Genomic DNA, 144,179 nt, shown 5'->3' on the forward strand with positions numbered 1-144,179 from the left:
AGAAACAGGAAAATAAGGATTTTGAGCCCAGCCAGCCGCACCATGACAACAGCTTTCACCATTATTGTTTATCCAACACAAAGCACAATAAAGAGGAGTGGCTGTTGGGAATAAATCATATTGGACATATGTGGACATCATCCACTGAACAAACTGAGATCTTCGTTTGGTAATCGCACAGAAAGAAAAGCTGGAGAAGCAAAAACTTGATGCAGTAGGTATTAAATTGTTAAAGGCTGATTCACGGAAAAAAGTGGTGAGAGGTCATGTGATCAGGTCATCTGAGTCTGTTTTTAGCTAGTCTTGTGATCTCAATGGGAGGTCAGCAGGTCAGTTGGCTTTATTTATCTCTTAATAGTTAATTCCCAGGTAGGAAACTCTGGATTCTGTGCTTAGTCATTTATGTCTAAAACCTTTGGATTTCTCTTAGAATTTATAAGAGTAAGACATCTCTGTCTTACTCTTATAAATAGGAGCACATGTCTGTGAAGAAGCCTGTGCATACATGTGTTTGTGTGTGTGCGTGTGGGTGGAGGGATGGTCCACAGCTCTGTGTTTCTTGCTCCACGGCATTCAGAATCCACGTGTTTGAACAGCATGTGGAGTCCAGGTCCTGCCCACTGCTCACAAACACTCCCACTGGTGTTTGCCATGCTGGCAGCAGAGTGGAAGACTCCAGCCTGCTTGTCCACATGCTGTCTTATCAGCCGACACACTCTCACAGCTTGTAAACATGTTTTGCAGAGGGAATTCTCAGGGAAAACAGTTGTAAAAAAGCCAAACATAACTAGGCTTATATATTTTTATATCTCTGGTGACCTTCAGTGGCTGACATGCTGAATGGGAGCGATATGTCTGCAGCATTACGATGTTACTAATTTTGGATTCAGCTAAAACAGAATACGTTGTGGTTGACCTTGCTAGCCTCCAGGCTGGTTTTCTTCCCCTCTTGTCTTCCAACACATAACCTGTACCCAGTTACCTCATGCTTGAAACTTGTTTAAGGCTGGAATGTTAGTCTCACAGAAGCAAAACGGATGTGTATGAAGTGTTAGTCCCGTTTGGGAAAAGGGAATTCAGCTGACAAGGAAGTGAAGACAAATTTCTGGCAAGCTGAAAGATTTGCTGATAAAGCCTCGATCAGCTAACATGCAACCCAGAAGATCAACATCCAACATCATTCTGCTGTGAATACGAGCTATAAAATATTAAAAAGTGACAAGGTTACACTCCTCATTTCAGTTTGAATGAATGTTTCCTAATTCTATCTGTTAGAGAAAGTCGAAGAAATAATTTTTTAAATGTATTTAAAGCAATGAGACTTCAAGACATGTTAATCACCCTTTTTCCTCCATATCATCATGTATTGTTACATGTATGTCATTGACCTCTATAGTTAAACTATAAGGAATATGCAAACATAATGAAAGCTGAGTTATGAAATCCTCTTTTTTTCTATAAGAGAATTAAAAAACATCTTAACCTTCCTGCCTTCTTGGGACCTTTTTGTGCCACTGCTATGTGTTAAATGGCTGCCATTTCCACTGTGTTCAGTGGAATATAACCAAACTTGCCACAGGATAGTTTTTACCTGTCAATGTTAATATTCCAGTGTGAATTCCTTAAATCAGCCTAAAATGGCTGAGCAGCAGAAATCCCCACACCCATCACCCTGGGGACCATTTTCTGCCCATTGACTTCCATTATAAACGCTATTTTTCAACCCCAAATTATCATCATATGATTTTATTTTTTCTTCTTTTCTTGGATGTCAATGAAGACTCAGGGCCTTGAAGTTTTAATTTTTAAATTGCAAAAAAAATGCAAAAAAAATAATGGCAGGTCAAAATGTATGTTGGTGCCAATCTTTGGTCCATCTAAAGGCCTACTTATAATGACAATCACATATTACTTCAACTGGTTTTTTGTGGAAATATTTAGTTTCGTTTTTTGGTTTTTGGGGCTTATAACACAGGGCGCTCATGTAATAACACTGGGATTTGAAGGGTTAAAACAACGAAAATATAATTAAAACTTTACATGAATATTTCAGGGAGAAGTAGTTTTACAAGGTTGGCTAATTTAAAGTGGAATAAAATATGGATATATGGTCTTTTTATGGCGTGGCTGAGAATGGTCCCTAGGGTGATGGGTGTGAGTTTTTTAAAGGATGGCAGGAGGGTTAACTGAGGAAGATCTTGTGTACTAGTATTTTATTATAGACTTCAGGAGTGTCAACAGTGTCTGGCTGGTGAGTGTAGGGCTGAGAAAGCACAGCCAATGCAGTCCCATAATTTTACATAAATGTATTTTGCAAAGGGCAGCACAGTGGTTAGAACTGTTGCCTCACTGAGTTCAACTGGACAATCAGGCCGTGTTTCTCTGTGTGGAATTTGAACGTTCTCTCCGTGTTTGCGTGAGTTCTCTGTCGAGGTCCAGTGCGTACCCTGCCTCTTGCCCTAAGAGAGGATAGGCTCCAGACCAACCCTGAAAAGGATAAGCGGAAGAGAATGGATGGATGGTATTTTGCTGTATAAAAACAAACAACGAGTCCCATATTTATCTTCTAGTTATTTATATAAGCAACATCCATTATTTTGACTGTTCTGAGTGTGGTTAAGTTCATCATTTTGCCAACAGCATGAACAGACATAATAATATTATTATAAGAAAATTAGAAATAGTCATATTTCTAACTTGTGAACATTAGCCAATGTTAACTATGATTGGATCACAGCAGCACCTACATCAGTGGAAATGTTGCAGACAAACAGTAAGTTTAGAAAAGTTAGAAATTTTGGTTTTTATTCTTTTTACTGAACATTTTTTGGAGGTTTTTTTTTGGAGTTCAAGAGGAGGGCAACTGCAGATGTGCTAGGCAAGTTCTCAGTTAAATACATATAAGTCTCTTCAGTCAAAAAAAATTGTGCTAACAGCATTTAACAGAAAGTAACAAGCATCTTTACAATTCTGTAGCAGCACTGTTAGCACCGCACATGTACTGAAGCTGAAATTGAATGGCAACACACATTCCCATTATGTTGTATAAATATCTCTAAGTCAGTTTTCTGTTTGCCTGTTTATATATGTATTAAATATACATTTTATACTTCTGGAATTTTAAACCTCAGATCTTAAAAAAAGAAAAAAAAAGCCCATTGGAAAGAATTTACCTGAAATTTGACCTCAGTCAAGTTCACGTCTTTGCAAGTTCTTCATATGGGAAAAACAAGCCTGGAAAAGCTTGGAATTCTCTGACTGACGCACACGGGCCTGCACTGTCCACTTCCTGCTGTGACAAAACAAATTTCCCACGTGTGGGACTAATAAAGGTTATCTTATCTTATCTTATGAGTCACTGCAGGCCTTAGGCTGAACAGGTGAACACGTATTTATCTTGCAAATTCTTGCTAATAGGTAACATGCAAATAACAAAAGTTTCATCTTTACTCAAGCTGTTTAAAAATAGTTAGATGGCTTTTTGTTTTGGAGATCTTTAGTTACAGTCTGTACTTTCTCAGTTTTTCCAGCTGTTGCATCATGATTCAGTGTGATTGGAGACAAAATGAACACATGTTTGATATATTCTTTTCAATTTTTAAATAATTAAACAAAAGCACAAATGTTATTATTCATAATGAATATATTTATATATATAAGTAATTACACTTCTCATTATAGCATTTTAAACTCTCAGTGGGACCTTGAACCTTCTTTGCTTTTTGGATACTGAATGTGTGTGTGTGTGTGTGTGTGTGTGTGTGTGTGTGTGTGTGTGTGTGTGTGTGTGTGTGTGTTGCAGTGACTATTTACATCAGCCTTAGTGTGAAGTTCAGTACTTCCACTCTCATTTCAGGTATTATCTTCAACCATTATTCATTCATTTCACTCCTGTTTTAATCAGTTTAAGAGATCAACACCATCTGATCAGGGTTAGATAACAGTTGTGTTTTCTATTAATGCTCCATTTCAAGACTTCCAGAGTGGCAATGTTGTTACCAGTGACAACATTTAATATGTTTTCAGGTTCCTTTTTGGAATTTTGTAATGTTTCTGACTGTGCCAATTTAAGTGTATACAGCAACAGTAGGGGATCTTTGAAACTGTGCGCAAGAACACCAACATGCAAGCGTAGTAATGCTAGGATGTAGATGTTTAGCCATGAACCATATAGCCTGTAAAACATAGACAAAGGCACCACAGTGTTACTCATTAGTCATGTCTCAGTTTGAAGCCTCAAGCTGAACACTTTTGCCATAGTCATTTTAATTCATATATTTTGAAACCAGACTAAGTGAAGGCAGAAAACAGCATAAGCTCATTGGCTTGAGCAAGTGAACATAGAATGGTTTAGCCTCCTATTTTGCAATTAGCAAGATGGTACAATACATACCTGGATCATCAAGTTACAGACCCCTGCATACAGATGTTTGGTGTGCCCATCATTTATTTTGATTATCTTTTTTTGAGCAGATATAGAGAAATGTGTACATGGAATCGCAAGTTGGAAACAGAGAGCACTGTACCTTACTGAAGAAAATGAAAACTAACAATCACAATACAGCATCACTAAAAGCTCTAAAGTGCCTTATATATTATTGAAAGATTAAGCAGCAAGTGCTTTTTCATGTTTCATATAATGATAATACTGTCAGTGAGTGAAATGAGCCATGTGGAAATAATAAAGGAGGATCCAATCGCAGGCAGTGGTGAAGGTGGTTTATTGAACACAAAAATAAGAATAGACAAACGGCAAACGGAGAACTAAACTATACTGGGACAACTAAACTACTGAGCCTGAACAAGAACACGAACCTGAACACGAAGGAAGACGGAAGATGGTACATGACAGTGACAGCAGGGCGAACACACGAAAGGAACATGGTAGATACACAGACGGACCAGCAACTACAAAGACAGAAGACACGACTTAAATACACACAGAGAAACACAGGGAGATTACACACAGGTGGGGGACACAGCCGGGAGTAATTAACGAGACGAGACAAGAGGTAAAACTGAACACACTCACATGAGACGCAGACCTTCACAATAAAACAGGAACAAGAAATCATCACACAAAGACGCAGACTCAACACTGAGAGACAGACAGAAAATGACACATGGAACTAGACCTATACTAAGCAGACACGACCGAAGAACAAATCCTTAAACAAGAACAAACAGACACAAAGAATTCTAATAACAATAATAGCACCCGAAAACACAACAATCATTCAAAAATAAACCAAAACATCAGAACTCAAACTACTGGGTCGAACCGACCCAGAACCGTGACAAATACAGTCCAGCTGCAGTTTCAGGTCATATATTCACTGCAACAGTGAGCTGCCGCTAGAGCTAACCTCTGGATTAGATAGCATGTCATCTTACTGGCTGTTAACAATTTTAAAGTTAGCCACAATGTTTTCATTCTTATATATTATTGAAAAATAAAGCAGCAAGTGCTTTTTCATGTTTCATATAATGATAATATAGTCCAGCTAAAGTTTCAGGTTATAAATTCCCTGCAATAGTGAGCTGCTGCTGCAGCTAACCTCTGGATTAGCATGCCATCTTAGTGAATGTCAACAATTTTAAAGTTAGCATCAATGTTTTCATCCTGAATTGGTTGGAAAAAAGTATTTGCGCTATTAAAGTCAAGGCCAAAAAATGTCAACGTGGTGGCATGACAATTCAAATCTGATCACACACGAAAGTCATCAGAAGTCATCTTCAGTACAATGAATAAATATATGTCCAAAATACAATTGCACTCTATCGGAGATGATTTGAGATCCATGTATTTGAGTCTAGGCTGACAGAAGTCACTGTAGCATCCCTAGAGTAATGTCACTAGCTAAGCTAAAAAGGTCAAAGACTACATTTGTTTTATCCCATTTAATCCTTTATTTATCATGAAAGCAAGCTTCTTCTTCCTTCTTCCTTCACTGTAATTATGCAATTGTCTTTAAAGTCACGGAACACAACATAGAGTAAAAGCACAGCTTCCATGCACAGTTTACTTAATCCACTCATGTCAGGAAACACAGCGTGTGCATGACATGAGTGGATTTTTAAGTGTGGAGTTCTCTGCCGCTATCAGAAACCACACAAGGCAAGATTAGGAGAAATGGTGACTTTGGTGCACACATACAGTCGGGCACATAAATCCTGTCGGCTTATCCACGTTTTCCATCTGTGTTTCCGACCTTTACTGGCCCAAGGGCAAACAACTTTAAAGACCCATGCTGCTGTACGCAGAGCATCATAAAGAGTTTTCTCTATCACTATTACTGAAGATGCCTAATCTGTTGGTCTTTTTTATCGCTGCTTAATCCTTTAGCTATGGCGTCTTTGCAGAATGTTTCACTACCAAGCTACAGTGTTCAAGTGGGAAGTCATTTGGTGGCATATGTTTTCATGCACATGAGGTAAATGCTCAGGAATTTGAACACACCTAAGGAGCTTTATAATGTGGAGAATGCCGTAGAGGTTTGTCCATGTGTGATACTGTTCTTTCTTTATTGCTAATGCACTCTGCATCTTTGTCCCGTTTCTTTAGCCTCGTATGTTTCTGTAATGGAGGACAATGCAATTCAAGTTAGTTTGTTGTCTTTACTACATATAGCTACTTTTACATGAAGCCCACTTCTTGTGGATTGAATAGTTGATTACTTTCTGGGTGCAGTTTTTTGTTCTGAACACACTCTTCGTCTTGGCATCAATGTGTTGATACATTTCTTGTCTTCCCAAAAATGCATTTTTAAATTTTTTTAAATATAATTGTAAACAACAGTCTGCAATAACTACTGGACTGCAATGATTGCGAACTTTTAGGAAGTTGATCAAAGAAAGATAAGCAGGAGACAAATGCACACAAACATTAGAATCATCATAATCACTTTCCATGTAAAATTTGACCTGAAATTTTCAATCAAAAAATGTGTGCATGTAACCCATCCACTGAGACGCTGTTGCTAATGAGCATTAGCTTAAGCCTATAATGCAGAGCATGGCAGTTTAACATTGAGGGCAGCCTTAGCACACAACCAATCTGACTCGCTGGATTTGGGATGATACTGTTGGTGACCTAAAATCAGCAAACACGCATGTACAACACAACACAGGCTCTCGCTGTTTACCTCAAGCATTACTTGGACCATTTTCTTTGGTTTTTAGCTGCACCTATTTACATTAGAAAATAATAAAAGACATTAAATGTAAGCAAATAAATCTTGGAAATAGTAAAGTGACCTTTCTGACAGATTGCACTTGTGTGTGGTTGTGCGCCATTTGACTCAAACTGATAACATGAGGGTAAGGGGGTTTACACATTTATGCAACAACTTTGGTTGGTGGACTGAATTTATTATGTGGTATTTAACAAAGGACGTTCAGCTGTTCAGCTTCTGTCTTTTATTGAAGTGGATCGTTCTCTTTACAATGCAGTCTAAGGCTCATGACAAAAAGTGAAGACTGTTTAATTGCTACCTTAATGGTTTTAGTTACCTATCAAAAAAGGTTCTATACATTAAACTTAAATGACAGCACCGAGTTGTCCATGGTAATCCTGCAGTGCTTAAAGTTCTTGAACTGGTGCCCGATGAATGTTGCCAGAAATTTACGAAGCCAAGAAGGTCAGAAAGTCAGATTTATGTTGAATTTGTTCATTTGTCAAGCTGTCAGTTTAATTCCTGGATTTCTCCAAACAGCTTGAAAAATAACTGTATAGTGAGCATTGAAAATTACCCATCAAGCCTGTGAGTTTCCTAAGGTGAGAGTAAAATATCTGATAGTCTGAGGAGTCAGGTACATCTGGTAAGGATCAGAGTAGAGGCTATTGCCAAAAAGTGTCCATGAGCCAATTAAATTTCAGTGCTACTATACCACTGGGATACTTTATTTTGTGCTCATATGCACAGATAAACACCAATCACACAATGTTTATTTAAGCATTGTATAAATGGTCATAAAAGCTCTACACGCAGACATATATACAGCTAACACTGGGACAATAAACGTACATCACAGAACAACCATTTATAAATGAATTTATATATTTAGAAGATTGGACTTGAATGTTTTGGTCAGTGATGCAAATTCAGTTGTCAATTCCAATGCAAATGCAGTTTGATCCTGTTACAAATCATGTTAAAACCTCCCTCCCTGCAAATACTTTCCTCTAATTCCATCTCCGTGAATCTATTAGCAAGGCTCGTGCATGTGAATCCAGGGTCATGCCTGCCTCTTAGCCTTGTGCATTAAAGTCGTATAATGTGTACATGTTGGGAAAGACTGTGTCCTCTCTGATGAGCTGGAAGAGGTGGCCAGGGTCAGGGAAGTCTGGGATTCTCTGCTCAGAGTGCTGCAGTCACTACCCAAACCTGGAGAAGATTAGATAACCTAAAGTGAAGACACACAGCAAAGAGCCTCATGTGAAAAGTGTCCCTGGGCAAGATGCTGAACCCTGATGCATTCACTGATATTTCAGTGATAGACTAAAAGTGCTGAAGTATGAATGTGTGTGTAGGTGAAGTGTAAAATGTGCTTTCTACTCAAGAAAAGTAGAAGCACAGTTTATAAACTTCAGTCTACCTGCATGTTTTCAGTCATTATGCTAAGCTAACTGCTCTCCGGGTTCCAGTTTTATAAATAAAGAGACATGTGAGCGGTGTCAGCCCTTTCATGTGACTTTTGGCTAACAAGTTAGTTTAGGATCATCACCAATCGTGACTTAGACCTCACAGCGTTAGTTCAATTGTGATCTCATTTTTCTTGCACGTAGACTCTGTTAAATTCGAAGCCAAGATTTACTAACTATGAATTTCTTCTATAGCAACTCTCTTTCTATCTATTCCCAATGTAACAAGTTGCCGTACGTTTCCTAGCTTGAGTGTGTCAGTGTAAATAAAGGCTTTTTCTGTATGTCCAAACATTCTTCCAAGCACTCCTCGACCTCTGCTGGAGACTGTCACTGCACTACAGTGGCAATTAAGTGACTACGCAAATGGATGCTTACAGTTCCTGTTGATTACTGAGCTTTCTAAGCCATACAGATTTTAATGACAGCTTGGGTTTGTGAGCATGTGGGTCACTGAGGCTGGGATGTGCTTCAGGCTCCAGCATCTGGCTCCACAGTTGAGCTGGTACCTCACTGTTTTTGACCTTAGTCCTGGTGCTTGTTTACCTGCTGAGTGGAATGCGGAGTTATGTAAGGCTTAATCTATCAGAAAGTACACTTTCCCCTGTTACCTGGCTCACAGGGCAGCACACACAGACACTGACCCACACACAAACAAACAGCTTTAATGATATGGCCTTTCTGGTGTCACGCACAGGATATCTAAACAGTGATCAAATAAAGAAACCCTGTGTACACACTGCTAAGCTTTCCAACACACACACATACTGCACACACTGGTGCTGAGGCCTTACACTCTGTCTGCGCACAGTGTTCTGACGCGTGCGCTTTTATGACCAATAACCGGGCTTTTAAGGTCACACAACAAAGATAAAGGCCCACTTAGCTTACGCATTCTGAACACACACATACACACACACACACACACAGCACACACAGTGGAAACACATGCACCTCGGGCAGTTGTTGACCAGTTCCAGTGTGTGTGTTGCCATTATACTCTGACCAATCTATGGAAATTTCCTCTCATGTTTGCTGAAAACACTCCACTGACGTGTTTGTTATATGTTAGGGAGCTATTGATGAGCACAGCAAGTCGATATTTCTTTCCAAAGGCTCTTGGATGCCCCCACCCCCCTGCAAAGAATTTAGTATTGGGTCAGATTGAACAGAAAACCCTTTTAAATGTCACTTTTAGAATCAATGCACTGTACTTCATGAGGTTTACAGATGAAAATAAATGCATAAATAGCGCAGAACCCATGTATATGTATATATATAGGACTCTGTTCTTCTGGATGAAGATCTCGGTTGTTGTCCTGGGATCTGCTGGAGCCACCTGCCTAGCTTGGGGTTCACAGCACCAAGTGCTTTATACAGCCTGCACCTGGGGTCTTACCTGGTGTGATAGACCCCAGCCTCTATGGAGCTTGTACTTAGAGCTTGTTCCTGTGCTGTCATAACTAGTGTCTCTGTGCTGTCTTTCAGTCCAGCTTTGTCCAGCTGTTAGGATTCAGCCACTTCTTCTCTCTGCCGGTGGTACACACCCTGCAGAGGCCTGTCCTTCTATGATGGTTCTTCTTCTTGCTCCTCTTCTTTCTTGGGTTTCTGTTGCCTGAAGTATTCACTAAGCACATGGTCAGTTGTGTCCAAGTCTTCAAACTGTGAAGATTACTGGCCCCTGTTCAGAGAGGTTACTATGGTCTGCTCTTAGCTTTACTAGCCACTGAGCATTGCTGTTATGTGTTGCGTCCTTTTCCCAGATGCTCTCCCAGTCTTAGTGGGGCTTCACCGTGATGCTATCTTTCAGGTCAGCTCTTGCACTCAACGCTCCTTCTGTTGGACTTGGGGCTTGGTGCCTAATCTCAGGTGGGGGTGATGATATCTACCCCCTGACCTGACATCCAGGCTTCCTTTTGCCTTAGCATTTGTGTTGTACCTCATTTGTGATAACAGTTACTTCTTCCAAATGTTGGAACACTGTGCTACTAGTTGTTTCACTATTAATGTCCATACAGTAGCTACAAACATGAACATACATAAAACCTGAAATATGAGTTCTCTATATACAGATATGTTTATATGTGTAAGAGAACTCTGTGGTGAAAGTGCTTCCCATATTCCCCATATGATCTTTCTACACATGGCTGTCTGCCACAATTTGAAACAATCCCATTACTCTGAATGGGTTAGTGCCTATAGAAAGCCTAGTCAGTGACACGACAACACCCAACCGAGGTAACATCGGGGGCATGTTTGCCTGCATGGCAGCCAAGTAAATCATCTGTCAAACATCCCAGCCACACGGCTAAAGCTTACAGAGACAGGGCCGAGTAAGACGGAGACACACATTCAGAGGGGCTTAATGGAGGTCGGCAGCACGCAAAGAAGCTGCACACGCAACCTGCTGATCAAATCCAGTAAACAACTCTATGCCCCATCGCTCTGACATCACCAGCAGGTGCGAAACAGTTGAAGCCAGCTTGTAGAAACAACATAAAGTAGGGTGGAGGTGGGGTGGAATCTGTGATAAGCTTCAACAAGGAGTTCAACGAACATCATAAACGTGACAATTTTTGTATTAATGTAAGATGGTTGTAAACAGAGCATGACCTTTTATTTCCTGTCATAATGCTTACTAAATAAGACACGCCTGCAGGTGTGAGTGGGGCTGTAAGCGGGCTATTGTGCTTCCAGTTATGTTATTTTCTACCTAAACATGGACCTGACTCTTAAAAGGCTTTTCACACTGTTGCAATGCTCTGAAGCTGAAGATGGTCATAGGTCAAAACTTTATGAATTTTTACAAAACAACTTAATGACTAAATAATTATTTTACACATGACAATAGGGTGAATAGGACTGACTTTTGTCACATCAAAATTGTTATTTTTCATGACCTCACATATAAGTTTGCATTCATAAAATACTTAAATGCCTGAAATATTTAAAATAAAACACCATTAAGGAAACAAATGCAGAAATGGAACGGAAAGCACTCCCCCCTCTTACCTAATTATGGAAACTTCTGGCTCTCCATAAGGAATTTTGAGTATAAGCCATAATCTTGTAGCCATCCAAAGCAGATTTAGTGGGAGGTGTGACATTGTGAAATGATGATCTGTGCTCCCGTAGAAACACAAGTCTGCATGATAGCAACCTTGTTTTAACAAAAGAGCGTTCGATTCACTTTGTCATGAAAAAGAGCTACAGCAGAGTTGAAACAGCGATGTCACTGACTGGTGGAGGTCACTGTTACCATGGAAATGTCCAAACCCGTGAACAGCAGTTTGCTTAGTGAATCAAGAAGTCAGAATTTACGCACTGTGCTGTGATCGATAACTGGGTTGTTTTTTTACAACACATGCAACACAAACTATGAAAATATTTTCAGAACTATACATTAAGAGAAAGAAAAATGATTTAACTCAAGAATGCTGGACCCTGTTCACCTCCAAATCTGGGATTTGCTGCATTGTTGGAGTATTTCCCTCATTGTAATAAATAAATATAAATAAATAAATAAATAAATAAATATATATATATATATATATATATATATATATATATATATATATATATATATATATATATATATATATATATATATATATACATACATACAGTCTTTGCGTTTTTTTTCCCATTTTCCTTTACATGTTTGAATCAAATCAATCTTTGTACAGTCAAAAATATCCTAATGGGTTGTTCTTTATCAGTTTCAGTGGAAAAAAGGAATGAGAAATCATTTCAGGAAGTGGACTTACTGTGTTTCAAAATGCTACATTAACAGCATGCTTAGGCAGATGCTGTTAAGGTAAGAAGTTAAGTAAGTTTCAATTAATATGGAGGAGAAACAACAATGGGTTTTTATAGATAAGTCTACAAAGCATTAGTAATTGATAGAAATCACTTCATTAAACACAAACTAAAAATCATTTAGCAGGTAATGTCGCATAGGATCTGTGAATCTGACTTGCTCTTAATGGGCTGTTTGAGGGTTTGCTCACATGTTAATATGATTAAAGTCTTTAACTCTATAATATTGCTTGACTTTAACAGTATCACAGACCTGGACATGCATAGTCTGGCATTTTCAAAATACAAATGAGTGTAGACATTGAGACAGTGCTGCTCTGGGCCACCCAGACAGGCTGCGAGCAAATGTTTGTTTACAAATGACCAGATTGTAGTCGCTCCAATTGCTCATTGGATTACAGCCACTGCCAAGTGTCCCAGACTGGTATCACACACGCAGGGCCAGAGTGCCGGCCTGAGGAAAACAAAAACATGTCAATAACACAGAGCGACGTATATGCAATTTATATATAATTATTATATAAATTAATCCTGAGCTGATCGTAACATTTCACAGGAGCGTAAATATCTAGGTTCATGTTTTTATGATGGAACTGTAGTTTAAACACAATAAATTGTTATAAAAGTAAACAACACAGCAGTGAAGTAGCCAACAGTATGTTAGTAAGTTCAAAGTGTACAGCCTACTGTCTTGGAACAACCCCTTGCGTTCGCATCAGAGCTTTTCCCCCTCACCAAACAAGATGCCTTGTCCCTCAGAAATGTCATTCATTTGAATGTTACGTAAGGACTTGTTTGTGCAGAGCTTCGTACTTTAGAGAAGGACCAGTGATAGTATAAGGTTACATAAGATGTATTAAAGGGTAATGTCTTGACTTCTTTGTGGTGGCTGATACTGTGCGTATTATCAGCGAGTGAAGGTTAGCGCGTCATGTTTAGGCTGAAGGTCAGGATGGGAGCAGCTCTTCCTGACGACAAAGCTCTTTAAGTCACTGAGTTCATAGAAAACATTCAGATAGTAAGACTGCAGCAGATAACAATTACAGCAGCGTCAGTGAGATCAACAACATCACCTTATGGGAGGAGAAGCCTGGCATTATAAATGACAACAGTGCAAATGTATGTTGCAGAGAGCCTTGGTTGAGAATACAGGGAACTCCGTACAGTGTTGCTTTTACATTAGAAATGGACAGAATAACAATGCAAATACTAGAGGTGGGACCCACCAGACACCCCATGATACAACATTGTCACAACACTTCACTAGCAATACAATATCATTGTGATTTTTACATTCTTCTGATATTCTTGGTTTTGCAGGAAGATATATCACAATCTATAACATTTCGAATATGTCCTCAAAGTTCAACTTTGTCAGTATCTGTTTTATACAATAAGATAAAGTTATCTCACTGTAGTTATTCATTTTGCTGCAAAATGAGATTATTAACCTGCCATAAATATTACCATAAGAAATAGTGTGTCTGCAGTTGAATGGGGTCATGCTGAAAAGTACATGCAATCTGTTACTGATAATGCAGCAATTAACTATGATAAATCACTGAAAATCAAACATTTGTTCCTCTCTACATAGACAGAAACACTTAACTATCAGATTTCTGCTAAGCAACGTTCATGTTCTATAGGAAAATAACCAGAATACAACCAGCTGGCAGCCAGCTGAGTTGAGTCCCCTCGTGAAAGAAATGTGGTGAAGTGCATACATTTTTGGAGTTTTAACTGTGTTTTTGTTAGTTTTACAACTTTTCCTATTGACAAAGACTTCCTTCATGGTCATTTACTGAAATAGTAAAAAAATAAATGCAAGGTTGTAAACAGTGAGGGCCCAGGCTGAAAACAAATAGGATACAAACATAACATACACAAACATAATAGGCCCCAGAATCGAGCCCTGAGGCACATTCAAGTGATGCTTTTGGGCTGAAAGGTATCACTTGAATGTGATACCTTTCACAGATACCTTGTTAGATTCAAGTGAGCTAACAAAAGCTCACTTGAATCTAAAAGAAGCCTAAAAGGTTTAAAACAGTACTTTTTCCAGAGTCGGCAGTTAAAAACACATCTTTGAGCACCTTCAATACTCAGTTCTACGGAAGTCTCTGAAACTAGACTGATATACAGCGCGGTACAAAAAAATGGTTTGGGCTTTTATAATTAGTTTCCCCTTTATGACAACCTCTGAGAACCATAATATGGTTTGCTCTGTGGAATAAACTTTACAGGAAGTTTGTACTTTTGTTTTCAAGAAAATTTTTTATTTCCATTCATTCAAAGTTGATGTGTTTTGTGTGCTTTTGCAGCATTTTCTTTTGGGGGTGGGATTTGTTGGTATTTTTTTAAGTTGCAATGCGTTTGACCTTTCAGGGCCACTGTACTATAGACACACCACTTCTCGCTTGAAGACTAGTTCCATAGTTCCACACCACTAGCTGGAAAACAAAAACTTAACATAATATTTTGAAAGTTAGCAAAGCAGAATCTCCCTGTCCTCGTCTTTCCTGACACTGTTGCTCTGAATGCGATCGTACCTCGAAGCACTGATGAGTCAATATCAGCTTTGGCGTGGGCGTGCGGTTATGTTTTTCTCATTTTGTTTATAAACACTAGAGACTGCAAATTTCCGGTAGAACAGACAGAGGAGAGAAGCTATCTAATTTAGATCCTGACGTGTGAAATCTGGAATTTTATTAATAAATTCGGATAATGTATTTGGCGGCACCAAAAGCAGCAGCACAATGAGAAAGCACTAGTCTGAATGGGCTTAAGTTTAAGGCATAAAAGGCATCAGTGAGAGTTTGGCATTAACCCGTCACCTCCCTTTAATGTACTCACACAAGTCTACTGTGCTGATAGTGGACCTGACGAGTGTTGTTGAATGACTTCTATGACTTAATTAGCTCCTAAAAACAAGTCTCACAGTCTCACATTCTAATAATCTAACCCTGGCTACCAGGGGTGCATCTGCCTTGTTTTATGGCTGAACTAGCTGTTGTCTCTTGGTTTGTGCTGCTGTGTTGACCCCTTGAACCCTATGCTATTATGCTACATGACATAATCACAGGTTACAGGTTAGCCTGCTGTCCAGTCAGGGATTTCACAGGAATGGCATTTCATAACAACTGAGAGAGGGAGAGGGGAGGTGCTGTTATGACACAGCATGTTATGAAGGGGAGTAAACAGGGAAGACAGACAGATATCAAAGAGTTCCAGAATCACAGTGATGTCTAATGTATCCTAATATCTCTTGGTTCTGTCTGGCTCGCCTTGCCAGCTGAAAAAAAAGAGAGAAAAAAGGCCTCGCACAAAATTCTGTGCTCTGCAATTTTGACAAACAGGATCGCACTGTCCTCATCTCTCCTGACATTTATGTAAGATTATGTGCTGAGGAGTTCATTTGTGTCTCGAGGCGGCGGCACAACATCAAACGTGGCTTTGGCAAGCGTGGATTATTTTTTGCTCACTCTGTATAGACAGCCACTGCTGGGAACACAAATTAGGCACTTGTACGTGTTGGTACATACTGTACGGAAAAACACGTACGCTTGTAAGCCCTGTGATGTATATCAGACCGAGCCCTTGGGCTGCTGCTTACAGCGGGTGCACTAGACGCGGGGGTTTCAAGAACATGCTTCATTTAACGGTGCAAACAACAGTGTAAACAACAGTGAATTTGAGGAATTTCAGGTGATGCAGCAGCACCAAAAACATGAAGTAAGCACAGATAATGGACTAGAACATGACTTTTGGATATCTATTCCTGCCGTATATAAAATATAACAGCACAGAAATTCGTAAGAATTTTGAGGTAAGACTAAAGAGTAACAATCTATCAGCCTTTGGAAACCTACCCACTTTATCTTATTTTCACTTTTATCTTTGAAACTGAGCTTGTGCAACCACATTACTGTGGCTGTAATAGAAAAAAAAAGAGCAGTCAGGTAAAGGCGTTGTGGTTAAGCTGCAATGAAGTCACATGCTTAAATGTAATTAATTACAGGAGAATGTTTGTGGAATGTTTCCCCTGAGCACTCGAGATGGATCAACAGTAAGGTTTGACAATGTAGGTTTAAAAGACACCTATTATGCTCATTTCCTGGACTCTACTATAGTAGCTTTGCCTGATTCGCAATTCAAAATAAGCCTAGTTTATGTTATCTTGGGTATTTTGACTGCTTTTACACTGGCTATGTTTAGTACACTATCAGTACCAGGATAGTATGCTGAAAACTACCAAAAAGTGTGTGGAACTTATACTTGTACACTTGTTACCCTCAGGGGTTGGCATCTAGTGGAAGAAGGGAAGGAACCATCAGGACGAGAATACTCTTCAGATCTATAACGAGCATTTCTGTTTAATATGTTCGGTCAGGACCACTACAGCCAAAAAGGAGACTGTTATATCCATAGGCAATATAAATACTAGTCTAAGTCAGATACAGCACAAAGATGCTGGGGTTGAAATTGGTTCCAAAGTGGCTTGCAGATGTAGGTCAAAGCAGCTTAAATAGCATGGCCTGTATGATATTTGCTAATTGAATATATAGAAGGCTTCCATGCCAGAGGTAAGGGATTTTAAGCTCAAGCTCTAAGCAAAGAATCAGGATTTAACAGCAGTTTAGTCGTGAGGTTCTTTTGACTCCTTTTGTATCTTATAAGTTTCAATATGTGGACTCAGAGAGTCCAGTTCACAACAGGTGCTTTATTGTACAGACAACAGTAGAATGAAATTAGAGCAGGGACAGGTTAAATCAGCCAACATATTTGCCAAACAGATGCACACAAGCATATCAGCTGATGTCAGCTGGCATTTAGATGTGCTGATCTGACAGGTTAAGCGGCCACGCTTGAATTTATGGTCTTCTAAGATGGATTTCAGGTGTTGCGTTCCACCGTGCTTGAGTGTGGAAGATTTTTGCATCGTGTGCTCCGAGTTCAGAGATTTAAATGTTAGTTTAAAGAAAAGCCACAGCTAGCAGGAGAATCAATTCCAAATGCTGCAAACACATCGCTTCCTTGAATTGAACAGCTTGTACTGGATTTTCATACTACACAAACAAGTACATGGTGTACACAGAGTGAGTGTTACCAACAGGGATATTGGAATTTAAGCACAGCATTTACTCTAAACTCTAATGACTTCACTCTGACATCATTAGGGTTAGTTTCCCAGCCCATAAAAAGCTCCCTCCGGGCTGACAGAAAATGTTATACAACTGCTTTCACGGCTGAGCAGCACTCCTCTTGACTAGTTAGCAGATTGTCACATGTAAAATTAGCAGCTCTTTTAAAACTGCCTCTCTGTTTCTTGCCATTTCTGTCTCCATCCTTTACCTGGATCCCCTCCACCCCTTCATACCTGAGCAGAGTGTAAAAAAAGTGGGTGAAGCTTTTTGGCAAACCCATTTCTCAGTGTGTCAGCCCCCTGCCTCCCCCTTGCATGGGCCAGGAAGTGTTTACCACTGTCTCTGAAGCCACACTCCTCCAACAGCTCACTCTGAAAGTGGAAGCACCATTTAATCACAAACAGCGTGATTTCTCTGCAGCCCCCCTCTCTCTCCTCCTCTTGTGCCTCCATGCCAGGATACCGAGTCCCACCAGCACGCTATAAACACAAGCCCCCCTCCTCGTTTTTCTCACCCCCTCTCTCTCTCTTCAGTGCGAGCTGACGCATGCCACGGAAGCAGTGACGTCAGTTGTTTACTGTCTTGTAGGTCGCCTCTCGTTGCAGTGCAGCAGCACATCCAGCAGGGCTTATGTAACCCCCTTGCCTGCTTCATGTCAGCATGACGGACGCTTTACTGCAGAGTGTGTGTGCTGCGGGAGGGTCGGTGGGGGTCTCATGCTGCAGCCTGCACGATACATCATCCCCACGCACATAAGCTCAGGTGCATGCACATACTGTATGCAGACATACAGTAAACACACACACACACACACACACACACACACACACACACACACACACACACACACACACACACACACACTTTTCCCTCCATTGCCTGCATTGTGTACGGATTGAAAACACAGAGGTTTCACTCCTGGAGCACATAATAACTCCAAGAGGACCCCCTCTACACACACACACACGCCACAGTCCTCCATTGCTGCTGCAGCATCAGCAGAGAGGTAAACAACTCTGGCTCACAGCTGCCTGCCTTTTCGAGAGTGGACACACTTCGCCCCCTGCTGGCAACAGGAAGCAATGACCAAAACCAAATTTGGGTTGCTGAGGAAGTGAAAGTGAAGCCGGGGTCTTTTTTATTTATCAGGTCAAAATTAAGTCCTCCTGCTAGACAGGTGGTCCACTCCTACTGAGCTGATGTCAGTGCTTAAATTAGAGGAAACACCAGACAAATAACAGATTAAGCTGCATTTTCTCTGCACTCATTTGAGTGTTTCATAACATGCAAGATTTGGACTGTGCTTGAAATGTTTTGTTTGGCATTTTTCCTTAAAGTGGTTTGTGGCCCAATTTGTATTTTATTGTTTTCATGGTCTTTTTAAATGTATCATGTATAGCTTATAATAGATAAACTTGCCGAACCTTCTTGAACAGGACGTCTACTGATCTTTAAAAAAGTTAAACATAATGTTATCGCCAGAGAGTTCATGTAAAAAGTGAGACACCTCTGATGTCCACAGTTTGTTTTTGTCCTGTCTCCCTCCCCTCACCACCAGTTGGTCTCAGAAGAAGGTCGTCCCTCCCTGAGCCTGGCTCTGCTGGAGGTTCCTTCCTGTTAAAAGGTAGTTTTTCCTTCCCACTGTCACCAAGCGCGCTTGCTTGCAGAGGATAGTTGTATGGGATTGTTGGGATTTTCTCTGAATCATTGCAGAGTCTTTACATATAAAACAGATATTTACAATATAGGCGACTGTTGTTGTCATTTGGCACTATATAAATAAAGCAGAATTGAATTCATCTTTCCCAATAGATCAGATATTCTGTCTTTTTAAAAAAATGCTGCTGTCATCTCTGGTAATGGTCACAGTGACAGCTCACTTGTGATATTCCTGAATGCTTTTATCGTTGGTGACCTTTTGCTTCATGGCAATTTATTTAAGCTGATCTAATAAATACTTTATAACAGCTGTAAACAGCTTCAATGTCACTGTTTAAGTGTTAATGGAGCATGTGTCTCACGTCTATGAATACGTTTTCTCTATTAAGATTCATAGTATGACAGAATCTCACCTATACATTATCAGTACTTGTCATTTTTCTTTGTGCTGATTTGTGCTCTTTAAAGTAAAGCTTGGGAGACACACACACACACACACACACACACACACACACACACACACACACACACACACACAGATCAGAAGTTAGAGTCATTGACTGAACAGCACCTCTGAAGCTGGAGGAGAGCTGCCATTCTAATAACAGATCAAACTGCACAAAAAGCCTTCAGCCGCTCCATCCAATAGGGACGCCCAACAGACTCAGATCCCAGGTTTCGGAGAAATGAGCATCTGTGTTTATTTTCAAAGAATGTGCCCTGCCTGGACGGGCGTGGAATGTGACCTGTGTTTTTTTGGATTCCACATCAGCACATGCCTCAAATAGTTTTGATTTGAAGCCAGATGCCACTGGAACGATTTCGCGTTACTTTAAAAGAAACAGGCGTGTACTTGGAAACACACCAGCTACCAGCTAATGAAGTGTCAAAACAAGTTTGTAATGGAAACAAAGCCGATGGCTAAAAAGCAGTCGAGCTGTCCCTTTGCATCCCTCACACATGGACATGGCAGAACTGTCAAATGTTGAATTTGTAAATCATATTATATGCACTGAAGCTGGAGTATGCAACATACTGGATGGAAAATCTTTAATAGTAATCTTTAATGGTTTCAGCACATTGTAGTTCAAGTGGTTAAGAGGGGACGCTGATTCCTGCACCTTCACTGGGTTTTATGTTAGTTCATTTTTCAAAATCATGATCAGGTCTGTGACATACAAAGAACAGAGAAGAGAATACACGAATCTCGTATATACAGGGGTTACGGTGGGCTGGAATGATCCAGAACAGGGCTGTACCTTTCATTTATGAGTAATTAAATCTAGCAGGCTGTTTAATAATCATAACATCTGGTCATTTTTTATGTGCTGGATCCCAGCATCCCTTCAGACTGGTGCCATGGAAATACAGACTCACATACACCTTCTTGTTTCTCTCTTGTGTTCACGTGAGCAGATGTCAATAAAGCTGCAGTGGCACAATTTCATCATCTAGCTGATGCTCTTTATTAATAATCAGTGGTCGCTAATATCATGTCAAATGCAACTTTTCAGAGAGTTGATTTCTAATCTGACTGACTATATTTTTGTATGTCCCGGGGACAATGGGTAAATTAAACAAAATGTTTACGTGTGACAGAATTTACAGATGGAGAAAGATGTGAGAAAGGCAGGAAAATCAGAGCACTCAAGTTTAGGCTTTTTAATCAGACAGTGAATCTGTGTATGATAACCAGGGAGGTTATGACAGTTCATTAAAACTTCCCTTGCATCCATCAAGGTCCTCAAGGTCAATTTAATGATTTCTTAGTTGAAAATTGACAAAAGGTCTTACAAGTTTGGTGTGTATAGTTGACATATAGAAACTACCACATAACGATTTTAAATATCACATCACATTTGATCAATGACCTCATTTTTACAGCTGTAAAAATCCTTTGAAGTAAAAACAACAACAACAACAACAAGGAAAACAAAATGAATATATAGAAAATACAATTGGAGGTGGAGGTTTGTATTCTCAGAGTGCTTCTTGTTATATTATACTGTGAAATGTCATTTACAGCTAAATGAATCATAATAAATAAAACTGGGTTTGGAGTATTGTAATAAAGTTCACAGTGCTGGAGGGCAACTACCTGGTGCAGGGCAAATTGTGGTATTCGGGGATTGGTTATGGGTTAGGTTGAATTTAAGATCATGAAGCTCTTTAGTATCATCTTTTCTTGCTTTACACTGGATAGGGGTTGTGAAGCAGCCATTCTGGCTAATGTTATATCTTCTTATTTACTGCAGAATGCTGTTGGGAAAATCCACAAAGAGCAGTAAATCTCAGAGCAGCAGCAGAAGTGCAGGTCACCTGATCACAGCGTGTACACAAAGAAAACTAATCTTAGTTTACTAAGTTTACAGCTCAAATTGTTCTGCGAGTCGTTTCCACATGCATGCTGCACCGCTACATGGTTCTCCCGGTGTTCTTAGAGCCAGCCCAGTCATAATTTGACCCCTATATTCTGTATGTGTTAGGAGGTGCTTAGAATAAAGAGGAGGCAAGGCTTTCAGTTTTTGCAGAATTCTGCAGAACACGGCCTCAACACGGCAGATTACTGATTAACAACTTGTTGTTGTTGTTAATACCTGGCAAAGTTTTGCAGTAGGGCTAAAAGTGCTTCCTTGTTCTGATATTGTTTGCTCTACAACCATCAAAGTACAATGAATCACACTTCTCCCACTTACATGTGCTGCACGTGACACCTGACATGCCAGGTAAAGATAAGACCATACAGATTCCGCACAGTGGAAAAAGACAATAACACCATTTATCTTGGAAAGCTTCCAGGGGCTTTTATTTATTTTCTATTTATATAGCTGGGACTCTGGAAAGTACTGCACTCTCTCAGTAAACACTGGTAAATCCCAAATACTGTAAACTGAAACTTGAGAACACTGCACGTAGTTACAATCTATTAAATTATCAGAAAACATAAACATTCCTCCTTCCGGTGGACTCTGGTCAGTGATTACACAAACTCTATAGTGAGGAGAATGGCCTCATGGTTACCAGTAAGTATGAATGCATAATTACCTTTTACTTTTGCTTCGGACTCAGCTGCCCCAAGATCAGAGTAGTAAACAACCTCCACCTGTACCTCCATCAGCACTGCAGCGTTTCATTTCTGCCCTCTGCTGGTGGATACAGGAAAAAGAAAATGATATCGAGGGAAATTTAAAGGAGAAGATGTTTATGTCAAATAAAAATAAGAACATGTCCACAGTTTGATAATCACATTAACTAAGATAGCAACAAATGTTATAAGCAGCCCTGTAGTTATGAAAAAAGCATTCCTAATACTGAAACATGTGTTTAAGGTTTAAACCAACCTCTTGATCAAATGAGTCACACAAAGATCCTTTAATTTATTTTAATCTTTAATTGCAATGGAGGAAGGGTTATCCTGTGTGGTATATATGGTGCATTCACTGGATTTAACCAAAACCTGCTGTTCAAATATAGAAAAATGATTTTGGCTTTATTTTATTTTATTTTTACAATACAACATCATATGCTACTATATCCTTTGTCTCTTTAACCAAATTTGTTGAGCATTAAAAGAAAGGACAAAAACCATATTTTTTGCTTGTATTTTTAAAGCAGACATTAATCTGCAATCACAAACAAGAAACAAATCACCGCTGAGCCCAATATAAAAAAATAAAACTGAACTGAGGAAGAGTTATCGGTGAAGAAAAACCACAAACCAGGTCAAATAATAATAATAATAATAATAATAATAATAATAATAATAATAATAATAATAAAACAAATAAATACATACATACATTAGAAAACAAAGCACAATAAAGAATCAAAACAAAGATAAAGAGTAGAAATGATTACCAATCCAAATAAAAGCCAGGAGGACTACCCCTTCTGTTCTGACCTCTGTTTTTCACGCGTTGCACAAACACAGCTTTTCACCCAATGACTCACCCCATGAATACAGTGTCTGAACAGCAGTGACTTTAAATACAGGACGGAGACACTTTTCGACAAAAGCCGGTTTGATGAATGAATACGTCTTATTAATGACATGGCGTTTCACGTTTTCAGAAATAATTCACGTCTCTCAGTTGCTTGCACTACCAAGAGAACAAACCTTTGATGCGCTTCCTGTCCTGTTTGAATGCTAAACCTGTGGGTTTTTAGAAAATTTGTAATTATTTTTCATAATTCTTTCAAAGGAAGGAAACATTGTCTCTAGGAACCAAGTTTCCATTTCGGTTTCTATGGGAAGGGTTTCCTTGAAGCTCCCCACCTAAAGTTTGAGGAAGCGTAAACATGTATTTGTGGTGAGAAAAATCAGTCTTTTACTGCCGTTTTTGAGGATATAAGCAAACACGGTAAATCTTTAACCTTTTATTTTTCACTATTTTTGCTAATATGTGTCATTACTCTCTCAAACGGAACCGGCATTACTTTAGCAGAGTGTTTGATGCGCTTAGTTCACGTTTTGCTTTGTGTGAACGGAATATTTCACTCAGATAATTAAAACACAAAATGACTCATATCTGTTTTAGCTTTTGTCACTAAGGGTCTTGAACTCATTGTGAGCAGACATGCCCCGACGAACACAAATGTGAAACGACAACAGTACTTTTATTTTGAAACGTAAGCGGAATTGCTTCTTTTTTCAAACACTTTAAAAGGCTTTTCTTTATTGTACCAGACATCAAGTTCTCAGTATATATAGCTATTATTAACTCAATACTTACAAGGTAGGTAGGTAAAGACAGTTTTCCGGTTCTGTAGGAGTGTCTGCTGCTTAACGAGTTTATAGTCAGTGTGAGACATGTCAGAGCATGTTTGATCTGTGTGGAACAATAATCAGCGATTGTCAAAGGAGCTTGCAAAGAAAAGCGTCTGGACTTCTTTAAGTTACTTGAAGACGTTTCACCTCTCATCCGAGAAGCTTCTTCAGTTCTAAGGTCAAATGGTGGAGAGTCCCAGATATAAACCTAGTGGGAGTATCCCCCCACAAACCATCTGTCCTCTGTGTCCAAAATGTGAACATTGGCATCCTTGAAAGAGTGTCCTTTATCCTTAAGATGCAGATGGACAGCTGAGTCTTGTCCTGTGGAGGTGGCTCTTCTGTGTTGTGCCATGCGCTTGTGAAGTGGCTGTTTGGCCACCTCCACAGGACAAGACTCAGCAGTCCATCTGCATCTTAAGGATAAAGGACACTCTTTCGAGGATGCCAATGTTCACATTTTGGACAAAGAGGACAGATGGTTTGAAAGAGGAGTGAAAGAAGCCATCTATGTCCACTGTGAGCGACCATCTTTGAACAGAGGCGGTGGTTTACGACACCAACTCTCTGCCATCTATAATCCAGTTTTGAGATCCCTTCCCAGACGCCTTAACGCCCACTCACATCCTGGGCCATCGGACCTCAGGAATTCGCATGATAAGGTGGGGCCAGGTTTCACAATGAACACACCCGAAACTCTGGCTGATTGGGACCCACACCCAGTTTCACACCTTGGCTCAGGCGATTAGAGGATCATCAGGGGGTCCTTTTGTCCCTCTGTGGGGGGTTACTCCCACTAGGTTTATATCTGGGACTCTCCACCATTTGACCTTAGAACTGAAGAAGCTTCTCGGATGAGAGGTGAAACGTCTTCAAGTAACTTAAAGAAGTCCAGACGCTTTTCTTTGCAAGCTCCTTTGACTACGATGACCTGGATGACTGAGAACCTTCACAGACAAATAATCAGCGATTGTGCACCTGTAAACTTACAGTAGCAGTTAAGTCATTTTAAAATTTATTTTTACCCACAAGTATTTAGCAGTGGTTTAAGTTGATTGCTTATTTCTGAATTAAGTTTTATTTTGTAGTTGAGCTAAAAAAAAAAAACTACAAAAAACAAGTTGTTAAAAACAAGTTGTTCTATTGAAAGTGAGAGAGAACAAATTATTATTATTATTAGCAGTAATATTATTATCATTATTATTACAAATGTGTTTTTATTTCAGCAATGTATTGCGCTTTTATAGTCATGCTTTATTCCAACTTATACCTTGGCTTTATATATTTGCTGATTTCAAGTACCAGTTAATACCGCTATCACATTAACATACTATTTCTCACTGTGATGAGAAGATGTGCAATCATTTTTTTATCACATGGTAGCAAGTGCATTTAGGCATGCACGCATGGTCAAGGTGACCTGCTGGAATTGAAACCAAGCATGGTAGGGTTAGAATTTGGTGAGGCCATGAATTCATCCTGCCTTGTACCAGTGGTTCAAGCTGGTGCTGATGGTGTAATAATGTAGGGGATATTTTCATGGCCCACTTTAGGCCCCATTGTTTAAACTCCACAGCTTATCTGAGTGTTATCACTGACCATGTCCATTAGTGATGGGCAGATGAAGCCCCATGAAGCACTGAAGCTTTTCATCCAATTGGTTCACCCCAACGCGAAGCTTCATGAAGCTTCATTTGCTCTAGCAGGACACCTACTGGACGTAAAAATAATAGCTGGCATGAATTTGAAGAGTGTGGCATTTTGCACACAGCCTGTAAATGTCAACAACAAAAGGAGTGTGTAAAACATGTATATTGTAGTGGTGGCAGTATACTGTGTATATTTATAGTGGCAGTATGGGAAATGATTATTTGGAAATGCTTAAAATGGAAATGATCATTTACTGTGAGGTGAGGTGTGGTTGGGGTGTGGACAGTGGTTGTGCTTTTGTAACGTTGAGGTATGGACAGCTACACACTGAGTCTCAGTCCTGCCTGTTCACATTTTATTCTGTAAAAACTAAATTTTCACTGCTTTTATGACCTTTTTAGTGGGGAGAACATAGCTAGGATTTAATGATTTAACAAATCTTTTGAATCCTTTGTCCTCCACAATGCTAAATGGCTGGGAGTCCTCAATCACCATGCTAACCAGGTCTTCATCTATTTGAGATTGTTCTTCTGAGGAAAGACAATAAAGACAAAGCACAAATATAAATATCACACACATAACTTATAACAGCTGTATAATATTGTTATATCATTTAGTAACATTACTGCATGCTATATTATCATGGCATTTGAAGGCTCACCTGGTCTTGCTCCACAATCGGTGTTCCCCTTATTCTCATGCAAAGCTCTGTAGTGCCTAAGCATGGATGAGGTTTTGTTGTTATATCCCAGCTCCCTGGCACATAGCAAACACTTCACCTTGTACAAAAGTAAAGCCGCTTAACATAAATTGTATTGCACCATCAGTATCATGAAAATACATCTTCTGTAGAAATTTACATACCTTGTTGGGAGGAATAAAATCAAAATGTTCCCACACAGGGGAGGACATCCTCCTCTTCTTAGCTGGCTCCATTCTCTCCAGACTTTCTCTCCTCACTCTCATAAACCTCCAAACGGTCTCCAAACTCTCACTAACCGCAACTCTCCATCAAACACCTACATTTTTGAATGAAGTCTGAGGGGTTTATATCGCTGTCATATCTCGCGGCAAAGTTCGAACCACTTCATGAACCAGTCACGTGGTACAGCCGGGCAGCGAGGCTTCGGACGTCATCATTTTGAGCTCCTCCCATAAATGAAGCAAGCCTCGATACGCGCTTCGCGGAAACGCCCCCTCCATTACTCGACACACGCTCCGAAGCCTCGATACAGAACGTCCCATCACTAATGTCCATCCCTTTATGACCACAATGTATCAATCTTCTGAATGCTGAATGAATCATCTCCAACTACTCAAATTGCCTTCATAGTCATCAGTCCCATCATGGATGTGCAGCCAAGAATTCTGTGATGCTATCAAGTCTAAACATGTTATCATAGCAAGTGCAAAAGATCTTTTAACTTTTGATCTTTTACTTTAATGACGAGTGGTGTAGTAAACATGGAATACCACAGGATGAAATGGAACAGTTTGGCTCATTATCACTGACATTCAGTGTTTTTTTTTGTTTTTTGTTTGTGTGTGTGTGTGTGTGTGTGTTGGACTTGTCAACATCTAGTCTAGATACTGGATTGTTGCGCTCCTGAGCATGTCAAGTCTTGGCTTCATCTTGTTTTGTCTGAATGTCTAAAAATATATATTCAGCTTCACACAAAATGGGGAAAGCATTAAGTCCTCACATGTGGTACCAGATTTAATTCCCTCTTTTAAAGTTGTATTATTAAAAGAATCTGTTTCTTTTTGTTGTTGTTGTTGAATAACTAATTTCTCAAATGACTCATTTAATTTGTTAAATGCTGGTAAATAGAGGAATTCAAGGAAGGGCTAAACTGAGCAGACTTTTTCTTTCTTTTAACTGGTCTTACAGATTTCACCATGGACAGCACTTCCAAAACTGATGCTTCCAGTCAGTTATCTGTTGCTTCTCAGGTTCCTTTCCTTCACTTGTGTACCACATTAGAAAAAATTCAAAAGTCCAAACTCCGTCCAGAGAAATCCAAGATCCTTGGGTACTTCGTTGAGAAATGGCGGGAATTTCATTCTGCCCTCCACAAAGACAACTCCAAAACTACAGACTCTTTCTATCCTGCCATGCGCCTCATAGTCCCGCCTTTTGAACGAGAGCGAGTGGCATATGGCATCAAAGAGAGCATGCTGGCTAAACTCTACATTGATGTATTAGGCCTCCCAAAGAATGGCCCTGAGGCTAATAAGCTGTTGAATTACCGTGCACCGACCACGTCCCAAGGAGAAGCTGGAGACTTTGCTGGCATGGCGTATTTTGTGCTGAAGAAACGATGCACCAGCCAAGGAAATCTCAGTATTAAAGAGGTCAACGACTTCCTGGATTCAGTAGCCACCAGCAATGCCACCAAGCAGAAAGATCTTGTCAAAAAGAGTCTGCTGCACCTCATCACCCAGAGCTCAGCTCTTGAGCAAAAGTGGCTCATTAGAATGATTCTGAAGGACATGAAGCTCGGGATCAGCAAAGAAACCGTTCTCCAAGTTTTCCACCCAGATGCTGCTGAGCTCTACAACGTCAACACAGACTTGAACAAGGTGTGCCAGCAGTTACACAATCCAGCCGTGTCCTTAAGTGAAGTCTCTATTGGACTTTTTTCTGCTTTCAAACCTATGCTGGCAGCTGTGGCTAACATCCGCAACGTGGAGAAACAGATGGGAAACAGCACTTTTTACATTGAGACAAAGCTGGATGGAGAGCGCATTCAGCTGCACAAAGATGGGGATGTGTACAAGTACTTCAGCCGAAATGCTTTTGAGTACACGCAGCAGTTTGGAGGATCCCCGTTGGAAGGATCACTGACGCCTTATATCCACAATGTTTTTAAAAGCAATGTGGTGAACTGCATTCTTGATGGTGAGATGATGGCATACAACCCGGCAGCAGACACCTTCATGCAGAAAGGGAGCAAATTTGACATCAAGAGGCTGATGGATGACTCAGAGTTGCAGACATGCTTCTGTGTGTTTGACGTGCTTTTAATAAATGATCAGAAGTTAGGCAAAGAAACTCTCAAGAAGCGACATGAGATTCTTCAGACAGTTTTCACTCCAGCCAAGGGAAGGCTGCATCTGGTGCCAAAGGCTGAAGCCAGAACCATGCAGGAGGTGGTGAATGCTCTTAACGATGCTATTGACAGCAGAGAAGAGGGGATCATGGTGAAGGATCCTTTATCCATCTACAAACCTGACAAGCGAGGGGAAGGCTGGCTGAAGATAAAACCAGAATATGTGGATGGCTTGATGGATGAGCTTGACCTGCTGATTGTTGGTGGCTACTGGGGAAAAGGGAGAAGGGGTGGCATGATGTCCCATTTCTTATGTGCTGTGGCCGAAGCTCCAGAGCCTGGCGAGAAACCTTCAGTTTTCCATACCCTTTGCCGCATTGGCTCCGGCTACACCATGAAAGAATTGTATGACCTTGGTTTAAAGCTCACCAAACACTGGAAGGTCTACCGGAAAAACAACCCACCAGCATCCATCCTGTGTGGAACAGAGAAACCGGAAGTCTACATTGAACCCTGCAACTCCGTTATCATCCAGGTTAAAGCGGCTGAGATAGTCGGAAGCGACATGTATAAAACCAACTGTACTCTGCGCTTCCCCAGGATTGAGAAGATTCGAGATGACAAAGAATGGTACCAGTGCATGACACTGGCAGAGCTGGATCAGTTCCGCAGCAAGGCGTCTGGGAAACTTGCCTCTCGGCACCTTCACATTGACAACGATGAACCGCAAAAGAAGAAGCGCAAGCTCCCAGTCAAACCCAAGAAAGTGATCGGCGTCATTGACCAATTTAAGCCCCAGGACCTTTCCGGGGTGACCAAGGAAACAGATATGTTTGAGGACGTGGAGTTCTGCATCCTGAATGGCACCGAAGATCATCCCAAGTCTGAACTGGAAAAGGGTGTGGCCAGGTAACAGAAGTTATTTTTTTCTAGTAAAGTAAATGTTAGTTTGGTATTTTAGTTAAAGAAAAAAATATGACTGAATTAGAAATTTTGGGCAGACAACATTTTTCTTACGTATTTAGTATTTTAATGAAATTTTTATGATTAAGTCAATTCTATCTTAAAGTAAAGCGCTGATATCGTGGCTGAGTTCTCACTTTAATAAAGTTGTTAATAAATACATTTTATAATGTGTCTACAGGATGAAGACACATTGTAAGAAAATGTAAATGGATAAACTTTTAATAAATGTAAACATGTGACAGCCCTGGCAGAGATACAGCTTTACTGCTTTAGCTAACAGTAGGGACTTTAATGGTGTGTTAGCCAAGCCCTGTGAAGAAACAGGGAACATCTGTTTCAACTTTTGTTATTATGATCACTTTTTCTGTGTTTATGTTTGAGTAAACAACATCTGGATAAGTAGAACTGTGGCGGTGCAAGTGGCACTGGCATTCAGGAGGCACTTCCTCGCTTTCTTAAATGAATTGTAATTCCAAAAGGTTCTCAACCAGTTAGATGACTCCAATTCGACTATCTTGGACTATAGCTGGAAACAATATCATTTGTTCTGCTCTACAGCCATGGTAAGCTATAGCATAGCAGCACTAGCTTTCCATGTGTTTTAAGTTTGGTTAGAGAGGCAACAACAGGACAAGGACTTTCATTATCCACTGGATTCCAAGAGTTGGAGTCTATCCAGCTGTTGGAGGAAAGTCTCAAATGTTCTCTTTATATAGCGCTATATCACAACAATAATCACCTCAAGGCACTTTAACCCTTTCACGCATAGGGGTCACTCTTTTTTTCATGCCTAAAGATGAATAAAAATACTCAAGAAAAAAATCCTGATTGAGGTTGTCATAATTCATGCATGAAAGGGTTCATTTGGAAGCCAAAGACCCTAAAATACAGAGAATAGTGAGAACCCCGACGACCCCTTGTGAGCAAGCGATTGGTAAAACTGGTAAGGAAAAACTCCTTTTTAACAGGAAGAAACTTCAGGTGGTGGTTATGACTGAGTGTCTAATAATTAATAATTTTTTATGTAATTCCCACTTTAGGTGTGGAGGTTTTGTAGTTCAGAACCCTGGACGGGACACCTACTGCGTGGTTGCCGGTGTGGAGAACATGCGCGTGAAGAACCTGATTTCATCCAACCAGCATGACATAGTTTGGGCCACCTGGCTGCTGGAGTGCCTGGACCAGAAGGAGGTGGTTCCATGGCAACCCCGCCACATGATCCACATGTCGCCTTCCACCAGGGAGCACTTTGCCAAGGAGTACGACAACTATGGTGACAGCTACTTTGTTGACACAGACGAGCAGCAGCTGCGGGAAGTGTTCAACAGGATCAGCAGCGCAGACGCAGCAAACGAGGTGAATGTCACGCAGGTGGAGGGACGCTACGGCTGGGATGACCTTCCAACCAGCATGTTCAGACCGTTCACAGCATATATGGACAGATTTGCTGACATAGGAGACCCTAAAAGTGCCATACCTGCCACCTGCCTGGACACCAGGGCATTGGAGTTTCGTTACCATGGAGGAAAAGTGGTGGAAGAGCTGGAGGAAGGCGTTTCACATGTTATTATTGCAGAGGCAACAAGACTTCTGGATTTGAGAACTCTGAGGCGCTGCTTTAGGAGGAAGTTTAAGATAGTAAAAGAGACATGGGTGACTGATTCAATCAAAGCAGGGCATGTGATGAATGACACTGAATATCTGGCTTGAAGAGGCTCTAGTACATTTAAATGGACACTCAGCATTTTTAATTTGTTCCTAATACGATTAGGAATAAACTCTTTAATAAAATCTACAGCATGAAAACTCCAACGACACTAATTCTCAGGGTTTTCAGTTTCTGTGAGTTTTGTCTTTTGTGTTCTTAACGAGACAGCTTATTATTAATTTTAAATGAATAGGCTGCTGACTGGTTTTTCAATTTCCAAACTCAGAATCATTATGAAGGGTTCAGATGCTTTTTGGGAGAATGGGGATGGGGGTCGGTCCTTCCTTCTTTCAGATTTTTAGCCAAGCAGTTATTAAAACTGTTTCTGCAGCAGAAAGGAGACTTGCCAATTAACCAGAAATGGAAGGTTTAATTCTGACAGTAATTTCGGTGAATGATCCACATTAGAGAGCAGCAGCAAGGGAATGCTCTGCCATAATAATCTGTCCATTGTGAAGGGGCGCTCCAGTGGTTTCATGTTTCACTTTAGCTAAGCTGACGGACTTGTGAGAGAGAGATTAAGAAAATAATGGTTCAAATTGAACCTGGAAAAACTGACTCGTGTTTCCCATGATTCCACAGTGTACTTGATTTGATCGACCTTAGCCTCTAAATATCCATTTTCTCCAAACCCATTGGGAAAACATCAAATCTGAGGTTGTTTAGCCAGTTACGTTTGGAGCTTTCCCTCCAGAGCCTAAGAAGACACTCAACATGATCATAGACTGTAAATGAAAGATGTGCATGGCCACTGCGATTTTTACTCATTGGTATCTAAAGTTCACAGCAAGCCACATTATTTTCCAGATAATAATATTGCTCCAAAAGGAACCAGCAGCAGGATTCTTTCAGTTACATACATGAATGAAGTTTTTGGCGATAGCTATATGTGTCACGTCTTACCCATATGGCTGGTGAGTTACTGAAACATTTACCTCCTGTTCAGTTGTCATAGAGGGAAAGAGTATCCATAGAGACCCAAACACTTTGTGCACCAGGCTGAAAGCATGATTTTTAATAATGTAGAGTTATAAATTTTAGATTTGAAGTTTATGGCGAGTTACCAAGAGGCAACATCCAGGGTTTAAAGATTAAGCTGGAGTGAAAATGCCGAAAACTACAGTTCCTCTAATGGCCATTTGATGCTGGCTCCAAAAGTCCACACTGACGCCCATGTTAAAATGCCCAACTTTACAGAATTACCACATCCTAGTAGAAAATTTTTATATAAATTTAATATAATCAATTCATTTGGATACTTGAATTAGAGGTGTCCAGATACAAGCCATCTGCTACCGTCTCACTTTCATTAATTGGACTTGTGTTTGCGTGTTACTGTCTGTGCCCTTTGTAATAGAAAGATGTGACAGGTAATACAACCTGCTCTGTGGTGCAAACTATCAAAGTTTGTGCTTCGGTTTTATTAGCCTGCTACTTGTGTGTTTGTGAATACAGCCTGCTACCATTAGCTAAAAACGTCTTCCTTTTGTCCAAGTACAGTAACTTCTGGCTCCACAAAAGTGATAGCCAGATGCTAATGTTGAGGCATCACAGCAGCTATATTCATCTTTGGGATTGATTTGCTTTTGGAACAAGTGCCACGTGGCTTTAGAGGAACTGTAGTTTTTGGCACTTTCACATGGCCTTCAATTTTCACCCTGGAGGTCGTTGCGTGTTCATGACAAGTGAAGACAATTTCACGTGGTGTCCTTTAATGTAAGAAAAATGTCTTGAACTGTTCCTGTTTTTTGTGCTCTTGTGTCATTATGTATGAAGTACGACTCTAATAAATAATCCTGAAGGGGTTTGAAATACAATTTGTTAATAATTTTCTTAAAGACAACATCTGTGTGAAGCGATGGCCTTTGCCTCAGCTCTTCAACAAGGGACCACACGGGGGGTACGTTAAAATTGGCTCAGCTCAAGGCCCTCCAACAAAGATGTGGCCATGTTTTCCTGCCTTCAAAAATGTCACTGATGAGTCTTGGGAGTCTTTGATATGTTCTAACCTTCATTAGCATCATCTCTAAGGTGCAGGCAGCTGCCTGTGGCGCCCTGGGCTTTGTTATGTGTAAATGCCGCATGAATACATTTTTAAAGTATAAGTGATGAGACACCTCTTCCTAATCATATACTGTGAATAATGGCCTGTTGTTAACACGTTGTTAGATTCCCTGTAGAGTTGTTGCATAGTTTTGCGATTAAAATTCTATGCTTAAGATATTGATAAAGATTAAGGCATGTTTTTCAGCAGTCTTCTGCCAAATTTGTCAAAATAAGAGATAAAAACTGTCTTCATTAGTAGTTAAAAAAATATTATGTACTTCAATGTGCACTCTGTAACCCAACGCCCACTCTGCACTATTTCCAGGTGATGCTGAGTGAGCGTTTGAGTGACAGGCTTTAATTAGAGGTACTCAACCAGCTCTTTTTCCTTGTGCAGTTTTGTGAGTACAAAGTGCTGCCGTTGGTCCCCTAAAAGGACTCACAGGAGCAGATTATCAGTCCCGACGATCTGGAGATGCAAACATCTGCTGTAAATCCAGCATTGCTGAAATATGATGTCCCTAATGGGATAAATGCTGTCATTAGGCTGGCTGCAGCTTTTGGAGAGCTGCTACCAGCAGCAGCACCCAGGACAGAAGCAGAAGACAAATGGTTTGGAAGCAACTCCTGGACCACCAGTACTGCACGCACTCAGGGGAAGTTAATGAGCTAGTAATAAGACCAAACAGAGGTTCACGGCTGCAGGGAGGGTTTGTATGAGTCTGCAATTAGTACGGCCTGCCCTCAGTGAAAGTAACAGCCAAACACGGCAGTAAATCAAGCTCGGGTTGGTGCTTCCTAAGGATGGCATTTGACTGCTAGTAGGTAAATTAGGAGACACGCCTTGTGTCTGGACAAAGCATCCAGTGTAAAAGTCTGCCCAATCAAATGTGCACTGTGGTGAATCCTTGTGAATAAGGGAGCAGCCAAAATAGGTTTGGGTAAATACAAACTATAGAGCACAGAGTAATGTGTGGTTTGATTAAGAAGAAAAAAAATGTAGACACATGCTGTGAGCACAGACGGTTTGCTGTTCTGACCAGGGCTGGACTGGGACAAAAAATCGGCCCGGGCATTTTGACTAGAGACCAGCCCACCAGGAAAATTATAGGAAAAGCCATAAAGCCTTTGAATGAAAACAGACGCTGTTGTGACAGTCATGTACACTGTCTTGTTGGTATATGTATGACTTCTATACATTTTATGTCAGATAAAAACTTTGGTTGTAAGATTCAGATAATTATTTAATAAAAGCTAGACATTTTAAATGAGAATAAGAAAGAAAAGTATTTCCTTGTGCCCCCCTTTCCCTGTTAATGCCCTACATGGCCCCCTGACAGAACTTTGCTAGACCCACCCCTGCACAGTTACCAGCTGTCAGCTACACCGAAAAGGATCCTGGTGTTATTTCTCAGAAACAGTTCATAACTTCCCTTAAACTCATTCAAACCACCTATAAAGGTAAACCTGTTTCTCCATCACCTGTTCAGCTCTGATGATTCAGTAAGGGCATCTCCTGGTTTCATCTTCATGTTTCCCTCTCATCACATATCCAAACTGATACCATGACCAGCAGCTTTTACAGCTGTGGCTCCAGCAAACATCAGCTGATACTAGAAATTAATATCAAATAAATTCTAACAACAGCTGATCAAGCTTAAACGTGCTGCTGTTGTTTAGCGCGACATCCACTGGTTTCCTCTTTCTGGCGCAAAGTGGGCGATAAACAAACAAGAGAGAAAAGCCGATCAGCTGATCATTGATCAGTTTCACGATTGAAGTAGAAACAGGAGAGGGAGGGGGAGAGAATGAGAGAAGAAGAAACAGCTGACAGCGTAAAGACGCAGAATAAATCCAGCTTTGTGTCTTTTTCCATTCTAGCTGAAGTCCGGGACAAACTGTGCTCCTTTTCGGCTCAATACGAAACCCGTAATATTTTCCCTGAATACGGGACGATTCCATTTTTTAAGGGACGGTTGGCAACTCTACTAACTAACCTTATGAATGAAATAAAGTTCACTATCAGTAACATCATTGCACCCACCCAGCAGCTCTATGTAAGCTCTGTCATGCTAGCTAGTACACAGTACGAGTTATTGTAACTGACTGTAAAAAGTCAGCACAACGAAAATAAACTACACCTAAAGTTGGTTTATATCTGACCCAGATAGACTGCAGGTCATAACTTCTTACCTGAAGTTCAGTTCACCTGACACTCGCACCGGCAGCCGCCTTGGATCTCTCCTCCTCCTGCCTCCCCTTTCCCTCATCCACCTGCTGGACTCTGTTGAAGCTCTGCCATAGCCACCACCAAACAATTGAGTTATTTTTACACATCTGCCAGCATCTGGCACCTTTCAGCACCTTTCATTGTTTATACCGTTACTACAAAAAAAATCAAAAATCATTGGCCCATAAAAACGAAAAATCAGCATTTGCCAGGGGGGCCGATGGCCAGTCCAGCTATGGTTCTGACCTGCTTTTTGCAAGAATTGGCCAATCAGAAGAAAGTTGGCAAGGGATTGAAATGCATTGAGGACTTATATATAGATGACAAATTTGTGTCTTTCCTTCAACTTCAACAAAAGTTTCAGTTACCTCAATCACATTTTTTTCGTTATCTTCAAATAAGGAATTTTGTTCAACGAAACTTTTTAGACTTTCCACTGAAGCCACTAAGTCATACTTACTTTGATATAATTCGGAAAGCAGACTTTAAACATCTGATATCTCAGTTTGTCAAGTGCTTTATAATCCCAGTTGATTCTGATCGAATTAAGAGTACATGGGCTGAAGACCTCGGTGTTCCTCTGTCTGAGGACCAATGGTCAAACTGTTTGTCCAATATTCAGAAAGGCTCAATAAATGCCAGATATAAATTAATCCAGTTTAAAGTCATTCACAGATTACATTTTTCTAAACTTAAACTTAACCGGATCTATAATTCTGTATCCTCCTTATGTGATAGATGTAATATCGGTGAAGGTTCCCTTGCACATCTACAGGGAGTGCAGAATTATTAGGCAAATGAGTATTTTGTCCACATCATCCTCTTCATGCGTGTTGTCTTACTCCAAGCTGTATAGGCTCGAAAGCCTACTACCAATTAAGGCAAGGCAAGGCAAGGCAAATTTATTTGTATAGCACAATTCAACAACAAGGTGATTCAAAGTGCTTTACAGAGACATTAGAAACAAAAACAAAAAAAAGCATGATTTAAAATTGATTAAAACAAGCAAACAAACTAACTAACTAAACACACACATTCACATTCACACCTGTTCGTGCGATCTGAACCCTTATCGTAAGGGGAGCTACCAGTCCTTCTGTGGACGAGCTACTTTCTATTTTAAATTCCCTGAATTTAAAATACTCTCTAGACCCAGTCTAGACCCAGCTGGGGAGCTACCCAGAGCTCTAAACCCACTTAACTAACTAACTAACTAACTAACTAACTAACTAACTAACTAACTAACTAACTAACTAACTAACTAACTAACCAACTAACTAACTAACTAACAAACAAACAAAACAGTATATAAAATCAAAACAGATAAAATCAGTAGTTAATGTAAGTTTTGAAATTTAAGCTTAAAAGTGTGGATTTGGTACTTTATTCAAATGCAGCTGAGAATAGGTGAGTCTTCAACCTGGATTTAAATAAACTGAGTGTTTCAGCTGATCTGAGGCTTTCTGGGAGTTTGTTCCAGATATAAGGAGCATAAAAGCTGAATGCAGCTTCTCCGTGTCTGGTTCTGACTCTGGGAACTGATAAAAGACCGGATCCAGATGACCTGAGGGATCTGGAAGGTTCATACTGGGTCAATTAAGCATATTAGGTGATGTGCATCTCTGTAATGAGAAGGGGTGTGGTCTAATGACATCAACACCCTATATCAGGTGTGCATAATTATTAGGCAACGTCCTTTCCTTTGGCAAAATGGGTCAAAAGAAGGACTTGCCAGGCTCAGAAAAGTCAAAAATAGTGAGATATCTTGCAGAGGGATGCAGCAGTCTCAAAATTGCAAAGCTTCTGAAGCGTGATCATTGAACAATCAAGCGTTTCATTCAAAATAGTCAACAGGGTCGCAAGAAGCGTGTGGAAAAACCAAGGCGCGAAATAACTGCCCATGAACTGAGAAAAGTCAAGCGTGCAGCTGCCAAGATGCCACTTGCCACCAGTTTGGCCATATTTCAGAGCTGCAACATCACTGGAGTGCCCAAAAGCACAAGGTGTGCAATACTCAGAGACATGGCCAAGGTAAGAAAGGCTGAAAGACGACCACCACTGAACAAGACACACAAGCTGAAACGTCAAGACTGGGCCAAGAAATATCTCAAGACTGGTTTTTCTAAGGTTTTATGGACTGATGAAATGAGAGTGAGTCTTGATGGGCCAGATGGATGGGCCCGTGGCTGGATTGGTAAAGGGCAGAGAGCTCCAGTCCAACTCAGACACCAGCAAGGTGGAGGTGGAGTACTGGTTTGGGCTGGTATCATCAAAGATGAGCTTGTGGGGCCTTTTCGGGTTGAGGATGGAGTCAAGCTCAACTCCCAGTCCTACTGCCAGTTTCTGGAAGACACCTTCTTCAAGCAGTGGGACAGGAAGAAGTCTGCATCCTTCAAGAAAAACATGATTTTCATGCAGGACAATGCTCCATCACACGCGTCCAAGTACTCCACAGCATGGCTGGCAAGAAAGGGTATAAAAGAAGAAAAACTAATGACATGGCCACCTTGTTCACCTGATCTGAACCCCATTGAGAACCTGTGGTCCATCATCAAATGTGAGATTTACAAGGAGGGACAACAGTACACCTCTCTGAACAGTGTCTGGGAGGCTGTGGTTGCTGCTGCACGCAATGTTGATGGTGAACAGATCAAAACACTGACAGAATCCATGGATGGCAGGCTTTTGAGTGTCCTTGCAAAGAAAGGTGGCTATATTGGTCGCTGATTTGTTTTTGTTTTGTTTTTGAATGTCAGAAATGTATATTTGTGAATGTGGAGATGTTATATTGGTTTCACTGGTAAAAATAAATAATTGAAATGGGTATATATTTGTTTTTTGTTAAGTTGCCTAATAATTATGCACAGTAATAGTCACCTGCACACACAGATATCCCCCTAAAATAGCTAAAACTAAAAACAAACTAAAAACTACTTCCAAAAACATTCAGCTTTGATATTAATGAGTTTTTTGGGTTCATTGAGAACATGGTTGTTGTTCAATAATAAAATTATTCCTCAAAAATACAACTTGCCTAATAATTCTGCACTCCCTGTATTTTGGCATTGCCCTGTCTTGAAAACTTTTTGGAGCCAAATTTTTACGTGGTTTTCAAACCAATTTAGGAAAAAGGTACCACTTGATGGTACACTGGCTATGGATCATTTGCATCAATCGAATCTTTTTCCTTTTCACAAAAACAGATAGTTAAAACGGGTATGCTGGTGGCAAAGAAACTTATTCTTTTACAGTGGCGGTCTTCTTCGGCCCCGTGTTTTAAAAGGTGGCTTAATGAGATGGTGTCTGTGGCCAGGGGGGAACAGATAAGATTTGATAGAAAGGGGAACCTGGCGAGTTTTTGTACAATTTGGCAGCCATTTCTAGAATTCTTAAAAATTAACTGATCATAATTCATGCCTCACACCCCGCATGAATTTTCTTATTTTATTTTATTTTACTCTTTATTTAGTTAATATTGCTATAATTCTTTTCTTCCTCTTTTTTCTTCTTTTTTTCCATGCTTATAAGTTCACAACTGCTAAATGTAGTAATTGTCCTCAGTTGAATCTGTATAAGCATGATGTGTTTAATTTAAAAGCAAAAAATAAAATAATTTAAAAAAAAGAAGAAAGTTGGCTTACAGGAGAGTAGCTACAAGACAATAGATGAACCACTTGCTTTGATGCTTAATAATGCAAAGCTACTCTAGTGAAGTAGAGCATAAACATACTGAGAACAAAGGCACCAATAAGTCATCGATAAGTTAGAGGTTTAGACAAAAAAGATCAGTTATTAATGTATTCTGAATTAAAAGCTACAACCAAGTTCAGTTAGCTTTTTTCATTATTTGTTTACTGTGTGTTTTAGTAGGCTTTAGAGTTTTTTGTTGGCGGTTTAGCCTTAAGACACATGTCAGCGGGTACTTGTCAGCGGATAAAAACCACGTGACCAACCTGTCTGAAACGTCCAGTCCAATAAGAAATAAAATAGTTTTCAGAAAAGCTTCTGAACGACTTATAATTGATACAGAACACTCACACATAAAATGCTAAGTCCCTATACTTATATTTATTTAGTTACATTCCTATGAATTTTATGCCCAGCAATATTCTTTTCTTTAAAGAGTTTCATTTCAGAGCTTTAATTCTGAAGTCACACTTCGAATATTTCTGGTGAAATTTTGGCAAGGTCTGTTTGACTTGATGCGCCCTTGCACAGAGAGATGCGGCGACTGTGGTGCGCGCGCATAACGTCAGAGCTGAAGATGTTTGGTCAAATCGCGTTAATTAAGTAGCACCATACCGGATGTTAATCGAAATTACCGACAAAATAAAACACATGCTAGGTTTCAACGTTTAAATGTGATATTCTGTATTTGTAATGTACTACTACTAATAATGATAATAATAATAATATGATTGTGCCTTGGTTTGTTAAATAACTTTTCAAATTATTGTGTTATTTTTTTGACTTTCATTATTTTGCTTGAAACATTCTTTTCCTGCTTCATTTCATTTAAATAAAGAGGTTGGGTATTGGTAGTTTAAGATTTTCTGAATAATAATAATAATAATGGAATATTTTACAATTCCATGATTCATTCACTCTCACACACTGGTGTAGGCAAGCTACAGTTGTAGCCACAGCTGCCCTGGGGCAGCCAGACTGACAGAAGCGAGGCTGCCATATCGCGCCATATCGGCCCCTCACCAGTAGGCGGCAGGTGAAGTGTCTTGCCCAAGGACACAACGACCGAAACTGTCCGAGCCGGGGCTCGAACCGGCAACCTTGCGATTACAAGACGAACTGCCAACTCTTGAGCCACGATCGCCCACGATCGAATGTGTGGTTGAAGGCTTCCAGAATAAATTTAAAGTGGATCCAAGGCAGAAGACTTTATTTTTTAAATTAATTTTACTTCTTTATTTCTTGTTTTCATTCATTAATTAATTTATTGTTTGGGTTTTTTTTTAAGTTGTGTTGATTTATAAACATTTTTTTAAAAAAATCAGTAGCCTTAAAAATAAAACAAAAAACCCTCATTTTGGAAGCATCGCGTGTCATGAATGTCTAAAAAGCGGGAAAGCTGTTAAAACGAATCACTAGGAACGACTAAAACGAGCCTTTATTTTGAGCGGCGTGACCGGAAATGCCGCCCGTTATCGTCGCTGCCTTTATCCAGCTTCCAGCAAACACACAGCATCTCTTAGCGAACATGGCGGCAACTTGACAACGGCAGCGAGCTGAGGATGGTGAGGGCTTGAAAAAGAAAAAAAAAGAGGTCTGTCACAGGCTGTAGGCCCATCCGCCGACACAAAGGCATACAGCTTCGCCATGTTGGAAGAGGATAGCGCCTTTGTCCCTGCACGACCGAGGCCGGGGGAAACGTAAACGCGTCGGGAAGTGTTTCTAAAAACGGAGTCGAGGCTACGCAGAGGAGCGGAGCGGCGCGGAGGAGAGCTCGGGGCGGGCGGGCGGGAGGACAGCGGCTTCACCGGTCAGCCATGGAGGATGCGGCCCGTGGTCGCCAGCGTTTGATTTCCCAACCGACCCACGCTCCTTTTAATGGGAATTACCGCTGATAGCAAAGGCAAGCCGGGACAACCCACCGCCCGACACTTGAGGGGAGGAAAACGCGAAGCGGACCCGACGTCAATGACTGTTGCGGCAGAGGAGCCCCCACGGTGGAGTCGGCCGGTTCCCAAAATATGACCAGGGGTGCTGGGACGTGTTGGCAGCAAGAAGATGACGACGGCTTCCAAATCTGGCTAGAGCCCCCCCGCGACAACCAAAAGCCATTCACCGACTCAGAGAGGGCGCAGAGATGGCGACTGTCCTTGGCATCCCTCTTGTTCTTAACCATCCTCCTCTCTGATCACCTGTGGTTCTGCGCCGAGGCCACGCTGGCCCGGACCCGGGACAAGTTCGCATCCACCCACCCTTTGTCACCTCAGACATACTCAGCACACAGCAGCCTCAGAGGAAACCCAGATGATATTTTTATAGGAAACTCTACCAAACATTTGTGGCGGCTCGAAACTTGCCACCGGGATAGTTTATCTAACGACTGCTTTACTTTCTTGGATGCCGACGAGTTGTGCAGGGGCCTTTCCGACAGAGAGGGGACGCGGGCTGTAAATATGAGCAATTTGTACCTTTCCTTTTGTAACTCCTACTCCCTGCTGGATTTGTTGTACGGCTCGACGAGTCCGGACAATTTGAACTGCAGCCTCGACGCGCTCGGCGACGGCGACGCGAACCGCTGCAGTCTGTGCGTCCAGGCGTACCAGCGCTACGACCAGCACGCCCAGGAGAAATACGAGGACTTTGAGCTCCTCACTCAAAAATACGAGCCGGGGGCATATTCGGTGAGGACGTGCATGGAGCAGTGCAAGGTAGGCTGCAAACAAACAAATAAAACCTGCAAGAAAAGAGAGGAAACAAACAAACAAACAAACAAAAGGGATGGGGTGGGAGGGTGTTGGGGAGAGGGGGGTGATGTGGTGGTGGCCATCTGTTGATTTGGGCCCGGATAGATGCCAGTTTGTGGTCCTCCTCCTCCTCCTCCTCTTGTCGCCATGGAGACGGGTGACAGATTCAAGGAGACTCCCGGCTCCGGGCCTCATGTTCATTCATCTCCTCATCATGTTTAGGCCCCATGCTAATGTGCAGATGGAGGCCGTGTGTGCGCGCCCCATCCCCACAGTCCTCCCTTTTACAAGCTTGTGCACTTCATAATACCGGAGAACGCATATGGTTAAGTAAGACCACTGGATAATTTAATGCAGTGGTCCAATTTACCCACCCCTCCAAAAACAATGTGTCTGCTCTTTAAATGTACAGGTGCCCTTGTAGCTCACCTGGTTGAGCAGGTGGCTCAGTCCGCTGCTGATCATTGTCTTCTGGTCTCCCTTATTGGCTCCCCCCCCAGGAAATGCACATTTAATTAGTCCTGCGTTTTCTAACAGCCCAGGTTGTCTTTGTCTGTTCTGTTAATCAGTTGAAATCAAAATCGCGTAAGTCTTTGGAACTACACAGCAGTATTTTACTACTTGAAGTCTAGAAGTGCTTTAAATTTCCAGATGCTGCCAGCATGTTTAGCAGCTCATTTGACCAAAAAATTGGAGTAATTATGTACCAGCCATCAAGCAGGGCCAGATCAGACCCTTCCTCGGCCCTTTTTTGGCCACTGTGCCGCATGGTTGACACTCCAATTTTATGGCCTTCTAACAGTTTAATGATCAGGAATGAGGCAGGCACCTTATGCAAACAACTCTAGGATCCCCGTGTGTGTGTTTGTGTGTTGCTGCAGTCTGCCAGGTGTTCACCACCACTGCCCCACTCCATATCAAGAGTGTTTCATTACAGTCAAGAGGTGGTTTCCCTGCCTAATGTGCCGGAAGTCTCCTTCCCGCTGCTGTTTGCTTATCTCCATATTCGCACACACACACACACACACACAAGCAAACGGCCTCGCGTTGGCTCTACTGTTTGATCGTTTAACATCTCCTGACAGAGCACGGCGAGGTTAATGTGGGCTGTAATGGGTGCCCGGTTAAGAGCTGCCTCTGACAGTCAGTCGGTTCAGCACCATGGAGCTGTCCACAGTGCTGAATGGCGCTCCCCAGCTCCATTCACAGAAGCCCTGGCCAATCCCAGATGGCCTCCATTCACCCAACCAGCGGCAGAGACACAAGCACAGGCGTCAAGTGAAAAATCTAACCAGGCCATCTGCCTGCTTATACAGACCCAATGTGTGGCATGCACAGGAGCGGGGCCTAGTTTGGAAAAAGTAGCTAGGATCTAGGGGAAGGAAATGTGAAAAGGCAAACCAAATCCCTTTTGTGTGCATTTGCAGTCAGCAAACTATGATTCACTTTCTTCTTTATGTCTCTGTTCTATTGAATGTCTTAATGCTGGTAAATACAGCAGCCTTTTTTAGGTACGATAATGCATATTGTTGCATATAAACACTCTGATTCTTTGAGTGCAGAAAGGCGTTGGAGGAAGCTGCTCTTGAATTTATCTCCTGCACAACAGTGGATCAGGATTTATTTTCTTTCTTGACAGTTTTGCTGTCAGTGTTTAAAGCCAGGCTCCATATTCAGTCTGCTGTTACATGTCTCTTTATATTTCGAGTATTTGTGGGATCTTGATACATATTTGGATTAGCTACAAAAATACATACAAAAAATGGATCTGATAGATTTTTTTTGCTGAGCAAGACACTTAAAGACACATTGGATAAAAGATACAAGTAGCACAGAGACCGATTCCAAGTCTCAAAGCCTGTATCAGAGGCTAGTTTATGACAATATAAGAACAAACTGAATGGATTTATTGTTCTGCTTAGTATTTTTAGCTGGACAAAATTTATGCATTTTTAGTGCACGTGAGGATCAACAAAAGCTACACACAATTGTTTGACAACAAACATCTCGAGGTTAACCACACTGGAATGTGATCCAAGAAAAAAAAAAAGTCAGGTTTCATCATCTGCAGTTAAAACTCTTACAATACTTACAATAAGGGGAACAATGGCAAACGTGCCTAAAAAAACATTAGTACGAAGCTGTTCATTAAAATATATTTGAGCAGTTTGTATAAATAGATGTACAAATGTACAATAAATGCAAACTCATATACAGAATAACATTCTGACCCTGTGCAGTCAACCGAGTCTATACGAGTGAGCAAAATGCACAATGTTTAAATTGAATGGCATCAAATTTAATCCGTGAAAGGGGCATCCATAAAATGGAAATCCCAGTAGGCGGTTATTATAATAGGCTACAGGAAGCAGCTCAACATTCATTCTTCAATTCTTCAATTTCTAGTGTATGAATCCAAAATGCTCTTCTTTTTAACAGTAATCTGTCTGCATTCCCACCACTTTTAGGAGTAATTGTAACCACTATTTCTATTTCTGTATGTATGTTAGGTAAATGTACCAGGGTACACTGAAAATTTTACAATGTGTGAAAATTTAACCATTCACACATGGGTAATAACTTAGTTATGTAAAATTATACTGTTCTTGACTCTTAACAGCCAGTGGAGTGACTTTTCTACAAAGGATTCAGGTCGAACTTCCAAAGGATGCAAAACTTATGCTCATTACTAAGTGCCCTGCTGCACTGCCTCTTTGTTGATGCCAGCATCAACAGTGAGCGTTACTAGCTAATAGTAGCGTAGAAAGAGTCCACTAACCTGAGTGACAAATGGCTGACTCGCAGCGCCAACAATTGGCTTCAATGTGCTACTGACAGTATCAGTTGCTAAGTTGGGTATCAAGTCTGTGTTAGCAGTCAAGCTAATGTTAGCTACAGGGATGTGCAGAACTAGTTGACTAAGCGACTAATGGTTGCTGTTGTCAGTAGTCGGGACCAGACGTACTAGTCGTTAAATCTAATTGTTAACATTTGAATTGATGCCCAGTCCTAAATGTTATGCAGCCAGCTGCCACCAGATAGAGCACTTAATTTAAGAAACACCATGAATGGATCTTTTTGTCAACAGTATTAGAGATCACAGATACAAGCGGTGAAAATGAGCTTTTTCCGAAGGGTGGATGGGCTCTCCCACAGCGATAGGGTGAGGAGTTCAGTCAATCGGGAGATGCTCAGAGTAGAGCAGAGTAGTCCTCCACATTGAAAGGAGCCAGCTGAGGCTGTTGCCTCCTGACTTTTTGTTTTTTTCAAAAGATATTTCAGTAATACACGAGCATCTTTTGTAGTAATATCTTTTCATATCATATTTAACATCAGCTTATTTTATGTGTTTTTCTTCTTCCCTGTCTGTTTGGAGTATTATGTACAACACTCATAATGGGCCAGTCGCATAGCTCATTATTGAAGAAGTCATATATTAATGGATTCAAATGCCTTTGTTTAAACAGTTTTTGGCATTAAATTATTTTCAAATTGAACGTTATATCTGAATGTTTCTTAGTGTAAGACTAGTCGTTTAGCCTAATTGATTTTTTCAAATAAAAGATTAGTTGCCAGGATTATCCCTAGTGATCTAATATTAGCTAAAAGAAAGCCAGCTTTATCTACCAAAACCGGTTTGACCTAACCGGCTAAACCCGGCTAAACCAACAGCAACATCAGCAGTGTGTTTCATTCATATAGAATTTTTTTTCTCTCCCGGCTCAGAACCGACTCAGTGCTGTTGTTTTTCAGACTAATGTTAGCTAAAGCTAGTGTGCTTGCTCACATGCAAAAATACTGTCTTGAGTGGACAAAGCTAGCTGTTTTATCCAAACACCCAGGGCTGATCTGGCATCTTGGCTGTCCATTTTCACATTACTTTATGAGTTTAATGTTACTAACCAACCATCACCAGATTTGTGCAGTGTAGATAAGTTACAGCAGACTCACTGTATGTCACTAGCAAAATCATATCTGAGTATAAAGGTTAGTTGACTAGTCTGCCATATTTGCTTCATCAGCCAGGCTGTGGGTGTCATTGATAATACGAGTGTTAAGGAGGTTGTTAGGTCCACGAGTTGGACTAAATGATATCTGGAGAAAATAAGAATGTAGAGTCACAGTGTAAAGGAAAATAAACAGCTGATCTTGCACACTTATGGCAGGAAACTTCAATATTCCAATATTGAAGTTTCCTGCCATAAGTGTGAGACGGCTGTGCGTTTTACTCCAGCCGCCATGTCTGACATTCTTTCTTCTCCCCTGCTGAACTGAAGCCCTGCTCATGATTTCATGTTTTAGCCACTGCCAGTCTTCAGGCCCATTCTTCACACTCACCTCTTGGCATTTGAAGGGAAAACAGTCATTTGGTCAAGCTGCTAATTTCTTTAACAATGACCCTTCTCAGTCACCTTCTAGATTATAGGGTTGCCCGAGTCCTCCGTATGGTACAGAAAGAGCAGCATGACTCAAAGGATAATATCGAGCTCTTGTTGAGTTAATGGCTACCTGCCTCGGAGAAACCTAGCGGTTCAACTTGTGTGCCCGCTCAGATGGAAAAGTGTGAAAACATTAAACAAACAGAGGCCTGAATCACTGTCTGGTGCACGGTTAACAGTGCAGACAGGTACAGCAGGCGTTTGCTGCAGGACAGTCTCTGACATTTCGAGCGAGGATATTTGAGAGTCGCGTTTGTTGTGCAGGAGTGTCTCCAGTGGTCCGCAGGTGGTGCTTTGATTCCTCTCGCCTGAGGTGAAACATCACACAGCAGACACGGCCAGTGTGCTGTTCCTCACAATGGGATCCTCCATCATCGGACTCTGTGAAAACCCACCATTCATCCTGACAGCAGGGCGGGCTTAGAACATACAAACCGGGGCAGATGCACTGAGCAGCGGTATTTTCCAGCTTTTGTTTTTTTCTTTTTTTTTTCATCCCGAGCGTGAACCAACATGTCAGACTCAGTCAGAGTTTTACAGGAAACAGCGAAGCTCTCCAGAAAGCATTTGACTGGAAAATGACTGTTAGCTAACAAAGGCAAGGGGTCACAGTAATTAGGGTGTTCCCTACTCTGGAAGCAGGTGCACGAAACTCACGGTTTGCTATGAGCCTTGTTTTTAAAGTGGTGTTCAGTAAGTTTTGTAAAAGCTGGGAAAATGAGAAGACCGGTTGTCTGTCTCTATGTTAGCCCTGTGAGACTGGCGACCTGTCCAGGGTGTACCCTGTCTCCTTCCCTCCCAGTGCTGGGACATGCTCCAGCCTCCTCGCAACTCGATTCTGGACAGTATTTAAAAGAAATCATGCTATGTTCAGTGAGAGTTGAAACTAGAGATTGACTCTGTGAACTCGTCAGAAAAATCTTTACTGAGGTCACAGTTTGAGGGAGCCAGAGACTCATTGTAACCATAGATCTCTATAAAACCAGACTTCTTATTGAAACCAGAGGAATTCTCAAGAAAGTTCATTTGTGTGGCATATTTTAAATGACCTCAATTGACCAAAGTGCTGTAAAAGCTATTCAGAATGTACACTGTAAATATATATATATATATATATATATATATATATTAGGGGTGGGGGAAAAATCGATACTGTGTAGTATCGTGATATTTTGTTTGCTAATAATGTAATCGATATTTTGTTACAAAAAAGTTTTTGTGGACTGGAACATGCTCCGACTTCAGAGCATGTTGATCCTTTTTCTGAGCAAGAACCCTGACATTCCTTCACTGTCCAAATGTGTTTAACTTTTTTTTTTGCAGCAATAAACATGACAGTTTACTTATCCATCCATCCATCCATCCATTCGCTACCGCTTATCCTTTTCAGGGTCGCGGGGGGCGCTGGAGCCAATCCCAGCTGTCATAGGGCGAGAGGCGGGGTACACCCTGGACAGGTCGCCAGTCTGTCGCAGGGCTCACAGTTTACTTATTTTAAGACATATTTTATTTTAATTAAGTTTAAAACTTTTTTATTTAATGTAAAATTATATTTTGTTTTAATTTACTTTCAAATTCTTCAGTTGCTGAATGGGCTGCATGGTTTTCATAAATTGCATAGTTCAGAATAGCTATAATTGTACCAGATGGTTGCATTCAGTTAAGTTGGACTAGACTGTAATACAAACCGTTCAGTTTGTCAACAATAAAACTGACTGAAATGAGAGAAAGACTGAGTGTGAGACTTTGATACGTTAAGTATTGTGATAATATCATATCGTGGGATGTATGGTGATTCCCACCTCTAATATATATATATGTGTATATATATATATATATATATATATATATATATATATATATATATATATATATATATATATATATATATATATATATATATATATATATTAGATGGGTTTTTAAAAGTGTTTTAAAACGATTAAGAGACTTGGCAGCTCTTATGTGAAAAGATAAGTTGTTCCAAAGATTAGGAGCCACCACCGAAAAGGCTCTCTCGCCTCTGCTTTCAAGCCTGCATCTAGAAAGAGCACAGACCTCGGTGCTACTGCAGGATTGTATGCCTTCAAAAGTTCTGTTAAGTGAGGGAGCGCCAAACTACTGAGATCCTTAAAAACAAGCAATAAAAATTTAAACTGGATCCTGAAATGTACTGGAAGCCAGAGGAAGGAGGCCAGTATAGGTGAGCTGCTGCTTGGAGGTGATAATGACTGGATTATTCTCTCAAAATCATGTGGCACGACGTAGGTAAAGGTAACCTCACTGAGGAGCCTGAACTTGATATAGACTTCTGCAGGAAATCAACGTCTTTCTCAGGAAGTGCACGAGAGGTTATTTGGAAGTTTACAGCTTTACAGCTAAAAGGAGTTTCCCGTTATGTCACAATTACAGTACAGTTTACAGTTAAAGCATAATTCATGCATTAGTTGAAAGAAGCTGAGCTTAACAAGAGAGCTAATCTGTTTATCACACTGTCAAAAATCACAACAAGGTTCCTTGCAACCGGATGACAGCAATCGGCTAAGGGTGTTTCCTCCAAGTTTGTGTTTTGCATTTGTTCAGATTGAGGAATTTCATCTTCAGCCGTCATTCTTACTTTTGATCTTTTAAAAAGATTGCAGGTTAGCAACACTTCTGTATTGGCATTGCTTTAGAGGCTCAGAAGCTCCAAATATCTTTCATGGATTAGAGATATTTCGGGTTCTGGCTTCACCAGTTATGGCCAATTACGTTGTTTGTTTAATCAAATACGGCTGGACCATATCATACTGTTCACGGTAATAATGTTGGGCAATGATAAGAAAATGAAATATCGTGATAGAATATGGGTAAAACGCTCATACGCAGTGCCTTTGTTTTCATACGCACATGGCGGAAAAAGCATGGCGGCGACGGAGAATGAGAAGGACGGAAGCGGATCGTTGAATGAAACAGATGAACCAGAATTGGTTTGTCAAAATGCTGCAACTACAGTGGTGTGGAACTGGTTTGGCTTTCTTCCGTCAGATACACAACAAAGCACTATTTTTGGTAGAGCATGCTAGCGAGCCGTCGTTATTACCGTGTTTTTCGGAAAATGCGGCACAGTCCTTTGATTTTCTGAAAAATCGACCGTGCCCCTTATAATCCCGAGTGCCTTATTTATGTAATTCTGGTTGTGTTTACTGACCCCGAATCAATTTTATGTGGTAAAAAAATCTGTCAAAAATGTTTTAGTACGACTTTGCTAAGCTACAAAGCCGCACTGCTTGATGGATTGTCGGAGCATTACTGCTACCATAGTCGGGAGCCTCGCGGAGTGATACGTACTGTGCTTCAACATAATATTACCGTATTGTGTGTGTATAACCTCTTTTTAAGTTTTGTGTATATTATACATGGTTAGGATATGCTCAGGATATGATGGCCCATTTCCCCTGGAAATGTCTTTTGGTTAAATTATCAGCAAGGAATTTGCATTTGCACTGTTAAATTTGTATATAGCTTTAATTTACATAAACCAGCTGCTTGTTTAAGTGAAAATACATTGATGGGATTTTTTTGCACTAATAAAGTTGTGAAGTTGTAAAGTATTTTGTCTTGCATCAATTATATCGTCAGTTATATTGTTATCGCAAATTTGCAAATATATATCGTGATAAATATTTTTGGCCATATTGCGCTGCCCTATAATCAAATTTGAATTCTCCTTACAATGTCCTAACAAGCATCATGTTGGATTCAGTAAGACTGCAAACTTGTGTCTGAGCCCATAAACATTTCACTGTAAACATCTATACAACTTTTTGTAATAAGAATGCTGGTTTTAGGCATTTAAGTTTCTTGAAGACGTTTCATCTGAAAAGCTTCTTCAGTTCTAAGAGCAACTGGTAGAGAGTCCCCGATTTTGATCATCTTCCTAATCACACGAGCCAGGTTGTGAAAACAGGTGTAGGTCACAATCAGCCAAGGTTTCGGGTGAACCCATTGTGAAACCTAGCCCCACCCTATCATGTGAGGTCAAATGGCCCAGGATGTGAGTGGGTGTTAAGGTGTCTTGGAAGGGATCTCAAAACTGGATTATAGATGGCAGACAGTTGGTGTCGCAAGCCACCTCCTCTGTTCAAAGATAGTCGTTCACAGTGGAAATAGATGGCTTTTTTAGGCACTTTCACAATGGCTTCACTTTTCAGGCCTTGATCCAGAGGCTAAAGTTGGCTGTGCAAATTACTGTTGAATGCGTTCATTTTAATGAGCCTAGCCTTATTTCCAGTTGCATGGAGTTACTTGCTCAGTAATAAGAAAATAATACCCACAGCATGGTTACACACTTTTTCCCCCTTCTCATCTCTGCGATGCCTTCATGGGGCAGATGTAAATAAAGCTGGAGTTGTGGTATTCCGCATGTAGCCTGGAATATAGAAGAGGAGCAAGCATTAATGGATTAGTGTTTTCTTAAGTGGCAGGTCATTTCAAATGTAACATTTCAAACAGCTCAACAAATAAATCACCAAACACACAAACTCTTTCTGCGCAGTGTGTCTGCTCAAAACGTTAATGTGCTCCACTCTAAGAGATAAAGATGCAAGAAAGCCAGGACAGGAGAGGAAGAGGAGATTATTTTCAAAGCTTATGGAGTCACAGCAAGTGAAGTTTGATAAACTGGAAAATGAAAGCTTACAAGCGACGTATTATTTCACTTTGGAGATTTTCAATTCAGATGTGTTGTGGAATTATTATACAAACTCATACTAAGCTGGAGTTTTATAAAGCTTGCATGGATATAGTGTACCGTGCAGTTTTGTGCAGGTTAGTTTGCAGTACTGTGGAGAAGTTTACTGCAGTGACTGGTACAGAGCTGGCTGTGGTTCTCAGGTCAATGCTAGGCTACATCAAGGGTAGCGGACACTAACTTATATTTAAGGTGGTGATGTTAATTAGATTCACCCAGTTTTTATAGAGCTTATTAACTGAAAAATCAGCAATGCGATTCTTGTTGAATGCAGCTGGCTGAATGCACAAAGAGCAGTGAATATTGCAGTATTATAACAGGTCAACTGATCACAGCCCAGACAAAGAAAAATCTACTGGAGATCACAAAACAAATTACCGTATTTCCCGGACTACAAAGCGCACCTGAATATTAGCCGCACAAGCTAAAATCAGGGGGAAATCCTGTTTTGTACATACATTAGCCGCACCTGACTAAAAGCCGCAGGTGTTTCAATGTTGACTTATCATATGTAAGAGAATATGCACAAAGGGAATTGTCAGGAAAGAGATGGCTGTTTGGAGACACACCCCTTTTATTAATATTTTGAAAAACAAGTTATGGGTACATATTTGCACAGCTTTTTAGGTATATGTAAAAGTAGCGGTAATTACAAGTATGAAACATGTACTGTGCTTCATAAATGAGTAACAAATGTAGTACATAACAATAACCTACAGCACACCAGAAAAATAGATTCGGACTACCTTTTAGGCTCAGGTGCAGTGACACGGCTTTAACAAGAAGAAAAGTCAGTCATTCACCACCATCTTTCTCTTCTTCCTGCGCACTGAAACCACCAAAGTCCTCTTCTCCAGTGTCGGAGACGAACAGGCTCAGGATCGCTTCGTCATCCACTCTCAGCTTCTTTCCTTCGTTGTCACTTTCAAAACCAAACAAATCCTCGTTGTCAGTGTCAGAGTCGAACACCCTCTGAAGGGCCGTGGTGTCCTCTCCATCATGCAGCAGTCCAGCCCTTCGAAATCCGTTGGTGATCATGGATGTTTTCACACTTTTCCACGCTGTCAGATTCCACCGGTAGAGTTGAGCATGACTTGCTTTTCGCAAGTTTATTGCCGCTCGTCATCCACGACTCCCGCTGAACGTGTAGCGCTACTTGTACGGCACTATGTTGCCTGGCAGATGGACATGTGACCAACATACCACTCTTGAACCCCGATACTGTGTGTCTGATCACATGCCCTTCCGCCAGGCAACGTAGTGCCGTACAACAGCGGAACAAACAAAACAAATCGTCTTACGATATGACAAAAATCATGGACAATCCATAGAAAAGCCGCACCTGACTAAAAGCCGCAGGGTTCAAAGCTTGTGCAAAAAGTAGCGGCTTATAGCCCGACAATTACGGTATTATGCGACTTACTTACTTAGAATTACTACTAAGTAATTCTTTGCCCCACCTGATGTAGGGTTCCCCCACCTTCCTATTTGTTGGTAGTCAATGATTTCACTAAAACCACAAAGGGCTACATCTACATCTTTTATACACAGTGTTCAAGTCTGGATTTGGCACTGTTTGAATTTGGTGATATGTGATGGGTTATTTTGTCACTGTAAGTACAGTCTGGTTTGCCTTAGACGTGTTTAGAAGTTGTTTTTCACCTTTATAGCCACACAGGGGACGTTAAACTGGGACTTTAAACAGTAAATGTTGGCATTTTTGCTTAAAATATACTAACATAATGATAGGATGCATGGTTTGATTCAGAATCCTGATGTTTTGCTGTTTGTAATGAAAGGTAATCCAACTGAGCAAAATAGGAAGCATCCCAGTGGGACTGCACACCTCTCGGAAGGGCTCTGTTATCTTCATTTCCAGCTTTTATACATGTTTTTAATCTTCAATTCTGCGATTTCCCACCAGAAATGATGAGCCTGCATCTAAGTGCATAGTTTAAGCCAGAAACTTAAGTAAAAGGATGCGTTATATTCACCCAAATAATGCTCCATTAAGAATTCTTTAATACAATTAAATACTGCTTTTCAGGTAGTTTTAATGTATTACGTTGAACAGTGCTGGAAGTGAAAGCAATTATGAACCATAAAGATATATCCACCGGGCAGCATGGTAGTAGCACGGTGGTTAGCACTGTTGCCTCACAGCAAGAAGGTCCTGAGTTCAATTCATAATAACAATAATAATGTAACTGGATAATCCAAATTGCCACTAGGTGTGAATGTGCGAGTGAATGTGAGTGTGAATGGTTGTCGGTCCTTGTGTGTTAGCCCTGCGACAGACTGGCGACCTGTCCAGGGTGTACCCTGCCTCTCGCCCTATGACAGCTGGGATAGGCTCCAGCGCCCCCCGCGACCCTGAAAAGGATAATCGGAAGCGAATGGATGGATGGATGAATAATAATGTATACTTTATTAATCCCATAGGGGATTAGTCCTGGGTCTTTCTGTGTGGACTTTGCACGTTCTCCCCGTCATTGCGTGAGTTTTCTCTAGGTACTTTGATTTCCTCCCACAGACTAAAGGCAAGCAGGAAGTGAGGTTAGGTTAACTGGTCATTTGGAACTGCCCAGAGGTGTGAATCTGAATGCGAATGGCTGTCTGTCTCTGTGTTAGCGCTGTGACAGACTGGTGACGTGTACCCTGCCTCTCACCCTAAGACAGCTGGAATAGGTTCCAGCCACCCCATGACCCTGAAAAGGAGAAGAGGAAGAGCTTCAGGGAACAAACTGATGGCTGGACTTTCTCCTTGATTTTCCGGTAGAGTGCAGAATAAATAGTTCCATTCCATTAGTTAAACTAAGTCCTCCAAGTCCTGAAGTAGCAAAGCAACCACCATGTTAGACTGTTAGTCTGATGTTCTTTTTATGAAATGCTGTGTTAACTTTTTACCAGATGCAACAGGACTCAAACCTTCCAAAAAGTTCAGCTTTTGTCTCATCAGTTTATGGAATATTTTCCCCAAACGTCTAAAATGTGAGACGAGCCTTTGCGTTGCTTTTTGGTCAGCAGTGGTTTTCACTTTGCAGTCCTTTAGATGTTGTCCTGGGTTCTTTTGTGACCTTGTAGATGAGTCGTCGCAGAGTCCTTGGAGTAATTGGAGATCGGTCACTCCTGAAAAAGTTTGCCAATAATCCAAGTTTTTTCCATTTCTGGATTTGTGGCTCCATCTGTGGTTTGCTCGAGTCCCAAAGCCTTAGAAGTGGCTTTGTAACCCTTTTAAGACTGATAGATGTCACACACTTTGTTCCTCAGCTTCTTCAGATTGTGGTGTGATGTGTTACTTTTTGAGGCCTTTCTAAATGTTAACAGATGTTTTTACCTGAAAACCATAAAGTCATGCACTTCACACATCTGCAATGGAAAAGTTTTTATCTTTTATTATTGAGCCTTATCAGCTCACAACAATAACTCAGTCAGCTGGCTAGTTACACACACTCAGTAGTCTGTTTGTGTTTTTTATTATTACTGTAATCACAATCATCCAAAAAGATGCAAAAATGTGTAAGTGATAAATGAAATAAAAATTTCTTGAGGAGGCCCTCAATAAAAAAGCCCTTAGGCTAATCTCATCTTAATTTGGACCTTCAAAATTTCTTCTGTTCTTGACACAACGACACAAAAATATCTGCTGTTTTTTACTGAATCGCTGGGAAATATGCTTCAGGAAGAATAATGAATTAACGGCACAGGTGTCTGCACCGTTGTTCCTCCTGGGTAATTTTACTCATTTGTGGATTTGAAAGCAGAACTCTCGGCACCTGCATGGAAAGTAATCACAGAGTCTGTGGAAGTAAAAAACTTTTCCTGCTTGTATTAGGGTTTCTGTTATTTCTCTGTTGCTGCTGGTTATTTGGCTGCTTTTTGTACTACACCTCATCATTTCGGAACACAATCCCTGACCAGTCCTTCCACAAATTCATCTCCTCCGCCCCTCCCTTCAGGTCCGATTGAAAGTCTAATCTTAGCCGGTGTTGTGTGCAAATGGAAAGGAGGACAGCATCCACAGCATCCTCCCTCTTTACATCCTTGTCAACCGCACACATCTGCATTGATCTCAGGGACGGGTGGCAGCAATATCAAGAGGTTGATCCCTATTGATTTGAGCCTAGCGCTGCATGTTCACACGTCCTTCATTTGATAGTGGGCAGCTCCTCTGACCAAAATAGGGCAGCTGCTGAGCTCAGTGAAGACATCACGTTATTATCTGAACCTGTCTGATTGTGCCATTCGATCTGGGAACAAACGTGTGTTTCAGAGGAGGGCATGTACAGTTTATAAAGAGACCGGTGTTAGAGTATCAGCCACCTCATCTGTTATCTCTCAACCTGCAACATGGACAGCTATGCAATTGTGCAGCAAATGATGTGTAACAACAAGGATATCAGCTCTCAGATGGGGGGGCCTTGAAACTAAACCTAAACACAGATGGAGCTCAGTGAAGTAATGTGTTTTCCTGTTAGGGTTTGGAAAAGGCTTATGCACTACATTTTGAAGAAGAAATCAGCAAAATCTCATCACAGTTGAATATACATTAAAACCAGTGTGATACTTTTACTTTACTATATGTTAGATGGACTTCTCCTTTCACACAGTCATCTGATTTTAAGATGAGATTGTCCTGTAAAGACTGTCCCACCTATCTTAGCTGTTGTTTTTCATAATTACCTTGCTCAATTGAGAATGATCCATATTGCATGTAATTTATCATATTATTTCTCTTGATTGCAGGCATGGTTGTAAAAGTATCTGGTCAGCTGTGTCCCTGTGTTAGCCCTTAGACAGCAAAACAAGACCAATTTCTCTGCAGGCCGATAATATTAGCTGATCTTAGCTATTTGCCAGTTTATTGGTATCTGCATTTACACCAGTGAATACATGAAAATTAAAGAAGTGACAGGATAAACACCCTTCAACTATGTTATGAGTATTGACTTTACATAGTTTGTCCACCAGAGGCACTCCTTTTAGCAACATATATGTTTGGACAAACACAACCAGCTGATCCAGGCCGAGCGTAAATGAGTATATAAATAATTACATTTTTATACATTACATTTAATGTATTAAATAATTAAATCTTTTTACTTTTTGTGCATCTGAAAGAAAAACAAATGTTAGCCAATATATTGACATATCTAATTTTTAATCACAAAATTTGGATTAAAAATCCTATATCGATCAGGATCTAATACAGTGTAACAGATGGATGTAGATTCCTGTTCTGAAAGTGAAGCCATCGTGGGAGTCTTTAAAGACAGCATACTTTTTAATGGTGAACAAGGGCGATCCAAATATTCCCTTCCCTAGTGCTCAGTCGCTAGTTTCAGGTCATGTTGAATAAAACTTGATTTGTTTTCTAAATCCTCAGAGTCAGAATGGAGGGTTATTAATGTTATGCTGAATAGCCAACAACTTGACTCTGAGCTTCGCAGTCAGATCCTCTCAGTTGTCCTGTCCGGTTTCAAAATAAGAAGATGGTGACAGCAAAGCAAAAATGTTGACTGACTACTGCCTCTGCTTTAGTTGGATAACTGGTGGACAAATGAACACATGGACTAAGAATGCTGATATTTGGAAAGGATATTCTGATCCCAATCCAGAAATCTCAATATGGGTGATAACGGATTGCTAGCACTAGCACTAGCATTGTATAGTGAAGGCAAAGTAGAGGATCGTTGTATGTTTGCAGCAGAATCTGACTTAACCGCTAAATCTGGTCATGTGAGTCGGCATGAATGAAAGGCTCCGTCGGTGCCTCTACCATTGACGTCTCTTGCTCTGCCTCACTCACGTGTTGTTGAGTGGCATTTGTGCATCTGTGTGAAAGCACAGACAAGACAAACTAGCTTGCCTAAACGACAGCAGCGTGCAAAGTTAAGACTCTCACACTGAGCTGAAGCGAAACTGGGGCAAATAAAGTAGGTAGAAACTGTAAAAGCAAGTTTAAATTATTTGCTTTGTTCCCGTTGGCATTTATTATTTAGAGTAACTAACATTTCAGTGGAATTTGATGTATTTATTTGCTGCATTGTACTGTGCAAAGTGGAGCCTTTCTTGAACAAATGACCCCTGGAACTGGCAAAAAAGATGCATTGCTATCTTTCCGAGGATGGCTGGGACACCAAGACATCTGTGGGAAAAAAGGAACTATTCTTTACTGTGCTTATTATTTTCTCTTCTAATGAATTACTCATTTAGTCTTCAATAAATGTGATAAAATGTCTGATGCAGTTTCTCAGTAATTGAGGCTTGGGCTGGGCCATATTATACCCTTCACGGTAATACCGGTATAATGTTAGGCAACGATAAAAAAAGAAAATATCGCGATAGAATATGGGTAAAACGCGCATGCGCAGTGCCTTTGTTTACATACGCACGTGTTCCGAAAAAGCATGGCGGCAACGGAGAATGAGAAGGGGGAAAGCGGATCGTTGAGTGCAATGGCTGAACCAGAATAGGTTTGTAAAAATGATGCAACTTCAGTGATGTGGAACTAGTTTGGTGTTTGTCCGTCAGATACCCACCAAAGGACATTTTTTTGTAGAACATGCAAGCGGCCGTCGTTATTACCATATTTGTCTGACTAAGGTGCTCGTAAATCTGGGAGTAATCTGGGTCCCAAACTCCGTCCACTTCAGGTCCCAAAGTCAAACGAACACTGTGGCACATTGAGAGTTCAAAGCTGTCTAAATTATTTCACCTTTAATAAAATGATCAGAACTGCTGCTTTACCAGGTGTAACAATTAAGTTTAACATCCAAGCATCCATGAAAACAGAATTTATTACATTTAACGGAGTTAGAAGTTAGCGGAAGTTAGCTCGCTAGTTTCGCTAGCTACCTAAGCATGATATCCAGTTGTTCAGTCTGACGTCACTAGCCGTGTCTGGACCTAAACTCCACTGCAGGTCCATATATCAAACGATCACTATGGCATTACTGAGAGTTGAAAAACTGTCTAAAGTCTTTCATCTTTAATAAAATGATCAGCGTTCTGATCTACCAGGTGTAACAATTGAGTTTAACATCCAGGCATCCATGAAAACGGAATTTATGACATTTAACGGAGTTAGAGGTTAGCAGGGAGTTAGCTCGCTAGCTTCTATCTAAATACAATATAGCATGTCCTGACTGCGGGGTTTTGGAAACAAATTAAAACGTATAGCTCTGCTATCACTTCCAACATAAATGAACACAGAAAACTAAAAAGCAGTGACGTTTGTCGGGTTACTGAAGTTGGGCTAGCTGGTATATAATGATGTGCTACGTGACCGCTAGCGACACAGCTATGTTAGCATAATATAAACAAGCTAACTTTTTTTCCACTGGATAAAAGTTAATGTGAGTGTTCTCGGTGGTCAGGAACAAATGTAATCGCATGGCAGGATGCTGTAAAAGGACCAAACTTCAGCCAGGAGAACAACTGAGATAATCCATCCACAATACGAGGTTAGTCATTCATATACTGCTGCATGGGCTGGGCTGTAGTTACATCCTAAGGTTTTAAAAACTGAGCTTAAATAAATGATTAGCGGTAATAAAAGCCGAGGGAGGTCAACAGTGATCGCTGACTGTTTTAGGAGCTTTTTGAGATTAAATAGAAGAAAATACATAACATTAAACATGTTAACAACACAAATGCCATATTAAACGCAGACTACTTTAGGCCCGGAAGTAGGATTCGTTGCGTCATCACTGAACAATCGGATAGCATGTTCTGACTGAGAGATTTCTGAAAAAATTAAAACATACAGCTCTGCTATCACTTCCAACATAAATGAAGACAGGAAACTAAACAGCAGTGACGTTTGTAGGGTTACTGAAGTTGGGCTAGCTGGTATATAATGATGTGCTACGTGATCGCTAGCGACACAGCTATGTTAGCATAGTAAAAACAGTGAAGCTGCAGGATGAACGCAAACACTTTTCCACTCGATAAACGTAAGGGTTTCTGATGGTTAGAGACAAATGCAATCGCATGGCAGGATGCTGTAAACGGACCAAACTTCAGTCTGAGATAATCCAGCCACAATACGAGGTTAGTCATTAATATACTGCAACAACATGGGAATAGAGCAGCTGTGATAGAATACAGCATTAAGGAATCAATGGTACAGAAGTGGAGGAAGCAAGAAGTATGAGTTGAATAAAGTTTGATTTATCTGACTGCTTTGTTTCGCTTAATGTGCCTTATAATCCCGTGCACCTTGTGGTCCGAAAAATATGTATTTGACTTTTTTATTTGGCACACTGCAGTTAAATGTTGCAAAGCACCTCTTTTTAACTTCAGTGGATATTGTACATGGTTATGCTCAGGATATATCCACCCATTTCTACTGGAAATTTCAGTAAGAAATTTGCATTTGCACTGTTAATTTTTTATATAGCTTTAATGCACATAAAAAACAGCTGCTTGTTTAAGTGAAAATAAATGGATGGGTTTTTTTGCGCTAGTAAAGTTGTGGAGTTGTATTTTGTCTCCCATTAATTATATTGTCAGTTATATTGTTATCGCAAATTTTCAAATATATATCGTGATAAATATTTTTGGCCATATCGCCCTGCTCTAATTGAGGCTGTCTCTTGAATTGTCTTATTTTGTACAAAATAAGATTTTACAGAAATATGGGGAAAAGGGGGCAAACTCCAGCCAGACACTGCATCACCTGTCACCTAATTTTCTGTGAAAAATCGTTATCCTTTCATCAGGTAAGGGCCAGTATCACTGTGCAGCTCCCTTACTGTGTTGGCTTTATTTTGAAATCAGCTTACAGATGGATTCTTTGTGTAGCGGTGACTCTGTGCGTATACATCAAACCAGCAGTGATTATGACGGCTCTCGGAGTGGAAGTGGCTCACATACGGGTGCTGCTGCAGCTCTGACTCGCTCTCTCGCTCAGCCCACAGTACCTCCTACTTGACAGCAAGACATAGATACAGACTCTCTCATCCACAGATCTCTCCCTTATGTTGCAGTGTTAATGTGCTTTAACTCATCTGCATGAATATCCTGTGATCACACATGCTTTTTTTCCCCTTTGTTAGCCTTTATTTATTATTCATATTAGCCAACACGGTGCGTGTGAGTCTGTTACAGTCTCACTGAGCCTCCTGTGCATTGACGAATGATAGACTGTTGCAGTGCATTGCATTGTTCGCCTGTCTAGGTTGCAGTAAAGCCACGGATGGAAGCGCTCACGAGTGATTTCTGCCATTGTGCCTTCCTGTGGTGGTTGTGAATGCTGACCTTGGAGAGGTTTTGTCCCTTCAAGATGCCTGGCCCACTCCACGACGCCCCCTTTTATGAATGGGCTGATCCCTGAGCAGAATGCTAATGAGCCAGGGAGAGGAGAGAGGGGAGGCCAGCTGCTGCAGTGCACGGCAGCGCTTCCATATTGTTTTTGAGTGTCCAGGGAGCAGATCTGATGAGATCACAGGAGATAGCGGCAGGGCTGGGAAAGAGGAGAAACTGCACTGGGCTAAACAGGGCTCACGTGGATTACCCACTCAATAGGCCTTATTCAACCTCTGTGGCATTTCAATTAGATATGACACATGGAGTCATTTCTCTGACATAACCTAATGTTGTCAAATCAAGGGCAAAGGCTTAAAGTAATCATAGCTAGATCATGTTTGATTACGGGAGTGGAAATTTAAATATTTCAGTGCTTTGGTTTGGAGCACTATAAATTTACTATAACACCAGTTCTCGTTACACCGGCTCTAGCCCCAGTTTGGACCCCTGGCATTTAAAAGGGTCGTTGAACAACACCTGGGTTCTAATAAACCTAAAGGGTGTTGTAAATATTTACTGTTGTTCTGAAGGCATCGCCCATGTCGCTTACAGATCCCTGTTACTTTTTTAAATGTATTTAAATTTTTTGTAATTTTGGCTGTAAAATTACAAAATAATTCTGATCTTTCAGGAACAATTAGAATTTTCTCTCAAAAGAGTTGAGGAGTTACAGTAATCTGAGACACACATGGTAAAATCTAGGCAGAGCTGATTTTTCTGTTTATCTGTTCAGATAAACATACCTTGTGAATGCTTTGTGGTACCATGATACACCGAATATCCCTGTAAACCTCGCCTTGTCTTTTTTCCCGAAACATTTAATTTTTGACTCTAGCACAAACAGTACTGGAGTTAATGCCAGTTAAAGAGTGCTTGTAAAATGAGCCGCCCGCCCATGGTCAGTAGCTTAAAAATAAAAAAGGGTTAACAGTCTTTTGTCAGTCTCATTGATGCTCATTTTACATTGTGGGCCTCATGCAGCCCACTTTGATCTTAAGTGGGCTGAACCAAAGAAAGACCCCTTTCTGTCGGTGTGAAGATGTTTAACTACGCATTTAATCCCATTTAATATAAAAAGAAGTGCAATTTCAGCAGTACATATCAGTAAATGCTGCTGTAGTAAGTGCAAAAAATCTGTCATAAGTAAATAAATACCTGTATTAAACTACAGATAAAGTTCTGGTAGTTCACTGCCCAGAAAATGTTCTTTATCTCTAAAAAGCAGAAATTTCTAAATCAGAAACAGGAACTTTCCTGTGATTCCATTGTTTTTGTTTATCTGTTACTTAATTGTTTTGGTGTAGAATGAATGGTAATGGTGGAGGTCTTTATCAGTAGGAAACACTGTAAAACTTGTGAAAATATAGTTAACTCATTCACTGCCATTGACGTCTATAGCCGTCAATTGCAGTGAATGAGTCAATGGGTTTAACTCATTCACTGCCAATGGCTGGCAGTGAATGAGTTAAAAGTCCAAAATCTATGTCCGCTATATTTTCCATACAAGGCCCCGGAGGTCTGATTCTGGCCCCGGGGCCTCGTATTTGACATCCCTGGTCTATCTTAGTGCAAAGATAGCAAAAGGTAAAAAGTTTCTTTTGCTGCTTGTGTTTTCTGTTTTGACTGTGGGCAGGTCGCCATCTTTGTTTCGACTTTCAAAGAGAGACTCAACATGATGCATAATAATCTGAAAGTCCTGCTGTGAGCGGTTGGGGGTTGAGGGGAAAGAGAATATGAGGTTTTTGGAATGATAGTTTGAAAAAAACAAAACACATCTAACCTTTTATTTATTTAATTAAATGTAAATATAAATGTAAATATTCAAGGAAGGAACCACAGCAGCCACAGTGCACTAAATGAACACTGCATGCTAGCCTATTAGCTTCAGTTAGCTTATTTATAATGTAATCAAATGACAGACTGAAGAGACTGGAGTGCACCTACCCACAGAGGCAGCTTCATTTTAAATTGGGCCAACGTCCCCTTTAGAGTCATCTTCCCATGCACCTCTGGATTGATTTCAGTGCTGCTCCTGTTGAAATCCCATTTTGCCTGTTTCCACTTGCACCTCTGTGGCGAGTGTTGGATTTCTCCCAGTGTGTCAAAACATCAAAAGGGATGGAATTTTGTTTTTGTGGCTGCAAAACCCATTTAAAGTTCAACATGTGCTGGGTCACAGCGGCACAATGGTCACTAAGATGCCTTGGCACTTGGATGATCTGTGCAAGAGAAATTCACAGTGCACAACCTCATAAATGTGGAAAACATCTGCCTGGTCGCTCTCCTGATCTGATGAGCAATCTTCGGACTTGGAAAGTGTGAACTCTTTGAATGCATCCATTTGCTCTCTGGGTGGTTTCCAGAAATCCACCAGTCAGGTCAGTTTAACAAAAAGGCTGATATTTTCTCTGCTCAGCTTTAACATCCATGTTACATTTGCAGATCACACCTACAAACCATTCAAAGTCCCAAGCACCAAGTTGTCTGAACATCCTAGCGATGCTAGTCTGTTTTTAGATGATATGTTGGTGGTTGATGCCCTGATACACAAACTGGTGGGTTCTTTTTGCAAAGTTTAGACTTGATATTTTTTGGTTGTCTGTTTTAACAAGATGCAACGAGCAACTTTTCTGATATAGTGTTAGTGAATTTTGAGCCAACCGTGCAAAGCTTTAAGTTAGAAGTTAAGGTTACTTTAAGGGTATTGGAATATGTGGGGGGGTTGTAACAGGTGCTTAGTCTCTTCCTCCCACTGCAAAAAAAAAAAGACTAAAGCTTGGAAAGCTATTAATGTAATGGTTTTCTCCTGTATTCTAATAAATAAGAATGATTTCAGATCAGCACTTATTGGCCAACAATTGACCAGATGACCTGGAGCCCTAGTTGTTTGGTTATAGTCAAGTCTGGATCAGATGGACACTTTGGAGTTATTCAATGTGAAAATGATCTGCTACTTCCAGTTTAAAGATTAAAAAAAAAAGTGTATGCCCCAAAGAAAAGACAGATGCGTGTTATAGTGACACATCAAAAATCCTCCCTGGAGATGGATTGCATTTACTTGCCAAGCTGTTCTCCTGATTAAGCAATAATGGAACAACCAAAATTTAATTATAGTAAAAACATTCATTAGTTTGGCTAAGTAATTATGAGAAAATGAAGACATTTCAAGCAGGATGTTCTTTTCCTGTGAAACACCTAAGGGTCAGGCAAATGCCTCCATTCATTTAAGCGCATGGCATCAATTAGTCTAACAGAGCTATTGTCTGCATAGGTATTTAAATGGATTATTTTTACAGGGGCTGATATAAGCCTGAATGCATATCCCAGTCCCTTTGTGCTATATTACATTATGGTATTTAACTAATCTGGAAAATGCCTGTTTGGTGCAGGGTGGTGGGGGTGGTGGTGCCCTTGTTTATGAAGCACTCAGCGGTGTTTTCTGTGGTGGTGTCATATATGAAGACTGATGACAAGCGATCCTGAGTGCTGCCTTCAGATGATCACATCTTAAGTTCCCCACCACTTGGCACTAATGGAATTATCTGCCTTTCCCTTTAGTCAGGTACTGCTCTCTTTAGCTGCCACCCCCCCCCCCCCCCCTTCTTTTTTTAAAGCCAGGTGTGCATGTATATACAGTACAGTGAACTGGGTAAAAGGCTTTGTTAAGCTCTGTGTGGCCCATTAGGATGATTGAGGATCATGTCTGTCCCGGTAAATGAATTGTCAGTCTCTGGACATGAGTTTTGTTTATTAGAGCATAGTGTGACAGTGAGCAACAGTTTCTCTTTTTCTTTTTTACAGTAAGGTGATTTACAGTATCACAGAGTACACTGCCAGCCTGTGAGTTATAGGATTGCATAATGGTTTTTGTGTTTTTAAAAATGCAGCCCTGTAGGATACAGTGAAACCTAATTTACTTAGCTTTACTATCTGCAGTGACGGCACATGCCATGTTCGGAAGAACCAGCAGCTTTTCATTCAGGATTTGCTGCAGTGGTGAGTTCATCAGCTTCCCTTGCTGCTCTGAAATGAACTATATTATGCACAGTACAAAAGGTGGCAGAAAAGCCAAGGAGAGGCGGGGAAAACACAAAACAGGAAGTGACAGAGGGGGAAAAAACGCTTTGGCAGAAATTGGTGGATGTGGGCATGAGCAACTGGCCATAGAGTCCTTTTTATCATGTATACTTTTTCAAGTCTACTTGGAGTTTGCTGCAAAGGGTGCATGGGTAGTTGGTGCACCGTGGCATAGTGTGTCCGTGGACGAGTCAGTGAATTTGCAAAAAAAGGTGGGAGACGCGAGCACGTCCGCTTGGAGCCTTTGATGACGAAATTTAGGTCGCTCAGACTTAAGCGGACCTTTGCATACTTGCGCGTGTGGAAAGCATAACATGAACCCAGCTACATTCAGACTGACAGCTCAAAGAGTTTAGTGAAGAATCCTGGACACTTCTCACCCTTAATGGACAGTTCGACGGATGTGCAGGTCGCAACTTCGCATTAACAAAGTACCATCCTTCGCTAAAAGCACGCCCACATACGATAAGTATGTTTTAACCTAAATTGGACCATAATTAACAACATGAACATGAGAAATCTCGACCTTATTAGGGATATATTTAATAAGGTTAGTGAGAAACAAGGTCATTGCTTTTTATACAGTTCAACCTCTTTTAGCAGCCAGAACAGATGCCATCTGCTGGCCACTCTGAAGGATGCAACAGACTTTTTGCATTGGCTTCACTTTTTACACGTGGAGGTGTGAATATAAGTGTGAATTGTTGTCTGTCTCTGTGTGTTAGCCTTGCAGTAAACTGAGATTTAATCAACCTGAGATCTCTCATCAATGTGTTCTTTTTGAACTGATGCTTTACCTGTTAGGGCTAATATTTAGATATGGCACCTGGACTTTGTGTTACACATTTAACAGTGTGGTGCATTTAAGGAGGTTTTTTTAATCATTACCGGTGAACATGTTAGAACTGTTCTTTTACAGTGAAGCCTGTCTAATGTCAAGGAATACCAGTTTAAGGATATGTCAAAACAAGCACAAAACATGTGAAATTACAATTAATCTATTCAGTCAATATAACATGTACTGGTTGAGGGATGGGAGCTTTGTTGTGAGACTTTAGTGGGACTCAAACAAATCTTTGTAAGTATCTGAAATAGCATTTCATATTTCACTGTATAATAGTACTGTCTGCAAACTAATCTGTTAAACTGGTCTCTTAGTAAAAGCAGTATCTCCTTGACATCAGTGGTTTTCACAGAAAGTATTTTCTGTGGTCTGGTTAAGATAAGGTGCGACTGATATCTTGTCCTTGGGTGTTGCACCCAGTGATTGAAAGAAAAGGCTATCTATGGTATCCCATCCACAGTTACAAGTCCACTTAAAACAAAACCGTCTGTAATCAAACATCCTCCATCCATTTTACTCTACAAAAAAAGCCCTGATGATTCTAATATGAGATAAATCTCCTGTAAATGTGTAATGACACCATTTTGAAACTACCCCAAGTGACTTTTCCTGTGTTATAATTCATAATGATGCACAGCCAGTATGGTAATTGCCAAAAACAATCCTGCAATAAACCAATATAGACAGGTAATATAGGCCAACCAGTGTCTTCTCTGACTACATCTATCATTCAGGTAAATGTAATTTGCTATAAAAATTCAGTATAGTTGTTAAGAAGTACAAATTCCATTGATAATTCTGTTAATCTGTGTTTCTGCGCGCTAATAGTTAATCTGTCAGAGAGAAATAGAGAATTATTCGTTATGGATGGTTAATAACAGCTTTAACATTCAATTTCTGGTTAGAAATACTACATTTTGACTTGAAGTTCACTATAATGTCAAAAAGTTAAAAATGTCTGCAAATTCCACTGTTAAAACTCTAATTCTGAGATTTTGGTCCAATGATAGCATCACAGAGTTACAGCAGATTTGTGCATGATACAAATCTAATGTTCCACCACATCCCAAAGGTTCTCAGTAGCACTGAAATGTGGTGACCGTGCATCCCATTTGGTAACAGTGAACTCATTGCATTGTTAAAGAAGAAGTACTTTAAGATAAGCTGAGCTTTGCGACATGGTGCATTATCCTGGGAGCAGCCGTCAAAAGATGAGTACACAGGTCACGAAGGGATGGACACGGTCAGCAACAATAGTGTTGCTGTTATCATTAAATGATAGGGCCCAAAGTGAACATCTCCCCCAACACACACACACACACACACACACACACACACACACACACACACACACACTAATAGTATGGAATCGAATTTCCCAGAGGAACCCACCCGAGGGATTAATAAAGTTCTATCTTATCTTATCTTATCTTATCTTATCTTATCTTATCTTATCTAGTATGATTTCATACTATATACTATGGTGTAATACCCCCTTGAATCATTGATGCAAGGAAGAATGGATAGATCCATGTGGCAGAAATTACCAATCATCAGACTAGGCAGGTTTTCCAAGCTCCTGTGTTTTTTTTTTTGGTTTTTTTTGTTTGTTTGTTTGTTTTTTTGAGAACTGGGACGTTTTTCTTTGTTTGACCAGAACAGATCTCTGTAAACCTTAAACAAGGCTTTGATGCAAAATCCCAGCAAATCAGAAATACCACAGATCAGAAATACTCAGACCAGCCCATCTGGCACCGCACCAGTACCTGGCTACATTCAGCGTTACTTTACATCACCTTTCTTCATGAATCTGGTGCTTGGTTTGAACTTCAGCAGATGGTCTTGAATAGGGTTTTCAATACTCAGGTACTAATCAATACTAATAATTGCTATCAGATTAGAAAGTCATTTGCAGTAGCACTGATACAAACAGTACTGTTTGTGCCTCTTCCAACTCATGCACAACTTCATACAGCACCACTGCAGAGAGTCTTGCACACAGCCCTTCCCATCACTACAGACTAAAGTAGTTGACACTCACGTCACTGAATTTTGGTTCAATAACACTGAAACATTAAACTGTTATAAATAAAGTTTATAATACATTAATGTTAACTGCTTAACTCTTAGCAATTACGTGATAGCTGCAAACTCTTCCTCAGGGGGTCATAAGCTAGTGTAGTGTGGTCCCAAACATGCGTAATTAGGAGGGTTTTATCAGGAAGGGCATGGCATCCGTCATAAAATCTTGCCAAATCGACCATGAGGATCCATCTGCTGTGGAAATAGAGAAGTTGAAAATACTTTTATTGGATAGCCACACTGGCTGTCTGTTAAGTTATCATTAAGGTAGCGGCTAGTGGCTATGGCTAATAGTAAGAGAAGTAGGATTGTCTTTAATTACTTTGTGGCAAATTTCCAATCCAGGGATGGAATGAGAAAGATCGACCGATCGATTAAGAGAAATGGAACAACTTTGAAAGCAGTTAAATGATTATATTTAATGTAAGAAAGCGTGTCGTTTGAATTTTTGTGTTCATTTAACACTAAAGATATTTTAGTCAGTGGTGTTAAATTATTTTTTTCAGTTGGGTTGTTGATTTTTAGCTCGAGTTTAAAAGCATAAGCACTAATGAATGTATTTTTTTGCGAACTGTTCAGGAAGCAGTGTCATTAATTGTTTGTTTAAACTCATGTCTCAAGGGCCAAAATGTGTTGTTTTCACATAAAAATTATTCATGCTTTTCTTTTTCTTTTCACAGATCTATGCTATATACACCTACAAATACAGGTCTCATATAAATCCCTTCATGACCTTGTGCTGCCTACTCACTAGCCTTAGTGCAAAGCAGAAAATATTTTATTTATATTTTATTCGTTGAAAGATGAACATGTGCTGCTGTAATTATTAACGGTAAAAATAACATCTGCCCTCAGATACACACCAAGATTATGAATTAATGGGTATTCTTTACTGAGTAAAGACCTGTGGCATAAGCAGTGTGAATGTAAATCATGTGAGTACAGGGATTTTATTCCGGTAAATCACAAACAGTTGAAGCTGCAGTTTGTAGCCTCCGTTGACTTTCTCACTTCATTAAGTCCAGTAAAAACACAGAGCAATCCCACAGTCTCTACCTGTTTTTCATTAGTATTCAAGGCACAGAATAACAGCCTACAGTAATAACCCACTAATAATCCTCATTGTCAGTTTTTATTTTTACTTTTTTGGGAGCGCTTGGTGTCACCAGAGACCATAAATATACATGGGAAGTATTAAAACTCAGCCAGTCCTGCTGTCAGTCACCAGAATCTGATTTTCCCTCATTGTCTTGAGCAATGAGCTGGTGATGCAGGATGATGTCACTAAATCTCAGCTAATTATGATATTTGTTTTCTAGTATTTTTCATCCTTTTCATGTATTGAAACTTCCTGAAAATGTATCCCAATAGCCACTGTGTTATTTTAAAATGAACCCCAATACTTCCCCCTTAGACCGTCATTATCAAAGGGAAATAGCTATAGCTGGATACGTTCCAGATCAAAAGTTTAAGAGCACTTGAAAAATGGCAACAAATCATATTTTGCATGATTGGATCTTAACAAGGTTCCAAGTAGAACTTTAACATGCAACAAGAAGAAATGGGAGTGAGACAAAACATTTTTTTGTTTCTCAGTATTGAGTAGCTCCACTGTTATTGTTGATCACTTCAAAAATTCGTTGCTTGATATTTCCATGAGGTGAGTGGGAACAGCCGGCCGCATGAAGGGCATCTACTGTCTAGAACTGTTGTCCATTTTTGTAAACTTCCCTTGCCATCCATCCCAAAGGGTCCTCAGTTGGATTTAGATCAGGGGAATACGCAGGATGGTCCAAAAGTGTGATGTTATTCTCCTGGAAGAAGTCCTTTGTCCTGCGGGCATTGTGTACTGCAGTGCTGTTCTGTTGAAAAACCCAGTCGTTACCACACAGATGAGGGCCCTCAGTCATGAGGGACGCTGTCAGCAACATCTGGACACAGCCAGTGGCCGTTTGACGCCCCTGCACCTCCTGAAGCTCCATCGTTCCACTGAAGGAAAAAGCACCCCAGACCATTATAGCGCCCCCTCCACTGTGGCATGTAGAAAACATCTCAGGTGGAATCTGCTTGTTATGCCAGTAACGTTGGAAACCAACAGGACCATCAAGGTTACATTTTTTTCTCATCTGAGAATAAAATTTTCTTCCACCTTTCAATATCCCATGTTCAAAGTCCAAGTGGTCAGTTCTGTGGCGCTCAAGCAGACGAGGCCTTTGAAGACATTTTTTGTTTTTGAAGCCCTTCGGTCTCAGATGCCGTCTGATGGTTACAGGGCTGCGGTCGGCACCAGTAACAGCCTTCATTTGGGTCGAGGATCGTCCAGTGTCTCGACAGACAGCCAATTGGATCGTCCAGCTCAGTGCTGGTGACATTTCTTGGGTCTTCCACTCGACTTTTTTTCCCCATAACACTCAGGATCATTTAAGAAATTCCAAATGATTGTTTTTCTGCGTCCCACCTCAGCAGTGATGGCGTGCTGCGAGAAACCCTGCTTATGCAGCTCAACAACCCGATCACATTCAGGGAACATTGTTTTGACTTTGCCATCACAAGGTCAGTGTGACTACCTGACAGAAAATGACAATGAATCCACATTTTTGCACAGACCTGGCCTTTTAAAGGCATGAGGTCCTAAACTTTTGATCAGCTGTAAAACAGCCTGTATCAGTTTAAGCGCTGTTTTCAATAAATTGCATGCTCCAAAAAATGTTTTGTCTCACTCCCATTTCTTCTTGTTGCATGTCGAAGCTCTACGTGGAACCTTGTTAAGATCCAACCATGCAAAATATGATTTTTTGCCATTTTTCGCCTTTTAAACTTTTGTTCTGGACTGTACAAAGCACTTTTTTTTTTACCCCTTTGGGATCCCCCCCCCCCCCCAAAAAAAAAAAATTTCTTTAAGAAAACTGGACCATTGTTAACCACCTAAATAGCTACCTGCCTGTCTACGTGTAAACATGTTTACCTGTTGGGGCTGGGTTTGTGTCTCCTCCCACAAACCAGGAATCTTTCACATGTAGGGTGAAATATGTTAACTGCTACATCATGCTCATTAATGAATATTAGAAAGGCACTAAAGACAAACAAATAGCACTGCAACATAAAACCAACTCGGGCTTCCTCCTTGATGTTGAAACAAGTTGCATCCATTTAAATTTGCATACAAAAAACCTAAAGCAATACATTTGATCATATTTCTAATTTTTCAATATTATTTTTCATTTAGCTGTAATCCTAACCATATCATTAGCAAGGGAGTTTCAAACTTTATTTTTCAAAGTATTGCAGGATTTTGCAAACTGCTCCAGTTTGAGCATCCTTGTCTGGCGATAGATCAGTGCAGATCATGCACCTCTATCTAAGAGAGCTGCTCCGTTTAGCACGAATAGAGAGAATGTCAAGCCATTATCAGAGGCACCTGGTACACCCACAGTCCCAATGCCGTTCCCACGTGACCTCCCCTCCAAATCCTCCCCTCATGTAAACTGCTAAGTGGCCACCTGAGTTGAGAGCCACTTTGGTGCGTTTCGAGGAGCTGCACACTGCTGTGAAGACCCTCTCCCACCTCTTCAGCAGTGTTCAGCTCTGTTAGAACAATAGATGTTAAATGGGAAATCGCGCTCCTCAGCTTTGTCTCATTTCTAATAGATGCTCTTTCGCACTCGACTGCTACTGTAATATGTCCCAGAGATATTAACAAATTTCTTTCGTAGTTAGCTCTCAAGGCTGCAGAGATGGCAGGAGGAGGGGGTGTATGAACGCAGGAGCTTGTGTCAGGCTCCTGGTGTGGGCGGAACGGGAGGCCTCTTGGACATTTAACTTCCATTTAGCTGTTATATACACTAATAAACACACATACAGTGCATACCTTTAGTGACATTTCTGTGTGTGCTATACCAGAGGTCTGTAAGCACTCATTTTTAACTTTATAACATCTTATTTTTTGATCAGCAGGTGGATTCTTTCATTTTTCCTCATAAATTCTATGCCTACAACACTTTGCATCAGTTATCTGATTTCTAGTTACTTAAGAGACGTGTATGTCTTCACTTTTCTCTGAGGTCTCTGGGAGATTAGAACAGTAACACAGTTAACACACACTTAACTTTATAATGCATTCATAACAATGTCTTCTACTCTTAATGGGCTTGAAAATAACCAGAAGATCTTGTCTCTGTAATAATCCTGTAATAATACTGCGAGGATGCTGCTCTACTAGCATTAGCTTTTAGTGCAACACATCACCATGTCTACATACTACATCGAAGAGCTCTTAGCATGGCTTTTGGTATTCATGTTCTAGTTACAAAGTTTTTTTAAATTATTAAATGTCTTAGAAGAGGAAAGGACAATAGCATGATAACAGCAAAAAGCTGTCTATCTGATAAACTAATCACATTATATTATGTAACTATAGTGTGTGTGTGTGTGTGTAATAGACAAGCATTTATATAGTTACAGGTTGTTGTGTTTTTTAATACAAAAATACATGTCTTTTGGCTAATAGCAGGGAGTTAAAAGTTAATGTTAGCCTAGTAAGCTTTTTGTTTTTAAAGTTAACTTTATTTGCGGCTTGCTAGCTTGGTTAACGAGGTGTGTCCATAATTCACTGTGATATTAAATGGCGTCTTAACGTTCAGTAGCGAAAAACAGGAAAAATTAGCTCTGGAGACTCAAGATATACCAGTGGGTTGGTTGTTGACTGGAGTAAGTTGGTACATTTACCTGTTATTAAAGTTTACCTATGTAGAAATGTAATTACATATCAACAATACAACACTTAATGTTTGTGCTGTTAGTTGAAATTCTTAGAAAGTTAGACAAAATTAAAATTGGTGATCTTAAAAACTGGATTTAATAAATTGGAAATGCAAAGTAAATTGGAATTGTTGCATCTCAATATAGCGCAAAGGGCAGCAAACGACACTAACTGATCATCAACATCAACAACTTTGTGAACATGCTAGCGTTTAGTCTAAATCTGTACTCTGTCTTAATCGAGCCATAAAAAGTGGGCAGAGTGACGACAGACTGTGGGAAATGTATTATATGATGAATCTTTATTTTGTTTTCTTTTTCTTTCTTTGTTTTCTTTTTTCTTGCGAAAAGTAAAAGGTACATATTTGCACTGTTTCTTATTTTTCTTAGATTTTAGGGGTTTACTAGGCAGAGGTTAGAATCTTCTTACAGACATGTGATAGGTAATAAAAACAGAAATGAACCAACTTTACACCTTTTCTTAAAAAAAATCTATTTTTGTTGCTTTGTTGTAGAAAAAAGAAAGTACAAGGGTCAAAAATACGGTAAGCAATTTACCCCTAAAGGAGTAATACTTTTTTTTTTCCTGACTGTGTTCAGATTACAGTTTTAACATCTATATGCTGATTGCTCTCCTCTCGCACACTGGCCCTTCCTTCTCATTCCCTCTCTGTCATTATTCCCAACACTCGGATGTGATGATCACCGTTTACACTTTCTACCTTGAAAAGCGATCATCTGTGATGACGTCAGTCACCTTGAATTTATTTTCTGCAGACCTCAAAAACTCAGTGTGTAGAAATGGATGGAATCCAGAGATTAATGTTGCCAACTTGTATTAGGTGTCTGGATATTTAATGATCTGTCTGTCCCTTTTTTCTTTCCAGTATTCCCACCTTTGAACCTTGTCTTTTTCTAGAGTCCTGTCATGTTAGTACTTACCTGGACTCCAGTTCTTTCATCCTCATGTTAGCGTACACATAAACAACCAGGTGTTTTAGATGTCATGTTTCATTGCTGATAAGAGTGATGTAGCCAAGCTCAGTTTTGTGGTTCCTGTGTGTCACAGCGACAAGGTCCCTACTCAGCATTTATCCCACTGTGTTTATCATGGAGCGCCATCTCGGGGGTTGGATGGTTCAGTCGATATGTCCCAGGCTTATGTCAAGCCACCTGCAGTCAGCAGGGTCTGCATCGATGAAGAAAGCAGAGCCACACTGACCTATTCAGCAGCCTCGCTGTTCTCTGATCCAGCTGAAAATGATTTCTTTAAAACTTGGGAGAGGAGAGCTGCAGAGCTGGCTCCAAGCCAAGAGGGATTCTTCGACCAGAGCACGGCTTAATCTACTCACCGTGAAAACCAAACCTGGGAAACAACCTCATGCCTAAAGAAATTAGGTTTGTTTTTCGCAGCAGATAGCATTTTTACATGGGCTGAATGCCAATTGTTAGACCTGCCTGCTTTGTAAATGGAGCCAGGCTGAAAACAAATCCCGCCATGCACATTCATGATCATGTTTTCTCAGAAATGATGAACAAAACACGGTTCAGGGAAATGATGCTATGTTTGCATCTACGTCCTGATAAGTGGATCCAATCTTGCAGCATTGGGTGCAAAGAAGGAGCAGATAGCGTTGAGTCGGATTGTAAAAATCTTCCCGTTCGTGTCAGTCAAGCCTAATGGGTCAGACGTCTCATAAAGCTGTGTCCTCTAGAGAGGCTTTCCAGCTAAAAGGGTCAAGATTTCTAGAAGCCTGTCAATATGATTGATCTTTAAAGCAGGCCCGTGTTTAATGTTTTCACCTTTAAACATTGTTCTTTTGGGCTTGTTTACTTCTGAGAAACTGGAAAACCGACAATTTGTCAGCATTTACACTCGGTTTCAGTTCAGAGGTTTATCAGAGCTGCTTTACTGACAAATGTTGACATTTCAAAAATAATAAAATAGATTAAAATCTCATTTTTCGTAGATTTTTTAAAATGTTTTATTTGTTGAACAGTTTGAAATGATTGTATAAAAATAGACAGTACTGAGCAAATGTTGTGAGCCAACCTTCATTTCCTTATATTTTACTTTCAAGGAGCCAGCCTTTCTTATTCTTACACTTTTTCAGTGGACTTGAGCATTAAGTCTCCAGCCTTTCTGAAGGTCTTTCCAAGCTTTTCACTCATTTTCAATCTAGTTCTTGTACCTGCTCATTGTTGTTTTGGGGTTTTTTTTTGTCTTTGTTAAGCCACTTAACACTGACCTATGAATAATTCCTGTGTGAAAAAGGCCCCTAACTAGACGGATGAACCAGTGTTGTCCCTTCACATAACAGACAATTGTAAATTATATCTTTAGGGACTTTGTTATGGGCAGCCTGTAACAGAAACACAGAATTTGTTTCCGTTTCTTTGGTTCAATCCACCAAAAATGTCAATGGTAACATAGTTTGACAGGCATAAAATAGTATTTTTGCAACACCGAGGTGATTGCCAAAGAGCTATTAGCTGAAAATTTGGCATATCTTGACATAATTCAGCAAAGACCTGACACAGGGTCTAAGAAATATATGTGACCTAGACCCGTCTGAAATACTAGTAATAACTTTTTTTTGTATAGCACTTTTTAAAACACACAGTAGTAAAGTTTCTCACAGTTATAGAAGCCACACATTAAATACAGACACAATCAACATACTGCTTGGGTCCAGCTGATCACAGGCTGAGAAGGCTTTATAAAAACGAGATCACCTCTGGTTTTAAAATAAGGATGTAGGAATGTTAAGAGACCTGATGATCGGAGAGGCTAGCTGCTGTTACAAGTTATTAGTATTTCTGCTATATAAGCAGAGCCATGTATCTATGTAAGTTAATAGAATTTTAATTCTGAATTTTGCTCAAAGGTAATGAAGGGAAGCAAGAATCGGGGAGATATGCGGATGTCTGCTAGTTCTTATTGGCAGCCTAGATGCTCCAACTGCCTTCTGGACCAGTTGAAGTCAGGCTAAAGAAGACTGAAAGACACACGTTGAATAGTTACAATAATCAACACAGTCCTAACAGTGATGACGTCCTCTGAAAGTCTCATTAGGAAATTAGGAAATTAAGGTTCTTTAATATATCTGTGAATTGCTGTGTATTTATTTTTATGCTTTTATTCTTTTTTAAGTCCTTACTTGCTGTCATCTTGGTGTGATGGTGTCTTGGGCTTAATTTCTCCTCTATGACATTGACTGCTAGCATATTGTTATTGAAAAGTAATGGAGGTATAGTATTTAGTCTTTATGTGGTTAAAAAAAATTTTTTTCTTTGTTCACTTGATTTTTCCCAAGTGAGCGCTTGTCGGTAGAGGCTGACACGGTCAAGGTAGGAACAAGGGTCGCACTGAAATTGCAAACCATCTAATTTGGTGAGAGCGCCCTGCCTCAGTGTCACACACAGAAGCTCTGCCTGGATGTGTTACATCACCAGAGGATGGGATGCAATAAGTGCACACGTCAATGCAGGAAAACAGGCAACCGTGTGTTTGCCTGTCCTGCTGGATTATCCAAGTGTTGCATCATTGACCCAAGGCGACCGCTGAGATTTAAGCTTTGAATGATCAAAGTCCTATCAACAAAATTTTGCCAGTATTGATGGTGTCTTTTTTATGTCCTGCTCTGTGTGGTTTATACAATTCTTTTTCCTGAATGAAACAGGTCATATTCGCTTGTTGATTTCCACTTCAAATGTGAGCTCTTCAGTATCGTGAATCTAGCCCTATTTTGCACACTGGGTACAGTACGGTACTTAAAAAAAGCCTTGTCAAACCGCGAAACACAGCAGAAAATAGCACAGGTAGTGTAAGAGCCCCTTCCTGTTCTAACGCAGCCATGATTTGTGTGAGTGGTAATGATCTGTGTCATTCAGCTTCTAACTGGGATCTCACTCTGCTGCTGACTCATATGCTTTTTATAGCCGTCTCTGTCATTCCACTTTATAGCCGCCGCGTGTGTGTGCGCGCGCGCGTGTGTGTGTATGTGTGACAACACCGTCCTGCTGGGAAAGAAACAGAGTGTTGATACTTCACAGCATGTTGAGTTAAAGTTTTTTACATACCCGGGAGCTTTAAGCCAATATGAGTACAGTTAATGTGGCACTTCATTTATGAGCCAGAACTTGGGGATACACTCGTTGTGGCTCAAGACATCATTTCATGGCCTGTGTTTAGTAGTATATTAAGGCTAATAAAAAAATATGCACACTTAATGAGTAATGTTTGGAGCTTCCTACTCAAAAGCAGCCATTTTACTGTTTTATGAGCCCCATTTTAGAAAACACACTCATTCACTTCAACAAGAGTTGAAAAGATAAAAAAATTAACACATAATATCTTCACATATATACACATAGTAGTATAGCATAAAAACCTGAGACAGGAGAAGGGGCTAGCTTGACTCTTAACAAGAACTAAAGGGTATGGGATAAAACATGATATAAGACATCCGGTATTTGGTCAGTTCTTTAGTAAATTGGTAAATAAGTTATTAGTTATTAAGAATGAATTAGAGTAGTTGAAAAACAGCAGTGCATATGGGAGCTGCTGTAACAGGCTGCTGCTCAGGAACAAAATAAATAGATTATTTACTCTTTTCAAATGTAACATAATTGACTATTCAAACATGAAGCTACATTAGCTTATCATAAAATCTAAAAAGCAGCTCTCTTGCTTTTTTGTTCTTTTTTTTGGAAAGAAGAAAATTAACAGTTTAAGTCAATTCTGTAACATAAATAGTAATTTAGCTTAGTTTAGCATCACAGCTGGAACTGAAGCGGGCTAGCTTGGCTTCTTTTAACAAAATTAAAACAATATTCTTCATCTTTCTAAGATAAATGTGAAGTTAGATAATGTTAGCATATGAAACAGAAAAAGGGGGGAATCTAGCTTTAATTTTTCTGAATTTAACAATATTAACACAATTTATTTCATGTCTCTAAATTAAATATGAAGCTAGATTAGCTTAGCATTAGCATAAAAGCTAGGACACAGGGAGGGGACGCTAAATGTTAGCTACCTTTCATGTTTGAACTATTACCAGTACCTGGAATTTTTTGACACTTTCTTCACGTTAATAGTATTGTATAATAATACATAATAAACAAATTATAAATAATAAAAAAATACATCAATAATTCTTGAATGAATTTTTTTATTTTGCACACCATAATAGCTGTGTTGGTCACTGTCTGACAATGTCTGTGATGTCAACACCACTGTCACAGTGTCTGCGTACTTCATTATTAAATAATAATGTTAGATTATTATTGGTTATGGTTATGTTACATAATATGTTTGTTTGCAACAAGTTTCTCTGACAACAACTTATCCCACGGCCTAATTAAAATTACTAATTAAGGATAAAGAAATTAACAATAGCAATGGATAGACATGACAACAATTTAGTTCCCTAATAGTCAGATTTTTTTTTCATTATAAAGAAGCAGAATTTAGTGTCTTCTATATTTCACAAAGAATACGTACAGCCATTTATTTCTTTAGATCATCATAATGTAGCCCCACATTTTTTTCCTCTTGTTGGTCTGCACTTGAAAGTAGAAAATAAAGGCACAGTGGGGTTTTTTACGAGTGCTAGTTTGATGTTGAACGTGTTTATATATTGTTGATTTTTGTGCTATGCTACCAAATGAGTACCGAGCAAACAATTACATGTGTCTGCAATTCAGCAGCTCCTCTTGTCTACAGACAAGCTCTCCCACAGTCCTCTCTGTGTTAGATGACAGGCATGCGAATGGGAATGGTGGGGGAAGCCCTGCAGCCCGGGAAAGCAGAATGGAGGATGAGCTGCTTTGCATGTCAGATTTACAGGAGCTGTCAACCTGAGAGCCGCTTCTTGTGAACAGCTCTTGGTTTTGGTGGAATGACCAAAAACTGACCCTTTTTTACAATACAGAAGTCACCAGGAGTGTGTGATATCCATTTGAGCTGAGGAGTGGATCCCCTTTTAGCCAAGCAGAGAGAAGTTATTTGTAGGGTCTTTTTATTACATCGTAAATGTGACTTTTTTCCTTTCTGGCTGCTAACTTTTGCAGCATGTAGCACCAGAATAGCTCCGTTAATCTTTATCTTTCAATATACAGCACAGTTGTAACGCTACCTGCTGGCTGCAAAACCAGTGACACCCCCCCCCCCCCCCCCCCACATGCATTCCCTGCAGAGACACAGTTGCTCCGCTGTTTGATTTGAGAGTGTTTTTTGCTATCCAATTGATTGATGCTACATGACAGCACACAGGCAGAAAACCTCCCCTGAAGGCATCAGATGCACTTTTTTCCAACCTGCCAGTTATTTCATGTGGCAAACAAAAGCATTAGAACTAAAATCATTAAAATCAAATTGAATTTACAATTAAAATACACATTATATTCTCCCTTGGCTTTGAATTCCATTCAATTCAATTTGATTTTATTTATATAGTGCCAAATCGCAGCAATAGTTACATCAAGGCACTTTATATTGTAAGGTGAAGACTTTACTATAAGGCTGAGAAAACAGTGAAAACACCAACTATCAGATGACCCCTATGAGCAAGTGCTTTGGCAACAGTGGGAAGGAAGAACTCCCTTTTAAGGAAGAAACCTACGGTAGAACCAAGCTCGGGCCATTAGGCTTGTGTTTGTTAGTTGCGATTGTAGATGCCAGTTGTTTGTAATTATTCAGTAGTAAATGCATCCCTGCATTACGACAGTTAGCTCGTCGGCTATTAAATGCCTTTAACACATCTACAGTCTTGATGGTTGTGAGGTCAGGACTCCACAATGAAGTTCTGTCATTGTTAGGTTGTAAAAGCTGGTTAGTCAGTAACAGACAGGAACACTTCTTCATCATCCTGCTGTCCATTGTCTGTGTTTTCTATTCCCTGCATTACAGTTTTTCAAGTTTCACTACAACTTCGAGAGCAGTTGGCAAGTGGCTGCAGACATGCCAGCTTTTCAGTGACTGATGGTTGCCAGATGGTCGATGGCTGCTCTCTAGACCCGTGTGACCCCTAACAATAGTTGATCCGTACTTTGCAATTAGGAGCCTTTACCCAGAAATAGTAGATAAAATAGTACTTATGCATTGAGTCTCATTTACCCAATCACACAGATTCATGTAATGCTTTTATCTGTACCTAGGCACTTTGATCTAGCATTCATGCTCTCAATAACACTCTTATTGATACATCTGGAACAGTTCGGGGTTCAGTATCCTTCCCAAGGACACTTCGATACATAGACTGTAAGGACGTTTTCCCAAATATAGTTTGTTTCCTCTGGTCCGAATAAGTTGATGAATTTGTAGCTTTTTCCTGTGGTTTGGTTTGTTTTAGCACAGAGAAAAATCCAAGTCAAGTCCAAGTGAACCAAAATGTGTTGAGAATTTATGTTCATTTCACAGCTAGTGCTTACCCATACTGACCCTTGCACTTTTATGATAACTTGCCGCATCCCAGAATACAAAGCATATGTGGTTACGAGACCTCTTTTTTTTTTTTTTTTTTAGCTCACACTTGTAAGGTAGACCTCGTAGTAAGTTTGGATCAAGGTCGGATCACATTCACACCATAAACAAACCGCTCTGGAGTTGAAATCAACGAAAACAACTGCACCAAGACTCTTTGGAGGAGGTGGTCGCGGTGTGGTTCTTTTGGTCCACATTTCAGCGATTACTGTATTCACACCTGCACAAACAAACCGCACCGAGCTTGATTGCAATGGACTAAACACCACAGGTATGAAAAGACCTTAAAAAAAACCTAAAATCCTATTTTTAGACTGCCCGTTCTACCACCTAAGTCAACCTTAAAGAAAGAAAGAAAAGCTAACTAGCTTTTCCCAAGTGAATGTGCACCATGAAAATGGACAGGTGGCCTTACTTTTTTAAACAGCAAAAGACCAAACCCACAGTAGTCAGTGCTATAGAAGTTAAGTGTCTTGTGTAATAGTTAACAAGTTGTGAAGTATAAAAACAATTAATGCACTGCATACTTTAAACAACCATTGGTTGTTCTAGCATTAAACCTCAACCTGTCTCATATAATAGTCATCACTGCTGACACTTATCTGGCAGAACATTAGCACTTAAATGGGATTTTTATTCTTATTTATTCTTCAGCTTTAAATAATTGGCTTGGGAGAAAATTACTTAAATTTCTAGAGTTAATACCCAAAACACAGCGACTAACCGACACATGATGTGTTGTCAGGTGTGGCATCTAAACAGGACTGAAGCTCTTTGTGCAAATAGATGGGCTTTTGCTGAAATCAGCTGCAGGGAGTAAAGCCCTGGTGGAAGCAGTTGCCAGCTTGGTGTCTTTCCTGTCTGTGTCTCTGGGCTTCAGTAAATTGTACGAAGCAGACTAAGCTGCATGGCGACAGAGGCTTTTTGAGTGCCAGGTTCCCATTCACACTGATCACACATTAGACTGATCAAATCAGACTCCAGGCCTGCTTCCTGACTAACTCAATTTGCTCTTGTACGTTTCCCTTTTCACGCTGAGCATACGCACGCACACATTTACACACACACGCAGACACACATAGACCTGCTTGCACGCTTAAACATGTGCACACAAATAGACAAACCGACAGAGAGTGGGGCAGTACCCATTGAGCTCTAATGAAAAGCAGAAAAAGCCGTTACCTTGGCAACTGCCAGCATACATCTTCAGGAGGACCCAGATTTCCTGTCTCACTGCGATCGTATTGTTTTGGCTCTCTTTTGATAGCCGCGGTATCCCTAGACGGATTATCTCACGGCGGTGAGAATTTATATAAAATGATCGCAAATTAAACAGCAGCATATGCGCAGACAAGAAGCCGGCACAGTGAAAATCCTCGGTCACGGATTTTACACGTCACACTCCAACAAACTCTTGAAAGATAAACCCCCATTCATTGATCTGTCTGATTTTTATCTTGGCCCTGAGCTTGTTTTTTCCTCTGTACGTTGAGCTGTTGAGCCACTTCACCGTAACAACGCTTTTACCAAAAACAGAGAATCATGGGAATTACACTGTTGGTGTGGTCTATCTAAATTACCCTCCAAAAAACAAAGAGGTGTAGTCACTATAGTCCACAGCAGTTTGTTGTTGTTTTTTGCAAGTGTGAGCTTGGATTTAAACAGAGACAGATTTTCCCTCTAAATCCCAAACAGCATTGACTTTTTTCCCCTCTCCTTTTGCTTTGACGGATGAGTGTATTTCCTGGAAATAAGCCCAACAGTACAGTATGTTGCAGATGCATGTAGAGTGAACATGAAGTCATACGTGTCTGGAATATATTAGATTTTACAAAGCACATTGTTCTCATCATTATGATTCCCATCATCCTAATCAGATTATTATAATTAATATAATTGCCTGTGCACTGTTTGTTATCTTTGTATATTGGCATAAATAGGAAATGAGACGCACATGTGGGAGGCCAGTGCTAGAGGTGAAGATTTACCTGGGTACAATTTAAACAAACATCTAAAACCACGAGGAGTCGAACCACAGTGACAGCCCCGCCTCCAAAGCATGGATGTCTCTGTGTGGTTAAATAACACGGAGGGATAATTAACTGTGCCTGCACCGTTTTGTCTTTCCCTTTGGATTTTTTTGTTAGTTTTGTTTGTTTTATTTCGGAGGTTTATGACTATCATTACACATACAAAATTTTTGATTTTATTCACATCTATTATTTAAAGGCCCCATCACTTTTGTTTACTTTTGAACAGTTTTGTATTTATTTAGTTTGCCTAAATTGTTAAAGTTGTTTACTTAGTTTTTCACTTAAATATTTAAAATCAGATTCATTTTCATGATTAAATTGAGTTTAAGTAAGTTAAATTTTTGAAAAAAGAAGACAAAAAGCTAAAGTTTGCTACTTTGTTATTTATTAAAGTCTGAAGGTGGATGCTTCTGGAAACTGGCCAATCATAATAGAGGAGGGGGAAGGCCTTAAAGAGACAGGCACAGGCTTACATTATCACACGTATCAAGGGATCAATTCTAGATTAAAAATCATTTCGTAAATTCAAAAGATGATGGCGCAAAAATCAATATATAACACTGCCATATTATTGGATTGTATTGATACTGGTGAGCATCTACACGGTAACTGACAGTTTTAAGGTTAACAATAAAGAATAGTTTTAGTGCTAAAAATATAAAACCAAATTTTAAAAAATGATTACAATAGAAATAAAAGAAGAATGCAGTGATTTGCAAATCTTATTAACTGACAAAATGTACAATTTGAAGAAAAATATATGATGCCAGAAACACACTTCAGAGAAGTTGGGGCAGACCCATGTTTAACACTGTGTAGTATCACCTCTTCTTTTAACAGCAGTAAAGCTGCTGCAGCAGTCCTGAGTCTTCTTTGTCATGGTTTTTGTCTCATGATGCTCCAAATGTTTTCAACAGGTAAATGGCCTGAAATGCATGAACCCCAGTTCACCACCTGGACTCTTACAAAAGCTACAAAAGCCATGCTTTTGTAATAGATACAGTATGTAGTTTGACATGGTCTCCCTTGAAAAAGATTTAATTTGGATGGGACCATATGTTCCTCTAAAACGTGTATATACCATTCAATTCCATGAGCACTAATGCCCCCCCATGCATTCAGCGACACAGGTTTTTTAAGTGTGTGCCAATGACAAGCCGGATGGTCAACATCCAGTTTGTCTGGCCACAGGGTAGTTTTTTTGCTTTGCATTAATCCATTTTAAATGAGCGTTGGCTCAGAGAAGATGGATTGTATTCACATATTGCATAATAGAGTTTTATTTTGTTTGCCTACAAAGCGGGGTTTTCAGCATGCACAAGCATGTTCCCGTGCAGTCCTCCAAAAACGCAACATCGTGTAGCTAGAATGGGCATAGGTCGAATGCTGATTGGTTGAGAAGTGGGTTGGAACGGGGAAGAGAGCGACAGTTTACCAGGAAAGGGAGAAGTGTGAAGCAACATTAAAGATTAAAAAAAAAAAAAAAAGCATATCACAGGCTCCACCACGCCCAAGATGGGCTTTTATTTTCATTTTCCCAACTTTAAAAGGCTTCATACTAATGTGGAACATTGGTGGTGTTCCCCTTAAAACTCAGATTGCGTTATTGCAGCATTCATTAGTAAGTGCAAAACTTGGCTCATGGCAAGATTTTAGCATTGTACTATTTGGTAATTACATGACTGTTGGTAATGGTTTGTTTTGTCTTTGATTCATCACTTGAAAATTGCTGTTGTACCTCTATTGCTTAAATGTGTCAGGCAGCCTAATGACTCTTTTAGTGGCTTTCATCACTTAATAGCAGCACATTTCCGCTGTTATTTAACTGACACAGCTTTTCATTGCATGTCTTTGTGGCTTCCATGAGACAATAATTGAAAAATTGTGTTGCCAACTCCAGGTAGAGCAAAGAAAGCTGGCTCATAGGAAGCATGTAACATTGTAAGCAGTCCAAGGAAACAAAAGCATCCGGTGTGTGTCCCATCATGCCAACTCTTTTTTTTGAGGCATAGGTTTATTCAGCTTAAAGGTTCCCAGCTAGCTACAAAGGTAGATGGGATGGGGGAAAGTGCCTGTCCACCTTTAAAGACTGTGTTAGAGGGCACTTATCGAACTTACAGTGATCTTTGGTCCCACCGGGTTGGCGCAGTAGGCGGTGGGGTCCTAAACAAATCTGATTTCAGTCTCTGCTTGATATCGTCTGTGCTCTTTCCCCTCTCCTGTGTTAATCCCAATAAAACACACAAAGAAATGGCTAAGAATGAGAATGAATCCAGACTGTGGTATGCCCTCGGTTCATTTAGTTTTGCTAAGCTTTCCAAGCTCGAGGCTTTGGCTATTACATGTCACCATCTGTCTCCTTATGCACATAAGTCTGTGCGTTTTGTATTACATCCTGCCTCACAGTGAACTAAAGCAAATTTAACTTGGAAGAAGACGCAGGATGAAATGTGGTGAGTTTATTTTGTGCCATTTGGTTTTGATTGCACTGGCATGCAGCAAGCAGCCAAACACACCACAGCAGATTAAAAACACCCCTTTGCTTTGAAATAAAGTCTCGTACGTTTTTGTCATGACTGTTTTTTTTCTGTTAAACGATTTTCCATTTGGCTGTTTCAAACACGCAAAAAGTCCCTCAGAAGGGGGCAGATGTTAACCAAACCCTGTCCCTAATCCTAGATGAGTCACTGATGACATCGTGGATATTAAGATATTTAGTGCCTTTAATGGCTTTATTGGAAAAAAAGTCCTGCCTGCCAATGATTACTCTGTATTTGGCGTAGCTTTGATTAGCTAATCTTTGAACAGTAACCTCTAATATCCCAGTGGCTGTTAGATTGATGTGTGAAGTGTTGCTGTTCTATTTTGGTGGAAAAAACATGTGACGCTTAGTGGACCTCTAGATATTTATTTGTTATTGTGAAGAAAGCTATTTGAACCAAGGGGAGGGCCAATACCCAGCAGAGACAAATGCAGTAACTTCCTCCAATCCTCTTGTGGACCATGAACCTGCATCTATTTATGTAATTTTCTTGCCTAATTCTTCTTCCTCCTCCTCCTTCTCCTCCTCAGGCGGCCTATAAGCCCTGGCTGTGTGCTCAGTATTTCCCCACCACCCAGCAGTCCTGCCAGAAGAAGGTGCCGTGCCACCAGTACTGCCTGGAGGTCCAGCAGAGCTGTCCGTTCATCCTGCCCGATAACGACGACCTGATCCACGGTGGCAGCCCCAGCTTCATCTGCACAGGTTAATACCCACTTCCTGCCTAGTGCCACTTCGTGTATCCTGGAGATGAGTGCAGATTGTGTGTTTGCATGCGTGGGTGTTCATGGGGCCTTGTATCCTCTTCACAGAAAAACCTTCTAATTTAATTTATGCTAGTGAATAGCTGGTGAGTAGCATTTTGCAAAAGGACAGACAGTAATAAATCATCCAGTGTGTGTTTCTCTGTATTGACTGAATGGTGTCTCACCAGGAAAACAGTGAAGTGGTTCTAAAGGCTTTCTGATGACATCTAGTGGTGTTTTTGAGCAATGCAGTCCTCATGCAAGGACGTTTTAACAACACATTTAGTCCTTCTCTCAGTATCTGCTGCAGATTTGTTTTATTCTGTAATAAAGGTCAGCTTCACGGGTTACCTGGATGAGACTGACAACATAAAACATTTCAACACCTAAAGGCTTAGAGGTTTGTGCATGCTTATAATGGATGGAAGTCATGATTTTATTTTTAGTCACCTCAAATTTTGATTTTCAACTTTCGCTGTGTGATGATTCTGTGAAAATATACTGGGGTTAAACAGCTGAAAACAATTCCTGCAGTGCTAAATGAGACTGTTGGGTCAACTACAACCAGATTCCAAAGTAGTTGGAATGCTGCGTGAAACTAATTAAAAACAGAAAGCAGTTATTTGCTTTTAAAGCCTGTATTGAACTGAAAATTATACAAAACACATCTTATCAAATTATAGCAAAAAGTTTTCAAAACATTGTGACAGAGGCATGTTTCCCTTTTGACAGCAAATTTTAATTAAGTGTCGTCAAAATTTAGGCATTGAAATTATTTTAGTTTTAGTTGACTAAATATCATTAGATGGTAAATGGCCTGTATTTATATAGCGCTTTACTAGTCCCTAAGGACCCCAAAGCGCTTTACATATCCAGTCATCCACCCATTCACACACTGGTGATGGCAAGCTACAGTGTAGCCACAGCCACCCTGGGGCGCACTGACAGAGGCGAGGCTGCCGAACACTGGCGCCACCGGGCCCTCTGACCAGCACCAGTAGGCAACGGGTGAAGTGTCTTGCCCAAGGACACAACGACAGAGACTGTCCAAGCCGGGGCTCGAACCGGCAACCTTCCGATTACAAGGCGAACTCCCAACTCTTGAGCCACGATCGATAGACTACATCCAAAGTTGATGAAGCTGAGTAAAATAGAAAGTCTGAAAGTTAAAGTGTTAAAGCGTCTGCTCTTCTCTTCCTCCCAAGCGCTGACATTTGTCTCGTTTTCTACCTGCTCCTGGGGGGAGATCAGATGTGCGTATTTGACCTGCACAAGAGTATCCAGAGTATTTTAATCTTGCTTTTATTAGTTGATGAAGGTGTCGATGCATTTCATCGTGTGTTAGTTTTTATTCAATTATCGTCTTGTTTCTGTTATAAAAAAAAAGGTTACTGAGGAAAACTGTGATGTGAATTATTTTTGGTTTTTACAAAGCTTTTCCTGCCCTTTTGGTGTCCCTTTCCAACAATTTTTTAAAAATACCATTTGGGCATTAGCACTCTCACCTCTGAGCAGGAACGTTTGACGTCCTGTTTGACCGTGTTCCCTCCTGTGAGTCTCTGTGGATTTCCAAAGTTCAAAGACATGCATGTTAGGTTAATGTGAGTGAATTAAAGAATTCCTGATGGTTATAATAAGTTAGTTTGCCATAAATTTAAAAATATGCCATCAAAAATATTAATGGCTGCTGTAAGCAAACTGAGCCACAGTGAAATACTTTGTGAAGAGAAAGGGGCAGGTGCATGCAGGTGTTCTAGAATCAACAGGAAGTTAGTCATGCTAGTTTAGCGCCTGATTTGTGTCGGTAACAGTCAGCAGTTTCAGCAACACGGCTGTCTGCGGCGCTCAGCTTTTGGAGCCAATTAAGTGACTTCCAATCCTCTTTGCCTGCCCTCCCATGTTTTGCTTTAAAAAACTGCTTTAACATCTCAGCTAAATGTAAACACCCAGCGGTGATACTCACATTTTTAGTGTGGCTTGCACTATTCAAACATATCATTATCCTAGAACTCCTTCGTAGCTACAATCTAGATATTATTAAATTTCTAAGCCATCTTCAGTGTTGAACTAATCCAGCGCTACACTATATTGCCAAAAGTACTCACTTGTCTGCCATCAAACGCATATGAACTTGAGTGACATCCCAGTTTAATATGATGTCACCCAGCTTCAACTATTCTGGGAAGGTTTTCTATAAAGTTTAGGAGTGTTTATAAGAATTTTTGACCATTTTCCCAGAAGCATATTTGTGAGGTCAGATACTGATGTTGACCTGGCTCAGTTTCCACTCTGTTTCGTTCCAAATGTGTCCTGTCGGGTTGAGGTCAGGATTCTGTGCAGGCCAGTCAAGTTCTTCTACACGAAACTGACTCATTCATGTCTTTGTGGACCTTGCTCTGTCTACGGGTGTGCAGTCATATCCTATCACGGTACCACGCTAGAATTTACTGAGCTCCTGAGAGCGACCCATTCATTTATGTATGTTTGTAGAAGCAGTCTGCATGGCTAGGTGCTTGATTTTATACATCTATGGCCATGGAAGGGATCGGAACACCTGATTGAAATGATTTGGATGGGTGAGTGAATCGGCAATTTAGTGTAGTCGTCCATAAACTTATTGGTGCATTGCAACCAGGAGCTGCTAAAATCAAATTGGCAGTGCTCTTTGCAACAACAAATAGGGCTCACATTATGGCATAAATCTATGTGAATCCACCATAATCCAGTCTGCATCTTTCAATGCACCATGGGAGCAGATCCAAAAAGATAATCCCCCAGTTCAAAGTGACAAAAAGCTACTTGTGGTACACTTTAAATATTTTACCTACACTACCAGCATGGCAACAAAAGCAGCATGACCTCTTACATTAGTGGAATATCGACGTAGGAAGGGTCGATACCTCAGGTTGGAAGGGTTGCAGGTGGAAATGAGTCGTACCAATGTAAGCAACAACAGCAAACTCAAACCTAATCGTTTTCATAATGTCTCTTAAAGATGATAAAAGGGTAAATCATCTCACTTGTCACAGGTGCAACAGACGAGTCAGGTGAGGTGTCAGTCCACACAGAGAAGGGGTCTAATCCAGCAGCCCCATCAGTCCTCAATCTGCTCTCATCATCAATCACATGCTCTCTACTTATGCTTTGCTTTAGTTAGAACTAAGTGAGCTTCTCTCTCTGCAGTTTAAGCTTCCCCGTGCAGATGATCACAGCAGCCATGGTGTTTTTGTTCTTTCTTTCTTTTTTTTTATAAACATGCTGGCAAGTTAAGACTTCCAGAACCATCAACTGATGCAGCAATGCGCTCCCTCTGTGCCGTGGTGAGCTCTAATTGGAGTTCATTTGAGGGTCACCGTGTCTGGTTGTGATTAGAGCCACACGCTGAGGTCTAGTGCGTTTGATCCGTTTACCGAGGCAGCAGATGAGCAACAAGGTGGCTGGTGTTAGACAGATCATTGTCATTTGTGCTCCATGTGAGCTGTTTATTGCACGGTTATTTTTTTCAACTTTTTAAAATTATTATTATTAAGCAACTTCACAGAAAGCCACCATAGAGATGTATCAGATTTAGCTAAAAAGGCTAAATGGAAAACAGTCTCTCTTTACTCTTTTTGTCTCTTTGTATTAGATAATTACTGTTAGCGTTTGACACATACTGATAACATTACCTACAGCCCCTAAAAATAACCAAAACATGCTGAGGACTCTCTTTGCATCCTTGAGCAATCAATAAAAATTTCAGTTCATGTCCTTCTCAGCTAAAAAACCTTTTTTCGCATCTTGTTGTTACGTTGGTTTTTCTTAATGGCATATTTATGTATTTATGAGCCATTTCTTATTTTTGGTTTGGTTCCTTCTGGCCTTCCATATGAGCGTGTGAACAGCTGATTGTGAAGCAAAACAGTGGAATACAGAACACAGTTGGTATATCTGCTGTGAGAACACCAAACTACCAGTGACCCCCTGTTATAAATACAAGTGCACAGCAGGGGAACCTCAGCTTTTTCATCCAGTGTCTTCTCTTTCTCAGGTCTCTTGGGAAACCATCCATCAGATAGTGAGGCGGAGTGCTGCGACGTCCGATGGGACTCCAAAATGGACAACCCTTCAGGGGGCACGCTAAAAAGAACTGCTTCTTCCTGCCAGCCCGTGGGGGCTTCGGTCACTTCCGCCGCCACCCCGAGACTGTGCAGCGGGCGACTGAAGATCTGCCTGCTGGCCCTTGTCCTCCTACACACTGTCATTATCATTTCAGCCTCCCATAATTCTTCGTTGGTGGGCGTGGCTGCCATTTTCTCGCCAGAGGAAAGTGCTTCTAATGAGGAGTGAACCTTGGGGTTTAATCAGGGCTGGAGCTTGCGTAGAGCGATTGTTGACAGGGAGGAAGACGAAGGCTTGTCATGGCTGCCAGGGACACAGCTGGTGAGATGTGCTGGAAATGCCTCCACAAGCCTGCTGCCGATGAACCGCCAACCACAGGAAGTGGGAAGGTTTTAATTGGAGCGGAGGGTGCTGGAATTGGACATCAACCGGAGAGAGATGTTTGAGAACCACCACCCCTAAAAGAACTGACCTCTTGCCACTTGAAACCTGCTCATTGTTTCTATTCCATCCAAATGTTTTCTAGCATATTGTCCCCCCCCCCCTCCCCTCCCTTCTCTCCACCCTCCTCCGTCTGTTTTCGATGTGTGTGTACGGATAGCATGTCAGAGGAAAACATGGACATCGATGAGGTGTGCACTCTCATTCGTTACTTTTAGATTTTTGCTGCACTTTCTTTCAGGTGCCAGAATGTTTTTGACATATCAGCTGTTCTTGCTCTCCATCACCTTAGACGGATCTTCTTTACTACCTTGTATGTGATGTTGCTCGAGGGCCGGCTGGGACCAGCTCCATCTATCACTTGTGGATCTTGTTTCCCAGAAAACAAAATGTATGTGATTCTGTATTCTGATATTCAGCTTGTGTTTCTGTCAGACCGGACCTTCCCTCAACCCCTTATGACAGTACATGCCTACATATTTTAGGACCTTAAGTGCTCTGAGACTGGCTCACTTTCTCCTCTAGCTTGTTGGGTTGTTAAGCAAGTTAGGAGAGGTGGAGTGGTTACAAAAAAAAAGAAAAGGTGGTGACAACTCAGCTCACGATTGCATGGTGTTGCAGGAACAGTAAGCTCAGATTAGTCACCGTGTAGCGCTCCTGGGCGGGGGGAAATGGTGTTTTCTGGTTTCTAAAGTGTTCAGTTTACCTCATACAGTGGTGTTGGTGTTGCAGACAGGCAGCACGGCGAGTACTTAGACTTGCAGGGACAACCCAGGGACACTAGAGGACAGTTGCATGAAGCCAAAACACCAGGGGCCTCATTTATCAGCCAAGCGTAAGCTATCAAATTATCAGTTACACTTGTCAAGACCTTAGTGCTAACCTTAATGAGGGACTACATAACAACATGACTGCACTTAAGCTTAGCCTATGGACATTATAAACTGTGACATCACCACAGCCCTGTATCCATTTACTGATGCTCAAGGCACGCCAGACTCACTGTAATATTCTCCTGAGCGGCAGATGTTGCCTCTCAGGGAAAAATAAAGAAATCATATCAGTGCTGGTGGGATTAAAAGAAATCCAAACTGGAATCAAAAGGATTGCAGACTTTGTTTTATAGAAAGTCTCGCCGTTTCCAGCTGTAGTAGTCTCCGTCTTTGTAATCTCGGAATCACAGCACTATTCCACTGATATATCATGGAAGCGACCCGCTCGTACAGCAGGTTACAAAAATCAAGAAGTACACGACAATCTGAAACACCAAAGTGTAGCGCACGCCGGCAGTTTTGATGTCACTTTTACTGCACACAGTTGTTTGTGAGGCCAACAGCAGGCTCTATTCTAATAGGCATCAAGCTTTTCTCCAGGATGTTTGGGTTACTTGTCATTAATTATGACCCCAAAAAAGTTCAGTTTTATCTTAGTACCTCCTAAAAAGTCATTTAAAAAATAGAAACAGAAATTTCGCTGTCAGAATTGTTATGTAGCATTATTTCTGCCATTGCACTTACAGTTACAATTATGACGGGTAGCTACAGTAATATTATACGTGCATTGTGGACACAACTACTACGGTGGTCCCGAGTGGTCAAATGCAAATCAACTTTTGAGAGAACACCAGGAAATAGAGAGACACTGCAGAGGAACACAAAATACAACTAAAGTACAAAAATAACACTTTAAAAAAGAGATACACTTCAAAGATGTTGAGGGTTCATCAGTGTTGTGAGGAAGAAAAAGATGCAGATGAAGCGTTTTAATAGTGAGTCATATAATGCTGTAGCTACATTTTTGCTGTTTAATGTTAGCTTGTCACTTCCGCCACTGTTCCGTGAAGTTATCGTCTCTTTTTTCTATTTACATTGTTTTTTTAATTTAACTTCATTGGTTTTTGTGAGATTTTGCAGCTGCTGTGTTCTTTTTTTTGAGAGAACATGAAAAAAATTCAAATGATAAGTTTTTAAAATTTATTAAATAGTTGAGGGTTCAAGTTACACATGGCGCCATAGGCATCCCTCTTTCCTGTATTTGGTCTGGTGTCCGGCTCATGCTTCATCTCTGCTCCAATCACAGGTCTTCTTCCTGTAAAGGAAAACTCCTTCCTATCTCCCTGTTGCTATGCAGTCTAGTAACTTTCCACGGCAGCCTCTCAATGACTTCACATGCATGTGGGTCCTGCGCCACACCCTACACAAAGCACAAATGTGTAATTTAAAGATAAAAAGTAAATTCCTGACACATAATTTTTCTGTTATGCTGTTTTCTTAAGTTGCAGGGCCACCGTACAATACCAACGTTTACTTGTGAAATATTGGTGTAAACAGTTCATGGTTATTGCGACACCCATTGTGGGAAAAAAGATTACCGTTTTTATAACAAGTCTAAGCTAAAATCAAGGAGAATGGCACTGATGTTACTAGCTAGCTGGAAAACAGAAAATTAAAATGACAAGCAAAGTGTACAAAAGTTCAACAGTGCCAAATGCCCCTAAATGTTCACAAAAATCTTCAGTCAATTGGTTCTAAAATCTTTTTTCTCCACATTCACATGCTCCTCGGATGGTCCGAGTAATTTAGATCTGACATCATTCTTCAGACTTCAATGTGCAAGAAAGATGTTGAAAAAATGGAAGCGCTGAAAGCATTGTCAGTATTAACCAACAACAATATGGCGAGTGAGCAAATGTCTCCTTTCTGATTTTCAAGTTAGTTGTCTATTAAATTACTACAGAAAACACTAACGTGCCTACAACTCTGTGCTGCAGGCCCCATTCCATGCATCCCACAGAACGTCATTTTTAGTTCTGATAAATGAGGCCCCGAGATCTTTGAGTGCCTCTGCTGCATAAATCTAATGAGGCAAAAGTGCAATATAGGAGGGAAAAAACTAACAGCTGGGGTTAGTGTCCTACTTTGTGACATCTTCACTACTGATGGCTCAGCTTGTCAGTATCACAGAGTTGGTGCATGTGACTAGCCAGCCACCCAATCTATCAAACCGTTGACTCTTACATCACCCTTAGACAAGCTGATCAACCGCTATCTTTCACAGACTAGCAAAGGGCTGTGTTACTGTCAGCGTGTGAGGAGTGTGAGGAGTTTTCAAGGGCTGATCCGTGTGATTTTCTTTCTTTTTTCCTTTTTTTTTTTTTTTTTTGCATGGCTGCTGCTAGTAAAGTGCACATTTACATGAGGATGGATCATGCAGGGATTAAGATTAGTTTGAACTCGCCTATTAGGCAGCAGAAATAGGGATTTGAACCACCCGTGAGCAAATACTGACAAAAAACGTATACTAAGTACACCAAATCTAAATGAAGACATTCTTGTTTTGCTGATGGTGAACTTTGTTTCCAGATTGGCTTTTTCCTCATTTACAGCCTCACATTATTTACCACCCATCGATTTGCTCTTCGCTCACATGTCAGAGCGAAACGATAAAGTCCAAAAGTAAGTCAGGTTTTTAAGATGTCCATAGTTTTTCCCCTACGTCTACCACCGCCACAACCATTCCACATTGGCTCTATTTTTTATTTTTATTTTTTGAGATTTGTTTTGATTTCCTTGACAAACTCTGTTGACAAGAACTTACATTCCCTTGAAGACAGCAGTGGATGTAATAGACCCACACTTTGTGCTCCCTCCTTCCTTCAATCTCTAGCTGTTCATGATATGAGTCCTGTGGATCTATGCAGATGAACCCCACCCCGAATCAACATACCACTTTCCAGCACCGCCCCCACGCCAATCCATCCACCGGCACCCTGTCCTTTATGTTGTAAATATGTCCTGAGGATGTGGAATCCCAAATATCTTCCCTAACCTCTCCCTACTTCCCCCACTGTTGGAATCTCACTGTGTTTTCTGTTTGGCTCCTTGGTTTTTGTCTGTTTTTTGAGACCTTTGCTGCATTTTTCTGTTGTCTAAAGCTGTGGTGTGAGTTGAGGAGATGAAAGAGGTCTTAAAGGAAAATATACAAAAAATGAAGCTTGGATTGAGAAAGGGTTCAAATATAGAGGAAAAAAATCTGATAAAGTTGTCATATTGTCATACTAGAGATGCTTTAGTTTGCTAATTTACTTTCTTTTTTTTCTACAAAAGACTTGGATGAAATTATTTATAAAATGCGTCCCACGAGTCATGACCTTTTTTGGACGTAAAACAAATACATTTATTAACATTTTGTTCAAAAGAAAATAAATATAAATTATGTTAAACATTACTGCTGTTTGTGCTTTTTTCCCCAGTGTCTGTATCATTGATTATTGAAGAGCTGCAAAGCATTTAGTAATGAGAGGAACCAAGAGGAGTGGGTTAAGCAAAAACTGGAGTATGGGAGATGTTTGGTAGGACAGTGAAGCAATGCTTTGTACAAACTTTATACGGTGGGGATGAAGTGCTGCATCCGACGAGGGAGGCAGCTTGCCTATCAGTGGAGCAGAGGACACTGAGGTAGTTAAAAAAAAACACTATTTGATGCCCAAAGCCCTCTACATTGATGGATTTGTCCTGAGTCCCTCAAGGTTCTGGATGTTGTGTGGTGGTCCCAGCTGACGTACCTCTGCAACATCAAACCAAGGTTGGGTACAGTGGCTCTGGAATGTAAATTGGGGCCGTGGTTCCCCCTTTTAACGTCCACTAGGCCTCTAACAAACTAGAAGTTGTTACCTAATAGATTCTTTATTGATCCCAAGAGGGAAATTATAGAGTCACAATACTACCTTTATTACCAATAAGTAAACAACAGAGGTAAAGTAAAGTGCCACAGGCTCAGAGTGAGGACTGTGAGACAGTGCAAAGAGTTTACAGAGTTTCCGTTAGTGTGGCGTGGTGATTAGCACTGTTGCCTCATAGGTCCTGAGTTCAATTCCACCACCTGGCTGGGCCCTTCTGCGTGGAGTTTGGATTCTTTCCAGGTACTCTGGTTTCCGCCCACTAACTGCACAGTCTAAAGACATGACTGGCAACCTGACCAGGTTGTTCCCTGACTATCGCCCTATCATAGCTGGGATAGGCTCTAGTGTTCTTTATGGCACCAAGGTTGGATCAGTCTGAGAGAGAAGGAGCTCTGTTGCCTCAGTAGTGTGGACTGGAGCAGGGTTAGATGGCTTGTGATGGAGAGCAGTTTGTTCAGTTTGACTTCCTGCCTCTTGATGACTCCAACGCCTCCAAATTCTGGCCAATGATGGTTCCAGCCTTGTGAATCAGTTAGTTGATCCTGCAGGCATCTCTGGCACTGATGCTGCCTCTCCCAGTAGACGACAGCAACTTGGATGCACTCGCTATCGCAGACTGTTAGAAAATCTCCAACTTCTTGCTGCATGCATTAAAGGATCTGAACTTTCTCAAAAAGCTCATGACTGTTGGTCCTCCAGTCCAGGCTGTCATTCAGGTGATCCTGTAGCTGTCCACTGTTTCCACCTCCTCACCCTCGATTTTAATGGGCCTTATAGTTTATAGGTTTTCTGTTGAATATTTTCATTTTGATATGTCAAAAATAAATAACACATCTGCTAGTTGTGAAGTTCAGAAGAGGGACTGGATGGTGACTGACAACAAGGGAAATCGCACTCCTCATTTTAGCTGGGCAAGTACTGGAGAGGAGATCTGCCCTTTAATCTCAGATTCAGGAGAAACCATGCAAGATGTTTTTCCCCTTGGTAAGGGAACACTGGACCAGCTTATCATCCTCTTGAAGATACCAAAGGTACCCATGCCCTCTGGGTATGGGTGTAACGGCTACATTTAGCCACTTTGATATTGCAACATCACTGATATCAGCGCTCGCTGGATAGGCCAAGTATAAATTGTTGATAACGGGACTCTGCCCATTATGGTGTAGCACTTACGTGGAGTTATATACAGTACCAGTGGATAATTACCAAGGTAATGAGTAATTTGGGCTAGTATCAGAAGATTAAGAACGACTCTTATGGTGTGTTCACACCAAACGCAATAGACGCGACCAGAGCGTCAGGTTTACATGTACAGTCAATGGAGAAGCACGATGATGCGCAATTGAGGGTCCCGCGAAAATTCAGAAGCAGATTTGCGTCACGAAAACGCGTCACAGTAGCGCGTCTGGCGCGTTTATTTATTTATTTTAGGACAGTGCATGTTAATGAACATAAATGTAAAATAAATTACATGAATGTAAACATGCCAGATTATAGCCAAGGGCTAATTTCCATCCGTTGTCCGTAAAACATTAAAAAAATAGACATAATAATTCATAAAAAAAATTCATAATTCATTTATAATAAAAACTCCATCACCAAACTCTCACACACACCATTCTATTCCCAAATAAAACATTAAAACTATACAACTTATACATGATCACACACTTGATTTGTCCATAACCAGTTTTTAACCTGTGCCTTAAACAAGTTGTCGAGCATTCTCTAATGGATTGAGGACGACTATTCCACAGATGGCCACCCTGGACAGAAAGGACGTTCTGCCCAAATGCTGTCCGTCTGTGGGGTATAAACAAGTCTCCTCGGGTTGTAGCTCGAGTGGTCCTGTCTGAGCTTTCTTTATGCCTAATGAACTGCTTTAGTGGTGGTGGAGCAAGGGAGTGTAAGATTTTATATATTAAACACACTCTTTTAAGTTTCACTAAGTTATTGAAGTTCAGTAATTTATGTCTTTTTAACACATGACAGTGGTGGTGGGAAGTCCGTTTTTAGTCAAGTACTTTTAAACTTCTTTTATAAATGTTTTCAATAGTGTTGTTGGACAAGCAAGTGACCAGGACGTCAAACAATAGTCCATATGAGAGATGATCATTGAGTAAAAATAAGTTTTTGCAACATTCATATTTAAATTATTACATATATGATTAAAATTTCGATTATTACATTTAAGTACCTGGGACACTTTATTTGTGTGACTCTTAAAGGATAATGTGGGGTCTAGAATGACCTCAAGATATTTAAATTCTGGAGCTAATTCAAGCTCTACTCCATCCAGGAATATGTTTGATTGCTTCAAGTTTAAGGGGCATTTTGAAAAATACATGCAGACAGTTTTTGAGGTGTTCAACATTAGGCATGAGTCCTCCAGCCATTAATGCTAAAGCAGCTGTAAGATCTTTTGCCACCTGCTGAACACTATTTGCTTGCGTATATATAACTGCATCATCCACATACATTTGAGCAAATATATTTGGACAGACTTCTGGTAAGTTATTGATAAAAAAATTTTTTTTTATCAAGTTACTGATAAAAAAAAATGCACCACACCAACTTAGTGTGGTACATTTTGTGTATTTGCACATATCGCGTCTACAGTCTCTCTGTAAATAGTTATATTTTATATATTTGTGTTTAATGTTTTAACAGAACCAATGGATAATAACCAAGGTAATGAGTAATTTGGGCTAGTATCAGAAGACTAAGAACGACTCTTAGAGCTCTGGTACATGAACGGCAGAGGAACCAGACAAACACAGTTGTGTGGCTTAAAAGTACTTTAAAAAATTCTTTTAAAAGGCTTAACATCACTAAACAACACAGAATTACACAGAACTTCAAGCAAAAAATGTTGACCCAAAGTAGCAAAAGAAAAAAAAAATAAAAAAATAAAATTGTGCACAAGTAAAGAATTAGTCTTGGTCCAAATGGTACCGGTGGGGCCAATGACAAACGGGTGTATTGCAATAGAGTCCATCCAATGAGGAGTGTGTGTGTGATTGTCTGTCCTACCGCACTACTTGTACAGTAGATGATTGGAGTCCATCAATGTGCGAATGAATGTGCGTGTGTATGTATATCGTCTCCTAGGATCTTGGGTTGGCTCGCCGTCCAGTGAACACTGGAACACTTTGGGTTCTGGAATCGCTGACCTGGTCTTTGGATTCATCCCATATAAAAACCTGACCTATCAGCTCTCCCATTAGAACTATACACCTATAAACGTAACCCTTTGTTGTATGACTCGCTCAGAATCTGGGTGCAATGTAGGAAAAGGTTGGGGTTACACTTAATGTCAATTAAAGCACCTATCTGCTCAAATCATATGTTCCCATCCTCCATGATGGACTCTGCCTTTAAAATATGGGAAAGTAATGGCCTTAGAAATATCAAAGACCTTTTTGTAGATGGGATTTTTGCCTCATTCACGCAGCTCCTGAAGCAGTTTAATGTTCCTCGGCAACATTTTTTCCGCTATTTACAAATTCGTCACTTTGTAAAGAGTCGATTTCCTTCATTTCCGGAACTACCTGAGGAAACTTCTTTGGATAAAATTATTAATATAAACGTTCATAAGAGAGGGGCGATTAAAGAAATCTATGCTATACTATTAGATCTTCAATCTCCTTCTCTCTTCATCCTTAAAGCACAGTGGGAGAAAGACCTTGGGATGACTATAACAGATGAGCTCTGGCAATCTTTTCTCCAGAGGGTACACTCTTCTTCGATATGTGCCAGGCATGGGCTCCTTCAATTCAAGGTCCTACACCGATTACATATCTCCAAGGAAAAGTTAGCCAAGTTCTATCCAGGAGCTGACCCTCTGTGTAACAGATGTAAAGCAGAAACAGGTTCGCTCCTTCATACCTTTTGGACATGCCCCAATCTTCATACCTATTGGGTGTCTATATTTAACACTCTGTCAGAGATGTATAACGTTAAATATGATCCTTCTGCTCTAACGGCTATCTTTGGGGTGATACCTCAAGACATCACTTTGCCAAAATGCTAATCGAATTCTATTGCCTTTGCTTCACTTATCGCAAGGCGCCTTATACTTTTAAGATGGAAGCAGGAAGCTCCTCCCACACATGAACAGTGGCTTGCGGAGCTCATGAGGTTTTTACATTTAGAAAAGATGAGATATACACTGGCAGGTTCAACCACCAAATTTCTTAAGGCATGGCAGCCATTCCTGATGTACATGGAAACATTTAAAATGACCACCTTATCATGACCAGATACCATATCTCTATATCACTATCATAGCTAACTGTACACTGAATGTCCCTTATACATTTTATTTTTCTATTTGTTTGTTGTTGTTTGTTTGTTGTTTGTTGTTTTGTAGGGGTTTCTTTGGTTTGTTTGTTTGTTTTTTCCTTCTCTATTTCTGTTATCTTTTGGGGTATTGTAAATACTGAACAGCAAACTACTGTATGTTCAATGTTTTGTTGTTAACATGCTGCTGTGACTGAAAATAAAATTTATAAAAAAAACAAAAACAAAACAAAAAACCTGACCTATAAACAATGGTCAAATATATGTCACGAACAATTTAAGAATAACTCCCACAAATTAAACTAAAGTAGTGTCAAATTGCAGTGACTACTATTCAGATCAACTATTGTAGCCCAGCTAGAAAAAAAAAAGAAAAGAAAAAAGAGCAGTGGAAAGTAGTTTTTTTTTCGTGTATGATGTAAACAATTTAGTAATTTCTTTTTCTTTTTTTGTTTAAAGGAAGATGTGGACAAATAAGATTATCTGTTGTTGTTTAACTTGGCCAATCAGCAATGAGTTCCCAGTGACCCTTGCTGTTGACCTTGATCACATGATTTCCTGTGTTGCCATTTCGTTCCTGTTCATACAATGCCATGTGCCAGAGAAACTAATGTTCCCGAAGTTGAATCGCTAGGAGTCAAGCAAGTCTGCTGCAGTTTTTGGTCGTTCAGAGTTTCACCCTGTCATCGGTCAGGTTCGACACACGGACCCGGTCTGAAGCAAGCTCTCATTGAGGAGCGGCGATTCCGGTTCCGGTTAACTGGATGGCGAGCCAACCCAAAAGTGAACAGGATTTGCTGAGGTTTTATTAAAGCCAAAGTTTCGTTCCCATTGAAGCTTCAGATACCTGCAGGACTACGAACTTTCTTCCTCCATCGGAGTGTGGTAGGACAAACGTTAAACAAACTGAATGGGCCCCAACGATCCATCAGTTACCAGACATTATTCACTCATACATTTGACTCAGAGAAAGCTGTATGCGCGCACTTTTATTTAGTTTGTTATTTTGGGGGAAATATTTTGTATTTTATTTTATTGCTTTCATTACATTTGTTGCAACTGCTGTGTGTCAAATATAACAAATTTGTGAACAGTCTATTGTGGTGTGGTCTCTCCTTATTGGTCTTTATACCTTGGGCTCCTGCAGATTCTAGATCTTCTGATACTGGCTAATGGGAGTTCAGTCATTCTTAATAATAATTCGTAAGTTGGGTTACACTATCACCAATTCATTCATCATCATTAGTTCAGTCATGTTGTACAACATTAAAATAGCAGGGTTCAAAGTATCAAGGTTCAAAATTTCTCTGTATCAAGGTTCAATACTTGTTTGTAACCTGTGTGACCAAGTGGTCGGCGGGGTTATGAAAGAAATAATAAAATGACAATGCCACCTGGGGGAATTCTAGCCCCCAGGAAATATGAACTTTGGAAATGAAATGTAATTAAGAAGAACGTTTGCACAGGTTCAGGGATGCACACTGAGGCCGGCTCAATGTATTAACACCATTTTATTTATTAAAAAAAATAAAAACAAAACAACAAAGACAGCGCACTAAATGTAAGGATGTACTTAGAGTAGAACTGAACTGTCACCGGCCTATGGCTCTTCACCCTTTTCAAAGACGAAGCAGTCATTTAGATAAAATATTAGATATTGTTTACCTGTAAATGCACAGAGAGAATTTAGAAATGTAATTATTGTCAAGAGTGAACAAGCACTGATAGTGTAATCTACAGCTGTGGCCAAACGTTTAGAGAATGAGAAGTGTTGTTTGCTTATTTACAAAGTTTGCTGTTTCAGTGATAGTTGTATATCATATCATATCACTTCAAACAGAGGTGATCCAGTAATGCTGCACTAATGAATTAGACTAACTATTCACTTTAGCTAAAGTTATTAAGTTAGCTAAAGAGTTGGGATGCTGTGTAAGCAGTGTTGGGAAGGTTACTTTTAAAATGTATTCCATTACAGATTACAGAATACATGCCCCAAAATGTATTCTGTAACGTATTCCGTTACGTTACTCGATGAGATTAACGTATTCTGAATACTTTGGATTACTTAATATATTATCATGCTGCTTACAACTACGTGAATGTACTATTGCTGTGATTTATTACTGTTACTGAAGGTCCGCGTCTCCGAACTGTAGTAAAGGGACCTCTGGCTAATACGGCGGGGTCCGTGTCGGCTCGTAGCCGAAAAATAGCTTTACTTTGTTGTCTGGGTCAACTTTGCTTGCGAGAGACAGACAGAGGCGTTGAAAGGCTGCTCCAACGGAACTTATTGTTTCGAAGGAAAACATGAACACAGCATACAGTCAAGTCTTAATAGCGTACTTACACCTGGGCTCGTCAGGCACTCTTCTTGGCTGCAGTGGTTATTATTATATTTACATGCTCCCAGCTCCCGTTTCTGCTCGATGACAGCTCCGACTTTTCCTTTTTCTCCCTCGCTCACAGACACATAACGGGTATGGCAGTCCATTCTCCCTGCAGCACGGACTACACTGCCTATGATGCTACATTCTTTAGAGCTATACCTGTAGCATTCTGCCTATTAGCCTAGCACAACAACAACAAAAAGGCCTCTCTCACCCAGGAAACACGCAGAGAGAGAGCGTCCTGATGTAAATAAGTCACTGGAGTTGATATTTTACACCATGTAACCATGGCAACCGTAACGCTGCCGCCTGGAACAACAGAACGTAGCTGTCAAACAAAACCAAACAGTCCTGACCCGCCACAATATGAAACAGGGAAACAGTGTAATCCATTTATTTCAACAAAGTAACTGTATTCTAAATACCACCTTTTTAAACGGTAACTGTAACAGAATACAGTTACTCATATTTTGTATTTTAAATACGTAACGGCGGTACATGTATTCCGTTACTCCCCAACACTGTGTGTAAGACATAAATAAAGCTAAAATACAAAGGTTTGGACACCGTTTTGCATGTTTCCCTACTGTATGGGTCTCTGCAAGCATACAGAGGGGGTACTCTGAGAGGGTCCAAGATGACAACTGAATTCTACTAGAAACAGTCGATCATATTTGTTTGTCAAAGCTGAATTCAGGGCAAACTACGCTAAATTAGCGTTTTGAGCTAACAGCTACAATAAGCATAAAAGTTACCTTACGGCTATCATTTGTTAACATGACGCTTGTCCTTATACATGTAATACATTTATTACCAACCTGAGAGTTTATCCGCTGGTCATTCGATATGACGAATGACTTCTTAAGTCTTAATTCAGCTCAAGACGCTGTAGATTCCCATCAGTAACACTTTCGGTCCGCTAGTAAAACGTAATTCTATTAATCTGCGCTTGAACCAGAACAGGATGTAAGTTCCAAAAAACTGAATTTTGGAACTGAAATTGAATTCTAGAACTGAAACTGAATGGTGAGAAGTGAAACTGAAATTATTCGAGAGCTGAATTTTTAAAGGATAAAATGCAGTTTCAAAGCAAATCAATTCATTTTCAAAATATAAATTCAATTTCAATTTAGTGATGATCATTTTCAAATCAAATCAAATCAAATCACTTGTACTTGCAGGTACATTGGTACAGCACATGTGAGTGAAATTCTTGTGTGCGAGCTTCACAAGCAACAGAGTTGTGCAAAATACAATAATGTAAACAAGCAAAATACAAGAATGGCTACATCTGAAACTAATGAATATATGTACAATATATAATAGTATATGCATTTCTGGATGTGTACACTAAATATTTTTCTACGTGTGTGTGTGTGTGTGTACACATATTTTACAAATTAAATAGAGTAAACAATAAATAAAATATATAAAAATATACAGAGTTGAGACATGTGCAAAACAGTGGCATTACTGTACAGTATGGAGTGCATAATGTTAAAGTTCCAGTAGTGAAGCTGAGGTGTCTATGACGTGTTCAGCAGTCTGATGGCCTGGTGGAAGAAGCTGTCTCTCAGTCTGCTGGTACGGGACCGGATGCTGCAGAACCTCCTTCCTGATGGGAGTAGTCTGAACATTTTATGGCTGGGGTGACTGGAGTCCTTGATGATCCTCCCCGCTTTCCTCAGGCACCGCTTCCTGTAGATGTCTTGGAGGGAGGGAAGCTCACCTCCAATTATCCGTTCAGAGCACCGCACTACTCGCTGGAGAGCTTTGCAGTTGTAGGCGGTGCTGTTGCCATACCAGGTGGTGATGCATCCAGTGAGGATGCTCTCAATGGCACAGTGATAGAAGGTCCTGAGGATGCGGGGGCTCATGCCGAATCTTTTCAGTCTCCTGAGAAAGAAGAGGCGCTGCTGCGCCTTCTTCACTGTTTTGTTTGTGTGTACTGACCACGTAAGATCCTCAGCCAGATGTACACACTCTCTCCACAGCAGCGCCGTTGATGGTGATGGGGGTGTGTACTTCTCTGCACCTCCGGAAGTCCACTATCAACTCCTTTGTCTTTGTGACGTTGAGGGTGAGATGGTTGTCTTGACACCAGTGGGTCAGGGCGCTGACCTCCTCCCTGTAGGCCGTCTCATCACCATTGGTGATAAGACCCACCACTGTAGTGTCGTCCGCAAACTTCACAATGATGTTGGAGTTGTTAGTGGCTGTGCAGTCGTAGGTGTAGAGTGAGTATAGGAGAGGGCTCAGTACACACCCCTGTGGAGCACCAGTGTTCAGTGTGATGGGGGATGAGGTGATGCTGCCCAGTCTGACAACTTGGCGTCTGTCAGACAGGAAGTTAAGGATCCAGCTGCAGAGGGAGCTGCTCAGTCCTAGATCCTGCAGTTTCCTGTCCAGCTTCGAGGGAACGATGGTATTGAATGCTGAGCTGTAATCTACAAACAGCATTCTCACATACGTGTCTCTCTTCTCCAGGTGTGACAGGGCAGTATGTAGTGTCAGGGCTATGGCATCATCAGTGGACCTGTTGTGGCGGTATGCGAACTGTAGAGGGTCCAGTGAGTCGGGTAGTGCAGAGCAGATGAAGTCCCTGACCAGCTTCTCGAAGCATTTGCTCACGATGGGGGTCAGGGCTACAGGTCGCCAGTCGTTCAATGAGGAGATGGTGGAGGATTTGGGTACAGGGACGACGGTGGCCATTTTGAAGCAGGCTGGGACTACAGACAGAGAGAGGGAAAGGTTGAAGATATGCGTGAACACTCCAGCCAGCTGAGCCGCGCATGACTTGAGGACGCGGCCGGGAATCCCGTCCGGACCAGTAGCTTTGCGTGCGTTCACCTTCCTGAAGCACTTCCGCACATCCTCCTCAGACACAGTGTGCGCACTGACGTCATCCGCGGTGCGCACACTGTCCGGTCTCATGGTGTTCGCTGTGTCGAATCTAGCGTAGAATACGTTTAGATCCTCACACAGAGAGGCCGTGGTCTGCGGTGTGCTGGTTTTCCCTCTAAAGTCTGTGATCGTGTTTAGTCCCTGCCACATACTCCGAGGGTTGTCAAACTGTTGCTCCACCCTGTCCCTGTACTCACGTTTGGCTGCTTTGATCGTCTTCCGGAGTTGGTAATGTGCGTGTTTGTAGTCCGATGTGTTCGCGGAGGCAAAGGCGGTGCTCCGTGCGGCCAGTGCCGCGCGAACATCTCCGTTAATCCAGAGTTTTTGATTTGGGAAGGATTTAACTGTTCTGGATGGGACGACATCTTCCACGCATTTCCTGATAAATCCGCAGACTGAGTCTGTGTACTCATCAATGTCCCTAGCAGCCACGTGAAACATTTCCCAGTCCGCGTGATCAAAACAGTCCCGCAGCGCAGACTCTGATTGGTCCGTCCAACAGTGCACCGCCCTCCGGGTTGGAGCTTCCCGTTTCAGCTTCTGCCTGTAGGCGGGCAGGAGCAGGATGGAGCGGTGATCTGATTGGCCGAATGGGGCGCGGGGGAGGGCTTTGTACGCATCCCGGAAAGAGGTGTAGCAGTGGTCGAGTAGCCCATCCGGCTACATCTACCCCCCCTTTTTTGCATTGGCGCCCCAACAATGACTCAAGAAACCTAACACCATGGCCTGAATATGGCAAGCTGAGCATTGGCGACCGGTACAGACTCAACAGGACGTGGCAAGTGATGTACATTCGAGTGCTGACCAGCTGTCGAATGTGCTTTTCTCCGCAAGTGTGGCCCACTCACCTCAGACTGTTCAACAGAGCCTGAGGAAGAACCTGGGGGAGCAGAGGTCGAGGGTGCTACAATCACACTGGGAGTAGACCTGAGCTCCACCGATGGAACTCTAGAGGCATCAGAAAGTGACACCACAGGTGCTACAGGGTGTGCGGGTACCTCAGGGACAAGGAGCCACAACTCGTCGTCACTCAGAGAGGTCTGCTCTGAGTCAGCAGGCACAGGTGGGGGTGGAACCTGTGGACCAGGTGTAGGAGGCCCTAGGCTGACCTGTGCCTTCAACATGTCGCGATGGACATGTCGAACCTTCTCCAAGTCTCCCACGGGGGCAATGGTATAAACAGCCCTGTTCTCTTGGGGTGCCCTCAACACCTGATAGACCACAGAGCTCCAAAGGTCCTGGATCTTGTGCCGGCCACGGGCGCTGTGATCTTGAAGATACACCAGCTGACCGACCTTTAAAGGAACAGGGTGGACTCTCTGGTCATGCCGCTCCTTGCGACGGTCAGCGGCAACCGTGCCCGAGCTCCCTCAAAAGCCACCATTAACCTGGCTTGGTGCTGTACCCAGTCCTGTACCTCTCCAGGCACTGGGTCCTGAACGCGGCCTAGAAGGAAATCAATAGGCAGCCTAGGATCCCTGCCAAACATCAGGAAAGACGGCGACTCTCCAGTGCCCTGATGCGGCGTGCTATTATTTATTTATTTAGGACAGTGCATGTTAATGAACATAAATGTAAAAAAAAAAAATTACATGAATGTAAACATGCCAGATTATAGCCAAAGGATAATTTCCATCTGTTGTCCTTAAACATAAAAAATAGACATAATAATTCATCATTCATTCATAATAAAAACTCCATCACCAGACTTACACATACACACCATTCTGTTCCCAAATAAAACATTAAAACTATACAACTCATACATGATCACACACTTTATTTGTCCATAACCAGTAGCAATTATAGCAAAAGAGCACATGCGGTAAGCATGCAGCCCAGTTACGTTTCCAAGATGATGGCAGGGTCCGGAGGAGGTTATGGAGGGTTCGGTTAAACCATTCGCACTGCCCATTACCCGCTAGGTGGTAAGGGGTTGTACGGGACTTGGCTACCTGATACAACTCGCATAGCTGTTGCATCACCAAACTCTCAAAGTTTCTACCCTGGTCAGAGTGGAGGCGGCTAGGAATGCCAAACTAAAAAAAAACAAACAAAAAAAAACCACTCTGTTAACAGGGCCTGCAACACGGACTACACTGCCCACGATGCTACATTCTTTAGAGCTATGCTTGTAGCATTCTGCCTGTTAGCTTAGCACAACAACAACAACAACGAAAAAGCGCTCTCTCACCCAGGAAGCACACAGTCGCAGAGAGAGAGAGAGCGTCGCCCTGTAACCATGGCAACCGTAATGCTGCCGCCTGGAACAACAGAACGTAGCTGTCAAACAAAACCCAAACAGTCCTGACCCGCGACAAAATGAAACAGGAAAGTACCGCAGTGTAATCCATTTATTTTGACAAAGTAACTGTATTCTGAATACCACCTTTTTAAACTGTAACTGTAACGGAATACAGTTACTCATATTTTGTATTTTAAATACGTAACAGCGGTACATGTATTCTGTTACTCCCCAACACTGGCAACCAGCTGGTGCGAAGGAGGCCGACGCGGCACCACCACCAGACTCGAGAACAGCGCCCCCATCCCGGCGCAATTGCTCATTATCTGCCTTTAACTGCGCTACCAAGTCTCCAAGTTGCTGCAATTCTTCCTCCATAATAAATTTTGACCAAAAAAAAAAAAAAAAAGGAAAAAAAACAGCAAGGTGCTAAAATCCTATTACTCTTCCTCCTACCTGGATACTGCTGTCTTGTCTATAATCACACTCTAAAACAAATAGAGCCTTCAAACAGGTGAACTGTGATCTTTGCAAAAAATAAAACAATTTAAAACATCTACCTCAAATGTGCATCCTGTCGACCAACGCCAAGTATGTGACCAAGTGGTCGGCGGGGTTATGAAAGAAAGAATAAAATGACAACGCCACCTGGGGGAATTCTAGCCCCCGGGAAATATGAACTTTAGAAATGAAATGTAATTAAAAAGAACGTTTGCACAGGTTCAGGGATGCACACTGAGGCCGGCTCAATGTATTAACACCATTTTATTTATTAAAAAAATAAAAACAAAACAACAAAGACTGTCTAAAATAGTGTCCTAAATTACAACAAAATAAACATACAACTGGGATTTACCAGCAGCGGTGGACCAAAAGAAAACCACACACAAAAAAAAACAAAAAAAACAACTATAGTCTCTTTACCTGGTGCTGTACAACAAAAGTGTGGAAAACGACCCGCCACCTAAGGTCCCACGGCCGCTGGTAGATCCTCAGTTCACTGAAATAAAAGCACAAGATATACACATTAAAAAGGATAAAAACATGGGACATAAAAAGGCTCTCTATATACTAAAAAAAGAAATTAAAAGAAAAACGGAGACCTGCAATAAAACACACCCACATATACACCACAGAGCACAGATTGGAAATACTCGTGCTCTGCGAGCCAGCCCACAGCTGGTGCTGGTTCCGATTGTCCGTAGCCCTACTCTGTCTCGCGCAGCTCTCCACAACTGGGAGAGGGAAAGGGAGAGGCGGTACCAGTTTTTGTAACACCAGCCCAATATGCAGCTGAAGATCGCCCCGACCAGCCGCGAAAGCTGGAGTAAAACGATAGTCCAAAAAGGGGCTTAACGTGAGACCCGAAGCCTCCAGGGGCGAGGAGAGGCCAGCAGCAGGAACAAAACTGGACGGCCAACAGATCGGAACACAAGATAAAACAGGGCAAGACAAGACAGCAGCTAGGCAGGCGTCTCGACTCTTTGCTTAAAATCAGGCGGTTGGTCCCTGAGAAGGTGCAGCAGCAATCAAACCCTACAAACAAAAAAAGGCAAAGATAACCTTAATCGTCTCTAATTTACAAATACTAGCAGCTATAATATAAGCGGCTTACCCCAAGACTGGAGGCGCTGTACTGTACGGTGGACGCAACTCGCGTCTCTCCACCACAGCTGGAGTAAAGAAAAGAGAAACAGCCGCGCTGTAGCGGGCCGCAGAATTATGACTACTAGTTATCGACTTTTGAGAGAAATCAGAGGTCGAAAGGAGGCCTACCTGTAGCAGTCACACAGTGCGATTGTATCGGTAAATTAACCAGTAGGCCAGCATTTATTGCCGTATCGCACCAGAAGCTCGGGAGGAATGATCCAACAAAAAAACCGGCTTCCCTTTATACAGGTAAACACCACCCTGTAATCAATATGCAGGTGGGTTCCTAATTAACCCAATCACACGATACAAGGAGCGAGTGCAGCGGAAAGAGAGTGAGGGTGGTAGGGCGAGCGAGAAAGAGAGAAAAAGAAGGGCGAGTAGCCCATCCGGCTACACCTGCAGTAACATTAAAGATTATCTACAAGGCTTCAAACATTCAGGAATTATAGTCACCATATAATTCACTTTTCATGGTAACATGATTACATCCATCAGATATAAACTCACTGCATATATATAAAATCACAAATAAATAAGTATATTACCCCTTTTAAGAGATGGAGCAATACACAAATGCTTATCAGAACTGAACAAAGTGCACATAATTTCAATAACATGTAAACACAAGGACTCAGTCCATGAATAGGAGTATTAAAATAGATGTGCTTAATCCCGCTTGTACCATAGGCCTACAAGTACAAGTGGGAATACACTAAAAATTACCTCCAAGTATTCAATACTGAGCATTGTAATATAACTGAGTGACATCAAAAAATTAAGCAGGAAGCAGCATGAAGTCTGCTTACAATATCTCTCATAAACTTATTTTCAGCTGCTTTAACCATTTACAGCTTTTCACATGTTAATGACTTGGTTAACGATATAACTAGCACAACAACAGTGCGTTTCAGAGACACCCAACAACTGTAACCCACTCGATACATCACGTGTCTAATTAGCCACGTTTAGCTTACCGCTGTCGAGTGGATGCTCAGCGTTTCCGGCTTCGCTCTGTCCTCTATGACAACAAGTGCAAAACCATACTTTGTGAACAATATCAGTTTAAAGTTGTTGTCCTTTTTTTTCTTTTTTTTTTTTAAAAATAACTTGTGAGAGATTAATTTAACAAGAGATTAATAACAAAGTTTTAGCCCGGCTGCTCTGTTCGGCTGTAGAACCAAGAGACTGAAAACTTGGGAGCTGGTACTAAGGAGGGACAAGAGCTACCTAGAGCTTCACCGATTGGCTGACACGCGAGGAGTGGAGCTCATCAATCCTCGGAGAAACTTAACCCTTGTTTAACCAGAACAAATATATAAATCCGTGTCCCTTTTTTTGTTTAAGTAAATATATTAATTTCACTTTCATTATACAAGGACAGTAAGAACAGAAACAATGAACATTAAATGTTTTACTTTTTCTTCTTTTTTGTTTGAGATGATTTTAGGAACTGGGTTACAATGGGTTTTCTGCTTTTCTCTGAAAAGTGTAAAAAAGTGTAACCAGATCATGTCAACTACTTTTACTAAAACTCTTACCCCGAATGAAATAAAAAGTTTTTGTCCTGCCTAGCATGGTGGTATTATGTCAGCCTTGCTAACCTTCCATGTTTAGTTACAGCAGCCTCTAGTTGATGGAGTCAGAAACAGAAGGTTTGACACCCAATCATAACTAACTGAGTGGAAGTAGCTTACAGGTTAATTGTAGTAGCACCTGGACATGTTGAGCATGTAATATTTGTCACAAACTGGCTCAAAGTAGTTGACAAGTAGGGAGTTTGTGACCAAGGGTTATACAATAAAACTAATTGAGATTCAGTAATTTCCTGTATTATTTTGTGTTGTATAAAAATTGAAAAATGGTGCTTTATTGATAATATGGTTGCAGGGATAACTGGGACAGTTTCTCAGACTGACCAGTAGAGGGGAGTACAGCTTCACATTTGGGAGTTTCACGCCACAGTGAACGCAATCTTGAACCTACTATATGCCTCGTCACACCTCAGCCTGAGCATCAGTCACGTTTCACTTCCACTTGTTCTGATGAAATTTTCTATTCTTCAGTCTACCTTTGCGCACGGGGGCATTTTCTCCCCCTCAGTGTAACATCAAGTGTAAAATTCCAATTTTTCCACTAGTGTCAGAAACAGGTTTCTCACTTGTGGGTTTTATTAAATTTAATGAAGCCATTATTCTCAAAACAGGCAAAATATCTGAGATAAAGTTAAATTATGTCATGATATTGGCAGGCTTTACAGCCCACTGAGAAAAGAAACAATGAAGAACTTAAATGAACTCTCTCAGCTCTCTGTGTTTGGGTCAAACAGACATTTTAAAGAGGGAAAAATCCAATGGAAGAGTACACAGTCTCACTGGTAATTCAACACCAGTCCAAGAGTCACTTTGAGAAAGCACTGGGAGAATCACATTGTATTATGCATGTATTACCCTGTATTAGCCACAAGGGGGAACCATAGCACCAAGTTAAATGAGCAGCTGTCAGTGAACTGCCTAGCAGAGTTTAGCCATTGTCAAGCATTGTAATGTGTGAGATTGGAAAAATACTGTAACAGAATAATGAAATATGTGTTAAATATTATGAAATAGGTGAAAAACTAGAATCCAAAAGAATCCAAGTGATGCATCACAGAATTTGAAGATGTAAGATAAAGCATCCCACATAAAAAAGCAAACACACGGAATAGTGTGTCTACATCAAGTATCTACTGTACATACTGTACATAACGACATGACATAAAAGCTGCTACTTCATCTTTACTGTAGCTCACTTCCTTATTCAAACAGATGATTCCAGCAGCAGGTCTGACTGTTATTGAAGTTTCAGGCCAGTTTTGTTCCTTAGCCTTTTCATGTGTTCTCCCACAGCAATGCTCTCTTAACTCCCACTCATTTTTTCCCTCTGAACCACATGTCAACTGACATTTCCCCTTCTCATGGGGTCAGATCTACTGCCCAGGTAGGAAGACATTCATATAGAAGCTGGGAAAAGAGGATAGACTTCTTGTGCTCTGAGCTCCTGTTGAATCTAATCAAGAAATTTGTGTACTTGTTTCTTCAATGTATAAAATGCATAATTGATGCAATTCAAAGTAGGTTGCTAAAGTCATAAATACTACAGCTGCTGTGGACTTAGCCGCCATGAGATTATCCATTGGCCTTCTTCCTCCTAGCGTTTTTCCCGCTCGGTTGCAGGGTCCGCTTTTCTGCAAAGTCGTCTCCACTTGGGTCGGTCAAGGGCGTCGGTCAGATCGGCTTCGATCTTCTTCACGTCGTCCTTGATTTGGTCCATCCATCTCCGCTTTGGTCTGCCTCTAGGTCGACGTCCTTGGGGGCTGAGCCGCAATGCTGTTCTCACCACTGAGTTCTCATCGCTCCGTACCACATGTCCGTACCACCGCAGCCTCGCTTCTTGCATCTTATCTGTGATTGGCGCGATTCCCATCCTCTTTCTAACGTCGGTGTTCATGACGTGGTCCCATCGTGTCAGGCCTAGGCACCATCGCAGCATCCGCATTTCCATCGTGTGAAGGGCTTGTTCGTGCTTTGCGGTGGCTGGCCAGCACTCGGATCCATAGAGGGCGACGGGGCGCACTACACTCTTGTAGATCTTTGACTTGAGGCGATTGGGCATTCTTCGGTCACACAGGACGCCGGTGACTTGGCGCCATTTCATCCACGCTGCGCTGATCCTGGCTCGTACATCTAGTAGGATATCGCCGTCATTGCTGATCATCGATCCGAGGTATTTGAAATGAGGTACTTTCGCCAGATCTTCTCCATCGACGCTGATCGTGCCGTCGGTCTGGGGGCCAGCCTCTAAGTATTCGGTCTTGTTGGTGTTTAGATTATCCATTGGCCTGTGATGAGCATTTTCACCATCGCCATCTTTAGTGTTTTGAAACCAGATGAGATAGGTCAAGAAAGGATCTCGCTTCCTCTGATCCGCACGCTCGGTGGCTAATGAATTTTCACAAGTCATTAGCCAACAAGCATACCCTGAATAATCCTCGTCTGTGGCAGTTAGAATGACCAAATCTGGTAAATGGGCTTCAAGTAATGCAGTATGACCTGAATCGAGTGACTGACCCCAACACTTGCTTGCCAAGCAAGTGTTTCTATTAAAGTCAGGGATTTTGCATAATAAAGTTAAAAATTAATTTAAATCCATCTGTTACATCTCAGCTAACGTTGGCTGCACAGAGAAATTCTTCTGGTTTGCCTGCTGTTCAGAGCCTAATCTTCAAAAAGCTATGTGCAGACAAAAAAGTGAACTGTTCATGCACGAACTCTGGACAGTATTACAGGTTAGAAGAGTGTATGACTCTACAATAATAGAAAGAAAATCCCAACAATCAGATATCCCCCTATAAAAAAGCACTTAATGATGAAAACTCCCTTTTAACACAACGAAGCCTCTGGCCAAAACAGATTCAGGGAGGAAAGCTTAGTGCACCTGGTATTCCCAGGCTATCTCTCATCCAAGGACTAACCAGGCACAACCCTACTTAGCTTTCAAGATAGGACAAAGTCTGGCATGTTTATGGTGGTATGGCACGAGACCTCAGGAGGAAGTCTCTCCAAATGTATGACAAGCACCCTTTGATCAACAACATTGGTCATTTTAGTTTAATTTAATGCTATTAGAGACATCATAAAAGAGAGAGAGCTGAGTTTAAATCAAAGGGGGATTCTATGTTTTGTTCTATGTTTTGCTTGACTGATAAGTCTTTTAACTATACTGCATAAATAACATGAATGTTCTGATTATATAACATATTTAATCTCTTAAGCCAGTATCCAGCTAGATTTTTCTAACTACAGTTTATTAGCTCAGGAGTTTATTTACAGATCCTTTAGCTAACTGTTGCAGACCATTGTAAATATTCTTACTATCATTCTAACTTTTGTTGTCTTTCATATATATTTAAACATCTCCAATTTTTTTTTAGCTATTTCAATTAGGATTAATTAAACTCCCAAAGAAGGGTGATCTGGGCGACTATAGCAAGTTGCAAGGAATCACAATGCTTTCAGTTCCTGGAGAAAGTATTCTGTCTAGTCCTCCTGAACCGATTACAGCGGGCAGTCAACAAAATGTTACGTGACGAGCAGGGCGGATTTCGATGTGGTTGATCAGGCGTGGAGCAGATCGTTACTTTGCGCACCATCATCGAACAGACCCTGGAACACCAAAGAAGCTCTCGATCAACTTCATTGATTTTGAGAAGGGCTAAAACTATTAGAACATCTTCTTTTTTTTGGCTAACTAGCTAATGCGTTTATTAGGCAACTATATTTAGATACATTTAAGCTATTTAAGACAATTTAAACTCTTTCAAACAGCGTCTGATACTATTTAAGGGGTTAAAAAATTACTTCTTCTTTTCCTTTTAGTTATCTTTGCTAACTGTTCACACCATTGCTTTGCTTTGATTTCTCCTGCATTATGCCCCAAATTTATTTGATCAGATGCTATAGTTCAATATCCCATGATCTCTACTTCATTAAATTACTTCTAGGTACAACATGGGATACAAAAACTCTGCACTAATACTGCCAGGCTGCTGTTTCTAAATAAAAATGTAACTACAGTCCCACCTTATAGTGTTAATTACAACAATATTCCTTTTCTATTTTTGTAGATAAAAATATGTGTTTAAGAAGTACCATTAACCCAAGTGAGAATTCCACAGCCACTATGGTCGGGGTTGTGACATTGCACTCTGTATTGTGATTTACATATTGTTAAATGCTTATTGGTATGCTGAAGTCTGGCACTTTTTTCAAATTGTCTCATTTACTCAAAAACTGTATGAGGAATATACACCTGTAGAAAAACAATCCCATGTAAAAGAACCCTTTCTTTGATATAAAATACTGTTTCTCTGGATTCTCACTGAAGCAGGACTTTTCATCTACACAAGTATAATATTTCTTTTGTACTACTAAGTGCATTTCAAAAATACCTTTCATCTCAACACTAAAGTTGAAAAACTTGCATGTGGAAGACACAAGAACAAATAGTAAGTCAAATATTGTTCTTTCTCTTTTCTGTGTGAGTAGATCGAGCACGTGTGTTTTTCTTGAGCAGCTCATCACTAACGCTAAAAAACCCAGTCTGTGTTCTCGCTGTCACATGCTCAAAATGAATCGGAGATGCCAGCCTCCCTCCCACATCTTGTCCTCTTACTGCCCACTCTTCTCTCCAATCGCAGTTTATTCACTTAAGAAACTGGCATCCAGGCTCATTCTTAGCCACTTCAATAACGTGACACCTCAGCTGCCGGTGACCAATAGACTGCCCAGTGCCTGGGCTCATCTGCATCAAAGGCCTCACTGCGACTGCAAGTTGGCAAGGTTACAAAAAAACTCCTGGATTTGTTACTGCAGGTGCCTGAGGGAGAACAGCTGGTGCTACGAGTGCGATGCTCTCCTTTGAGGAGTTAGTCAGTTTGACATCAGAGTGAAAGAGAATAATGTGTTTACATGGTCTTTTTGTCTGAAAGGAAAGCAAAGGAAAAAAGGTGCAACACAAACAGCAATGCTGAAGTCCGGCAATTCTGTAGTCTCGCATTGTGCCCTCGGGACACACGTGTCACTTCCCATCTGTCTTGTGCACTCTTGTCGAACAAGCTCCCAGAGCCATTGTGTTTTCAATCTTGGTTGAAAGAGCAGCTACTCTATCTTGTACAGCACATTAAATTTTAATGCTGTCATATGAGTTTCTTCATGTGTTTTGTTGTGTTTAAAGAATCGCCTTGTGGTGCTCATGTGTCTTCAGCAAAGGCGAAGGGGAGTTTATTAAAAAGTTGCGACATGTGATCTAATAGTTTGTGCTTCCTGACGCTAATTTTATTTCTGTTTACAAGAACACGAGTGTTCAGTAGACCAGACTCATATCTATTTATCGGTGTTGATGAACAAAGTTTGACAGTTTTCAACATGTGTTGAAGACACATTCTTACTATTGAATTACAGTACATTATTTTTAATGACTGCCACAAAACAATCAGTAATTCATGTAGGCTAAATAGTCAAAGTTTTTGGTGTTTCACTTTAGTGTTTAGTGATTTATTTTTGTCTGTGTAGGTTCTCAGTCATCCACGTCATGGAAAGAAAAGCGACTGTACTTGTTAAAGTTTCCTAAACCTCTCATTTGAGAAGCTTCTTCAGTTCTAAGACTAAATGGTGGAGAGTCCCACGTATTTAAGCCCTAGTGGGAGGGAGTAAAGAAGGTCAGACAGTCCCAGGGACTAAAAACACAAACACAAACTAAACAACGTAGTGTATGCTGTATTCAGTACTCAGACCTCTACATTGGAGAGACCAAACAACCACTTCATAAGCGCATGGTACAACATAGAAGACCCGGCTGTCCATCTTCATCGCAAGGACAAAGCTCATTCGGTCAAGGACACCAATGTCCACATTTTGGACAGAGCTTACGACATCTGTCACCTAAAATCCACCTTTGAGATCTCTTCCTGGTCGCGTCAGATGGCCGCCCCTCCCTGAGCCTGGTTCTGCTGGAGGTTTCTTCCTTGCTCATAGGAGGTCATGTGATTGTTGGGATTTTCTCTGACTGTATTATTGTACGGTCTACCTTACAGTATAAAGTGCCTTGAGGCGACTGTTGTTGTGATTTGAAGCTGTTTAAATAAAATTGAATTGAACTAAGTTGAATTCCCAGACGCCTTAACGCCCACTCACATCTTGACAGTCTGTTGATCTCAATAGGTTACATGATAGGGTGAGGCAATGTCTCACAATGGTTTGACCTGAAACCTCTGCTGATAATGACCCAAACCCTTTTCCACACCTTGACTCGTGTGATGCGGCACACGATCAATATTGGGTTGACGACCCTCTTAAGGGATAACTTCCACTAGGGCTTAAACACCTGGGACTCTCCACCATTTGGTCATAGAAAAGTGTTTCACATTTTGTCTTGGCTGGTTTCCTTGTATGAAAGCACATAAAAGTCTTCTTCTAATCTCTGAATCTTGTCAGCAAGCAGCTACATAAATGCAAAATTTCTAAGAGTAATGTTCAGAAACTTCTTGTTAAAAATGCCACAGATGGTCATTAGTGAACTGCAGGCAGTATCCTGTTGCTCACATGAGTACTCACTCTCTGTAGGAAGGCGCAAACGAACATCCTGGCCATCAACCAAAAGAGTGACATGAATGAAGCTGTTCTCATGCATACGCTTTGGAAAATGTGGGGAGAGTCAGGCTGGATTTTGTTGAACGTTTTCTGTTGTGGTGTGTAGCGCTTACCAGAAACTGTTACATTTCGTTAAAGAAACACTGGTTTCAACAACAATTCAACAACAATCCTGAACATGAACTCCGGGAGTCATTCGTCTCCACAGAAGTCCTTGCCGTGGTGGTCTGCTGCTAGCTAAATATTTACACTGTTTTTGGCCACACAAACCCTGAAAGTCACTTTATACTCTCGCAAGAATCAAACTGAACACAATGTTACTGAATAACATGCTAAATGATGTTAAGTTAAACAGTCCTGTGAGGCTTTGAATTTACCATTGCACAAGTATTCTATTAGCGTGCAGATTATTTATTTTAAACAAGCAGGAAAAGGAGTAGAGGTAAGTCAATATTACCAAAATTGATTCAAAAAAGGGTTTTTGTTTTGTTAATATCTCATCTATGTAATCTCAGTGTGGCAGGGTGTGGTTTGCAGAGGTGTGGACTCGAGTCACATGACTTGGACTCGAGTCAGACTCGAGTCATTAATTTTATGACTTTAGACTTGACTTGAAAAAATGTTCTAAGACTTGTGACTTGACTTGGACTTTTACACCAATGACTTGGGACTTGAATTGGACTTGAACCGGTTTACTTGAAAAGACTTGATATTTTACCCCAAATATAAAATTTAACATGCATATTATATAGAGATTGAAAATGTGACGTCATTCACGGGTAGAACCGCAAAGGATTCTGGGAACTCGTGGCAAGCGGTACTAGCGCACGCAGGCTTTCAATTAAAATCAGTCACACAGCGATAAAAAGAAACACAAAAATGTCAAGAAGCTGTTGTATTATTAACTGCAATAGCCGGTCGCATGACAGCCACGGGAAGCCGACGGGTAAAGAGATCGGTTGTTATCGGATTACGTCGTTGAAGAGAAATTGTTCGAGCAATGTTTCCGAAGTGACAAAGACGCGACGGGTGGCCTGGATTGCAGCCATTCAAAGATCAAATATAACGTCCCAGAACTCTCCAGCTCATAGGTTAGTCTGCTCCAAGCATTTACACGAAGGTCAGTGTTTTTTAGTAGTTAATACGTCATTTTCATAACATAATTAGTGATATAGGTTACAAGCAAGTCTGGCGCTGAACAGAAATGGTCGCGCTATGCTCCTTTATTTATTGTGCATAAATAGTGAATTTTCCTGACACAATATTGCGTTTCGCTTCTGTTATTATGGTACATTGACAAAAACATATACTTTTATTCACAGGATAAAACAGGTTTTTTGTATCACTAATTGCCCAGTACGATTACAGCATACAGTATTATTGTCACTGCTACATTTCTGTGATGGGTACCAGAAATTATTTCCACTGCTAATTAATTACCGTTGAGCTCAAAGGTTATATTAATAAACGGTTAAGGAATGTGTATTTATGACGACGATTTGTGAGACTGGTAAACTTATGATACGTACGATGGTCTTTACTTTCTACACGGTGCATTTCAAGGTCCTGCACCCATCCGTCGGTAAACTGTACCTGGGCTTGTTGCAGTGACCTGAAGTTACTAAACTTCATGAGTGTATGCGCTCACTCCAAGAACCGTATGATTATAAATATGCATATAAATATGCTACGATGAGATAGCTGACTTCATCTAACTAGCAAATGTTTTCCAGGCTACGTTGGTGATGCAGTTTTTTTTTTTTAATGATATTTAAAAAAAAAAAAATCATTTATTTATGTATGATATTTTTGTCATGCGATTTCAAAGCCGGTCCTACAACCGCATCCAAGAATAACATGCAGCTTATCTCAGAACTGTCGGTGAAAATTATTCTTGGAGCTAGGTTTAATTGAGCTGCATTTTAAAGAGGTGCAATTTCACAATTTGTGTATATTTTCTAAGTTCACTATTTTGTCATGTGTTGAGAAAAACACAGATTAAAAAATTACATGGTCTAATATTTACATTTAGCATAACTGCAACATTCTTTTTTTCGTTTTTTTTTTAAAGACTCGAAAGGACTTGAAATTCAAAGTTTCAGACTTGTGACTTTACTCGGACTTTTACACCAGTGACTTGAGACTCGACTCTGACTTGCCTGACATTACTTGAGACTTGACTTGAGACTTGAGGATAAAGACTTGAGACTTACTTGAGACTTGCAAAACAATGACTTGGTCCCACCTCTGGTGGTTTGTGGCTCAGCTGCAGGGTATCACAGACTCTCACACTCAGGCTACTGCGGTTTCTGTGGGATTTATTGCACTTATTGATAGTCACGCTCTTTGACCATGGGGAAAGAAATAAAACAGGGAATCAGGCTGTGATTAATTGTCTTTCATTGGGAAAAAGAAGGCGCACAAACTGACGCCTTTCCTTAGCAGAAAACAAATATTTTTTAAGGTGTTGGCAGAAGCTACTGAGGCAAACTGATCAATGCGAAGAATCTCCATTCAATAAACTGACAGTATTAGAGATGAGTAATGTAGGATGGACATAAATAAACCCAAAACACACACACACACACACACACACACACACACACACACACACACACACACACACACACACACACACAGACTTTTCTTTTTTCGCCCCTGTGTCCAAGAATCTGTAAAAAGTCACAATTGCCAGATGGCTTGAGAGACGTTCCCGGCTGAACCAGCATTGAGCAGATATCACTTTTTGTAAACCTCCTCTAGCTTCTTGCCTCTGTGCTATTAGATCCTCTCACTGCATGAATCATTCATAAACACTAAGCCGTATAGCTGAGCTATAGGGGACTGTTATCAGGGGCCTGTTTTTCTTCAGCACATATTAACCACCTTGTTTCATGGCCTGATGCACACCCAACATCTCCCTTGCTTCTCATTCCACAGACTTTGGAGCTCAGATTCTGACATGCGTCTGAGGTCAGCGCACCTCACACTGGGAGTGTGGACAGCAGTGAGGGATGCCAACACACTGTGCAAAGTGACACTTGAAAATCCCAGAGTGGACACATAATGAAGGCCTTTGACATCTTGGTTAATTAAAATCAGATATTATCATCATCATCATCTAACTCCTACTCAGGGAAAGCAAATCTCTGCATTAAGAAGCAGAGCAGTATAATCACAATCAGGATGCTCAACAAGAAATGCACTGTAAAGGTCACTCAGAAGGAGGCTGAAATGACAAGCTGTACTTAATTTGTTCTAGTGATGATTTTTCAATGTGACATTAGTTTGGCTTGCAGGAGGCAGGATGTACAAAAACCCACCAAGTTGAGTTACCTTTTTATTTTTTAAGAGGTCTTTTAGTAAAAATCGATGTTTTGGCCTCTCGGTTAGAGTCAGTCATAACCAGAGACCCCAGATGATCTTTGGCACAAAAGTCAAGCCAGTTTAACACAGAAGCTCGACTTTTTCTAAGTGATCAAACAAAAGCTGCTGAGTAGGAAGCATACACACAACCTTCATCGGGGAATCAGGCAGTTTAAATCTGCTAAAGGTCTGGATTCATTACAGGCAGAGAAGACTGTGCTGTGATTATTCAGCAAAGTGAACTGAAGGCAGCTCGGTAGTCAAGCGTCCTAGCCTTGGCTGATAATTTCATCCTCTTTTCCAAATATGGCAACATGTTGTTTCAAGAAACTAGCATGGAAGCATACCAAATGCGCATGCATATCATATCAGTCAGTATTTGATAATCAATATATTATTAAGTCTCCGTGCAGGTTTCTGCCTCTAAATGCACAAATGTTTTTCTTAAAGTAGCAAATGATAGATAGAGTGGAAATGTCACTAGATTCAAAATACACTCATAAGACACAAGACACAAAGCTCTATCCGTGAGCACAGAAGTCCAACCCACATCCCCTTTAAACCATAATATAAAACATGGGCTCTCACTCACCCTGATTCTTCTGGAGGTTTCTTCCTGTTAAGAGGGAGTTTTTCCTTCCCACTGTCACCAAAATGCTTGCTTAGAGGGGCTCATATGGTTTTCGGATTTTTCTCTGTATTACTGCAGAGTCTTTACCTTATAATAATAATATAAAGCACCTTGACGCAACTGTTGTTGTGATTTGGTGCTATGTAAATAAAATTGATTTAAACTGGATTGAGCACGGTGCACGGTGCTTAACACTGTTGCAGCACAGCAAGAATTCCACGATCACGATCATATAGTATATTTCTAACTAACTAAGCAGATCATTCTCTCTTTTTTTGGACAATACTTGTAAAAGTGAAATCAGAGGTCAAATGTGGTAAGAAAAGGAAACTAAAGGTTGTGTATGTAAGGTTGTGTAAAAGTATGTAAACTGGTAATTACTGTCACTTTATACTCCTTGGAGTAAACTGGAAAAAATGTAAAGAAAAAAACAAGAACTCAACTGCTATTAAGTCTCCAAAAAAGCAGAGGAATAGGTTTGAAAAGTTCAGAGACATGCTTGAAATATGTGAATTTTTTTGCTGTTTTGTGGCACATAATTACAGCAACGCACCTTTTTCAACATCAATGTGTTCTTCCCACACAGCCAGTGTGACGGCATAAAGGTTGGTGAGAAGTGGGAAGCCCAAGGCGAGCCGAGGCTGTCAGCTACCCAGTTACCTGCAAGGGATGGAGAAATGAGGGGGTGCAAACACTTAAAAACCCACAGCACCCACACACATTGATTGTAATCAGTGAGCTGAAACACGGCGAGCAGATGGAAGTGTTTGTTGTAGAGAGACAAGAGCAAAATCCAGGACTGCATGAAAAAAACAAAGCTTCTCTGCATATCTATGACTCAAGTAGCTCTTATGAATCATAACCTCAATGCTTTTTTTTTTTTGGTAGAAAATGAAGGCAGTGTATCTATTGTGTATTTTAATAGAAGTGTGTTTCTGTGCATTTACTGAAACTCTTCAGTCCTTACAATTGTAAGATTTCTCCTAAGGAACACTGGTGGTACATTATTAATCTTGATGTAATTTGAATTTCCTTCCGGTGCTAAAATTAATTTGACCTCAGATCAATCATGAACTACTTTGGCCTTCAGGCACATAAAGGAGATTGGCTCCAAAATACATAATAATTGCTGCACCCCATTGTGGCACTGTCAGATAGCTCATATTTTCACTTTAATAACAGTAACACAATGGAGAATATTAATAAAGGATATTTTACCGTGTTAGGTAAAGTAGTTAAGTTAGCACTGAAGTTTGGATGGAGTCTGATGGAGTGATGATAATGAGCTGTGATGGCATGAACATTTTCACACTTTTCTCTCTTGTCTAAACACTCTCAAAATTCAAACCATGTAGAAAAACAACTCCAGTATTATAGAATGAAACCAATGGCACCCGCAGATGACGACACACAGTACAGCACTTCAGAGTCACACTGCTACCAATCGAAGATTTATGTAAATTTGACAAGCTGAACGCACTCTGTACTGCACAGGAGACAGGGCACAAGATTGACTGACAATGGTCTACAGCCAGAACACAATGCGCTGTAAAAAAAACCCAAAAAAAACCCCCAACCCAAACAAACAAAAAAAAGCATGCAAAATTGAACACAAAGAAATCTGCAAAACAGTGAGGCCGCGAAAGGTGAATCACAATATAGAAGAGATGGCAAGTAAATTTAGCATTCCTATTTGAAGCACGGTGAAACTAATATACAGATATAATATCTAACACTGAATCACTATTTTTTTTATAAACAATGCAGTCATACGGCAACATCAGGAGGGGTTACTAATTAATTAGGATCCATGCTATTAGTTTAGGATTCCGCAGTAAGCTAATCCTAAACTAATAGCATGAGTGCTAGTCAATAACTTTCCCGTATAGATCCCATGGAGATCACCAGGATCTGATTTTTCCTTTGATATGCTATGTTAGGCCTTTTTTGCAGCCAACTTCCGTTGTTGTTTGTTTGTGGATCTTTCTGCCACTGGGTTGACATAAAATGACCAATCTGGACAATAATTTGGTCAGAGGGCCCGGTGGCGCCAGTATCCGGCAGCCTCGCCTCTGTCAGTGCGCTCCAGGGCGGCTGTGGCTACAATGTAGCTTGCCATCACCAGTGTGTGAATGTGTGTGTGAATGTTGCACTGGCAGCCATGTCAGCCCATGCTATAATATTGCCAGGACTGTTTGACAAATAACGATGGGACGAAAACTCTTCCCATCTTTCTGTTACTTCTTTCTTCCTTTTTCTGCAGACTCTTTTTGATGTTTTCTGTCTTTTTAAAATCTGCCCTCCTTGTTCTTCAGTGCATCCGTTGGTTTGTACTTTGTTGTAAACTGGAATTTCATTACATTCACGAAAGCATCTCAAGACTGTACTGTAGCAATTGAAAGAAGTCTTCATGCAGTTCAGTTGTCTTCTGTGGTATTTCAGACCTTGCTGAGTTAGCCAGTGCATTCCTTCTTTCAAAGAATCCACCAAATTGCTGAATTTTTGCTATTTTGCTGACTGATTGAGTTTGTTTTTTCAGTGTAATGATGGCCTCTGTTCCTTGCATCAACAACTGAGAGTACCAGGTAAAGGTAAAGTTACCAAATGCAAGTTCAAAGCTGCAGACTTTTTTTTTAATCATGTCGCCTCGTCATGAGTGAAAAGAAGCAGCCCTCACCTGACCACAGAAACCGCTTTCCTGTAAATTGTGTAATTAATTTTGAGCCACTGAAAAAGAACAGAACTGACATAACTGAAATAAATATCTACCAAATCTCACAATCATTTGTCTTTTAACATACATAAGATCAGCTTATTGCTATGTGCAGGCTACTTTTAACCACATGACTAAACGTCTTTTTACTTAGGGCATTTTTAAAGAGTTCAAAATATATTTTTTTCTGATTACATTTCTGTTTTCCCCTTTTATTTCCCAAGCAGTAGCTAGCTACTTGGATTCACTGAATGCTAACAACAAGCCAACAGCTTGTTATAGCAGCCCTGAAGGACTGTTAACCTATTGGAGAGAACAGATTGGACCAGGACTGCAGTAGTAACTAGACTATGAAGGGGAACAGATGGATAGTTCTGCACTGATGGCACAGCCTTGGACCTTTCTGTCTGGCGAAGAATTCAGAAAACACTTCATTTCTTTCATAATTTTAGCTAATACAAGAAAAGGCACGTGACAAAACTTCGGGCACCTCAGACAGATTAAATAATACATATTACATCCATTTACACAGTGTAGTATATGAACACTATAGTTCATATACTTCATCAGGTGAACAGTGCAGAAAAAAGTACATACACGCATTTAAGCTGGATTAACTGATTTTACAGGTGTGTTAAAATTACTTTTTTTTCCCAGCACAGGGATCAGTAGTAAGCTACTGGCAGTGGTGATGGCATGCATGCTCAGAAAACAGCAGTGTTTGGTGTCTAATGAAGTACGATTCTCTCCAAAGAAGCTCTCATAAATAAATCAGTGTCTAAAAACACCAAAAGAGTGGGATTAAGTCAGTAGTTCCACATGTGGAATCGGATGTTCTTCTGAAGCCCTCAGTGAATAATGCAACTCTACTAAAGAGAATGATGTGAAAACAGGCAAACCTGATAGATGAGAACCTAGAAATTCAAGTTACAGGATTAATAAACTGTTTACGCTCTCTTTGTGTGAGCTACAACAAACAGCGTTGAATTTTACAAGAACAATCATGAATACTGCTGTTTGTGTGGAGAGAAGCACACAACCTGGTGGCAGACAGACAGACAGTTAAACAGACAGAGAGAGGGGGGAGGCTTGATGGAGTCATAAGGCTTAAGAAACTTTCAGCTGAAAGTATTTTCTTTGAGTGGAGTGTAATTCATTCTCACTCAACTCTCAGACCGCAATTTTTCATGGTTAGGTGGAGTGATGGAGCGAAAACCCTTCTCTGCCTCATTTCCATAAATCGGCTGTTCTAGGCTGTTTGAATACATTTAAGAAAAAAGCATTCTTTGTCAGGCTTTGCTGAATGATTGAACTTTTAAGTGTGTTAGCAACACTTATTTCCAAAAGCTAAAGATGTTTTACTAGTGGGGTCAAAACCATAAGAGGTCTGAGATGGTGCCTCACAAAACTGCCATTATGATGATATGAAGACAATTAGCATTGTAAGGAAGTGTCTCTCTCTATAGATGGAAGTTGGCACCTCACTGGCAGTGAAGCCAAAGTATCTCAAACAGGCTGTGAAATGGTTGCAATATAGGTCTGAAATCCTGCTCAATTCAGCCTGCAGGAGTCATGGAGGCGCCTGCAGACAGGTCAGAAGTTGTACATAGGAACGTGTGGTTTATTGACTGTTTCAAACTATGAGGTGAGTTGTGCTGTTGAAGGATCGCTGGATTTTAGCAGTTTTTTATTTGGCAAATTAATGCTAATCTGACCTTTAAGAGCTAAAGATGCTTTTACACAGGATGCAACACACACTGCAGGCGAAGTTCAAATTAAACAGCTCTTATGCCCAATTGAAATGAGCCATCTAGCCAGCAGCAGGGAGTTTATGTTGAGCGTTGTCCACCTAGGATCCTAGTGCAACAGATCTATCAAAGCTCTTACGGTAATGAGAAAAAGAGCCACAGAAAACAGACTTCCTACTCTGCCCTCTGCAGCGCCCCCGAACCTTGAACTAGCTAGGCTGCTAGTACTTAAAACTAGCAGCCTAGAAAACTGATAATTTTCAAACTACAATTAGCAACTAGCTAGTTACAGTAGCAGGGTGTAGGACTTAATGGCTGAATCGATAGACCAAAAAACAATGCTAACAGGCCTCTGCATTAGCGATGTATGAATACCACAGACTGTTTTTAAAAGATGGATGTAGTCGCCATAATGTCAGCCATTGGTTCCAAGTCCCAGTGTGAAGCCTCATAGTTTCACCATCACTGTTTTCGAGTTTTGAAAGCGGCTTTGGCTGACAATCTGCACACTCATTTGCTAACACATTTTCTAAAGCACGTCCACTTTAGATTTCACTTTTCAGACTCGAAACTTACAGCCATCTTTTAACTGGGGGCTATAGAAATAATATTTAATTCAATTCAACTTGAATCTAGTCTATGGTAAACACAGATGACTATTTGCTAACCAGTGGCTTTTACAATTCAATTCAATTCAATTTTATTTATATAGCGCCAAATCACAACAAAAGTCGCCTCAAGGCGCTTCATAGATACAGATAAAAAAACCAACAATCATATGACCCCCTATGAGCAAGCACTTTGGCGACAGTGGGAAGGAAAAACTCCCGTTTAACAGGAAGAAACCTCCGGCAGAACCAGGCTCAGGGAGGGGCGGCCATCTGCTGCGAGAGAAGGAAGAGGGGAGAGAGAAGTAAAACAGGATAAAAGACATGCTGTGGAAGAGAGACAGAGATTAATAACAGATGTGATTCAATGCAGAGAGGTCTATTAACACATAGTGAGTGAGAAAGGTGACTGGTGCTCAACCAAAAAAGGAAAATTTTAAGCCTAATCTTGAAAGTAGAGATAGTGTCTGTCTCCCGAATCCAAACTGGAAGCTGGTTCCACAGAAGAGGGGCCTGAAAATTGAAGGCTCTCCTTCCCATTCTACTTTTAAATACTCTAGGAACAACAAGTAGGCCTGCAGTGTGAGAGCGAAGTGCTCTAATAGGGTGTTACGGCCCTAGCTGGGCCTCCTGATACTGCCCTTCTTCTTCTTCTTCTTCTTCTTTGTGTTTAACGGCGGTTGGCAACCAACGTAAAGGAGCATTACCGCCTCCTACTGTTCCGGAGTATGGGTCAGACAGTGAGTTCACAAGCTGCTGATACTGCCCTTGTGTGGGCGTGGTGTTTTTCTCCGCCTCCTCCTCTCTTGCTCCACCCCTCTGTCTCTCTCTTGCTCTTCTCTCTCCCCAGAACACAGCTGCTGCTCATTGGACTCATTTACCACCTGGGCCCAGTCAGCAATCACCTCTCTGAGGTCATATAAGCTGGGAGCATGGTGGGATGTTTCTCTGGTGTCTTCTGCTTTGTGTTCTTGGTGTGTAGTTATCCTGCCTGAAGTGTGGAGTTGTGGAAACAGTATAGCTGCTTTACGTGAGTAGTGTGGGCTTGTGGGCCTCGGCGGCAGTAAAGCTAGCTGCTACTAGTGACAGGGTGAGCTTGTGGGCCCCTGGAAGTGCCTCCTCGTGGTGTGGAGTTTTTGTTTGGTTGTTGTGTTCTTTGTTGTTGCAACCTTTGTTTTTCCTTTGTTTCTTTGGCATTATTGGTAAAACGGCATTGCCGGCTCTTTAAGTTAATGTCGTTTGTAATAAAGCTATATCATTTGTAATAAAATATATCAATACAGAACAACTCTGTCTGTTTTCCTTTTCATTCTGTTTCCGGACTCATTTGTTACTGTTCCCCTCACTCGCATGCCTAGACCCCTTTGGGGGGAACGTAACATAGGGTGATATGGTACTACAAGGTCATTAAGATAAGATGGGGCCTGATTATTTAAGACCTTGTATGTGAGAAGCAGGATTTTGAATTCAATTCTGGATTTAACAGGAAGCCAATAGAGGGAAGCCAAAACAGGAGAAATATGCTCTCTCTTTCTGGTCCCTGTCAGTACTCTTGCTGCAGCATTTTGGATTAGCTGAAGGCTTTTCAGCGAGTTTTTTGGACATCCTGATAATAATGAATTACAGTAGTCCAGCCTGGAAGTAATAAATGCATGAACTAGTTTTTCAGCGTCACTCTGAGACAGGATATTTCTAACTTTAGAGATGTTGCGCAAATGGAAGAACGCAGTCTTACATATTTGTTTAATATGTGCGTTGAAGGACATGTCCTGGTCAAAAATGACTCCAAGGTTCCTCACAGTGTTACTGGAGGCCAAGGTAATGCCATCCAGAGTAAGAATCTGGTTAGATACCATATTTCTAAGATTTTCAGGGCCGAGTACAATAACCTCAGTTTTATCTGAATTAAGAAGCAGAAAGTTAGCGGCCATCCAGGTCTTTATGTCTTTAAGACATTTCTGCAGTTTAACTAATTGGTGTGTGTTATCTGGCTTCATAGATAGATAGAGCTGGGTGTCAGCTGCATAGCAGTGAAAATGTATGCTATGTCTTCTAATGATACTGCCTAAGGGAAGTATGTATAATGTAAACAGAATTGGTCCTAGCACTGAACCCTGTGGAACTCCATAATTAACCTTAGTGTGTGAAGAGGACTCTCCATTTACATGTACAAATTGGAGTCTATTAGATATGATACAAATCACTGCAGCACAGTACCTGTAATACCTACAGCATGTTCTAATCGCTCTAATAGGATATTATGGTCGACAGTATCGAATGCTGCACTGAGGTCTAGCAGGACAAGCACAGAGATGAGTCCACTGTCAGAGGCCATAAGAAGATCATTTGTAACCTTCACTAAAGCTGTTTACAACATACAAGTTGATTTTTTGGCAAAGTGTTTCACACAATAGGTAACAAATTAGCTATTGTTGGTTTAATTTGCACCTTTGCAGCCAAAAATAAATTCAACTTCAAAGTCAACCTCAGTGCCCGCCCACTCTCTCGCACACTCACATAAACAGTCATATACTTTTATATAAATGACAATTTCATAATTATTAAACATATGTGGCAGCTTCAAATTATGTTAATAATGCTTGCAGCCATAGTCACACATGGAGAACAGATGGCAACAGCACTTACTGTGATTTCACCTCACATCTTTGTCACAAAATCTCTCTGTGTTTTACAGTCAGATGGTAAGAGGTAGGTGTTAAACAGTGTGTAGCGAACATAAACAAAAGAGGAAGTCCACACATGCAGTGTGCAAAATTTCACATATTGGAAGAAAAAAACCGAGAGTCTGTACCTGTATACTAAAGAGGAACGAACATGTAAAAGGTTGATATCCTGCAGTTTTGAATTGTTGTGTAAGTCAGAGGTTAGCAGATGTTAAGGTGGTTTGATAAGATACAATGGATATGCGTTTGTCCATTAATATCAGCATTATTTTAGAAAGTTACAAGTTTTTTAATGTGGCCTTGTGAATTGGATAGTGGGGTCATTTTTCAACATGTAGCTTGATTTTCAGTCTAAATTTGTTTATATTTTGAAAAAATTGCAACCATTATTTTTTTTTCATCAATTTGAATCTGCATTCTTTTGAAATGGCCAGCAGGGGGAGACTCCTCTGGTACAAAAACCAACCAACCAAACAAACAAACAAAAAAACTTACCAGGCTTCAAAAGGCTTTAAGTGATCAGTGAGGCTAGAAAGGCAGGGTATGAAGGCAAGCGCAAATACATTATGTCATAGTGGCTATGACGTCCATGTTTCATATACAGCTGAATGTGGCAAAAGTTAAAGATAAAAGTTAAATGTATGTAAAAGTAATCTTTGTGAGCTCTGGGGTTTTCATCTTCTCCTACAAGCTGTAAGAACACCTACAATATAAAGGCAGCCTATCACAGTGCTGGTGTGCTGCCCCTCAGTAGGCTTCAGAAAGCTGGCCATTCAGAAGAAAGTGGGCTTAAAGAGACAGTAACTTAGACTGCTTCCCAGTAGAACATAAGGAATTATGCAGATATGCACTAATGAATAAATAGCCCCTACAGATCCAGATATCAGCATTTTTAGCTCCCCATAAAAACATGATGGTACTACAGTTTCTTTGTCATTCATCAGTAATTAAGAGATAGTCATAAATACCAGATAAGGTCTGTTTTAGAGTATTAGTGATTAACGACTGCATCTTTTTCCACAGTGCTCTTCTTACTTAACTAAAAAATACCTTAAGAAAACTTGCCTGATTACGTTTTTGTCAGTTAAACAGCGCAGTAATATGTAGCCTACCTGTTTTATCAGAAAAGGTCGAGTTTTGACTCAAAATTTAGAACAACTTCTTTCAGAGACCTCGGATTCGCAGAGTAACCAAATGACAGTAAAACAAAGCTTCTCGCTCGACTGGTTTGTGCTTTCTTTCAGCAGACTGAGTGAATATAATACAGCATGTTTTTAATCAAAGTGAAATGCCATGTGCTTGGAGAAATGAGAGACTGAGGGAAAGCACGAGAATGCAGGACCTCTAAATCGTCTAGTGGCTACTTAATCCAACACTGCACTGAAAGAGTTTGAGGATGCTCATTTATGAGGCTGTGAAAAGCCCAACCCCGTCTGTTTGTGCCTGTCTTCTCTTTCTCCAAGAAAACCACGAAAACATTTCGAGCCATTATCTTCTCTTTGAGACTTTGGGAAATGATCATGTGTTCGAAAGGAGTGGGTTTCTTCCCACAGAACTGTACATGGTCTGAGTTTGACAGAGAACATGTTCCTGTGCATATGGTGCTTCCAGCTGGAGGTTTGAACAGTGATGCACTTACAGTATGCAGATCTGGACGTAATGTACATGACCACGTGGACTATGGCTAATTTCTTATAATGGCAAGGTGATACATGTATATACACTAAATGATGCTGAATAGGTTATATAACAATTCTTGCACAGCCTGCATATATATTTTAGTTATTTCTACATTTCTAATACCTAGATTTGCTTTTTTTCGCCCATCACTGTATTCTATCAGCCCAATTTCCCCACAGAGATTGTACATTGCTTTTTCTTGGCTCTACATATTGAGCAGTTTTTGAGCATAATGTTGCATAGGAGAGATGTGGAGATGAAGACAGTCTTGCATTAAAGCGATACCACCCTAATTTTATGCTTTTTACATTTTTTTTAATTCCCTGATTGTTCTTTCTCTCTAGGAGGACTGCCTTCGTCTGTGAAGTTGTCAGACCGCAGTTCTTCCAGATCTACTAAAAAGCTCATTATGAAGCCTGGGTTCATTTTAACTCTGACCTTTGCTCCATTGGGGGCCTGTGGCACAACCCAACCATTTTCAGAAATAAAAGTGTAACTTATTGCTCATGGAGTTAACAGACATGGTGGAGCTTATTTGGGCTATGCAAATTGGACAGAATTTAAAAAGCACAGTTCAAGGGTCAATATTTGCATGAGGCAAGTAGATAAGACTTGAAAGTAAGCAGATCTCAGAAGTTTCCAAGGCTCCCAAATAGCATAAAAAAATCTTTTAGGCAAAGACTAAAATGTAAATACATTAACACCTTTATCTCTGCCTGTATGTAAGGAAGAAATGTGAGCTCAAGAAAACAGTGCAGACAATAAAAACACAATTTACCTATACGTTATATAAAAGACCATCAAAGTGCTAGCATTTTGCATATTTCTATTTATGGTTCCTTTTTTTCTTTTTTCTTTTTGGCGGGAAGAATGTGCATTGCTAAATCATGCCAGTAACATTAGCATGCGATTACACAGAAAATGTCCAAAAAAGAATATACTGGAAGTGATACTGCTTGTCTGATTATTCCATTATGAATTCTTCAAAAGTCACCAACATGGCAGAGAGGTCAAAGTACTTGAAAGAGCGGAGCTGAAAGCCCTAAAGGTTGTTGCTTGATTGAATATGAACAATACCGTGTGGGAGAAATAATCTTTTAAGCAAACTGGAACTGTTGACTTACATACTGTATGACTTGTTGAATAATAATCTAAATCAAATATTTATAGATTCCCACATTACCGTTACTGTGATACTCATCAGGAGGAAATGACTAAAGCATTTATACAGTGAAATAAAGCATTTATGACAGCTGAAAAACACCTGAAATCAGCACACTGAGAGAAAAGAAGTCTTTTTAAAGCTTAAATATTAGTATTATGAAATGGGAGGGGCATCCTCCCCTCCCTCCTTTTCCTCCTCATCCCCGGCTACCTCCCTCTTCCCGCTCCACCACACTCACCCACACAGGTAGGGCCTTGGGGTGCGGGTGTGTCACAAGGGTGCAGGGGAGACATTCCCCCCCCCCTCCCCCCCTCTGTCCCCTTCTGGCCACCTGTGCCTCAATTTTATCTCACAACTTAGACATCCACATTACTTACACTCTCATATCACACACCATGAATCCACATGGTAGGATTTGTAAAGAATTTATTCGTAAATCAGGGTGGAAAATAAGTATTTGGTCACCTCAAACAAGGAAAATCTCTGGCTCTCACAGACCTGTAATGTCTTCTGTAAGAAGCTTTTCTGTCCCCCACTCGTTACCTGTATGAATGGCACCTGTTTGAACTCATCATCTGTATAAAAGACACCTGTCCACAGCCTCAAACAGTCAGACTCCAAACTCCGCCATGGCCAAGACCAAAGAGCTTTCGAAGGACACCAGGAAAAGTACTGTAGACCTGCACCAGACTGGGAAGAGTGAATCTACAATAGGCAAGCAGCTTGGTGTGAAAAAAATCAACTGTGGGAGCAATCATCAGAAAATGGAAGACATACAAGACCACTGATAATCTCCCTCGATCTGGGGCTCCACGCAAGATCTCATCCCGTGGGGTCAAAATGATCATGAGAACGGTGAGCAAAGATCCCAGAACCACACGGGGGGACCTGGTGAATGACCTGCAGAGAGCTGGGACCAAAGTAACAAAGGTCACCATCAGTAACACACTACAACGGCAGGGAATCAAATCCCGCAGTGCCAGACGTGTTCCGTTGTATTTTTGTTATTGACCAAATACTTATTTTCCACCTGATTTCCGAATAAATTCTTTACAAATCCTACCATGTGGATTCATGGATTTTTTTTCACATTCTGTCTCTCACAGTTGAAGTGTACCTCTGGTGCAAATTACTGACCTCTGTCATCATTTTAGGTGGGGGAACTTGCACAATTGGTGGCTGACTAAATACTTTTTTGCCCCACTGTATATATAGGGCCTTGAGGGTGGGCACGTTAACGGCGTCCAGTGGACGGTCTGTGTACTCAAACCTACCTCTGGCGCTGGTGCCCACCTCTCAATTTTAAATCCATGTAGACATTGAGGGTTCTCGGGAGGGGCCGTGCTAACACCTGCTGCTCTCTGGCAGCAGCACCATGCTCTCCCTTGTTTTAAATGCACTTTAGAACAACATGCAGCAACACTACACATGAGCGGGAGGAGGGAGGTATGGGGTCTTCACACACCCCCGTTCTCTGCTAGCCATTGGGGCGGGGGGGCTGGGAGGAGATGTTAGCTATCCGATTGGCCTCCCTGCTGCTGCGGAGCCTGGGACGGTCTGCTTGCCTCCACCCCGGGGGGAAGGGTAACATCTCTTGGGTCTGGGTTCTGTTTCCCCCTCTGGGGGCGAGGGTACCTGGACCCGGGGTATAGAGTATGTTTGGGGAGTGTGATTGTGTGTACATGTCCATTTATGTCAATCCTTACGTTGGGTGAGTGCTGAGTGTTTGTATATGTGTGCATGAGGGTGGGAATGCATGTTTGTGTCTGTGTGTGCCTGTTTGTCTGTGTCTATATGTCAGGTCGGGTCTTAGACTCCACCTCTCTGGGAACTCCCATGCCCTCCAAGGCCTATCTCCCCTCACCACACTCCCTGCCGGTGACTGATGCCCTCAGGGGTCGGTGCATTGGTGGTTCTTGGTGTCCGGGGCTGGGCGCTCAGGTATGTACCGGCTCACTCCCGGTGGCTACCTGGCGGGGCCTGGCGCCTGTTGCTCGGTCAGGCCTCCTCCGGGGTACGGGGGGCCCTTGGGCCTCTGGGCCTGTGGCTTGGTTCACTCTGGCACAGCTGGCTGCTGGCAGAGCCGGCGGGCACGCCGGTACAGCCCCCTCTAGCTTCTGCTAGGTGGCTACTGGGTGACACCTCGTCTGGGGATCCTCAGCCCTTCCCATGAGGGTGGCACGGATGCCCCTCCGGTGGTCCTCCTTGGGCTCTCGCACTCTGAGGCCTCTGGATGTCTGGGGCCTGGATCTCCTCCATGCCTGCTTCATGCCCTGGGGGACGGGGCTATGGCTCGCTACATCCTCTTGCAGACCATTACATGTGGAAACCATTTGAATACAAGCGCGCTGATCCACACAGGTATGCACACGGGTGTTCACTGCTCGTAGACTTAAATTACACCTTTCTTGGCTGCTACTTCAAAGCACATTGTGCGCTGTCTGTCCTGCGTGCTGCACAACAACATTGAATATTTAGTATTTACTGCTGTTTACACTTAGCTAGATTAATGCGAAAAAAATATATTATGAAATATGATTATCTGCTTTCAATTGAATATAATTTATGTTATTTTGGGGCACTATTAAAACTTGATGTAATCTTAAAGTGTGATAGTGTTATAGAGCAGGGATTTTTCTGGAGTGACTGCACCTGGAAACACTGGAAACACAGTCCATTTGGAGTGATTTTATTCAACTGTGCACATAGAAGTACTTATGAAGACCATTATGATAATTGGCATACTTTTGTTTCCACCTCCAAGAACTTCTCCTAAATTGCCCCTTCTCTCATTTTAGTGGGACTGACAGAGATCAGCAGATTTTTACTGCTTCAATTATTACTCTGTCATAGTTCTGTGATAGAACATTTTCATTACTGTAACCATGGTTTTTATTTGCCTAGTAGAGTATTCAAATTAGAAATTAACCGTCTTTTGTGACAATATGGCTCTGCCGAGGCAACATTTTTCAGTGCAATTTGAGCAACAACTGTCCTAAACTGTTGAATTGCTCTGCTGGAGAGAGCGCTCCTCTTTGTTTCATGAAAGCTTCAGGTGTTATGAGCTCAGTCTTTTGTCCATGTGATTTTCCTCTCATTTTCAGTCACTTTGGCCTTGCGCCTGTCAGGATGATTGAAAGCATCCAGCCTGGCAACTCAAGTCAAAACCTTTCTGCTGGATCAGTCACAGAGTGAGGTTTTGCCCAGAGGAGTTAAAATTACATTTCATATTTCATGTGGCGCTCTCATAGGACTGTCAAAATCTTTTACTCTGGGTACAGTGCCATATTTGTGACATTTTACTTAAGCAGTGAGCAGTAAAGGTGGGTATAAATTCTGAGATGATGGAAGACATGTTTTATCTCCCACACACACACACACGCACGCATGCACGCACGCACCCACACACACACACACACACACGCACACGCACACACACACACACACACACACACACACACAGAGAGAGAGATGAGATAACAAAGGAATCACAACTACAGCAGGTTTAACTTAAAACAAAGCACATTTAGCCTGTTATTTCACAGTGCACACCAGGCTGGCTCCCAAAAAAGAATTCAGCTCTGTCAAAAATTCAATCAACATTTCCCTCCACAATGTGCAGTAACTGCCTTTAAATCAATCCTAGAGATTTTTATTGATTTTAATTGTTCCAATTAGGATATCACAGCTACAAACAGCCAATAATTGAATACTGTCTTCATATGTTCGCCTAACACGAGAAAGATCTCCAAATCTAGACTGGGAGTAGGGTTGTGTCAGGAAGGGTATCTGGTCTGTGCCAAATCAAATATGCATATGTGAATAATGATGCAGCCAAAAGAAGCTTTTAATTGAATATTGAACATTCTTCTGTGAGGTACAATCATTGACCCTTTTTGTGTTTTTTCATATTTATATTCAAATACTCATGCTGCAAGAAGTTTTTTTAGTTTATGATTGAAAATAGGAAAAATATAATAGTGCATGGGATCATGACATCACTGGTATGGATACAAGGTATTATTTTAGCATATTGTAGAATATTACAGATTATATTCCAGGTATTGTAGAAACACTAATTAACCTAACCCTAATTACTGCATGACTTTTAACTATGGCGGGAAACCAGAGTACCCAGAGAGAACCCACTGCAAACTTGGCCAGATTGCAGATTTGAACCCAAGACCATCTTGCTGCGAGGCAACAGTGTTAACCACTGCGCCACCGACCTGTCAATCTAGACTTCAAAAAAAATAGGGAAGCAATGATTACAAGGCTTGATATAGAATTTTCTGTACGTTTTAATCCTTTACAGGTTAAACCACAATAAATAGTGAAGGCATATACATAGTGTGTGTATGGTTGTCTGTCTCTTCTGACCCCAGTGATTTTCCTGTGGTTTGAACTCTTGTGTGATCTTATGAATTTTGTGAGTTGAGGTAACTAACCACTTTACTAGATTGTATCATGTCATCTCAACAAGAATAAATTAAGTTGCTGAATTTCATGCAGATTCTACATGATTTAATTACGTTCACCACAGAACCATGAATTATTTTGTTCACAGTACAAGTTTGAATTTTGTAAATGTGACAACCACCCAATTTCATTTTTTCGAGTGCTGATCGAAGGTTAACTGTTAACATTTAAGGACATTTATAATATCATTTTATGTATTTATAAACAGTATTTATCATAATACAAACAGCAGTCCTACCTCTTACTCAATGTGCACTACCACCAATTACATGGCGATTGTGGCTCAAGAGTTGGGAGTTCGCCTTGTAATCGGAAGGTTGCAGGTTTGAGCCCCGGCTCGGACAGTCTCGGTCGTCCTTGGGCAAGACACTTCACCTACCGCGATATGGCAACCTCGCTTCTGTCAGTCTGCCCCAGGTATGGCTACAACTGTAGCTTGCCACCACCACCAGTGGGTAGATGACTGGGTGTATAAAGCCCTTTTGGGTCCCTAGTGGGGACTAGTAAAAGCGCTATACAAATACAGGCCATTAATTCTTGTATTGCACCTGGCTAACTTGTACATATCTGTGTAGATACTTACATTATTAAGTTTAATTTTTTGGTTTCTCTTGTCCTAAAGGAATTTTAATGTAAAAATCTACATGCTGCTATTGGAGAGATGCCAAACTGTGTTTCGTTGTTCTTGTAACAGTGACATTAAAGATCTATTCTATTCTAAAAAGGTTGGATCTGATTGTAAAATCAAGTCTACCAAGGAAAGACCACTCTTTGGCTAACAATTTGTGGCTGGCAGCTCATTTAAACCCTTTGTCTCAACAAAAATACTAAAACAGATCAGAACAATAACAATTTGAACCTCATGTTGTATCTAATGTGACATGAAATTAGCCAATAAACCAATTAAGTCATCAGTAAAGTTGTTACTAAGGTGACAGATGAACGCAGCTGAGGACATTTTTTGAGGCTTTTGCCCAGAACCATTTATTAAAATCTTTATTTAAGCCTGTGGCAAATTCACCTAGGGGAAAAAGTAAGCAATCCACATTCAAGTGCCCACATCACAGTGATCTGAGTAATCCTTTGGAAGCCAAGAAACATATGTGGTATTTTCAGCCTCTCTGCCTACAGTAAGAACGTCTGTGTTTTGTGCTTAGCAGCCAAAACTTGCGTCATTTCAGCCTGATTTAGAGTTTAAATGTTCATGTATGTTCACGTTTTCTTGCTCTCCTCTGCCAGTCATCCTGTCATAACACACTCATGAAGAGGCCAAGGAAGCACCCTCTGACTGCCCTGCTGGCTTACAGGATGTCTCAGAGAACAGAGCCAGCAGGCGACCTTGTGCCACAGTGCCATGTGGCGTGGCCTCCTGAGATCACCATTTTCATAATTAGGTGTCAGCGAGGACGACGGATGATGTCTCTTCTCCTCCTCAGTTTGGATTCCAAGGTGCAGAGACTTGATAAACATCACCAGGAGGAAATCAGAATGCAGAGGAAATGTGGGAGATGTGGGCAGCATGACTACATGTTTTTCCATCTCTCTCATTAATAGAGACATCAGCTGTGACGCAAGCGCCGACAAGTGCCACAGTCCCAGATATTACTGCCAGGACTACTGATCGGCTGATTTCTTTGGGCTTAATAATTCGATTTCCTCTGAAGCATGGGTGTTGATCAACACTCTGAAATGCTATTATGGCTATTTTGTGCTGTGAGCCAGTAAAATTGCATTTATTGACACTTTAAGCGTCAGCTGTAAATCAGGTTACTCCTCTCTGCTCTCCCTCACTGCCTTTCTTTGTTTCACTCCATGATCTCTAAATGTCTGTAAAGACAGAAAGTAAAGTTTCCACTCTTTGCTTCCATCACTCCTTGGTGGAAAACTCATTTATGGTTGGGACCAGAATGCATTTTGTTAGCATTTTTGTTTGCTTCAGTTTGTCTGCCATATCGCCATATTATCAGAAAACAGAACAAAAGTCAGCCAACATCCAAAAAAGGATTTCAGAATAAATAATGATGACTATGTTTATTAATGAATAAACATAGTCATACCAAATATTAACATGGAAGTTAGTACAGAAGAATTCTATCTGGTCTTTAAGTGATGATGTATGAACTCTGCTCTGCGTTTATCAAGGCTGTTGTGTTTTTAACTTGTTTTAATGCTTTGTATCTTGTTCTATTTAATCTGAACAAACCCTTAAAAAAAGTGATCACTATTGGCCTCTCTCAGTTTTTATTACCACTATTCACTATTTTAAAGCAACGTGGATGGATTATCTCTATACTAACCATAGCATTCAGTTATGGTTAGTATATGTTATGCTAACCCACAGCACCTCTCCCAGTGCACATCCTCAAGGAAATTGCATAGTTGTAACAGTAAATGAAAGGAAGGCGTTATATCATGTGCACCTCTTTCTGGAAATAAAAACCCCATCCCGCATTATTACATCATCTCTTAAAACGGATGTATTGAAGAAAACTGGGTACCAGGCTAACCGGCTTGCAGGTACTGGTAAATGCCTTGAGGTTACTGTTTCTGTGAACTGGCTCTCTATGAATAACAGCGAAATTGAATTTTGAGGGGAAATGGTGCTCTATCTATATATCTTTTCCCATCAAAAAATATCTATCTTTTATTTTAAAAAAAGAATTAAAAAAAGAATCAAATCGATTCCACCTTGTGTATTTCCTACTTTACCATTTCACTCATTGAAATTTTAATCTTTACTACAGGCTCCTGTGTGATATTAGATCTATTTGCTTTGTCAGATAAAAATGATTTCTCAGGAGCTACAGTACTGTGCAAAAGTCTCAAGCACCCCTCATTTCTTTATAGTTTGCTAGGAAAACAGGCGCAGCCATTTATTGAAACGTATCAACATACATGGTAACAAACAGTATATAAGTCAAAAAGGTTGGTACAAGAAACTAAGGTTTGTCTAAGAAACTAAATATTAATAAATTAATATAGATTAATATAGAATAGAGTCGAAGTGGTCTTTAAATCTGACGTCATTAGCCATTTCCGGGTCCATCTTTAATAAAATGATTGGTGTGGCTGCTTTGCAATTAAGTTTAACATCCAGACATCCATGAAAACAGGATTTATGAAGTTTAACAGAGTTAGAAGTTAGCAGGAACTTCTAACTCTGCTAAACTTCATAAATCCTGTACATGCACATGATATAGCACCTTCCTTTGTATTTATTGTTACAACGATGCCATTTCTTTGAGGATGTGCATTGGGAGAGGTGCTGTGGGTTACATTACAATAAGCACCTTGAGGCGACTGTTGTTGTGATTTGGTGTTATATAAATAAAATTGAATTGAACTGAATAGTGCAGAAAGAAAATAATGACCAAAATCTGCCTATGCCTCTGAAAATCTGTGATGGTTGAATGCTGATATCAGTGATCTCAACTTTTTTGCTATGCTTAGTAGTTGAGGGCACATGTGAATCACAAGTTATCATAGCACATGTGGATCATCACATCATTACAAGAAACATAAAATGATTTAGAAATGTAAATGGCTGTAACATGGTTGACTAAATAGAAAGTTTGAATCCAGCTGTGCTCCAGATACTAATTATGATTTTGGTTGTATTAATGATACTCAAAATGAGTCAAGACGTTATTAAATTACCAACCAATTATTGCTGTATACGGAAACCTGAGGTGTTCACAGTGTGAAATGTGAAGGATCAGGTTGTTTGATGTCAGCTCAGTCTCCCTGGCAGACTTAGAGCTGCACTAGAAACAGTTATGCCTCTGCACTCAGTAATTACTTCATCCAGCCAAGCATTCCTAATTAGAAGATCGACTTGATGCCAGAATTAAGATGAAATTAAATTTAGATTAATAAATAGCACTGGAAAACTTACATTTTAAGTTATAGGCCATATATGTAGCAGTACTGTAACTTACAAATGGAGGTTCCTATGAACAAATTAAGCCAGAGATGATTATACAAACCAGGCCCCCAGTGTGCTCCTTGGTGCCACTGTAATAATTAGCAGTGCTGTAATGATAAAGTTAATGAAGGTCCTGATGATGACATTCATTACCAGTGATTGAGAAGATATTCCCTTTATGTGGTGCAGCTACTTGGGATATTTGCAGCAGCCCATCACCAGTATTGATTTATTCGGTGCTGCTCATTAATTTTTCTTCAGGGTTGCTAATGTTAAGCCAACAGGTTTCTTAATGTTACTTCATCTGTACTGACTGAGCATTACTGTGCCCAGTGTCTGTTACATTAAACATGCGTTGCATTTGACCAATCAGATGAATCTGTTATGACTCCATATCAGGTGGGTTTGTGATAGAGTACTGTAGACTGCAGCGCACATAGATGTTATACACCAGGCACAAATGAGGATTTGTATCTGTAAATGTTTTTCAAGTTTATATATATACTAATACTATATGTTCATGTTTTCCTCCTAATATAGCATGTCTTCAAGGATTCAAAGGAGCTTGCAAAGAAAAGCGTCTGGACTTCTTTAAGTTACTTGAAGACGTTTCACCTCTCATCCGAGAAGCTTCTTCAGTTCTAAGGTCAAATGGTGGAGAGTCCCAGATATAAATAGATATCTATAATCCAGTTTTGAGATCCCTTCCCAGACGCCTTAACGCCCACTCACATCCTGGGCCATCTGATCTCAGGAATTCGCATGATAAGGTGGGGCCAGGTTTCACAATGAACTCACCCGAAACTCTGGCTGACTGGGACCCACACCCAGTTTCACACCTTGGCTCAGGCGATTAGAGGATCATCAGGGGGTCCTTTTGTCCCTCTGTGGGGGGAAACTCCCACTAGGTTTATATCTGGGACTCTCCACCATTTGACCTTAGAACTGAAGAAGCTTCTCGGATGAGAGGTGAAACGTCTTCAAGTAACTTAAAGAAGTCCAGACGCTTTTCTTTGCAAGCTCCTTTGACTACGATGACCTGGCTGACTGAGAACCTTCACAGACGTCTTCAAGGATTGCTATTTGGTAAACTAACAAAACTAACATTTGCTGTAATCATGTCATACTTTTTGGTAGCGCACTAATGTCACGCATTAAATGCATTGAATTCAGAAATCACTTAAAATTACAACAATGTATTTATTGCATTACCAAGGTTATTCAATTATCTGCAGGATGTCGGGAAAAACTAAATAGCAAATGCCTTTTTTCTTCCTGCACACTTAGAGTTACCTGATTTCAGAGGTAAATGGAGAATTAGCCTCCAACTTTTGAATAGTAGAAATATAGGCATTAATTTTATTTTTATAGTACAAAAGAACAAGACACAGACAGTATGGTAACACAAAGCTAGTGATGAAGTCAGGTACATACCTACCCCTGCCCAGTCTGATATCATACAGGTAAACTATGACAGTGATGAGCAGTCAGGCTTCTGGCTTTGTCGAATCAATTGTATATTATACAGTTGTATCAATAGAAATATTGTGGTGATTGGTTTATAGTTTTTTTGGACTTGTTTTCAACATGTGTATCTTTATTAGGTTAGGGACTTCAGGTTGTGGGACCATAGCCCAAGGTTCATATGGTTAACTGACCGAGAAGTTACAAAGTAATGTAAAAGTGAGATAGTGAGTAATGTATCAAATGAACTTTTTCCAGGGTGTGTTAAAATGTAATGAATCATGTAATTCATAGCTTTGACAAAAAGTAATGTGTAATGTGATATATTTTTTTTGCTAGCTAGTTAGCCAGATCTCACACAGACAAGATGGTGATATGAGCACATGGTCTCAATAGCTTTATGTTTTAGGTTTCATTGTTATGACTGTGCATCATGTCAATCAACAAAAAACTGAAATGTAAAAAGTATTCTTAAGTGGTAGTTAATAGGCTTACTCCTCTATATTATTTGCTGACATTTTTGGGAGCATGTAGCATAACTAAATTGCTAAAATAAGTTTATAGGCATTCTATTTTTGTCTCACAAATCTATAAAAACTATGTTTAATAAAAACACTTGGCATTTTATAATGCTAACATGATAGCCTAAACTCCTCTCCAAAAGCGGTTTACTCGCCATTTATTTCAAGGTTAAAATTAGCTTAGCTCAGCAGCTAATGACTCTCAGCACCAAATTAGCAGCAAATCTGGAATTTCATTCACATTCCTTTAACATATGTTGATATGTTTCAGTGTTCTTGTGGGTTCAGTCTTTAATTTTCTTCACGGTCAGTGCTCACAAATTTAAAGCAGTCAACTTTGGCACATTTTGACTCGCTATTCAGTGAGTTTTATTTAACGTGAACGACAACGCTGGTGTGATTAGACAAATATAGTTTATCTTCTGACATGTTACAATGCTTTGCGGGTAATGTTCTAAGGCTATCCATTGTAGTGCTAAATATTCTTCCTATAATTACTACAGTTTGAGCCCATGATAATGAACTAAATAGTCTCAAACTAGACCAAGTTTTGCCGGATTACCCTTGCAGAATATGTTTTAATTGCGCATAAAATTATAAAACTGCTATAATCATGGAAGAAATGTTCAACTTAGTTACATGGTGCAGTTTTAATTAGAAAATGAAAAAGATTTCTAACTTCGCAGTAGAGTCGTACCTTAAGAGCATTAAGTACTGTTTATCTTTCTCTGTTCTTCACAGTTTCACAGTACAGCACTCGAATCCATTTTCCTTAAGAGGAAAACTTCAAAGTCCTTCTGAGGCTGCTTATGCTACATGTGCGAATCTTTTTTTATATGAAGCAGCAAAATGTTCATGTGAGGAAACAGTCATGCTTAAAAAAACTGACAGTGGGTGGGCTGAGCTTGTTTACAATTCTTTAGGGTTTGCTGGATTTAAGATCCAAGCTGGAAACATCAATCACAGACGTACATTTCTCTAGAGGACAACCCCCATCTGCTGGGCAGCATCTCATGGCAATTTTAGTTTAAGTGCAATTCTCTTGAACCAACGTCTTGAACCAACACAGAAAAGAGACGAACTGTGCCATGCCAAAGATGAGAGCGTAATACTGACACTTCCCTCTGGTGTAGGAAATAAATGCACAAGGCTTGCCAAGTGCAGCAAGCTGTTGGTCCTGGCTTGGACATAGACAGGACAGACAACACACATGCCAAATGGGGAAGGTGAAGTCCAATCTTATTACACCCATAAAACAGGCCAAATGATTACTTTCTGCAGTTAAACTCCAATGCAGTGCCAATCCCATCAGCAAGAAGAAAGCTGAGGGAGAGGGGATTCTCAGAGGCTGGCATGTGAGAAGTGTGTGTGTGTGTCTTGTTTTGATGATGACATTGGAAAATATACTACGTATGTGTACAGACATGTATGAATTTACATGCAAGTTTCTATCTCAAAACATAGGCTTCACATTGTATCTCTAAATGTAAACACCCGTGATGGCTCTTCATATCCTCATAACCAGCCAATCTGTGTGTTTTATGAGGAATATGTGTAAGTTTTTGATGTACAGACTGCTCTTTTCACTTCAGTTACTTAGCAACTAAATGATTGGCTGCAGACTCCCATCTTTGCAGGACCTGTACACCTCCAGGACATTGCGGCGTGCAGCTCGGATCTCAGCTGACCCTTCTCACCCTGGACACAGTCTGTTTGACCTGCTCCCCTCAGGCAGGAGGCTCCGGTCCATTCGCACCAGAACCTCTCGCCATAAGAACAGTTTCTTTCCCTCTGCTGTTGGACACATGAACAATAAGCATATGACTGTCCCCGCCACTAACACATGACCCTACGCTGTGTTCACTGTATCATTCCATGTTTGGCACTGATCACCACCTGCACTCATGTATATATCTTTCAACGTAGCACTCTTAATTCTTACTCTCATGTATATATCTCATGTATATCTCATGCATATATCTTTCCACGTAGCACTTTTAATTCTTATCCCCACTTTTATTTTTTCCATGTCTATTTAAGTGTTATTTATGACACCATGTTTGCACTGAAGCACCGCAGCAATTTCCTAATGTTGTAAACCTGCTCAACATTTGGCAATAAACCCCATTCTGATTCTGATTCTGATTCTGAAATGACACGTCACAAAAATAAAAACATAAGGCCAGAGCAGGGAGAAAAACTTTGGAGAACAGAAGGACGTCACAGCGACTGTTCGCAATAAATCTGTCTCCTCGAGGCCGACATATATTCAAGGTGGGAGTGTCAGCCTCGAGGCTTTCCTCCCACATCAGACCATTAGCGCATCCTTCCTTGGCAATACGAGTCATTAAAGCCACCTGAGCTCTGGGTTAAAGGACAAGAATGACAACTGGTTTGTTAGAAATTAATTTGGGCATCTTCCAATGTCATTTATAAGCCTGCGTTTCGCATCACCATCATTACTGTCTAACATTGGCTGCCTGGAAAAGTTCATTCGATTAGCTTAAGTGAAGGAAAAGTTGTCTGACAAGTGTTTGCTCGTTAGCTTTGTTTCTTTCACGCTGCACCATAAGGGTACTTGAGAGAAAGCCTTTTCTGGTCGATGTTTAGGTCTTTTCGTTGGAGGCTTCATTTCAAGGGTGACCTTTCACTATGCCACTTCCTCTCTTCCATCTATACCAGAGTGAGGGCAAGCTAAAGGGCTCATTATATATCTGAATTGCTCTCTGGACACAGTGCGTGTTATAGCACCTTTTGTGTGCACTATGGATGATGTGTGAATTGAACAGAATAGACCTAATAATTGGTGATTTGAAGGCTTACATAGTTCACGTGGGTTTTCTTTACAACAGGGGCCCATTTGTTGAGATTCTGTACCTACGCAGGCTCCAGAAATGCTCAAAAGCTGCACTGAGTCAGCAGTGTAATAATATTATAGCAACACATTTTTGTAGACTATGAAATGAAGTATAGAAGTGACCCCTTTAAGACATTTCTGTAACTATATGCTCTTTAGGTCCTAAATGCATGGATCCTGTAAGTTATTGAAATAGCAGAGGTTTAGCCTGCTGGTCAAAGCTTCTTCATTTCCTTTTCGTGGAGCTGGTGTTGCATGCCAACACAGGCGTG

At 40.7% G+C, this 144,179-nt stretch overlaps 2 protein-coding genes across 3 annotated transcripts; both read left to right on the forward strand.

Moving 5' to 3' along the window:
- The first annotated feature begins 23,510 nt into the window (after positions 1–23,510).
- Positions 23,511–33,228, forward strand: lig4 (ligase IV, DNA, ATP-dependent). 2 transcript variants are annotated; one of them, XM_085448979.1, is made up of 3 exons: positions 23,511–23,627; positions 27,576–29,646; positions 30,744–33,228. In XM_085448979.1, the coding sequence occupies exons 2-3, from the start codon at positions 27,584–27,586 to the stop codon at positions 31,411–31,413; spliced, it is 2,733 nt and encodes a 910-aa protein (XP_085305105.1). In that variant the 5' UTR covers positions 23,511–23,627; positions 27,576–27,583; the 3' UTR covers positions 31,414–33,228. The 2 variants fall into 2 exon arrangements, with proteins under 2 accessions (XP_085305105.1, XP_085305107.1); XM_085448981.1 differs by having other exon boundaries at positions 23,511–23,576.
- Positions 33,229–41,173: 7,945 nt separating this feature from the next.
- Positions 41,174–89,974, forward strand: nalf1a (NALCN channel auxiliary factor 1a). Its single transcript, XM_085448641.1, has 3 exons — positions 41,174–42,082; positions 84,954–85,125; positions 89,197–89,974. The coding sequence occupies exons 1-3, from the start codon at positions 41,396–41,398 to the stop codon at positions 89,493–89,495; spliced, it is 1,158 nt and encodes a 385-aa protein (XP_085304767.1). The 5' UTR covers positions 41,174–41,395; the 3' UTR covers positions 89,496–89,974.
- Positions 89,975–144,179: the final 54,205 nt, after the last annotated feature.

The sequence above is a fragment of the Copadichromis virginalis genome, linkage group LG23, assembly GCF_057382275.1.
Source record: "Copadichromis virginalis isolate Kocher_CV1m ecotype Utaka linkage group LG23, C_Virginalis_male_GT1.1, whole genome shotgun sequence".
In the NCBI taxonomy this organism is placed as follows: Eukaryota; Metazoa; Chordata; class Actinopteri; order Cichliformes; family Cichlidae; genus Copadichromis; species Copadichromis virginalis.

Bases quoted from the DNA above. Each gene is read 5' to 3' on its own strand.
- lig4 (XM_085448979.1), top strand. From the start codon at position 27,584: ATGGACAGCACTTCCAAAACTGATGCTTCCAGTCAGTTATCTGTTGCT. The intron at 29,647-30,743 runs GTAACAGAAGTT...TTCCCACTTTAG, and splicing joins CTGGAAAAGGGTGTGGCCAG to GTGTGGAGGTTTTGTAGTTC.
- nalf1a (XM_085448641.1), top strand. From the start codon at position 41,396: ATGACCAGGGGTGCTGGGACGTGTTGGCAGCAAGAAGATGACGACGGC. The intron at 42,083-84,953 runs GTAGGCTGCAAA...TCTCCTCCTCAG, and splicing joins CGTGCATGGAGCAGTGCAAG to GCGGCCTATAAGCCCTGGCT. The intron at 85,126-89,196 runs GTTAATACCCAC...TCTCTTTCTCAG, and splicing joins CCCCAGCTTCATCTGCACAG to GTCTCTTGGGAAACCATCCA.